Source organism: Falco cherrug, chromosome 5 (genome assembly GCF_023634085.1).
Source record: "Falco cherrug isolate bFalChe1 chromosome 5, bFalChe1.pri, whole genome shotgun sequence".
NCBI lineage: Eukaryota > Metazoa > Chordata > Aves > Falconiformes > Falconidae > Falco > Falco cherrug.
Window position 1 is genome coordinate 50,540,926 of NC_073701.1, and position 144,179 is coordinate 50,685,104.

Consider the following 144,179-nt stretch of genomic DNA (forward strand, 5'->3'; position numbering starts at 1 on the left):
AATGTTCTTTAACTACATATTGATAAAACTGAATTTTCATGGATCAGCTCATCTTAACATAGGCTGGTGACTGTTGCTTTTTGATGGACTCATAATCTCAGAGCTGCATTTGATTCTCTGGAACATCCTATGAATCAGACAGGAAAGTTCTTGTATTAGTGTGGTATTTCTTCAAGCCACTGTGACCTACATTACCTCACTGCATTGGTTAGATTTTTCACACACCCTTTTATCACATTTTACTGCCACAATTTCTGTAACTCTTTACTTGCCGCTTTATCTATTACATCCATTCAATACTTGTATAAGCACACATCTGTTAGCCAGGCACTGATGAAACATTATTTCACAAACCTTCTTCAACTTAAAAAAATACTGCTTTCTTTTTACATGCAGAATCTCCTCAGCTTATCCCTTCTAGGATACATTTTATAGACACCAGCATAGATACAAGAAACAAGGTCATCTACACTGACAGTGACTAAACCCTCCACTTTACACCTTTTTCTCTAAAGAAGGAACAGTGTAGTAATTTTTAATATTGCTGTCAACAGCTACAGAAAAAAACCTCACCTCGTTAGGATCTGTAAGATAAACAAAGCTGTTTAGTATGAACATTTTAAGGACACCTAAAAACAGTTTTGTAATCTATACTAAAAAGAAGCAATCAGCTATCCAATACCAATGTTTAAGATAACACAGCTGGAAGAGCATTACTGGAAATATTTTTATGGAAGAGCAATGGTGGAATTGTGATGGTATATGTTACCATATTGACACTCCAGATGCCAAAAAGAATAGAAAGCAGAAATGAAAAGGCCCATATACTAGTTACTTCTAAACATTCACAGTAGCACTTACTACATCCCATTATAAAATCACATTTCACATCTAGCTGTTCTAAGCAATTTAATATTTTGTGCCTCAAAAGACTACAGCCAAACCACATGCACAGCTCACCTTCCCATGCTACAATGTCACCTCTGTAGATCAAAACAGGGTTATCCCAGAGAACAGTGACCCAGAAGCCAAAGATAAAGTGTTTACAATTTGTTCCAGACATCACCTATTTAGCTACACATAGTTCTTTATATTTACAGCCCCTTCTGTTGCTCTGCTGAGAGTAGTAACCTGAATATGCCAAGAACATAGTGGGAGCCTGTGAAACGTTGACTAAAATTACTCCAGTGTCTCATAGCTGCTGTGGTTTAACAAGTGCTGCACAGGCACAGTATAAGCAATACCATTTATAATCAGTTAAGCTAATCATCCTTATCCCCCTTCCATAGCTCCTGCTTCCCCAAGGACAGATAAAAGTCATTTTGTAGTGGCTTTTGAGACACTGTTCTGTTAGCCATTTCAATAGATGAGAGGTCCTATGACCCAGAAAGCATTATTCTGACAATTTTCAAGCTGTTTTAAAAATACAAGAGACAAAATCTAGTAAGTGGATGTTTGCAGAAAGATCCAAGTTTTTGACATTATTAAAAACAAAAAAATCTGTCTGCCACTTAATGTCATTTTCTCTATAATCAGAGCCATATTATATATGCTCTATAACTAGCATTCAGCTAAGCTAGGTACCTCAAAATACAAAAAAACCCAACCAAACCCAAACTAACACAAAAACCCCCACCCACAAACCCCTGTGGTTTTTCTAGCAATAACAGGAAAGGTGTTCTACAAGGCGTTTTTTATTCTCTTCTTTTGATAACATGGCTATATAGCCTCATCTGCCTGGCCCAGAGCCATACAGCCACCAAAGCTGTTTTCTGCTTCCTGAGCTGGTGCTTTAAGATACCAAACTCTGACAAAAGCACCACTCTGTTGCTCAAGTTTTGAAAACTAATTGCACCTCATTTGCCTGATCTAAATTAGGAGCCTAGTTAATGCACCACCTAGCCTCTACTGACTGGACTCGGATGGAAACCTGAAGCCATGCTGCTTAGAGTAGGTGAAGTTGGGCCTGAACAGGAGCAAATCCCTTGGCATTTGAAGATCCAAATGGGACTTAGCTGACAAGCTGTGGCCTTCTTCCAGAATGAGGCAGCTGCATCAGGGGGTGCTGCAGACAACTATTTTGGATTTAAGCACGCAGAACAGGTATTCGTGCTATCCAACTTGATGGTTATCTAAGACAAGTGTTCTGAATTTCTCACCTAGAGATGCTTCGTTATCTTGCTAACAAAGAACAGAAAGATAAAACTATTCAAAAGACCAAAGTGCAAAACTGCTAGGCACTAGGTACTTTCTTCTTTACCCTGACTCTAAGTCAAAAACAAGAAGTGCTGCTAATCAATAGAAGTTCAAACAGAGTTAAGAATACTGTTAAAGGAGGATGATTTAAGGTAAGGAATTCTAGATGCCAATCCTGCACAGAAGCAGGCTCATTTTTATCTGTTCCCTTTCCAATGTCACCTGCCTCAAGTGACTGTATGCTTGTAACAAAAGAGCATGGAACAACACCGCTGGGTCAGTTGTAACAGTCTGGACTGAGCTATTGCTTCATGCTGACAAAAGCAAATCCTACAGGGAAAGCAGGGAGGCAAAAGCAGCAGAGTAGAAAGATAGATCAACATGCTTCAGCTACTGGAACTCTTGAAAAAGTACAGTATTAGGTCAGAACAAAGGTCGATTTTGTTTTTATTCTTTCTGACAAGACACCAGGAGCAAATATGAAACTGTAAAATGCATATGAATAAAACATTCCTAGACTGTTAATATCTCTGTATATTTTACAGTTAGAGGTAGTCAGTAACTTAAGATATTTCTGAATGGAAACTGTATTTAAACTAACATTTTAAGTATCATATTCAACATATAAGCCTAATCCTTTTGACCCTATGACCCTGAAAAAGTCTCATAGCATTGAGTTCTATTACTACATTACACAGCATAATGAAATAAAAGTTTGAAACTTGCTGCCTTATCATTTAATTGAAATCTTAATTCTTATAAGCTATCAAAGATTTCCAAATCCACATCACAGACAACATCAAACTGGTTCTCTGTCACATTTTAGTTTTCTATCTTTTTTAAAAACACCGTCGAACATGGTATTGGAGAAGACAACAAACCCTGATTTTAAGTAGTGGCATAATACTTTTGTTTCTTTTGCTTTCGATTTTTTAAATTTTATTTTATTTTTACTGCCATTGAACCCCAACCTAGCATTTGCAGAGAAGCATGCTGGCAGCAAGACTTTCTTCCTTAGCAGAGTTTAGAACTTCTCAGTCTTCATTATTCTACACATGATGAAGTGATTTGCATTTATTAACGCTAAGTTACACCTGGCACTTCAGTACTTGCTATTCAGTATCAAGAGATCTTTCCAAAATTCAGTAAAGGAAGCTTCAAACTGAATATATAGTACTTTCATTAGAAAGTAAGTCTTTGGATTACCGAGTCCAAGACCTTCCTATGTATAAAGCCCAGTATTTCTCCCCATTCTGTGGTGTGAGTAGTTCATACAGAATTATCTTTTACATTACCTTGTTCTTGCTTCTGAACTCTGGTGAGAGTAGCAACAGAAGACCCCAGAATTACCTCCTGAAAGTGACTGTTTTATATTAGCTTGGGGCTGGTGGTGTGTGCTTTGCACCCAGTTATATATCTGAAAGTTAATTGGTATTAATTATGAATATGTAATGGTGTATTTGAATTTACATTTTCCGTACTTGGAAGAAAACCAAGATCCGATGAGCAACAGGAAGAGCTGAAAACAGAAATAGAGGCCAGCCGATCTCTTCTTCCAACTGTAAAAGTGTGAATGTGATTTATATTGTGCCTCCTAAAAATGAAAAGTTTGACCACACCAGGTAGTCAATATAAAAGGATTACCACCATCACCATGTGTCTGTGGTTTTGGGAGCGATCACTGCTGCAAGGCTTTGTACAGTTTTCCTAATGTGTCTATGAGGCTTTTTAGGAGAACACGGCTAGAACACTACAGAGATTTAAGGACAGAGACACTATTTAAGAGATCTGAACAGCTTTAGGCACAAGCCAGGTGCCAACATGCTTTGCTTCGAGACTATGACAATTCAAAGTATACATGAAAACTGACTTCTAAGCACACAGGAAACTCTGTGCCTTTTGGATTTTGCCAGCAGGTTCAGATGCCTGAGAACACAGAACTGTAAGCCATGTTAGATACAAATATATTTAAAATCCTGTGCATAACTATATTTACTGTAGTCAGGAGAAACAGTGCAGTATAAGCCCTTATTACAGCAAGAGACTTACGATATCAGATCAGAGCATATTAGAACATATGCACATTCCCATTTTTAACAATACGGCCATTCTCATTTTTAATGCAAGAACAACAGAACTATCAACCTTAGTATTTTTTCAAGTACGTTTCAAGACTGAACTAATCACCACATCACTTTTAACTTGCATCTCCTATGAAGTCTATATTGTATACAAGCTATATAGTACTATGAAATGTACAGCAAGTTACTAAATGTGTGCATAAGACAGAAGATCAACATCTTAATATCCTTTTGGGAATCAGATAGATGTATTGTTAGTCTAAAATGATTTCACAGACCAAGCTGATATGACAGTAATTTATTACATTACGCATGAAGAATTAAAAGACTAGTACAATGCTTAAGGCTGAAATTCAACCCTATGCAGAAGAACTAGTACACGATTCATATACTACTGAAGTACTACTAAAGCACTGCTTCCAAACAGGCAATAAACAGAGCACTACATAAACCATCAGTGATGTTAACAGTGATCCTAAGAGGAACTCCTTTCAGGAAAAAAAAAAAATAAATGGGAAATTCTCTTACAAAAGATTTCACTCCAACGGTCTGGGTCTAGATACTAAATGCAAGAAGCATTGTCCCTGATAATTTTCTGGATGTAAGTGTAGAAACACATCTCTCAAGTTCTCTTAAGAAACTGCCTTGAAAGGTGAAGTTTTGAGAGAGAGAGATATCAGAAGATCAGAGGTTCAGAGGGCAGGGTAGAACTACAACGTGATTTTCATTAAGTGTCTTCAACACCAAGACAAAACCTGTATTACACTTTGTAAAGTGCTACAAAGTTATCTGTACACTATATATACCATATATGCATATAAAACAGTATTATTTCAATCACTAAGTTCTTCCTCATCACTGAAATAAGCACTTTTCTTAATCCGTGGACGTTTTGAATCATCTGAAATTGAAGATTCCCCTGCAGTCTGCGTCCATCTTTGCTGTTCTTCCTCAATTTTTGCTTGCTACAATGAAAGAAGGAAAAGTATTAGCTAGGATTAAGAACAATTACAAATAATAATGCTAATTATTAATGTGTATTGAATTATTTAATAAGTTAAAGAATTCAAAGGGTTTGTTTTCATTTGCAGATAAACTGTGTGATGAGAAATGTTTTTTAGTGCATTTGAAGTAGTTCTCACATGCAAACAGTAAGTTTTTGGCACCAATGCAGGCCACATGACTACCTTCTATTTTCAAAGAGGGCTTTCCCATGGCAGACTTACAGAACTATAGAGCAACTGAGATCTGAAGCAAAGAATGCATCATGTTTTAAACTGACATTCCTGAATCAGCTTTGTTCCACTAAAAAGTCTTCTACCTGTTGTCTTTTGCAGTCATTCATTCAGGGAATGAATGTCTTCAGGGATGTAAGAGTTATTCAACTAAAGGTTTAAATAGATGCTTCCTATTTCTACTGGGAAACATACTATCCCAGTTAAAAATATCGGGATGACAAGAGAAATGGAAATGTTTCCTGGCTTGTTTACTTTTATAGGTTTTACTACTGGAATTTTCTGGGGGTGGAGGAGGATAATTCTGCATATTTGCATCATTTTTTTTGACTACGTAATGTGTAAGTTTTGCACTCATCACAATCATATTTAGAAGAAAGTTATCTTAAAAACTTTTGAGCGTTTCTAGGGAAGCCAGGGCACACAAGGGACAGCTGAGGACCAGGGAGCCAAGAAACCTGAACAGCAGGTCAGGCTTGCTCTATGCAGTACAGCAAAAGCCTCTAAAGAATCATTAAAGATAGCAATACAGCTGTCAGACTATTAAAAAAAAATTGCATTAAATATATTTTGAGAGGTCTATTAGAGACTGAGATGGACTGTATTAGGCAAAGGAAATGCTCCAGAAATAAATGTTGTTTCAGGATATTCAGTGAATGACGGCAGAGGATGTACGTTGTTATTTATATATTACTTTTTCTGGCTGCTCAGTTAACAGAGTAAAGACGGATTTGTGGACCAAAAACATATTAGAGCATCACAGCAGTGATGACAGGAAACTAACTAAACAGCAAGGGAGCTTGAAGGAAAGAAAAAACTGCTATGCACAAACAATGCAATAGTGAAACGGGGCAGGGGGCAAGAGAAAAAAAAGGACCACTGAACATGCCTGCAATACGAAGGAACCGGCTATAGTCAACAACTACTGCCAGGCAAGAGCGCCCCGAGTGCAACAGAGCAGAGAGACCTACAGGTGTATCTCAGAGCTTTTGAAAAGCAGCTAAAAAGGAAGTAGAGTTGCATTTAGATAGTAATGAATAATAACTATGCAATGCTTCAATTTTGTACCTGAAAAGCTATGGCTTGGCTGAGGCTATCTAGGGCAGGGTCTTCGCCTTCCTCTTCGCTTTCTTCTTCCTCCTCACTTCATTGTGCAGAGAGAGAGAAGAATACATAGATCTTTAAGTGTTCATTATGAAAAAGCTTCCTAAAAGGGGTAGTGACATGTAAATAAATATACATACATTTCTTCTGGCTCAACTATTTTCTTTCTCTTCTTCTTTTCTTTTTTTTTTGGTGGCTCCCGCTCTCCTAGCATATTTTTAGGACAAGCATAACTTAAGTGTCCTGCTTCCTTTGAGAAAAAGAAATATTGCTTAACAGAAACCATTACAAACAACTGTATGTTAAAACCTATCATGAAGAAAGTTAATGTAAGACAGTTCACGGGGAAAAAAATGGAAGCAATTAGTAAGATAAATTAGCACACAGAAGACAAACTCTTCTCTATAAGCTTGCCATAGAAACGAAGAGATCGGTGGTGATATGCATGTTTAACTGCAAATTGAGAAAAAGCTATAAGCAAAGTAGATTTACTTTGGTTGTTGCAATAGCTGAATACACTAACTACAGTACGGTTTATGTTCAAGACGATTTAAACCTCAGCATTAACAGTTTAAGAAACAGGAAAGAATCAACATTTTTGTTCTAAAAATGTGTTATGAATATAAATCAAGTTTGTATTTGACACTGAATACTATCCAAATCTCAATCTCCTATGTTACTATGTTCAGGAAAAGTAAGGAACTGCCTAAAACTTAGAACACACTTCTGTACAAAAACAGTTGTTTCCAATATTTATTTTACTTCCAAAGATATAGAAAAAGCAGATATTTTGATGCAAAGGTTAGGACGTTTTCCTTCTCAAACAGATTTATACGGATACTCAGAACTGTCTGCTCATCAGTATGTTACATGCATTTACATGGACATATTTCCCCCCACATCTAAAATGCCAAATAAAAGACAAAAGGGGTACTACCATTCCTGAAAATGGTACAACTGCTACGCAAGTTGGTAATAGCAACAGAAAAAAATTAATTTAACAGCACAGGCAGGATTAACAATGGCCAAATGGAATATCAAGCTAAGAATCTGTGCTGGTTTTGGCTGGGGTAGAGTTAATTTTCTTCATAGTAGTATGGAGCTACTGAAAACAGTATTGAGAATTCAGGGATGTTTTAATTATTGCTGAGCAGTGCTTACACAGAGTCAAGGCGCTTTCTGCTCCTCACACTATCCTGCCAGCAATTAGACTGAGGGTACACAAGAAGCCGGGAGGAGGCACAGCTGGGACAGCTGACCCCTACTGACCAAAGGGATATCCCAGACCATATGACATCATGCTCAGCAACAAAACGGGGGAATTTGGCGGGGTGGTGGCGGTGTTATCAGTCAGTTAGTGGTGAGCGATTTTTTTCATTTGCGTCATCTGTCTTTCTTGGGTTTTATTTCCCTCTCTGTTATTTTCCTTTTCATTACTTTTCTTTAATTACAATTATTACTATTTTATTTCAATTACTAAACTCTTATTATCTCAACCCAGCAGTTTTCTCCCTTTTACCCTTCCAATTCTCTTCCCTTGCATCCCACTTCAGGGGGAGCGAGCAAGCAAGCAGCTGTGTGATCCTTAGTTTCTGGCTGGGGTTAAGCCAAAACACTCAAAAGATGTAAAATATTAGTTCAATCTTGGTTTTACTCACCCCACATTCGTAACACTTAGACTTATCAAAGTAGTTACGCCTGCGAATGAATTCTGCTGCTCTTCCATTATCAATGGCAATACTTGCTTTTATTACTCTTCCAAACAACTACAGCAAATTGGAAAAAAAAGGTAAGTATTTTGGGACTTACCCCCAACCCTCCTGCCATGACAACTTTCCAGTTTACCTGTTTGTTATTAAGTGCCCGAGAACAGTTTTGTGCAGATTCTTTATCCAAAAACAAAATAAAGGCGACTCCTTTGCTCTTCCTGGTGTCTTTGTCTTTCATAATAGTAACTCTGAAAACATATAACCACATTACTGATACACTAAAATTACTTCAGAGACATTTCTTTCTTAAAATCTCAGTGGGATCTTAGCTTTGTTATACAGCAAATGGAATAAGTATATTTAATAACAGAAAGACTCACTAAACAGAAATCCAAAGGACAGCTAACCTGGCCATGTGCTTACACATAGAGTGGAGATGATCTAAAAAAAAAAAAAAAAAAAGTATGCGGGGTCTTTCTGGGGCTAGTGTCATTCTTTATTCCCTTGAATGACCTGAAGAACAGAAAACATACTCTAGGTTTGCAGACAACTTAACTGGAGGGAACTACAAATGCTGGAGGTAAAATGAAAATTCAGGACCAATCTTACCATTATTACCATTGCTGAAAAACATAAGTGTGTTCAACTGCATCCAAACTAAGAAACTATCTTCATATAGGACTAACCACTAAACAGATTAATGATAGGAAACAGTAAGTATATGCAGTATTGTTCTACAAATATCTCCAGCTGAAATCCAAGCAGAACATGGATGCATGTGCTATTTTACATGACATAAGAAGTTAAATCTTCAATCTAATATTGGAATTAACAGCTCCAGTAACATATCAAGAAATTCAAGACAGATCTAGGCCCAGTCAAAGGAACAAAGAAAAAGAATGATAAGAGGTAAAGGTGGAGGGAGGGAGGAACCCACACTAACTCAATTCTTTTAATGTCAGTTGTATTTAGTCCTTAAAAAAACCCCACATGTCTGCATGTACATAAAAGTACATGTTAAAAAGTAGGGAATAAACTCGTCCCTGTGTCTACCATGGGCAGAACAAGGTTCAGCCATAAGGCAAGCCAAAATTGTAAGTTGGAATAGGCCAGTTAAAAAAACAAACCACAAATTCTACTTCGATGCAGAAGACCTACGAGAGAACCTGTATAAGTAACAGATGACCTACACAGCAAAAACTGTATAAAATAAAAGCTCAGCAAAGAAAGCTCAAGTTTCCCCCAAATACAGGCACAGAAAGAGAGATTAGAACAGGTTTTCCACCAAAGCCTCTTGGACAATAACGTGTCCAACTGGATGCATTGAGTTGAAGTGTCAATAAAACTGATTTTAGAATGATTGTACTAATTCTTTTACCTAGTCACTCTTCCAAAAGTTCCAATGGAATCCTAATATGACTGTCAGGCTTCTAATTGGGATACTGAATGTACCAGTTAATAACACAAGCACAGAAAGAAGTGTGACAAATTTTTTAAAAGTCAGCAACTTCTTGGAGCCCTAGAAAGTTTGATTTCTCACTGAACAAACCGAACTGACTGAACAAATGAACTATCATAATAGTCAGGATATATTGTGCTGAGAAACGCAGTGCTGAAGAAAAGTCAGCATGATTTTGCTGAGTCAAGACACACCTCAAAAAAAAAAAAAAGTTTATGAAAGCTTATTTACATTAAGTTAAACCTGACCGAGATGGCATGGCAAAACTTTCTGCAAAGTGTTTTAAAGTCCCTGGACAAAGATTACAAAAATCAAGCTAATATTTCAAAAGATTTTTCTAGGGAATTAATAACCAGCTCCAGATAGAAAAACTGATCCTTGTTAGCCTCAGTTTCACAGTGAAATGAGAATACCAGTAGAACCCCACAGTATCTGCACTGTTTATAGTCGGGTCAGCTTGTAAAGGCGTGAACAGGAAACAAGTTTTGCTAGATAGAAGAAAAAAAATCATGGTAGTATTTTACACATGGTATTCTGTGACTCTTTGCATTTGGTTTAGCTTCTGGCAGTGACTGGACAAAATGGCAGGAAAAACTATGTATCAGTAAGTGAATTTTTTGCAAAACAATATATAGATGGGGAAAACAGTAATTGCACAGACAGAATTGCAAGTTCTAAATTAGCTACTTTCACACAGAATGCAGCACAGGATTTCTTCTGCACTGGCATCTGATTTTTTCTGTTGTCTATGACTACAAAAGAAAAGCAAATAAAATGCTAGAAACTTTTACAGAGGAAAAAAAGAAGAGACAACACTGCTACGACACATTTTAAATAAACAAAGCATCATACAGCCAACACTTCATACAATTCCCATTCTCCTATCAAAGAAGTTCAAAAACCAAGACAGTAAGAGACCCCTACCCCCAAACACACAAAATATATGTATATTACCAAATGATAGCAGGGAGGTCAGAAGAGTCAAGTTTATGGAGGACAAGCCCCTTGATGTGTTAACACCAGTGTTACTACAACTTTTGCTCAGGAAATTTCTAAATCGGTAGTTCAGCAATCAACTGCTGGAAACAATAGAGACTGTAGGTGCTTAGTTGTATTGGTAACTGCATGTCTGCGCAGAACCCTACATAAAGGTTTTCCTCTCAGTCAATTTAAAAAATATTTTTTTTAAAAACTGCAGTTTGGCTTTTCCTGCTATTTGTCACCTGAAACACACTCCTGAGACTTCAAATTTAGCTCTGTATCTCAGATTATTACAGCAGCTACTAGAAGTTAAGAGTAGCTATTTGCTGGTGTAGGGTTAAAAACTGAAGCATTGAGTCTTGTTATTCTGACCAGTTAGAAAACTAAAGAAACAAAACACAACAGCAAATTCCTTACTGTGGCATTTGTTTCTATCATTTGAACAGAAGCAGGTATTCACAGGTATTGTTCATGAATATTCAAACACTAAAAGCCATTACTATGCAGCCTTACATCTCATCTTAAATGTAACACTAAGCAATCACAATAGCAAGTCCTTCTGGAACCACAAATAGAGGAATCATACATTGCAGTTGGGGGAAATGTCTGTGGGAATTGTGACACCTAGTTCATATAAGTAGAAGCTCCCACTTTTACACTTATCAACTTGTGTCCCAGGTGGTGTTCAGGAGAAGGGGAACAACACTTACCAGGAGAATATTATTTCAGCTATTTCAGAGAAAAGATGATCGGTATATAACAACATTCCACTTGCTCTTAAGAACCAGTTAATAAAACCGATACACAACACAAATATTCTTACATTACGTGTGTAACTGCAAGAACTTCCAGTTGTTAAAATCAATCTATACTTTATTAAAAACGAACAGGACCTTCAATACAGTTCTAAATTCATACTGAAATTATAAAAAGCGTAAGACTTTCAAGTGAAGCAAAGACATTAAACATTTAAAATGAAAGCTACAAAAACAGCAGGCCATATCAGGTCACTTACTTGACAACTTTCCCATACTTTGAAAATATCTGAAATATAAAATAAAATAAAAAGATTTAGCAATAAACAATTGCACTTCATTAGTAATAAATTTATCATGACAAATTTTTCTAAGTAAAAGATATAGATCAGGATTATATTTACGCTCAAAATTGTTGTCAACGAGTTTAATCTGAACAATGCAGTTCTTAAAAACTTACCCTGTACAGATCGTTGTTTGTCAAAGCAAAGGGTAAATTGGACACATACACCGTGCTTTTGCTTGGTGCCAACCCACCACTCATTTTTCTGATGAAAGAAGAGAGAAGAGTTAAACTGTAGTCAGATAAATCCATTTAAAAAGTTGCAAGATTTTTTTTAAGTTGTTTTTCAAACCTAGCCCAGACAGTCATGATAAAGTTCCAAGAAAGCACAGCTTTCATTTCCCTTTCAACATTTTACATGAAATTAGGTTTGCCTTCACGTGCTACAGAAGACATACATTCCTTCTTCCTTCCCTGGATCCAAAGCAGATTTTTGCTGTATGCAAATCAATTTCTAAGTCATGAAAAAACAGACAAGATAGTGTACTTAAAATAAACCTCTGTTGATTTGTGCAGTAAAGAAAGGCTTAGGACCAGAAAGACGCAAGTAATGTCCACTTATTAAACATTATGGCCAATATGTGAAATTATTAACCTTTGTTCAAGTACCTGCATGACCTGATTCTTTATACATATTTCAGTTCAGCTGCATCCAACACAAATTAAATCATGATTGTTTTGGGGGTAGGGGGTGGGGCTGGAGAAGCTTCCCTAACACAGAGTCCTAATTATCGGTGGGGCAGGGAGGGGAGCTACTATATTGACTTTGAAATATATCTAAGATGCTAAAGGAGCAAGCATTTCCTCTTGCATTTATTGCTCAAGCTGTCAAGCTTCTACACTGCTGTGGACCTGCAAGTGTCCAGAGCTGATCATGGACAGCACCTCCCCTAGAGACGCTCTCCCACCTCCTCCTGATTAAGAAGCTCTGTACTCACAGGAACCAGGGAAACCTCAAAGCCAGGTTCATTTCCAATCTCTTTTAAGCCCTTGGAACTAAGTATGTCTGGAAACAATGAATCAATTCAAAACCACTATTATAACTGCATACACATCATCTAATACTAGGTGAACAGTAGAGCAACTGAACTAACTTGAAAAAGAACAGTCTATGTTTTTCTTCATGTTTGGATGTTTCCCAAAATTTTAAGTGGTGCTAAAGTCTGTGCAAAACACTTCTTCCCTTTGATCCACTGTGTAGCCGTGGCTCAGTCCAAGAGCTAAGCCAGTAAAATTTAAGATCAGAATAAAGCACAGCCCTTATGAGAGGGCACACCAAACAGTAAAACAAAACTGCTCCCTACACAGTCCAATTACTACCTCCCTATCCAGTTTCCTGCAGCCTTATTCCTGCCTCTTGGCACCTCTAGCTGATTGCTAACTGCCGATCAAGCCATTTCTTCAGCAAGACCACCTCATTTAAAAAATGCAGACAAATGCTGATAAAGAGATAAAAGAAACTGCAGTATTAAAAAAACCCCAACATCTGTCATAGTACACAGTTTCTTAGGGGACTGTTCGGGTAGTGAGTCTGAACAGATTGCTTGGCCAAGTGCCAATGAAGTAACTAATATCACACTCTAATCCGGCTGTGGTTATTTTCTGGCATTTCATGATTCAGTCATCTGAAGACTTGATATTCCCAGTAGACACTGATTATCCAAGTGTTTTGCTTCTCCTTCCTGACATGCTTACTGTATCACAATTCATTTGAGTGGCAGTTTCCAAGTGATTGAATTTTGAGGTTTTCCATGTTCAGAGACTGGTTTTTGGCACAAGCAGAAATGGCAACATAAAGGTTAAGCAAATGAAAACAGAATAAATCTGCAATAAAGCCCACACATTGCATCTGGTGTTACGCAGACTGGATTAATTATCCTGAATTCCTTGCTGCTTGGCATCAGCATCCTTGACAGGGCTAACCAGACTGACTTGGCAACATGCCACGCGAATAGATGGCCCGATGTGCAGTTATCCAGATGTACAGTGGATACAAAGGACTCTGTAAGAGCTGCCTTAGCTCTGCATTATGGTGTGCTGCCAGTGCTAATATATTAGAACAGCAAAGGAGAAAACAGCACACGGCTACAGATCGCAATTTAACTCTGCCTAAAAGACAAGAGAAGCTAGAGCACCTTGTAACAAGAGGCCAAGCAGATGAACACACACCAGGGAGAACTGCATGACTGGAGAGCAGTCAGCTTGTTCCACACCACCACAGTGCAAACCTCCAGAGAGAAGGTGATGTGTCATGTGAAGATCACTAGAGGCCTAATAGCTCAGTTGATAGGAGATGATTAATGAATAAAAGCTACAGAAGTGCCATTTTCAGCTGCATGCTACTTTTTCCAGAAGCAAGCTGAAAGAGTTGCAGCCTGGAGCGCTGGCTGCCATACAGCTGAGATTGAGCTTTGTTTCTAGTTCCCTGGACAAACTTGAGCAAAACAGCTTTGCTGCTCCAACTGCCCCAAGAGTCTTAGCTATTTGTATTGTTAGGACTATTGTGCCTGGATTTCTTACTTTTAATGTCTGCCTTGCCAGACAGGCACAATTTTAATAAAAGAGGAAGTACAGTAACTGTAAGGCTGTCACTATGCTCATGTTCAAGATCACAGAGGTTCAGATTTACCACTCCAGGAAAGAATATTTCCCCATATCTGCAGGAAAACTTCCTCTTCCAAATACTAAGGGGTCATTGGGATGGTTTATAAATATCTTATTTAAGCCAGCAGATACTGACAGGTTTGCATAATGTCAGCATTTGGGTCATTCCTCTATCTACTTAAAAGTCTGGTCATCCTTACTAAGTCTTCTGCAGGACATTAAAAAACAAAGCTTGAGCAAGTTAGAAAGCAGATTTCTGGTTACCTGTTGCGAATACAGTGGTATAAATGCAATTTTAGATCCAGCTACTAGCACAATTCTTCCCACACTATAAACCTTAACAAAACATCAAATGTCAATTTTCACTTTGATATAACCAATCTGTTAGTCTTTTTCTTTTTTTCTAAACCACCACAAAGCCCCTGGGGGATTACCAATGCCAATACCATATGAACAATAGCTTTCTCCCCCCCCTGCCCCTTCATTTATGGATACCAACCTTGCCACATCAGCTTCACATTTATTGGTCTGACATTTTCTAGTTGTGCGTGTGTGTAAAAAATGACAGTTCCAGCTTTAAGCTAACTCTCCAGATGAGACATATCTCATCCAGAGGCTCATCATTACAAGGCTCAGAGTCCTTCACAGAACTGTCTGATACAAGTTTAACATTTTCATCCCGTTCTTTCCTCTTGATCACCAGTCTCTATGCTCTATAGATTTTCACTTCACAGGCTGACAAAAAAAAACCAAAACAAAAACCACCCCCCACCCCCCCCCCAAAAAAAAAACCCCAACAACAACATTTGAGCTTTCTACTTGGTGCAGGGGTCTCAACCGAGATTCACGTACAAGCTGACTTCTATACCGTGCTAGAGGTCTCCAACAAATCAAAACCATTTCTGTTTAATATTGAATACTTTTACGGGGCTTCCCTGATCTTCAAAGTATTATCGTGGTTACTTAGCTGTAAAGCATCAGCTGGAGCCTGTAAATTACCTCCGTGGGGCTGAACACAACTCCCATTAATGTAATAGCCTCTCTGTAATATTAATGCCTTCTTCATTTATCATTTTCACATATTAACTTTCAGGATGGAGTTGTCTCCCATTACGATGACTTCTTGAATTCAATCTTTTTCGTCTTTTCTAACAACTTGAACTAAAAGAAGCCATTCCTTGACAAGAGACATCTGTCAGTATTAAGTCTCCTGTAAAATATATTTGGTACACAAGTATGTTTTCCTTGAATCCAATGTGCTTAGTGTGGCATCTATCACTCATGTTGAGAAGACCGATTAATTTCAGTAACTGGCTTTTCTACAATGTTCTAGAACATATGAGGGCACCACCAAAATAGTTCAGATGCCTCTGAAGCATCAAGTGGAGTCTGAATGTACTGATACTTTCATAACTTAACATCAACATCTTAACTCAAGCACGAAGTTCTGTGTCTGTTTTTAAGTGCACAGTAGCAAGGTCAGTTTTGTGATTTAATCATTTACAGCATGTGTAAATGCCCTGTGAGTTACTCAAGACGGGCTCACTCAGGCCAACCAATTTGAGTTCTTCTATCTTGATCCTTGAAACACCCTATTTTATTTCTGACTTAACGGTATCAACAGAGTTTAGACCCAAATCAACAAACCATTAGCTGTGGTGGGAGATTGGCTCAAGCTTATAATCTGTAGTAGAGGAAACCGAACTCATGTTCTCCTTGGTCCCAGACATGGGTACTAACCACTTGCTAGCCTGCACAAGGGGCCTGTAAAAAGTTGTCAGAGCATGTTCTGTTTTATCTCTATGTAGTCAATTAAATAGTTCAAGGCAAATATTAATCAGGATCAGATATTGGTAAATAAAGTTGGCGCTATCAGCAGAAAGAGTACAAGAATCTTTCAATCCGCCAAAGCCAAAGATGTATACAAAGGACTCGGGGCTTGAATCAAACTACTCCCATATACTAATGTTACTACAAAACCTTCGGGACGGTAAGGTTGGGCTCCCAGACCACCAGCGGGGCTACGTTAACAGCTTTAACGCCAGTTTCTTTTAAAAGGGATTTCCAGCGTAGTCAAGATGTGAGAAGAGCTGCTCGGCTGCACCGCACCTGGCCTCACCTCGAGCTTCACCCAGGAGAGGCAGACCCAGGTAACTCACCTGGCGACGGCCCTTCCTCCTAACCCCCGCCGAGCCAAGCGATTCCATCTCAGAGCTCACTATGTGCAAACCGACATCGAGGCGAGAGAACTACAGGCTCCTCAGAAACCCCCGCACGTCGCACCGAAGCCGAGGGCTGTCGGTAACGTCACGCTGCGGCCCCCCCCGCAGCGCGGCCCCCGCCCGCTCCTTCCTTCGCTCTGCCCAGCTGCCGCCCGAAGCCAAACCGCGGCTTCCCCGGCACCGGAGCCCCTCCTACACACACAAAACCCAGAAGCGAGGCGAGCAGCCGCCCCAGGTGCGAACCAGCGCTCCTGCCGCCCGCGGCGCCCCCGCTCCGGCCGCCACCGAACCGTGGCGGCGGGGCGGGGCGGAGCGGACCCACCCCCACACCTGCTCCCGGGCCTACTCCCCCACCCCTGCCCCGTAGCGGCCTAGCCAGCCGCCCCGGCCTACCCGTCACGGCAGGACTCAGCCCGCGCGGGCTCCCATGGCGCGACGCGATCGCGGCATCCGCGCAGGCCCCGGCAGGACGCGACACACCGCTCCCGCGGCGCCGCCCCAGCCGCCCTCCCGGCACGGCGGCGCTCTGCTGCCGACGCGCGGCGGCCCGCACCGTTCCCGGCCAATAGGCGGTGGCAATGGTGGGAGGAGGGCGGGCGTTTCCGCTGACGTCTGCGGAGCGCCGGAAGCGGCGGGAGGAGGCTCGGCGCTGGCCCGGGGAGCTGCGTGCCGCGCCGCGCGAGCGAGAGGGGGAGGCGGGTGAGTGGTGGGGGCTGCCCTCCCCCGCGGAGTGAGCTGGCACTTCGTCCTGTCAGAGGCGATCGCGTGGCCCTCCGCTTCGGCCCGCGGGCGGCGGGTTTCCGCTCGGCTGCCTTGCGCGGCGGCTGGCGTTGCGGGGCGCCTGGGGGCCTGCCTTCCCCTCCAGCCGCGCCTCGCCCTGCTTGCGAGGGGCCGCCCTGTGCTCGGAGGGTCGCGCCAGCGTCAGTGAGGCCCGTCCTGAGAGACGGCACCCGGGGCGGGGGGGGCTTCGGAAGCGGCTTCCCAGTGCCTGCACCTGCGGGGAGCCCCTGTCGTGGGGCGGGACCCTTGGCTTACCCGGGTTTCTCAGAAGTTGGGGTGAATGGAAGTGGCGGGACAGGAGGACTGGGCAGGGTTGTCTCTGGGCAGGCGGCTGCGGCGGCAGCACCGAGGGTGGCTTCTGCAAACTTTGTCTTTTAATCCTTTTTAAAACCCATGCGCGTCAGAATATTTTGATTTTCAGTTTAATCTGTGTTTTTGTTTTGAAAGGAAGGATGCTCCTACTTGTGCATACTTCTGAGAATTATTTCAGACTTTAATAATTGGTAATGAATCTTTAAAGACTGTATAAATCCCATTGTAAAAACTTTCTGTGAGGTGTCTTGTGGGTATGATGGTGCAGCATCAGTATCCTTGTGTTTGTAGAGGGATGAGTAAGACGCGTGTAATTTAGCTGATTTCCTCCAAAGTACTAGAATTAATATTCTTGTTTAGCTTAACAATAGTGTGTCCTGGAATATACGTGAAGTTATTAGTATTCAAATGCTTTTAAGTCTGTTTTCTATGGTTCTTTGTTCTCACTCATACTCCTTAAGTATTCTGTGTACATGCATTAGTTTTCACGCATAGTTTTGTAATAATTTTTTATCTCAGGTGTCTGGGACTTAAAGGGAACAAAGACTTTGTCAGAAATACACAAAAAGATGTAGAAACCCATAGAACCTGTACAGGCAATGAATAGAGTTTGATACAGTAGCTTCCCTGGATGAAATATTCAGTTGGTTGGTACTTTAAAGTGTAAATATTGAAAGCATTGCAGTTTTGACCCATTATGACAACAGTACAGTGAGCTGATGTATTTTGTTGTCAAAATGTTTGTGCTGCAAGATGGAAAGTCACAGTGGAGGCAGTGATCCATACAGTTGTTTGCATTGACACTGCTAGTGTAGCAGCCCCATCACAGCCTGGTCTTAGAATCATGGCATTGATGCTGATGAAGGACAGGACATTGGTAACTGCAGGTGTTCAGGCAAAGATAAGTGCTAATATATCAGTCATTGTATTAATATAGCCCTCAATGTGTTGCCTCCATTCCTGTTGCTGTGATATATTAAAATGATGTGGTAAGAAAACTGAACCGGTGAGATTGTAAATCCTCATGAGAATACTGCTGTTGTGAATAACTTTATTCAGCTTATACATTTCTAGCTTTTTTCCCTTTTGAGGTGGGAGTTAATTTGACTTTTATGGTCAGATCTCTTTTAAATAATATTTTTTCCTTTTTTTTTTTTCTGATTTTAAGTCAAAATTATTGTGAACAGGTCAGGAAGGATTGGAAGAAAGCCTTTTCCTTCAGGTTATTTGGTATATGGGTTGAATATGGCTAGACTCATAGCAGTCATGCTTCTATTTCTTTTGAAAATCTTATAGTCTAATATTTGTTGTTAGGAAGAGACAGATTCTCTTTGAATCCTTGTTTTTTCTTCAATGCCTCCCTTGCAGTATTTTATGTACTGTTATGATGGATTTTTCCTTCTGCTTTTACACTTCTGTTTTTTCGTCTTACCAGTAGAGGACTATGTTTGGTGTTATCTGCCTGTTCCAAGTATGGGGGCAGGAGAAGAAAGTTACTTCTTTTTTTTTTTTTTTACCCCAAACTCAGTTTTATCTGTTTTGCCTTGTCTGGGTAAGACATACTGGGATCTCTTTGAAGCACTATGAAACAGAGCAAGGCGTTAAAAAGATTGGTCAGGATGAGTTTGGTACAATGCTCTGGGTGATGCTCTGTTTGTGTTGAGAAAGGAATGTACTCTGAATAATTAGAAAAGGTTCCACTGACAATGTTAAAGGAATATACTCTGAATAATTAGAAAAGATAAGGTGGGCATCTGAAGGAGGTAAAGGGGACCACAGTCAGGAAATCGTTGAACAAAGAAAGTTGAAAGGTTTACTCCACCTAGATCCCACCTATTATGAACAGAATGATTAGGTGTCAAAATCAAATGAATATGTATGTAAGATGTTGTAACCTCTTATGAAAACTATAAAATACCTAACTTTTCACTGAAAACTTTGGAGCTAGTTTATCCGGTGCGAACTGGCTAGCTCCCCAACGTTGCATGAAATAAATACCTTTGCTGCTTAAAGACAAAATTCGTCTCTGAGCAGTTACTCTGTGCTGTTTTGGCATCAACTATCAAATACGGATTCTAATGGTTGGAAGGAAGAGTGGTGTTTTCTGTTTGTCTTTATGTCCTCAAAGCAGAACTGTTGCAAAGTTGGCCATGATATTTCTAGTGTTACAATTCTCTAAGCATCTCTTCTAGGTCTTACTCATACAAAAGTGTCTTAAGTTTTTTGTGGGTTTTTTTGAGAGTTTTCCAAAGCAGAGGAGAGACAGAATTGGCTGACACTTGTCAATCTCTGCCATTTGTCAAAGTAACAGTGTAAAACCAGATATATCCCAGTAGCATCAGAGATACTGCAGCTGCTTGCCTCTGCATTTACAGCACTGGCTTGTTTTTGTGCTTTGTTCACGTATGGCAAGATGTAGCCGTTTAGATTAGAAAGCTGTATGTTTTTGAAACAAAAAGGTAGATTCTGCTGAAGGTTGATGGCACATGCTGGAAAATTGTGAATCCTGGAGAGGTAGATATTTCTAGCTGTGATGAAAATGTATGTCTCAAGTGTGTGCAAACAGACAAGAATGGTGTACATAATCCTGTGGAATACTGGAGTGCTTTCATATCAGGGATTATTTTTTTTTAGCATACATTATTCAGAAAGAAAAAGAATAAGAAATTAATGACTGATAAGGAGAACCCAGTTGTGCAAAAAATCTAAAGTTTAAGTGACCTAAGGGCTTGAGGATGAAGCCCTTTTTGTATTGCATCAGTTATACTAGCATAGAGCAAGGCATAGTGCTGTGATAATCGGAGCAAAGCCATTGTTGGCAGCTGGCCACAGTGGAGCAGCTTGTACTCCATTAATAGAATGGCTTTTGCATGTGCTGGAGTGTCATTATTTGACAAAATTAAGACCTTGTTTTGGGGAAAACAGTCACCTCTGATCAAAAGTAGGAAGAAGTTGTTTAATACAGCAAGTGATTACATGTTATGATATTAAAGAAATATTAACTACTTTTGCTGTATATACTAATAGAAAATAGTCAATATGAGTGACAGTGGTGGTAGGTGTGAAACAAAAACAGATTATTTTTTTAAATCTTTTTAGAATAACTGTACAGAGAGAATAGATGCATCTAAACAGAGTGTAGTAAACTTGAGGTCTGATTTCTTGAATCCTTGTTAATAGAATCTTCTCATATTGATCCAAAGAGTTTAGTTTTTTCATGGTTGTTACTAAAGCTGATAACTTTAGGTCACATCATGTAAGAAATGGGATTTGTTTTCTGTAGTAACAGATGAAATGTGCTCAAGGTGCTGCAAAATGCATTTTCCTCCCTTTAAATGTTTAGGTTGTTTGATCGTCCCCCATCCCGTCCCCTTTTTTTGGGGGGGGTGGGGTGTCTTCTGGTATTTTCAGGTGCATCCTTACTTTCTCTCCTTGGTCCCAGCTCAAATTTGCCCATTTAGTCTACTATATAAATTTGGTCTCCTCTTAACTTATTTTCCTTACCAGCATTTTAAGCAATGTACTTGATAGTTGACTCTAACTTTCTTAATTTCATTCCTCTAAATGCAAAGTATTCTAATTTCTGAGATTGTATTTTTTTGTTCAGCCTGTTGACTTTTGTGATAGTGTATCTCGGCTTATTTTCCAGCTTATGTTTTTGTTTTGTCAAAGTACTGGTGATAATCCGTACTAGTTTCAGTGAGATCCATCAACAGTGATAAAAATAGGAGTGTTTTTATCAGCCTTGCTGCCTGACAGTGTAACAGAGTGTGTGTTGGGAGAGGGGTCCGCCGGAGTCAAGAAATTACTCCATATGAGTTATGCATCTTGCTCATCTTTATTGGCTTCTAACACTTCTTATATAGCCTCAATACACAAGCATGTTCCCAAAGTAAACATATAATTGGTTATTAGCCCCTAAGTGTGCACTGCTCTCACACCACTAATTATCATGATTAGAACAAGCATTCTATCCATGCAGCTATTTGCGTTAGCTATGTTTTAGCCTTGCGGTTTGCTACTCCCTTTATTCCCATTCCGCTCCCTATCTCCCTTGGCCTTGCACCTGTCTTCCCTAACAGCTGCAGCTTGTTACAGCCATGGCCTGTTAGTACAACAAAGTTACTTAGTCTCAGGATTCAAGAATAGATCAAGGCCACTTTCTTGTTAACTTCAGCACAATTCTAATTACAGGCCTATTCTAATTCCAGGCCTGGATTGTGCAGATCTTTAGGGATTCTATGGCCACGCTTCTGCAGCCATTCTTCTACAAGTGTGTACGTGAATGTCAGTGTCTGCTGCCAGTAATGTGTGTTGGCATGTTGGAGGTGGTTTGACTGACAGCAGCATGATGTGCATGCAAGCTTGCACTTAGCTTCAGTGGCACTTACCTGAAACGTGTTGCTTTTTGAGCATTCTGTTCAGTTAACAATTTCATTAACTGCTGCAGACAGCAGGGCATGGACACTGCTGTGTCAAAATGCAAAAACACCTACTTGAGTATCTCATCTGAATCCAGCTTCTTATATTTGCTGTTGGTCTAAAAACTGAGCGAGGCTTGCCATCAGGTACCAAAGTCTGTGTGTGCGTGAGGAGTGGATGGGCAGGGATGGGAGCAGGTGCCATGGGATGCTCAGGTGCTCTCCATCTGTGGGCAGGTATGGACAGAAGGAATGGTCTGCCTTGGGGCATGAGGGTCTAGATGCAAAACTTGATAAAGAGCCCATTATGCTGTTCCAGTGTGATAATTTTGTCATGCCTCATCTAATTCTGTCCCTTCCAGTACATGTGAAACACAGGAGTATTCAGGTACTGTTCTAGGTACAAAGAAAAGGTTTGTGGGGACAGTTTGGAGCAGATAGAGCACTCTCCCAGTGAAGTGGGAAGGAGGGCACAGTGTTGGCCTAAGAACAGTTAATGCATGTGTAGCCTCCGGTGTGATTTTTTAAGGCTTTAGCAAAAGTCCCCGAAGTAAGAGAATGAAGAAAAGTTGAGGCAGTTACTGTGAAACTGCCAGGAAGGTGCTTCTGATGGATATACATGACTAACAAATATGAGCAATGGTTTCAGAATTAGCAACTGTTACATGGAATGCACTAGAGAGGGCTATAGACCCTCTAGCTCTTGTTCTTACCAAAACCAGGACCAGCCAAACTGTTGGTTTAGTCTGCTTTTGGTTTATAATCTCGAGCTAGATTGATATGGAATGTTTCTTGTTGTGGAATGTACTTACGATCTGTTATAAAATGCAACAGTGTTTTAAGAAGATGCTGTGGTTCGTTTGTACCAGTGGTAGTGTCGAAATCTCTGAACATAAAGACCTACCAAAGGAAAAGCATTTGTTAAATCAAACTTTTCATTAACTTCTCATCATATCCAACTGAGTCTTACTTTTCTCTACTTAATGAATTTGAAAGACAGTTAAATAAATCTAATTTAAGGGACTATATTAAATATTTGTCTGACTGTTTTTAAGAAAGCACTTACAGTAGTTTCCAAAAGCTTTTGCTAACACACAGAAGAAAAACTGAGACTTGAGATAGTAAGAGATGATAAAAGGGAAAGAGGGCTCTGGAATTTATTAGGAAAGTGCTGTATCTGTACTAGTTTGTCGCAGGAAGTTTTTTGATACTGTGAATTCAGCTGAGTCGTTCTTATTCTTTCTTAATTGAAGGTAGTGAGTTACTCTGTACTAATTCAGACAGATTATGGGGACAATCAGTCGAAAGACAGATTTTTAAGGGTCTGGTTTACTTGAAAGAAAAAAGGTACATATGAATATATATGCATTTTTTGCTAACTTCCATTTCTTCCCTTTTTTGTAGGTAACCGAATGGATCTTCAGAAGCAGACTTGCTAAAACTGACAGAAAAGTAAGTATGTGAGTGTTCATTATTTTTCACAGAAGTATTTATCTGACATAGTGCTGTGCTGTTTGTAGTTAGTAAACCCTTTTTTCATGTTGATTCTTTATACCGATAATATTTTTATATAGCCTCATAAGCCTATTTCCAGTTCAGTTTTTTTATTTTGTGAAAGTAGATACAATGTTATGTATTTCTTCTTCTGAATACGTCCCACTGTTTCTTTTTCTTATTATTTTTAATAGCTAGATATAGCATTGAGAAGGGAAACTTTGAAAAATATAATTCTAGCAATTTCTTATCTATTTTCAACAATGTATAATATAATAATTTGTCACCTTTACAATCATCCAAAAGGTTTCACTTCCTCAAGTTTGTGTTGACTAACATAGCATGACTAGAAGCTCTTGTGGTCATGGTTTGTTTTCACCTGTATTTTGTTACTAATTTTGACTTTGAAAGCTACCTTTCTCTGGAAAGAGAAATTTTTGTGTTCTGCTGTCTCCAATTTAAAATAGGAAAAATCTGCATATGAAGAATGCATTTTATTTATGTATTCAAAATATGTAGCTTTGTTCTAACTGCCTGCTGTGTTGTAGCCTCCTTCCAGATGGTAGAGATGATGAAATAATTGTATCTAAGTTATCATATTATATAAAAATGTGGAAATTCTTCTATTTCATGAATAGTAGTTGAACTTTTACCAGAGCAATATCAAAATTTCATAAGATGTGTGTGTATGAATTTACATGTGCAGCTGGTATTTACAATATACATATTTCAAAAGAGCTGTTTATTGTATGCATAAGTCCTGTAGTTCTACCGATTGTTGCACTCATTTGCAGTTGTTCTTGCACTTACTGTGAGTTATTTTTGCTTAAAGTTCATTGATTACTTTCTATAACTAGGTATTTTTTAACTTTATTTTGAAAGGGTTAGTTTTTTTAAAAAATAGTGTACGTATAGGGCTCTTGCACAGTTCGTTATAACAGGGGAAGTCGAGGAACCTTTATTTCTGTGCTCACTGTTCTTTCATCTATTCATGAGTTTGTGTTGCAGCACTCTCAAAACTAGCCAGCTGCAACAAGGCTTTTACCATCCCATACCAGGTTAACTTCAATAAGTAGTTCCCACACCTTGCCCCAGCACAATCACCAATCCCTCAGAAGGTTTCAAAGGTTCATCTACCGTCCATGCTGTTTCTTCATACTCTTCAGGCCAGTCCACCCCATTTCTTCCCTCTGCTGCATCCTTCTCCTTGTGTCTCCTACCTCCAGGGTACTCTCTCTCCTCCCTCTGCTTCTTCCCAGTCTCTTTTCATTGGCTTAGAGCTATTTAACTACTTAACTACTTAGCAGGAACCTGCCACAGCTGCACCTTGTCCACATCAGCCAACCCACCGCCCCTGAAGCCAGCCCACAGCTGTATATTGTTAATTAACCCAGCTTCATTCCTCTACAAGTTTGTATTTGGCTAATTGGATTTTTGTTGGCTTTAGTGGCATATCGAAGAGTTGAAATGTGGTCTGAAGGGCGATATGACTATGAGAGAGTTCCAAGGGAACGTCTCCCTCCAAGGATTCATCCTGATGTAAGTGTATAGTATGTTTCTTTAGCATTATATCGTTACACTGTACCTATATACCATGACTTGTACCCTAAGGGCTGGATTTATGTACATGTTTAAGTTCCTAGTATACCCCAAGTTCTGTTTTTTCTCAAACATTTAAGCCAACAATCCACACAGAGATAACAGTATGCCTACAAAATTAAATCTTGTATTTTTTTTCAAATCTATTGAACATGTTTTTTAAAAAATTGCATTTGATAATTACACCAAAAAACTCAATTTCTTTATGTTATTAAACAGGGGTTTTAATAACTTCTGGAAAACCAATGGCCATACTATGTTATATTTTTCCACAGACTTTTTTTTTTTTTTATGTCATTTGACGTGGTGAAACAACTGCTTGTCACCAATGCAGTTTTTTATTATGGTGCTTTAAGTCTAGAATGAAATGCGTTTTCAATATTTGTTATGAACATCCTTGCTAAAGAAGCTGTGATTTGCAGCCTTGTAAGGGAAGTGCTTATCAAAAAGTGTGTTGATGGAAGCCTACTTTGTAGGGATGGAGAATTCTACTGTATGTTATGCTTGTAAAAGCAAATGCAGAAGCTATGCTTACTCTGCTGTAGAATAGCTTGAGAATGGTTTTAGAAAATCTCTGTGCTAAAGAGTTGGGTAAAATTATTAATCTTTTTTCTCCCATGTTTGAAGTCTTTAAAGAAGAAAGAAAACAGGGTGTAGCTTTGTCTTTTGAGCTATTGCACTTAAATAGGACTTTTAAGAATACTTTTTGATATTTCTGTTTACATGCTGTGCAATGTACGTTTGTAAAAATAAAAATTCCAGGTACCTGTGCCTGTTATCTGGCTTTTCTTTTAACTCTTTTAAATGTTGGGATAGTAGCATAGCTGGCTTGGCATACTTCAAGGGTTCCCTCTACTGTATTTTCAGCTTGGTAACTAGTTACGAGTCTTCTCTATTGAGTGGTGTATTAGTGTTTGGCTACTCCGTGACATTTTTAACTTTTTACAGGCAGCAACAAAGCTGCTGCATTTCCAGGCACAGGGTAGTTAGTCAGCTGGTTCTCCACAATATTTATCAGTAATAGGACATGAAGAAAGGCAAAATCTATTTTCACAGATATTTTTTTTTAATCAATGTTTGACTTGACTAATGCAGTGCTAATTTAATTTAACCATTATAACAGTGACATTCCCAAATTCTTAGTCTTTCCGGCTGTCCACAGAAGAATGCATGCATGGCATATGCATTATGAAAATTTACTTTACAATTTAAAAGGTATGATGCATTCATTTTGATCCAAAAATTAACTAGATATAAAGCTATCCTTGAAATATTACATGTGTTTGGAGCTGGGGATGAAAAGACTAGCTGAATACACTCCTTTACCAGTCAATACTATCCATCTGCACCAAAACAACACCTGTAGTAGCTGGGCAAACCAAGACCTGTTGTCTGTCTGCCTTACTGAAAGATGTATAGGAAGCTCTTTCTCATGCAGCTCAGCTGATTCAAGGTAGTTGGCAGGCAGTTTCTGTCCTCGCAGGCCTGTGCCATTTTATCTGTCCACGTATAGAGGGCTGACTTTAATTTTGACTGGATAAGTAAAATGGAATTAATTTTATTCAGTCTGTGGATGTGTTTAGCAATGTGCTGGTAGGTTAGTGCATTGGAACTGAGGCATGTCAATGGCACAGAATGAAGTATCCCTTGTTTGAGAGAGCAAGAGACTTGTTCTGATCTGAACCGGGTACTAGTTATGTATCAAGTATAGACTGTAGTAGAAATACTTGCTTTCAGATCCTGGTAAACAACATAAAGTTGCAAGCCCTTGACCCAGTTAGCTGTAAGTGGGTACATCTCGGGCTTTCATTTAACTGTCCTTCTGTATGTCAGTATAGTTATGTGATGGGGACTTCTGGGTGAGGCTAAAGAATGGAGCAGTTTTATTTTAGCTTCAGAGCACATTTTCTTTGTAAGATGCCAAACTAAAAAAAAAAACAAAACAGCAAACAAAAACCAAACCAACATGTGGAGGATACTGAGTGAGGTAAGGGTAGATCAACCATTATGGCTGTATATGAATGTGTATGTAGTCTCTACTTTGCATCAGTCTGGCTGTAGGCTGGCTGTGGATTGCCCTCTAGTGAGTTTGTTGGGTGCTCTCTGAAATCAGAACTAACTTTTTTTGCATGACAATATTTAGGAGTTTGTGAATTTAATGTATTTTTCTACAAAAACTACTGGTACATTAGATTGTGACTTCTACCACTGTTAAAAAATCTAGTTTGATTATCTTTCCCCTCCAAATTGCACATGCTAACTCAGGTTTCTGCATTTATAGTTTGTGTTTTTAAGGCTCATGGAAAAAATATCTTGCTGAAGGAGGAAGACTTAAAATATATAATCTTGCATTCATGTTTTAACTTGCTTTTTATTTGCAGTTGATTCATATACTATAATCATATAATGGGCTCCTTGTTCTACAGATGTTACAGGTTTAACTTTCTTTATTGCATTCCTAAGTTAACGTAAAAGTCTCTGAGTATGTATATATGTGTATGTAGCTAGTGCTGAAAAAAAAAGTAGCTGATGCTTAGAAAGTAGCTAATGCTACTGCTTTAAATTTTCAAAAGAAGCTTAAAACCATGTTGAAAATTTTCCTTCTATAATTAAACTTGTAATGCCAAAGGATTGCATCTGAATGGTGTCCGAACCAACTAATTAGATTTAGTAAGTTATTGTGCCATCAGACTGTCATGACTTTTACGGTTTGTTGTTCCCTTGTGCTATTTCAGCTTTAAGGTTATTATAGTCCCGTATTATAGAAATAACTTGTTTTTACTTTTGTGTGTTCATTACAGATTTCCAGCTGTTAAAAGCAATATGATTTTTTTGTTGTTGTTGTTGTTTAGGATGATTACCATAGAGTGGTAAATGTTGTGCCCAAGAAACCACCACTTCTTGAAAGACCTGGGGATGGCAATTACAGTCGGTATGATGATTACAGTCACACTGAGTACAGAGACTATGAAGAGGGTCGCAGTTTTGCCCATGATCGAAGAAGCGGCCCTCCACACCGAGGTGTACGTAAGGTGATTCTTCTTACAAGTTTATGATGGTTTTTTTTTGCATTAGTGCTTGAATACTGAAAAATTAAAATGTTAGTTCAGACAGAGCATTGATGTTACTGCTATTCTGCTGCTATGAACCAAAATAAAATTAATAGAAAAAACATCTGGCTTTTGATACTTGGTGCTTTTTTGCAGTTACTGTGCTTCTAAGACTGTTGTGATTATATGGTAATAGCTGTTTGCTGCTGCTTAGGATTCCTAGCTGCTCTGTTGACTTAGAAAAGAGCCCTTATCCCCATCTGTGGAAAGCACAGAGTCTGAACTGGGAAAAGTGGCCAGAGGTCCTCTCTGTAGTGCAGTGCAGTTATCTGGATGAATAGAAGAATGATTGCAGAATCCTTCTATTTAACAAGTCCTTGCACGTGCAGCTTGTTGAATGATGTCTACCTAGCCTTCTAATTGGCACAGTTGTTCACTTGTTTAAATTCTGTCCTGATGCTGAATGCATATTTTTTTCTCCAGTACCTATACTTAAATACAAAATTTATGGTCCGTTTGAAAGGTCATTACTGTTGCCTTCTCCAACCCAGCTATTTGAAATTCTGTAGTTTCAAGCTATTGATGATAATTTACATTTCAATGAGGAATTTTTTTCTTTTTTTTAAGTCATGCCTATGTATATAGCTTGGATTTTTTTTTATTTTTTCTGTTTTTTACAGTATTGCAAAGTTGTTCTCTTTAGTAATGATAGAGGGGGAATATAAGAGGAATGGGGTAGAGTGAATAAACTGAGAAAAAACTTGCTGTGAATAATTGATACTTTCTTTTAGCTCATTAAATACTTTGGTTTTGCAGTAAATAAGTAGCATTTGGCAACTAACTGTACCTGACATCTGATGTTTAGATACATGTCACACAGTTGTTCTACATGTATGTTTTACAGGATGAATCGGGTTACAGATGGCCAAGGGATGATCATCCTATAAGTCGGCAGCCTGAGTACAGGTATTTTATAAGACTTTACAGTGGTGTCCTGCATGGACTGGGGCTATTTAGGCCATTTTTCTTTGTTATCAAAACAGTTTGTAGAGCAGAGCAGTGAAATAGCAGGGACGTAGGAAGGGACATTGTTAAAGTAAAAGATGATAGCGGAAAAGTGGTTTCTAGTTCTGTTGTTTGAAATGTGAATTAAATAAATGGTATGACATGAAAGTCTCTGTTTTACTATTTGTTTAGTAAGGGTAGAAGGCATAATGAGGGCATCTTTAGGCATATTAGCCTGGGACTGTAAGACATTTAGTGCATCTCCCTGGTTAGTCACATTTTTTACACGACTTCACTGAATTCTTTGGTCTAATACTTGCTTCCGTGACTGTAGTACCTTGAGGCCTCAATACAGTGGAGAGACACCTGTGCCATTTTGAAGGCTGGTGGGGTGGATGATAGGATCATGAAGTTCACCATAGCCTTGTTCTGACCTCCCTGTTTTCTCAGCTGGACTGATGAGTGGATATTTCCATTGGACATTATGTTAATTTCTGCGAACACTTCTTAGTGTATGCCTCAGGTTCCCATCCGAAATGTAAGGAATAATATTAAACAACAGGGCTGTAACATACATATGCTTGCAGCGAAGCTTGACATGGGATTATTTGATATGATAAATAAAGTGCACAGGGTAGTGTTACAGTCAATATTTATGGCCAAGGATGAAGCTCACTTTCAATATTCAGACAAGAATTACTTGTTAGTTTAACTGAAATATTAGTGGTCTAATCTAAGAATGTCATCTCATGGCTGTACTTTTATATGCCACTTCTCAAGTTGTCTGCTGTTATACCAGGCCTGTATTTCTGTATACTGCATCATAGTAGCTATCTCTATAAAACTATGGCTGTACCGTACAAAGATAAAGAAAAGAGTTAGCTACAGACACCAAACCTGAGCTGACAAGCTTGCTCAAAGCCTCGCTCTTGAGGATGTGGCAAACTCACTATGAAGCTGTTAAGTAGCAATGGCGCTACAGGGCTACACAGTTTATTTGTTTGACTGTGATGATTTAGATGTAGCATAACTATGTTATTACATAACTTCACTGTAAAAAGAAAATATCTTTCATATCCCATAAGGGTCTTTGTGCACTAGAGTTCTCTCAAGATTGAACTACTGGGGCCAGAAGCAGCAGTAAAAGGTTTTGAAAAATAGTAAGTGTTTTATAGAAACTTGTGTAAAAATTCTTCCATCTTTTTCTCCCACTGTGGAAGAATCAGGGTTGTTTAAAGCTGAAAAACAACAGCAACAAAACAGAATTGAGAAGAGTGCCAGGCAGTTTATTTTACGCAGAACAAGAGTGACACCCAGTGGTCAAAAAGATTTTCTTAAATGCATCCTGATTTCTTCTATTTAAAATGTGAGGATAAAATGTCAGCTTGTTTTGTTGAAGGCTTGAAAAATGTGTTTTGTGATAGTCCCATCTGAGTCTTTATTATACATTTCAGAATATGTAAATGTTACACAACTGCAGTAACACTATGAAAGAACTTCATGAAGGTGCTTGGTCCAGTTGAGGCTATGGGCATGTATTTGCAGTTGAATGAAGCCCTACTGATTTATTATATAAATATGGATTAGCATGTCAGAAGTCTGATTTTACTGTTACTGTGCTCTTCTGTACATAATCTCAGATATAAAATTCTGTGATCAGAATGTTAAACAGTTGTTGAATTGCATGCTTTGTAAACTTAACTATGATTTTTTGCTGTTGAGCTATGTAATGATCTCAACAGATGAAATTGAAGTACAGTATTTGGTATATGTTATCTCCTGTGGTGAAAATGCTAATTACTTTCTATTTCTAATTACTTTCTAGTTACTTTCTATTTGCACTATAAAACATGAGATTAAAAAATTATCATATGCAAAAATGCTTTGTCTTTGGATATGATGAAAGTTACTTTGGGTGAGTTTTTCTGGAGTACATATCATTTTTTTTTTTTTCCTCTGAGGTAGTAGAAGCAGATTAAGATTATTTTAACCAGAAGTACTTTTTAAAGAATTGCATGGAACATGGCCAAAACAAAGGTGTCAGTGTCTTTAGGTTCACAAATATAAGTCTTACAAAGTTAATGGGTTTTCATAGTCAGTACAGTGATTATAAATATTAAAAATAATAGTTCTTTTATTGACAAATAATCCGTTTTCTTGAGTGTTCTTAAAAACTCATTCAGCAGCTAAAAAAGTGCTGTAAGAAGTTGTTTGTCGATGTGATGTTTAGCATTTCCTCTTAAGCATTAATCATTCACATTTTCCTGGTTTGAATTTTGGCAACTTAACTGTCAAAAAGTAGTTTCTGATCTTTTATTCTTTCCATTTTTCTTTCCCCATCTTTCTTTGGAGTGCTGAAAAGCATTACTCAAAATTTTCCCAAAGTAAAAGAAGCTGCTTATCTGGAATATAAAAAAATCCTTAAATGATGCAGAATTTTGGGAGGTGAAAGTTTCCTGTGTTGAAGAAACCAGCTGTTAGATTGCTGATGTTGTTTCTTTTGTGGATTTTTTTTATTGTCTTTTAAGCTTCTTGTCTTTTCCTTAAAAATAGGAAGTGCATGCTTACTTTGCAGTTGCACAGCTGTGGCTTGAGCTGTGATGTGGCTCTGGATCAGCAGCAATTCTCCATGACTGATGAGAAGATAGTTGAGGTTCTATCACTTGGCTTAGTCATCTTTTTTCCTTGCTGCCTTTCTTCTTGCAGTGATGTGCTCTGGTTTGCAAACAGATGTCATTTGCCAATAGTCTACCATTGAGCAAAGCATTATTGTTGCTTTTGCGCTTTCTGGACTGCTGTGTTCTTGAAAGTTGTTATATGTAAAAAAAAATAATAAAGTAATTCAGAGGATGTGCTGGGCATAGATTTCAGAATAAGTTCCCATCCCTTTTTTTCTTGTTCTGACTTAAGGGATTCTTGCTGGATTTCTGAATGCCAGGAACTGATGTGACTTCTGTAACCTTACAGTCATAGCTTGGTTTGAAGTGCCTCTTGGTTCAAGCCCAGTTGTTATGTATAAAGAATTGTACATCAAAGCTGAATCTTAGTTTGGAGAACAGAGAATTTTCTGCACACATAATGACAGTTTTAATGTCTTGGTTGCTGATGCTATGAGAACTGTGAAACTTGGGAATGATGAGAGGAGTAGAGATCAAGTAACACATGACTTCTTCGTACGTTTATCTTTTACTGATGTTGATCATTTCTGGGTCTGTGTTACTACTTGTCTTTAGTGATATATCACACTCAGTTATTCAAAGCACTTGAATTCTTTTATACATGTTAGATTTTTTGAAAAGTTGAAAGGAACTGTGCTGTTGAAGAACTCCAGTTTTACAGTATGGGCCTCATAGCAATGGATTTTTCATACAAGTTCATTTTTATAAAGTCAGATGAACTTTTCAGTTTGAAATGCTTTAGAAGACTGTTAGCTGCTGTTCACTTTAGTCATACCAAATTTTAATCCTTCTGAGTGCACAAAGCATTACTTCATGCTTTTTTTTTTCAGCCAAACTGAGTTCATAAGATGTGAAATATGTGAAACTTGGCAACTTAAGATGGGTAAGACTCATCTTCAAAGAGAAGTTACAAAATGACGCACTTGTAAATCCCAGCTATACATGCATTAAATTTGATCCTTAAAATTATCCGAGGTCCAGATTTTTGTAAAATGAGGATTGCTATATTTGAGACAAAGTACTGTGCATCAGTAGTAACGTCGGTTCATATAATACACTCCTGAGAAGTGGCTCACATAGGACATTTTTAATATCTCCTCTCAAGCTGTTGATCTGAATAAGTCTTCCTTTGTTAATGAAGGAAAATTGCTGCTATTACTTGTGTGGTTTTGTTTTTTGGTTGTTGGTTGTTTGTCCGTCCCGTGCCCCCCCCCATGCCCCATGTCCTGTATTAAATTAGGAACTAGTTGTAGTACAGTCTTTAATACTAATGCATTTATATATATAAAACAGATCTGCTTGTCTGTGGAGTGCACAGGAAATACTTCGTAATAATAGAAATAATAAAATAATTTTGATGCTAGAAAGAAAACTGACAAAATATTGAAACAAATTTAAACAATGATCTGTGAACAGCTAAGATTCACCAGTCAGTTCTATATTTTGTTTTTGAAATCTTTTAAATCAATGGCATATTGCCTTTCCTTTGAAGATTTTATGTGGCTTTCTGAATGATAAACGTGCAGTTACATCTTTAGGGTGGTAAAACATAATATACCCCAGTTTTTGTAGATGCATAAACCTTCACAGTGAGATTGTGTTTACCAAAGGCCATGGAGAAAATTGGCAGGAAAGTGTGGGATAGAAGCTGGCAATCCTGGCTTTCAGATCTCTGCTTGAACTACCCTTCATTTAGTGATTAACTCTTTGCAGGTGCAGTATGTGATGACAAGATGTTCTAGAGGAGTGGTCTGAACATTGTACACTAAGAAGAAAATTGTTCTTTGGCAAGAATGGTTATTTTAAACCAAAACCGTTGATGGGCGAGTCTTCAGATAGAAGTTAAGGGTCACTGACTTGTCTCTCAATAAAGTAGGATTTAATATTCAGGGTTCAGATGTGCCATAGGCCAAGGCAGTTATCTTTACATTATCACTGTGCAATCACCTTTGAATTACAAGGGGTAACTTATATGTTGTGTTTTTCCCCTCCCTGTATGTGTTCTTTAATGAGTGAAAAACTGAACCTGGTTAAATATTTTATACTAATTTAAAACAGTGTATTATATTGAGGGAGGTCTTTAGGCCTTGGATTTAAACTTTTTTGTAATGTAAACCGATCTTTGTCTTGCTTATAGAATAGAAACAACCAAAGGGATTTATGAGATGGTGCTAAAAATGTACATAAGTGTGCTGTTCTGTTGCAATATTTGACAGGTCTTAAGGGACACCATACAAGAACCTCATTCTTCATTTAAAAACCTATGTGGAGGGAAATAAATATGGCAGTTACCCAAAGAAAATGTTCTTGCTTTTGACAGAGATTGATAAGCAGATTTCTAATCATATTCATTAACACATGCCTTTTTCTTTTAATAAATAAAATCTCTGCCAGAATATTGAACCTCTCAGGTATTCACACAAACTACTAGAGTAACTTGTTTATTCATATACGAAATTACAGTTTCCTTATAGTAGGTCGTTGTGGTAGATTCGTTATACCTGTCTACAAATCCAGGCAAGGACTTGTCTGTTGAAATCTTTAGTTCAGAAGACCCATTGTATTAGGCTGCTAGCTAAATTAGTTTACCTTGGCTTATGATATTTTTGGGGGGTGGAGAGGGGCGTTAGAACTTTCTGGAACAACAGAATAGATAACAGGTAAGAGTAGATTTTTTTTTTACATTAAATATTTAGTGACTTCCTGTTATACTTCATGTCTCATGCTGCAGTCTTACCGATTCAGTAGTTGCTATATTTTCTTTGATGGCTATTTTTGATCCACCACCTCTTTAGCTCTTTTGTGCTTGGGACAACTGGTTTGTTTGCAGTCAGATTTCTGTTTTATAATTTGATTTTTTTGTTACTTGGCTGACATTATATATGTCTAATTCTGTTACTAATGCTTTGGGTTCCTTTGGACCATGGTTTTTTATTTTGAATGGGTTTTAAGAATGCAAATTTTCTCATGCAGCTACCACTTAGCATTTTAAGACTGCCCTGTACTGAAGGTGGTGTATAATTAAGAATATAGCCATCCACTATTGCAGGTCATTGCAATTGAAAGTAAAAAAGTTTCAATTCAGACAAATCTGGTTTTGTTGCTGTGATGGTTCTCTTTCCTTTATTTAACTTACAACCCAGAGACTTAAAACTACATTATGTGGGCACTGGCTGTTTTCCTGCTAAGAATACTGTGTTAAAGTAAGTTTCTGCTGTTATTTATGCTGGTGGGACTTGGTTTGTATCTAGAAATATACTAGGAACTTCTTCAAAGCTAGACTGCTGTCACTCCACTTCTGAAATGTTTGTCATTTGAGAGAATGGGGAGAAAAGGAGAGACTGGTGGATAGGGTTTCAACTGTAGAATATTTTTGCCTCGCTCTATAATGTAAGAATAGGAAGAGGAAGTAAAAATTCATCTTATTTTCAACTGGATTCTTTGCACATTTCAGCTAATTATGGGGTTATTCTGTAAGGTGACTGTTGCTTTCACTGGCAGCTAGTTGTAGTTGTTCAGTGATTGCTGTTTTAAATAATTTGCCTAATGATTGACTGTGATCTTTATTGAAGGCCTGTTTTCTTATATTTCTTTGTGGAATTTCTCATTCCAATTCTAAAAAAAAGGTTTTCTCTAGAAAATTGCTTACTAATAATTTTGTTCCTTTTAGAGGGTCTTGCAAAACTCTGGTTTAATTGTTTATGCAGTTTCCATCTCAAGTTGAGGAGAAGGAGTTTAAAGTAATTATATATGCTGTATTGATAACGTAAATTCTTTTTCTTTTGATCATTTCTCCTGAAGAGCTTCTGAGTTCAGTGCCAGTATTCCTGCCATTCAACTGAGACCCTGGAACCTCCTGCATGAGTCTGTGCTGTGATTTATTATTTTTTTTCTTTTGTCCTTCTAGCTGGTGGGAGACTCCTTTGTTGCTGGTTACAGAGGGTTCTGGCTGTTCTGTTTCATTTCAAAATAATGTCATGGAAGCTTTGTTTTTCTAGTCAAAACATTTCAAAGTTTTTCATATGGGAATTGTCACATTAGTAGAACTACCCACTACCTGATTTTTTTTCTTTTTCCTGCTAAGCTTGTAAATATACAGCATCATGCAGTAGAGCTTACCCTTTATATGAAAAGTAGAATGGTTCTAAATCTTGGGTTTAACTCCTGCTGAAAGCCATAAGAGAAAACTGGATAAGCTTGTTTTTGAAAAGCATAATTAGAAATAGGTAATTTCAGTCTGATTATGTGTGTATGGTATTTATTATTCTTTGGTCCTTTGAAATGTTTCAGTTACATTTAAATATGGTCTGTATGTTGTGACTAAAGGATTGGCAAAATATTGTTTGGACTAAAGACAGGTAGTATCTTCTCAAAGAACACTTTGCTATTCTTAAAAACCTAGTCTCAATTGTTGTTGAATAAGGAACAGCTAGGTAGTAAATTGAGTTGTAAACATTTATTTGATAAAAATTACAGTAAACACATTGAATTTGGTAACAAAAAGCCTAGAATTTCTCATCATGGCAATTCTCAACTGCTGTCATGCATTTATTCAGCTTGCTTTTGATCCAGAGCTATGTTATGTTTTAAAGATCTATGACTTTTTGTGAGTACAACTGTTTCCTGCTGCAGTTTTTCTAAGAATGTAAATTGTCATATGAAATTGATGTCATCATTATATTTTTTAACAGTGATTATTGCATGAGAACTGTTTACTACAGCTGTTAGTATGTTATGATAAACGTGTAAGGGAAAATTTGATAATGTGTGCAAACTCAGTTAAATTTTGTCATAACAGATTTGTTGCTTAAAACTAAGTCACATTTTGGGAAAATGATTACTTTCTTATCAATGATCTTTACATAATGCTAATAAACTGTAAGGAGATCCTCTGTTTCCAATGTATGATAGGGCAACATGCCTAAAGATTATATACCTTTACACTGTAAGATCTTGGCTAACACTTTGCTTGAAAGAAGACTTGAAAAAGCAAGCTCATCTGATCCAGTTTTATAGTTAGCATTATAATCAGGTGGTAGATGGTATCAAACTAGCAAGTTAATGCTGTATTGGGAAATAATGAGGCAAACTCCCATGGGTAGCATATGATTATTCTGGAAAGGTTTCCTAACAAATATGTTGAAAAACAGCTTGGTACTGAGAGACAGTGGGGAGAGAAAAAGAAGGGAGTCTCCCTTCAAGTCCAGACAGCTACTGTTAAGATGGCATCTAAGTCAGTCATGTCAATGGCCAGCCAATGAATTGGCTTAATGAATGTAGTCATGGCTTTCTCAGGATGGGGAGTATTGTCAGAGGACTTGTACGTAATTTCCCTTAGGAAGATAGATTTTTCATCTGTTTGGTTCCAGGCACTTGTTATGTTTTGAATATACTAAACATTACAGGGAATTTAGTTCCCATTGAGAGAGGGTGGGAATACTAGGATACAGTAAAGGAGAGGAAAAAGTTTGGTGTTACAGATAGCATAGACATCCTTTTGTTAAGCATTTTACTGCAAAGAGAAGGTTTTTGATATGCAATTTCCACCTACTGCTGCATTTGAGTGTATTATGATCAACACCTGAGGAAAAGTTCATCAATAAAGCAATTACATAATCTCATGCCATTGGTATTATTTTTAAAAAGTGATGCTGTTTTTGCATGGTAACAAATTATTCTCAATGCTAGGCTTGACATTTATTCAGGATATATGCATGTATAACCATACAAGGTTCTTTCCCTTGTATATGAAGCTTTGTAGTATTAGTTTGTGAGTTGATAAGAAATGTTTTTGTCAAAGTGGAACTCAGTGTTGACACCATGACATACACTTGTGTCAGCCAGCTGTGGGAATGTCCTTCTCTTCTGAAATCTGACTTTGAACAGTTGCACGTTAAATGAAGTCCTACCTTACCTAGTCTACTATGCCTAATTATTTTTGGAAGTTATTTTTGAGAATGTGTTTATACAATTTGGAAGTAGAATGGGAAAGTTATTTTAATGAGTTACAGAATGGTTTTGGTTGGAAGGGGCCTTTAAAGGTCATCTAGTCTAACCCCCCTGCAATGAGCAAGGGCACCTTCAACTAGATCAGGTTGCTCAGAGCTCCATCCAACTTGACCTTGAATGCTTACAGGGATGGAGCATCTACAGCCTCCCTGGGCAACCTGTTCCAGTGTTTCACCACACTCATAGTAAAAAAAAAAAAAAAAAAAAAAAAAAATCTTCCTTATATCTAGTCTGAATCTACCCTCTTTTAGTTTAAAACCATTACCCCTTGTCCTATCACTACATGCCCTACTAAAAAGTCTGTTACCAGCTTATTTATAAGCGCCTTTTAAGTACTGAAAGGGTTGCAATAAGGTCTCCCTGGAGCCTTCTCCAGGCTGAACAACTCCAGCTCACCCAGTGTTTCCTCATGGGAGAGGTGTTCCATCCCTGTGATTGTTTTTGTGGCTCTCCTCTGTACCTGCTCCAACAGGTCTGTGTCTTTGTTGCGCTGAGGGCTTCAGGGCTAATGCAGTACTCCAGCTGGGGTCTCACTAGAGTAGAGCAGCAAACCAATTTGGTTTGATGAAGTAGTAAACAATGTACATGTTCTACAATTTTTATCTTACTAGATGCATTTTTTGGAAGAATTGTGTACAAGGATTATTTAATGTAAAGGATTACGTTAACAGGAGATTGAAGTGACAAGCAATGAATTGTCTTCAAAAACTCACTTCAGCTACTGTTAATTTTATCCGTTACTAATACTCCTTTCTATTTAACAGTATGCTGTTTTAAAAAATTATCTTTGCATCTACATTTATCTATCATTACAGCCAGAATATTGTTTTCAGTGTTACTTAGATATGTATGTGTTGTTATTTTTGAGTCTTACTGATGCTAACTTTTAAGTACTATAAAATTCTGCCAAGGGACCTATTTTATTTATCATAAATAAATAACAGTAATGAATGCAGTAAGGAGACTGATCTTCCAACAGTAAAAATCTATTTCCACAGCAGTTTAAACCTATCTAAGCTGGTGCTGTGCCAGTCGTTCCCTCTCCCTGGTACTGTTTCAGGTGGTTGTACTCTTCAGTGAGCTGGTCCTGCGTGCTAACTCACCACAGTCAATTAAATAATTATCTACCAGTTTGGTTGCCTGCGAGAAAGCATCAATGCCAGCTTAGGCATGGAGTAGTAAAATGGATTCAAGGAAGGCCGGGAAGATTGCGCTTGTAGCAACATCAGTTTGAATCAGTATGACTTGTGGAGCTATGTTCTGAAGTTAACTGTTGTTAAATCACTGAAATAACTGAAGACATACAGTAGTTACTGAAGGATTTTTAATAATGAATTTACCCAAGTAGCATGGCTTGTTTTTGTGTTAAATAAGTTCATATTTGTAACAGATAGGAAACGACCTAAAAAAAAAAAAAAAGGCAAGAGATACTGGTGTACATTATAGTGATTGTAAACTGTAATCAAAGTGAAAGAAAAAAGCAAAGTGGGAACAAAAAGGTAAAGCTATGTAGCTGAATAATGTATAAGAGAAAATGTCTGTCTTAACTTGGGGCTTTGTGATTCTGAACAAACTACATACATGACAGGAACAAATGAGAGCAAACAAAGAAAAAAACTGGTTGTGGTACAATAAATTTTTTCTTCATATACATATAATGTCTTTTATCTTGAGAAATCCAAAAGCAGAGGTGGTTTGCTAACTTTTATTTAAATTTGTTATGCAAAAGTCTGTACCACTATTACAAAACTGGTGCATAAATGAATGAAACTTATTTGACCTAATTGTTTCAGATCTCACTTTAAGAATAAAAGCATAGCAATTTGTGGAGCATTTTTCTGATACAGAGAAAAAAGGAGTGTTTTTCTGATTTATAGATCTCATTAAGGGATTTGGAAAGGGGGAGAAAACTAAATATAATATGGGTATTGTGTGACAGTATTACTGACATAAGGTATTACTGCTTATAAACTTCTTCCACAACTTGCTCTTTCCTTTTGCAGCTTTTTATTGATAGGGTTAGAAAGTCAATCACAAGGGCTGATCAAATCAGTATGTATTACTGCAGTACGCTACTTGTTGCTTTCTCTGACGAAAAGCCTTAAGAGCTTCTTTAGCAGATATTTCATGGTTCCTGAGTTCTGTTTAAAAACTTTAAACGTATTCTTTGCGAAAAAGATTAGTAGTTTGCTGACATAAAATTCATTATGCCCGGAAAAATGTAGTGCAAAAATATATCCTTCTTCCTTTCAGGTCCTTAGTGTGTGTAATAGACAACTGCTTGCCTGCATTGAATTGCTCGACAAGCACTGAGTGTGAAGTAAAAAACAAAACAAACCCAAAGGAAACCCCCAAACAGCCCCCCACAAAAACCACCAAAACAACACCCCCACAAAACCAACAAAACAAAGAACCCCACTAGACATACACACACCCACACCCCCCTTTCATTCAGAAACAAAAACATTCTTTTGTTTTGAATTTTGGCAGAATAAAGTTGTGTGACTCTAAACAGCATGTGTTTTCCTCTGCAGTCTCATGCCTTTTTCCATACTGATTAAGATCTTTAAAAATTGAAATTTATTTTAAATATTTCATAGAACTGTTTACTTGTGTTTCATAGTATGTTATTGACCACACGTGCTTGTTCTCAATACCTTTATGCTTGCTTTGGGGTAGTACTTGGGAATGTTTTCCATGTCCTATACCATCAATCCCGTGTCCTTTGGTAGCACAGGGAAACTTTCTGAAGTAATTTTCTCATGTGCTGGTCTCGGTGCCTGAGGCAGGATGACAGCAAATGTGCAACCACCTACTTAGGAAGGTCTGTCCCATTAGAACTTTCTCTAGAAGCAGTAATGATGACCAGTTTCACTGATCTGTTATGGTATCAGGAGAAAAAAAAGAAAGAAATATGTGAAGATACTGTATCATGCTTCCTGTCTTCCTTCCAATTTTAAGCTTGTCTGTTGAGATACAAGATTTGAATGGTTTCCATTTTGAATTAAGTCTATTTAGGATTTGATTCAGTTGGTACTATACTGAGAAATTTTTTCGTTGAACTAGTTACCTGAACTGCTTGACTGTTCTGGGGTGACTGCGCAAGAAGTTGAGAGTATGAGATCCAGCCCAACGATAGTGTCTGTCAGTAAATATTTGATCGGTGAAATTCTGTGTTGTTGTAATTGTTGTAGCTGTTAAAAGAAATTGTAACTTGGTCATCACTTCATGCCAATACACACTTTGGAACTTCAGTCCTATGATTTATTTTCTATTGCAGAGAAATTGCAGAGACTTACTTGGCCCTTGTTTTCAAAAAGAAAAGAGGCCAAGATCACATGCATTTGAATGCAATTATTTTGTCTAATTTGCTCATGGTTTGTCTAATAAACATATTTTGTCTTTATTCTGCATACAGTTGTATAAAGCTGTTTGCTCTTAATTCTTTGGAACTTAAATCTGTGTTTTTCTGGACTCGTAACTCTTTCTTTTTCCTCTGTCCTTATCTGTATGCTTGACCATACAGAAAGAGAGTTTGTGTTTAAATATACTTTTATTGTGTATGCTTATCTTCCAGCAAGTTTAGTGAAGTACATTATTGATGACAGTAGAAAAGAGCGTACTTTTTACTAAGGATAGAGAGGAGTATGATCTGATCTCCAGTTTTAGCTGGGTACATCGTTTTACTATTCAATTATAGGACACAGAGGCATTTCTCTCTAATGTTGCTGTAATACTCAAGTTGTCTAAGTTTTATTCCCTGATCTGTTAAGATGTCCCCAAGGTTGGGGGTAGATGAGTTTAGTAGCTTTTATATTGAATGAGGTGGGCAAGTGGCATCAGTGTGGGGGTTTGGTGTTTACGTATGGTAACTTCAATAGTACCACATGCAGCACAAAATTTGTGAAGCATTTATAAATTTTTAAATTTTTTGTACATCTAGTTATCCTCCTGTACATGAGATTGCCACTGTTTTGCAATGCCCTTGCCTTTTTAGCCTTCCTGCAAAAAGTCATTAATAGGATTACATTGACTAGTCCTAATTACGTTAATTTCATTTAAAGCAAATGCAATTATCACTTGCAAGTACTGCAATTACTTGCTTAGCCATAAAACATTGAAAACAAGTTGTCATAAGAAATCTGTTGTCATTTCAAATGTTCAGATGAAAGCCGATGGAACCAGATGCAATTACTTCTGTCTACTATGCTATAATTCACTGCATTGTTTTAGCTTATGGTAAATGAGCATAAAGATCTTTGGACAATAATAAGATTAACTCCACTTTAGAGACTTATTTTAAAGTAAACGGTTTGTTGCACAAACGTATACTGCATGCTTTGGAAAGAGAGGGAATGAGTTTGGGGAGAGTGGATGGTGGCTGGAATCTTCCACAAGTTTGAAGATGTTAAGAGTAGAGGTGTTCTTGACTCTTCGTGTTTGCTTTTGGAATGTTTAAGACAGCAAATCTTTTGAGAAACTTAGAGGTCAGGGGTGTAGTATATTTTATTAAATGTTTTCTACATCATCTCAGTCACGTTGTTAGTGACACAGTTAGTTAGCTCTGTTAGTCTCTGCACTGTCCTGACAACACAAAAGGATTTTTTTTGTTTCACTTTTCCTCCCCCTTCACTTTGCCTATGTATTATGAGACAGTGTATTGAGTTAAGAAGCGTAGTTCAAATCTTGTTTATTTCTTTACACTGAAGTCTGGAGTCTTAGGAGATATGTATAATTTCCTGAATTTATTTATAAAATGGTGTGAGTTACTTTTAGGCAAGGTTAGTAATAAGCCCAGGCCAATAAATTGAATGTCTACCCCCTTTGACAAGAGCAATAATCTTTCTCAGATGGAAGGGGTCACATAAACTTCTCTGTTGACTTTTTATCTAGGTGATAGGCTGTGCTTACCTGTGAGTTACTGAAAGGACCTACAGTTTTGCCTCCACAGCAATATGCTGTTGGTTGCCAGTCTCTTTGGTGCAGCATCAAAAGCGTGAGTTACGTCCTCTATGGCTGGACCACTTCGTAGATTAATGTTTTAGTTGAAAAGATGGATGTCTTGGCATGTAGAAGTCAAGAGAGAACTGTAGGAATGAAATACTGCACACAGTTGCCCAGTAGCTTGAATACAATGAGAGCAAAGTAAGATTCCACTTGCAGTATGGGCAAAAGTTTTGTTTGTATATGATGCGCTTTCATGTACCCAAGTACACCTCCATTCTCAGGCATTTCACATCTAGCAAGTGATTGAATTTTGCCTTTATGTACTCTTAAAGTACAAAACTGACACACCAGTTTGTGTTAGTCTTTGTTTCACATAGCTTAAGTTGTACCTCTCCCTTTTGTAAATTAGAAGGCTTCCTGTAGCCCTCATTTTCCCTCAACATTGCTGCTGAATGGTTTTCAGGGCATAAAAGGGCAGGGAGGGACGAGACCAGAAGTACTCTGTGTGGTAGTGGTAATTTAGGAAAGGTAGTGTCTCTGATCCTTTGATAACTGAAAATCTCCCATGTTGTATTCCCTTGGTCTTCTGCTATTCAGAAAGCCCTACCTTTGCCTATTCTGTATTTGTGCTTTTTCCCCTGGGAATCTGGAACTGATGTTTAACTGAAATAATTCTCAGGCTTGTGCTCTTCTCTCAGCTGCCCTTGGTGGATGGTATATCAGGGTATGGCTGTTTACTTATAAAATTGCAGGAGCTCATCCAAGATTATCCCCTTTGGTCAAGTTTCATGGAGGTTAAAAATGCTAATGCTTCCTGTTGTAATACTGCTGAAAACTAAATTGTGCTTTCAGGACTAAGTGTGAGATATGAATACAAAGTATAAAGATAAGAGGAATTGTATATAAAAGGGATTAATCCTATATTTGTTGTTAAGGGCACTAGTTCTATTTTAAAGTTATGGCCAAGCACAAAATTTTGCATCTCTATTAAATATTGTCCCTGCTCAATAAACCTTTTGAGTATGTGTTGGAATCTGAAGCATGTGCTTAACTGCTTTGCTGAATTGAGGCCTTCATTACCAAATTGCAGGTGTATGTTAGCTTAAGTATTGAAGGAAAGAAGAAAAAAAAAAAAAGTAAAACAATCCTTATTTTGTTCTGTTTGCTATATTAATGCAAAACGTCAGAAATGCTGTACTGTTGTTGTCTGAAACAGAATTAATACTGTTAATGGCTTGAGTTTTCAGCATAAGATCCAGTTAAGAATTACATGGAATGATGAAATGACAATATAAGAAATGAAAGAGTTTCTACTTTTTTATGCATAATGTTATTGTAGAATGAGGCTTTAAAATGTTTTCCTGTTTAAAAGTGTGTTTCAATGATATTTTGTAAATTTACAAAATTCTTATGTGGATACTAGAGCATTTATTATATGTGTGCAATAGCTGGGGCTTTGTAAAGGTTTCCATAATAAACTTCTCTGTATACTAGTGCTTAATAACTTGGTCATAAAAACGTGTTTTGGGCATAAAAGTGATGTACTGGTCTGCTAGAACACTTGTGCTTCTGGTCTGCTAGAAAACTTGTGCTTTAAAAATAAATGACATTATTTAAAGAGAGAGATTTAGAAGGAAACTGAAGAAATAATGTGTTGTACCTAAATCATTCTTGATAAATATTTGATCTGTATGTTCTTTAATGAATAAAACCCAATTAATTAGACAAAATACTTCAGTGCTGAGCTAATCTTTCTAGTATTCTTAGAAAAGTTTGAACTTTTGCTTTAAGTCTGTTGCTACATAAAATGTTCATACATGTAATGTAGCTGAAAAATAGAGAACTAACGCTTTATCTACATCTTGTATGTTTGAGAACTCGACTGGCACCTTTTAGATACTTTTTTATTCCTAAATTTAAGTGGAAAAAGGGGTTTGAGTGTTTCTTCATTAAACATGTTTTCTCAGTCTCTGATAATTTCAGTTATTTCCTTCTGAAAAATCTCCCATTAATCTATACATATCCTAAAGAGTAGTGGCCGAAGGTGGGTACGTTGTTGTTAGGCCCTTTAAGAAAGTAGGATTATCCTTCAGTGTATTCTAGGGTGATTCATTCTTTGATGCAAGTATCTATACAATGGCTACTGTATAGAGGCTATTTAATAGAGTAATGTTTAGCAATTCCTTAATTGCTTCTTTTGCTGGCTCACTTGGGAAGAAGAAAGCGTAGCAACAAATAGAAGAAGAAAAGATGTTTAGAAAGGAAATTAATACTGGGTTTTAGCACACCTGTTAAGATACAAATCCATGTAACATTGTCTTGTATCAGTTTTGGTGTGCAGACCTGTAAAATATCTTTTTCTGTAAGATAACTATAAAAGGCCTGTGGTCTGTTAACGGTGAAATAATTTTTTAATTGTAAAACCTGGCTTTGCTTCACTGGCATTTTACTGAAAACCAGGGTTACTGAGAGCTATTGATTCATACTTTAGTTCCGTATGAAAATTTTCAAAAGAAAGATTTTTCTTTTTGTTACTATTTTCCTGATACTATATTCCATCTGGAATGGGAGAAATAAGCTGAAGGATTGTCTATATTTTTACTGGATATCCTCCCACCTCAGTGATTTTTCTGTTGCAGAATAACCCGAATGTTGCTTGTGGGATGTTTGTGCTCTGAAGCAAACCACTCATGCCAATGTGCTTTCCATGCAAAAAGTAACTCAGTGCTGTATAAAACACATTGATGTAATAGCATTTGTATTACTGTGGTGGTACCTGTGTAGTTGCAGTAGTCCAAAACACCTTTGGCACACTGAAGTCCTTTGTTAGCTGTCACAAATGTGGGCCTGTAACATGCTATAGGAATTGTACACTAGAGGGCTTTTTTTTTCTTCATCAACATAAAATTAGCTATAGCTACACTGTGCAAAATAAGACCACCAGATCTTTGCTTGTCACTGTGAGACCTTCCCTTATTTAAAATATTGGACTATGATGAGAAATAGAGAAAAACAATGAAATAAGGTGCATCCTGGCTTACTGTAAATGCTACAAATCTTTATTTTTGCTTAGCAGTACTATGGAGGAGCTGAGAAGTACTTGCTTCTCTTAGCAATGTGTCTTCTGACCCAGGCAAGTGTCACAAGTCTAGATTCAGTAGGTGCTTGTGTGTTTGCTAGCTTTGAAATTCTTCAGGAAAAGTTCAATTTGATACTGTGTTTGTGACCTTTACGTATATATGTATATTAATATAATTTGCAGGTAACCGGGATGTTTGGGATATGGTCTGGAGTAACAATATATAAATTTAGTAGAAAGTTTTGATGTTTACTAGGTTACGGTTTCAAATCAGTTTGGTTTCATAGAATAGGGAGTGTGTGGCATTTTACAGTAAAAGTTCAAAATGAGTATTATGTATTGTGAAAGACAGACTTTTTAGTATGTATAAATATTCATATTTTCATTCAAGGTTTGACCTTGGGTGGATACATAGGCATGAGGATAGATATTCTGCAGTTTTCTTTTTGTCCTTGCTGTTTATAAACTGAAATCCCTCAGTGATATTTCCCACAGCAAGCTGTGTGAAATCAAACGAGGGACATGGTCCCTTGAAAATAAGGGTAAGAGAAAAATAGAGTTGACAAACGGTGAAATACTGTGAGCAATATTTGCATATGCATTTTCAGCTCTTGTGAATTAAGGCTTAATTTCCGTGTGGAGTGAATCTGAAGAAATAAAATATAGGAGTCCCAATTTCTTGAATGTCTCTTTCTCTTACGTAAATTATAGCTGTATATCAAGAAATAGAAAGGAATTAGCTTTTAGTGATGAAGTAGTTGAATGAAATCTGAAAAAAATTACATGCATATACATGTTTTTCTACTTTCCTACTTGTTTTTTGTTCATTGCCTAGTACTCAGTGCTGAAGATTGCAGCTGTGTCCAGCAGATAGATGACAGCTAACCTATTTGTGTGTACCAGACATAAAATGTTGCCGTTGTATTATCTATTGCTGTTCTATGAGCATTGGAAGAGCTAAACAAGTAACTTTTATTTTTCGGTTTTCTTCAAAGGGACATCAGAGATGGTTTCAGAAGAAAAAGCTTCTATCCTTCTCATTACGTGAGAGAGCGATCCCCTCATAAGAGGGACTCTCCTTTCTTCAGGGAATCACCAGGGAGCCGAAGGGATTCTCCACACAGCAGATCTGGCTCTAGTGTCAGTAGCAGGAGCTACTCTCCTGATAGAAGCAAAACCTATCCTTTCCACCAGTCCCAGCATAGCAGAAGTATGTCATCTTTACATAAAAGAAATATTTCTTCTCAGCAAGGTAATGCTGGATTAATGATGAGAACTGGTTAGTGAGGTGAAACTCACTGTATAAGCCCTTTTTCTTTACATGCTGTCTTTTACAATGAGAAGACTAGACAATTTGTACTAATTATGTGTTGCCTGCTCCTTGGTTTTTTCATTGTGTACTCTGTTCCCTTACCTATTTCATGTGGGAGATTGTAGGTGTTATTTCAGTAGCAGCTCTAGACTGACTGTAGGAGTTTCAGCTGCACGGTTTTATCTAGTAGCATATGTTATTTTCCTTTTAGCATCAACTGCTTCTCTTATTTCTTTATGTGCTTTATTGAATTCCCTTACAGGAAACTTTGCAGTCATCTATAGCAGATAAAGACTTTTATTCCTGCAACCAGGGCAAAAGAGGGATTAAAGAAAGTTGGAGAAATTAAAGTGCATACTGCTACTTGTTACATTTTCTGTAAATGTTCTTAGAACTATATTATTAGAGTTTTGAAGCTGGTGATTTTTTTGCAATTTCATCTCATTGTCAGATTCCCTCTAATCGTGCTTTCCTCAGTGAAACGTGAAACCAATCTCATTTGAGTCTATACTGTGTATGTTCTGACCTTTAAAAGCTTGGCTGTTAATCTTAACCAGAAATTTAATGAATCATCCGTTTTGAAAATATTTAAGGTTTTCCTATTTGAATAATTTGAAACAAACAAAAAAAAGAGGCAAAATTGCTTTTTTTAGTAGACTATAATCTTAGCCACTGCTATTTGTACAGCCTATGTAAATTAATCCAATTTGATTGCCCTTTCTGCAAACACTTTCTAGTAAACTATATAAACCTACTGTTCATTTTGGCAGCTTTTTAAAAATAAATTAGATTATTTTTTTTAATTCACTGATAAGCATATTGTCTGTTTCTAGAGTGGCACACTGGACCGTTATGTAGCACTTCTTGCCAAAAAAAGGTCTTGTGGATATTTTTTTAGTTAACACTGTTTAAATACTGAGAAATCATTTCACTCCTTATAGAGTACAAATTGTCTTTCTAGCTCATCATTGCAATTCTTTTAACATTTTGAAACAATACTCAGTGAACATGAATTCCTCTAAGTGTAGGAAAGGAAGAGAAAAATATGATGTTCAGTTATATTTGTAGAAGTGTTGTAGGTGTGCAGATCGCAATTACCAGGAACCGGAAAAATTGTAAGAAACCATATAAAATTTTGGAATGTTTCAGGTTTTTCCTAAAACTTTGCGCCGACTTCAGTCACATTTGTAGTATGTTGGCAGAATTACTCAAACAGTAGCAGAGGTAGCAAAGTAGAAGCAGACATCTTCACAAACCAGAAAGGATGCTGGTTACGTTTAGGCCTGTGGTTTTTGTGATTCCTTTCCAATTGCGTGGAAAACACCTCTTCCCATCATCTTTAAATCAGTTCTAAGAGACCACATGGCTGGACTATTTCTTTATAACTGCCTGTTCACTGGAAAAGAGTACTAGTGAACTGTTCCTCTAGGTGACTGAATTAAAATGGCCTATTCAGAATGTATAAATGGCTTAAATAATACTTTTAGAATTATGTTTGATTTGTCTTAGGAAAGCTTATATGTTACATATTTAAAAGAAACATAAAGTGGGACATACGTATGTCAGCAGCACATTTTAGTCTGTACTTAAATGGGTTTACAATATGTGAAGTACATACTGTTTCATGCAGAACTTACAATACTGCATCTTTTTAAATATCATAGTGCTGTTTAATATCATGCTGCTGTCTGAATCAGTTTGGCCTCATGACTTCCACTGAAGGAGGAATATCCCATGCTTTCCAGCCCTTTATAAATTAGAATAAATACAGTATTTGAACAAAGACAGCTTGGGAGGTGACACATAAAGCAGCTTGGTAAAGCGAGGGGAAGGGCTGATGGGAAAGGACAGGCATTCAGCTGTGGTGGCAGACCATGGAGAGAAGCAGGGTGGTACTCCACCTGCGGAGTGCTGCGCTGAGGAGGTGAAAGAAGGCAAGTAGTGGAGCTTGGAAAGCATCGTGTTCAATTTTATAGGTAGGGCTTGCTGATTCAAAATAGCCACACACGTTCAGAAAAAAATGCCCTAATGTCTCCAGGTTAAATGGTGGATTTTCTCTCTGGTTAATTTTGAGTAATCAACTGCCACTTGTATCAGCTGTTTCGTCTGTTCAAGCGCAAAAATATAATCCACTCATCTGAGACAATCTTTAAAGAACCCAGTGTGTTGTAGGAGGCAAAGTTAGAGGAGTATGTAAATTTAAAAGGAGGTGGCTTATCCATGAGGCTGAAAAGCAGGTATCACAGGAGCAACACTCTGGTGTTCCTTGGTAGTGTCAAGGGAGGCGTTCTGTCTCCCATGCTTTGGGGAGTGTGACAGATTAAGGCACGATTACTTCTATCCTCACGTTTTTGGTTTTGTCATATACTTTATATTTATGGGAACTTTTAATTTTTAAATTGGAATACTTGCTTTTGCCAGAGTAACTTCCCCAGCTATTTTCAGTAGCGTTTTCGAAAGACGGATCGGTAGCTGGGAGGATTTTGGTGTGGATTAGTAGACTTTCAACATCGTAGCAGTAACTCGCTTGCCTCTAACGAGTGTAGAGGTGAGCAGCTGTTTGATCTTTGCTTTGTATTAAGTCTATGCTATACATATGGTATGAAAATGTGGGCAAAGAGTAGAAGACCAACCTTTCAAATACCTCTTAAACATTTCATATTGTTAAAAGTATGCATTTTGCATAGACTTTTCCTTACATTTTTTGTGTAGATAGTGGTATTTTAAAATACACAACACGATGCAGTCTTATGGCATCAAGTGAAAAAAAGAAAATAGCTCAGCTCTAAAGAGTGAGATGCTGTGTTTGCTCTTTATTGTTTTGATCATTAAAGCCGTATTTGTTCAGTTACACTAAAATAATTTATATCCTAATTTTCATAAGTATTTGACAGACTTTTAAATTCATCCCTTTCTTAACTCTTGTATTAATACAAATTTAATGGAAGCCAAGGTAAGTCTATATTATTTTCCATTTGTGAAGAGTCAACCATGTCCCAGTGAATGTGAATAGTTAATTTAGGCCTACTGACAACACGTTTGCTTTTCATACTTACCTTTTGCAGATCACTTACATGTAATCCATGCACCACAGGTTGAAAACTAGTAGTTTACACTGCAGTGAGTTCTGCTGCTGCAGGCTGCCTGTAACCTATCTGTGGTAAGGCTGTGCACAGGCTGTGATTAGCACTGTGAATTTGAATTGTCATTATACCAATTCTAGCTCTTACAAGACAAACACTGATAATACAAAGAGCATCTAGCCTGTGGTTGCTACAATATAGGACTGTTTCCCATGGCAGAGCTTTTCAACATACTGTGGCCTGCTAAACCAGTTCCTACACTGCCTGGTTTCCTCGAGTGATTGACTGGTGTCTAATATTCCACCTGTTTATATTATTACAGGAATATTAAAGAGTAGAACCACATTGTCTTGCCAAATCATATTGATATGCCCTTTCAGTTAATGTTGAAAAATGAAAAATGGCTTCTCTCTTTGTAAAGAGGAGAAAGTGTTATCAGTGTTTATTAGATGGTGGAGCCTATAGATTTCATGTCTCACTTAAGCGACTTTCACTGCAGTTTTTCTAGACAATAAGTATATTTTCAACATGTATCTGTAATACAACTTTACAGTCATTATTTTTTTCTTAATTGTAGGTAAAGAGAGGACATCAGTTCAATCACTGAAAACATCAAGAGATGCATCACCTTCAGCCTCCCTAGCAGTACCCTCATCAAAGGTGAATTTTTTTTTCTAGTAGTTCTCACCCTGGTTTCAGATTGCTCATTGTTATTGGATGTTTTCCGCAGTTTGAAGGAGTTAATATATGCAGCTGTTAAGGAAAGGGCATCCTGAATTGCTCTGCAATCCAGCAGAGAGGATAAGTTTCCCTTATCTGGCAGGAAGGTGCTGATAATGCTGTGTATGTAACGATGACACTGACAAACCGTTTTGTTCTGTCTCATTTTAGGAGAAAGGGAGTTCTGTATGTATTTAAAATTGTGATTTTTCCAAAGTCTAGAGTGTGCTAGAAAAGGAATGACAAGGAGAAAACACTGCGGAAGCAGTTTTGAGGAGCAACAGATCTATTGAACAGGCCTGTAGTTGCACTGAACAACATCCTTCAGTGATTCCTAAGCTGGACTGGATTTGGAAGCTGGTGAAGTGTCTGACTGACTAGGAAGATAATGTGAATAGCAGAGTTGACTCCGAAGCAGGGCTGCTCAAGGATGTGTCAAGAATGATAGCATTTGCTTGGGAAGGGAGTCACTTTGCAAGATAGTTTGGTAATGTTGTTTTATATTCTAAATGATGCTTTTTTAATTTCCCATCAAATCTTGTGGGCTGAGCATCAACTACATAATATTGCTAATTAGTTAAAATGGACAGGCTAATAAACACTAATGAACAATCAGCGTTCAATATTGTTCTGGCTGTCCTGTGGCAGCAAAAACATTTTCACATCAGACTGCTTGCCTGTAAATTATATTTGAGGTTAAAATTAACACAGGACTATTTTCTCTAAATTGTTGAGAAATACTTTAATGAAAAATAAAGAAACAATACATTATATTGTTCTAAGTGAATAAGGGCCTATTAAAAAGTAGCATTTACCCTAAATAGCATGGTGTACTAGCCTGGTTCTTGAGGTCTTTTTAATAAAAGCAGTGGAATGCTTAAACAAAAAACAAAGGGGAAGAAAGAAAGGTACTTTTTGTTGCGAGGTGAGACTGAAGGAAACAATTAGGTGGGGAAAAAAAATCAGGCTTTGGTTGTGTTATGTCATTCAAAGTACTTATCCTGTATGCAGCTCTTTTAGAACTGCTGTGCTAGGCATTTACTAATTGCCTGTGTCCTTAAGGAGGGAGGCAAGTGATACATTTTCAGTATATGTAAATAAGGAAAGTAAGATAAAAGCTGTTATTTACAAGTTACACTTATTTGGATTATAAAATAAACTTTAAGATTAGTTCGCCTACTTTGCTTACAGACTCAGAGCATTACAGCTTGATACCAAATCCTTGCTTAACACAAACCTTTGAAAACACAGAGACGTTGCAAAATCTCTTGCTTTTGTATTAATACATAGTGTGAGCTTGCATATAAATTATTCTTTAAATGTTTTGCTTTCTTTTTCAGTCAGGTCTGATCTATGCTGTATTGGTTTTTTGCCAGCAGTTCACATATATCTGCTGGCAGTAGGTATCTACTTGATCCAAGCTAGCAAAATGAAATTCTGTTTGATGGAAACTGTTTCCCCAGACAACACAAATACTTATTGGGTATGCATCAGCTGCAGAAATGGAAGTAGTTCAGTGACCTTTTATTGCTTTTATCTTGAAGTCCCAATATCTGCTTGTAACATACTGTCTTGTCAGGGGAGCTTCTTGGGGCGATGGCTGGATTACACTGACCAGTTAAGTTCTACAAGTGCTTCACCGATACAGAAATATTGACAGAAAAAGTCATAGCAAAACATTAACATCTCTAGGGCCAAGGTCTTACAATCTACTGAGACTTGAGACATGAGTTATCTATTTTATAGATTAAAGGAGATAATTTTCAATGCTCTAAATTATGATTTAGCTTTGAAATACTTACAAAGTTATATGCTTCCACAGCAGTATCTCTTTTCACTGTACTAACTATATGCAAATCTGAAAAGGTATTCTTATCTGTCTTGTAATTAATTTTTTACATATTCATGCATGTGAATTAATACATGTTGGTGTTATCTGATCATACCCACCTGTTTAATTGACTATGGCACAAAATCTTTTGTATTTTTCTTTAATAGCTGTCTGAACTGCAGGCCTTGGAGGCTGTATCCAACGTAATTAGAGCAAAAGGCAGATGTGTGAGACAGGAAAGCTTTCCAACAAAGATAGCAGAAAACTGACATGTTTTTGCTGTTCTCCTGTTATGCATAAGCTAAAAAAAAAGACAAAAAAAAAAAAAAGACACCTCCGTTTTGAGGCAGGTAGGGAAGTTCAGTTGTGTTTTACAAGATATACTAGGTTGCTCATTTCTTGCAAGTTTGCAGCCTAAAATTTAGTGACATGGAATTAAAACAGAATTTTTGCTGTGTTCCAGTAGTTATACTAGAGTGCTTAGTTTCTGTTTAAGGCTCGTTGGAAATACCGTAGGTCATGTGAGATTTTCTTTATTTCATTTCATGCAAAGCTGACTGTTGGTGACAAAGATACTGGTCTTTTTCTTAGTATTGGCCAGAGCTACAATGGAGGAAAGGGAAAGATTCGTAGTAGAACCACAGTGCAAGATTTTTTGGCAGCTAGGGAAAAGTCAGGTTAAAGGTAAAAATCAGGCATGCTGTGGGGAATAAACATTGGGGGAAAAAAAACTGGCAGCAGGTAGTTTGTAATGAGATTAGTGTAAGAATAATTGTGTAGTTTGGAAAGGTAGAGATGGGCTAATTGTTCTATGAATTATATTACCCCTTTCTTTTAAGGACCCTCTTCACACCCCTGCATATTGAACTTTGTCACCTCCTGACTGCTGTTTATAATTCTTTAATTTGCAATTATAGAAAAGAGGGATTCCTATTTAAACATTGTGTTGTACTTCTCTTCTGGATTCAGATAAAGGTGGTGTCTTTGACACAGAATCCTGGAAGGGTTCGGTCAATTTTATAATTGTGCCATCCTACAGCACAAAGAGATATTTGGATATTATTTTATTTCAGGTAAGCACAAAAGGTCTGAAAATGAAGCAGTGTTTTTACAAGTCACAGTTACTTGCTTCTGCTGGTCATTTCTGTAATTTAAAAAAAACTAATGGTAAGAGAAGGGAGTGTTGCCTTTTTTTTTTTTTTTTTTTTTTTTTTTTTTCCCACCTGTTTGCTAAGATGGAACAGGCATTGGTAGAAATTATGAAAACCTTTTTCAGGCAGTAGGATTTTTGTATCTTTTTCGTATATCTGTCTTAGTGTTGTAGTTTTTAATACTAGAATTGTACAGATTCTTAAGTGGATTCTTCTATATGTGTAGTTGATTCAAATGAAATGCCCACATAGTGGTAACAGGATTTATAAAGCTAGCTATTCTTAAACTGGTTTTGTTATGTGGGTATTTGTCATTGTTTGTTTGTTGCTCTGTTAATAGAAGCTAAATTGTGTTCTTAGAGAGAAATCAATTTTAAAGTATTTGAGTGTTTCATCTGGAAAGGTAGGTTAAAAGGCCATAAAGCCATGACTGACTCTATTATAAATGATCAACGTTCCCCCAAATAAAAAATAATGAAATTTAATACAAGCAGCTCTGATCATTTTAAAGTATGTATAAAATAGATTTTGTCCCTAATTAGCTTAGGTTTTATAATCTACACAATATTTAATAGTTTAGATTAGTTACAATCTAATAATTCTCTCTGAATCTCACTGATCTCACTGAATTATTAGATCACTCCATGCATGTATCCAACTTCTTAGCGCCCATTTGATCCAAGTCTCTTTAAACTCAAGCGATCTCAATTTTTCCGTTATCTCTCTCCTGTGAACTTTATTAAGTTGGTTCTGAAAGTATAGTGCTTTTTTTAACATTTTACTGAACTTTATTGATTTATCTTTCTTTCTCCCCTCTTTTTTTTTTTTTTCTTCCTTTTTTTCTGTTCTCTCCCCACCTGCTTTTCTTTTTAAAGAAATCAGTCAGGTAATGAAATAGCTTCAGCTTCTGTATTTCCTATTTTAAAATGGTTTTGGGATCTGATTAACTATTTTAGTTTTGAAGATGTTTTGCCATGTGTAAACCTATTTTGTGTTAAACTTTGACTATAATGTTTTTGTACAGGCCTTGGATAAGAGCAACAGACTATCGGAAAAGGAACTCGCAGAAGCTGCAAGCAAGTGGGCTGCTGAGAAGTCAGAGAAGGCCGATGAAAGCAATTTACCTGAAATAACAGAGTATGATGTAAGACGGGATTATTTATTGTTTTATTTTAAAGTGTTACAACAATAGACTCTTGTTTTTCTGTACTCTCCTGAAAGGCACATTTTGTAAGTCACCCCTGAATTTGTCTGCCTCTGCTATTAAATGCTTGTTGAAAGGGATGGAGTGGGAGACTAAAGACTTTGTTATTTTTTTATTTATTTATTGGGGGTGGGGAGTGGGGTGGTGGAGAAACAACCCCAAAACACAACAAACCCAAACCGCAAAAACAGAGTAGGTTTTGTTAGTATAATTTGAATTCATGTGACAACTGACAAAGTAAGACTGCAGCTTTCCCAGTGATTCTCCAAGGAACTCTTGCACTGGTGTACGTCTGTATGCCTACTGAGCTCCTAAAAATTAGCAAGGGACTTCTAAGTCAAAATATGCGTGTACAAGTAAAACGTAAGACTAGAAAACAATCTTTGATTTATTGAATTCAGTTCTGTGCCATGTCAACCTGCCATGTTCTGTATTCTTTTTTTCAGAAAGCACTCCTCTTCTATGTTAAAAATTAAGCTTTTGCCTCAGTACTGCAGTGGGTAGTTTTTGGGGTGGTTTTTTTTCCGCAGAACCTTTACTTCATTAATACTTAGCTTTTTCCAGTTCATCTTCCACAGTGCTTAATGGTTGAACTTTGTGTTGCACTGAATTTTTTAGCAGCCTTTACTCATTCTCGGGCATTTAATGATTTACTGCAGTGACAAGATGTGGGATGCAATCTAAAATGGCTTATATTGCTAAGTTGTGAGCACATACTTGTAGGACCACTTAAGTTTTTGGGGGTTTTTTTGGTGTCTAACGGTCTTCTCTTTCACATTAGTTAAATCTTAAGATTCTCTACCTCTTTATTTTTGAATAGTAGAAAATATTTTTATGCATCTTCTTCAATTCTCAAATCTTATTTAAAAACAATATTTTATTACTCTACAAATCTGTTCCATGATATTGGATTTAAATATGCTGTAGTAATTTCTTCCCTTTTTATATCTTCTATATAGCCTCCTTGAAGGGGGAGTCTTGTTTTCTTTGGGGTAGGGATACTGTCCTAACCTCTGTTTTAGAGGGAAGCTTATACAATTTTGGTACTTCAGTAAGATGTCTTATATTATCAGGAATCCGCTAAGATACCTATACAATAGGTATCTCTGTTCCTTTAATACTAAACCTGTGGTCCTGAATACTGCAAGAATTCATTCTGACAGCATTTAGATTTTGTCGATGCCTATTTAACTTTGATTTTGTTACTTTTATCCTTTCCCAGAGAACTAATCCCGCTTTCATTGTGGATTTTTCTTGCTAGCTGGTGTTATAAATACTACAAATCAAAGTTCCTTCTCAGCAGAAGGGCAGGTAAAGGTTATCTGACATCATTATCTTTATGCAGTTAAGACTGAGTCACAGGTGGTTTATTTATGATGTCATGTTTTTAGATATTTAAAATCCATACTTCTGTATTTTTTAATGGTAGCAATAATGCGTCACTAATAGTCTTGATAAGAAAACTCCTCTCTAACTGAATGACTGTATTTGAGTTTTTATTTTTGCTCTTACATTTTGAGGTTTTCTTGTAGTTTAACCCCAGGTGGTAACTAAGTACCATGCAGCTGCTCTCTCACTTGCTTTTAGAACTGAATATTATTATTTTTTTAAGGCTGGATCTTCAGCTCCGTTATACATCGAACAAACAGAGGAATCAGAAATAAATATAACGGATAGTACAGAATTATATGAGGATGGACAGCTTCTTGGTCGTTCAAAAGCAATTGCAACTAAGACAAAGGAGATTGAACAGGTGAGTCATCTTGGCATTTTGTCACTGATATAGTACCTGTGTGATGGTTTGATCTGCTGGAAATATATTGATTTTTTTATTTTTTATTTTTTCTTCCTTTGTGAAGCATAATATGAATGTAATCTGATTTCTTGGATAGTGTGATTATAACATCATCTGTTTAATCATGAAGAAGCACGGCATTTATCTTCACATGGGAATTTGTGGTAGTTTTCTGTAACTCACATGCAACAACTGCCATTTTGTAAGCCAAGAAAATGACTGCTTCTTTGAATAATTGTTTTAAAATCAAATATAATATAAATAATCTCATTATGTTAGATCAAATTATCAGAAATTACTTTTAGATTGTAATTTGCTTAACTTAAATATATACAGTTTGGAATTGAACGCTATAAGCTTCCTGATGGTTGTGGTGGGGGTGTTTTGTTGTTGTTGGTTTGATGATTTTGGTGGGTTTTATTTTTTGGGTGGGGTGGGTTGTGTTGTTTTGGAGTTTTGTGATTTTTTTTTTATTTTTTTTTTTTTTCAAATCAGCTTTGAATCTCAGTGCCTTTGGCATTCTCTGAAGATTAAGAACCTTTAAGTTTTGCTTTGACTACAGTGGGGTTTTTTTCTGTATATATATGTATAAGACACTACAGTGTTTTATATCCTAGATGAGGGAGGGATATTGTGTTCAAAGTCTGTATTCTTGTCTTCTGTGTTGAGTACTTGGGGACTGATTTAATATGAAACGAGATTTCTATTACTCTTGCAACACTGAGTTTTTGAGGAGGTTCACTGGAAGTTTATTCATGTATTAGTCTTTAATGTCACCTCATAGTGAGGAAATTATCAAAAATCACCTTCAATTTCATTTGTCATAAGCAATCAGAGTGTTTCGTTTCCATAGTTTTGTCACTTTAAATGGAGAGTTTGGAGATCCTTCTGACTTGATCTTTCTGATGTAAATGCAGCTATGCCCAACTCTGGAAATTGCAATCGAAGTTCATAATTTGAGTAGGAGAAAGATTACTTTCTTCAAACTTGATGGGATTTACAATGTTTTCAGTGTATGCCTGGGATGGATGGAAGGGAAATACAGAACACTTTTGCCCCTCATGATTATCTCATAATAACATCTTCAAAAAAACAGGTTTCTTGTCTTGTTCAAAATAAGCTTATTCTAGGTCTTCATTTTCTATCTTAATTCTAGTGGCCTTTGTTCTGTTGCCTGCGAGCCCATTTCCTGTACTATAACACTGTTGTTCCTTTTTTCTTGACATTTGAAAAACAGCTTTCTACTCAATTTTTTTTTTCTTTCTTTTTTTTTTAATACTGACTTTGCATAGTAAATGTTCCTGGTGAGCATGGCTTTGCATGTGTGCTAGGTCTGGCTGGGATGGAGTTAACGAGAGCATGCTGTAACTATGAGGGTAATGATGCAGTTTGTTTATCCCTGGGTGTCTGGTTATTGAGTGGTACATGGCCTACATCAGCTACTACCAAATGTATAAACTTACCACTATTTAAAAATGACAAACTGAAAAAACCAGAGACTGGGAGCAGATTTTTAAAAAATAGCAATTGTGATTATTTAGCCTGATCATAGAATGGCCATGGGCAGGGACACCTTCCACTAGACCAGGCTGCTCAAAGCTCCATCCAGCCTGGCCCTGAACACTTCCAGGGATGGGGCATCCACAGCTTCTCTGGGAAACCTGTTCCAGTGCCTCACCACCCTCACAGTGAAGAATTTCTTCCTAATCTCTAGTCTAAATCTACCCTCTTTCAGTTTAAAGCCATTCCCCCTTGTCCTATCACTACATGCCTTTGTCAAAAGTCCCTCTCTAGCTTTCCTATAGGCCCCCTTTAGGTACTGGCAGGCTGCTGTAAGGTTTCTCTGGAGCCTTCTCCAGGCCGAACAACCTCAACTCTCAGCTTCAGAGAAGTGCTCCGGCCCTCTGATTATCCTTGTGGCCCTCCTCTGGACTCCAGAGGACATCCAGCAGGGCCATGTCCTTCTTACGTTGGTTGCCCCAGAGCTGGATGCACTGCTCCAGGTGGGGTCTCACGAGAGCAGAGTAGATGGGGACAATCACCTCCCTTGACAGGTCGTGCTCCTTGTGATGCCGCCCAGGATCCGCTTGGCTTTCTGGGCTGTGAGCGCACATTACCAGGTCATGTTGAGCTTCTGGTCAACCATGATGCTGATGAATCTGTGACTGGTTTATTTCCCCTGGGTCCTAAGGACAGGTTTATAGTGAAAACAGATGAAAATTTGGGCATAAAAACTAAATGTTGTTTTCAATATGATGTAATGTTACTATGTTTGGTAGAATTCGCACTTACCTGTAACGAAATCAAGATTATGTTCTGTAAAACAGAACGGTTTTAGTAACTTAGCTCAGAAAGGCCTGAGGAATAACTTAAAAAGATTTGGATTGCATAGAACTAATTTCTCCTGTTGTTGATTTAAATATTGAAGCTGTCAGCTTCTGTAGGTTCAAAATAAGATTTTAGAATGATACTGGAAGCATCTTGAATACATTTTATTAAACTGAACAATCTTGATTTTTTTAATATATATATTCAGTTACTGTGAATTTGTTGAGAGCTAACAAGTCGTGTATTTAATCATTTAAACTTAAGACTGTAAAATGACATACATGTTTTTCAGATAAATGTTTACAAGTAACTTCTGCTTCAGCAATTAAAAAATATGCAGGAAATTTATTATTATATTCCTGATGATTTTCATAATTGTGAAATACTGTGAATCTTCCTGCTGTGTATGGAAGAAATCTCACTGTAGAAATTTATACACTGTTGACTTTGAGTTGTCAGCATCTAAAAGTAAATTTGGTTTAAGTCTGTGTGGCTTGACTTCTCTGCCTTTGACAAGGAATGAGAGAAGGAGCAAAGAGGGGACTAGAAACTAAATTTGCAGTCCTGTGGTGAACTGTTTACTAAAAGTTCTTTGGATGAACTTATCAGTATAATTTATACAGATTTTACTACTGGTTAACTGAAAAAAATGGGTTTTGCACAGTAAAATTAGTCCTTAACATGCAAATTTAATACTGTCACTCATCATGCTGTATTGGTTTATACAGGTATAACATTTAAATCTTAAAAGTGAACTGTAGGCTATAATACACTTTAGGAATAGGAAGACTGACTTGATAATTAAATATAGAGTACATTTATAGATATATATAAATTAAGTATTTTGTAGATATAAAATATATAAAGCTTTTTAATAACTTGTTTCTGGTTATTTGTCTTGAAGACTCAACTGTGGACAATATTTTTGTTCCATGGACTTATTTCCATTTGAATTTCATTCCGGTATTTAAAATAGCTTCTGAATACCTAGTTTTAATGTATTATTTCTGGAATGTAATTTTGTGGAAGGATTGCTGAACTAAAATACTTATTGCAAAGAGCTATGCTGCAAAGATGGTGAAGCTGTAATCCTGCGAAGCAAGAGTCACAAAAGTCTTCACTGGACAGCTATTGAAGTATTTAAAATAAGCAAATAAGTACATCAGGGTAGAAATTACTTCTTCTACCACTGAGTATGTGTCTAAGAATTGGTGAGGGTCCAGCTAGTGCTTGAGAAACAGGCTTGACCCGTCAGACCTCTACTGCTTCCATCTCCCAGTTTTTTCTGCTTTCTCTGGGAGCACCAGATCTAGGGATGTTTGCTTTTCAGTTCATATTTATTATCCTGGTTCCCAGGTATTCTTGCTGTTCCGAAATCCAGACAAAGGCCTCTTTGCATTTTCTTCTGCACATCCGTCTGTCTCCAAAGCTCCAACCAGGAAACAGCAAAATTTTCCAAACGTGTTTTTTCACTTCATAGTATGGTACTGTTTCAGGTAAACCCAGAGAAAAAAAAACGTGCTGACAGAACACATATAGTGTCGCAATGAGCAAACTCATTGCTGTGCATCAGAGAAACGGGCAGCCTGATGCTCTGGGCAGGAATGAGGGTGGCAGCTTGCTTTTATAGTCTATTTCTCTTAAGAAAAACCAACAAAATAATCCCTCAAGCAATTGAATGAAATATTCATACAGGTTTTCTGTTTATGTAAGTCCATCTCCGTATCTTGCATATTGCTCATACCACTGTTTTGTAAAGTTCCCTCTATCTTTCCTCTAAATTACAATAACACAATCGGGAAATTCAGAATTTAAATGGAGTGTGATTGTAAACGGTCACTCTGGCTTATCAACAAAGTATTGCTATATTATTTGTTTGGTGGGGGGCTTACTGCAAGCATTCATGTAGAATCATATAATTTGAAGAAAAATAAAGTTCTTTATGTGTTGACTATGACAGGACAAAAATTGTCAAACAAATGCTAGTTGCTGTTTGCTATCTAGTGACTATCTTTTAAGAATCTGCAGTAGCTTTGTAAGTATTAAGTGAAGCTGACATAGAGGAGAATAGCAGTTATGCTTGTAGATGAAGGCTCGGAAAGATCCAGATATTGTTTGAACAGAGCTAAGAATTATGTGTGACTCCCAAACTAGAAAAACTCCAAAGCATATGTTTAATGTTTAAGCCAGCCAGTATTACTTGGGAGGAAGAACATGGATGAAGATGCACAAGTGCTTGAGAACACTGCTGAACTGGGACTGTAGATCCTAGAAATCTCTGGTCTCATCTTTTAAATGGTAGGCATTGTGCCAGTATCATGGAAACGTCCAGGTTGGATGAAACCTCACCTGGGCCAATCTTTTGAAACAGGACCTTAAATCAGGTCATTCAGGGCTCTGTCAAGCTGAGTCCTGAATATTTGCGGTGAGGGAGACCCCACTGTTTCACTGGACAGCCTATTTCAGTGTTTCACTGCTCTGTCTCTGAGCTCAGTTGCCATCAGTCTTGGGTGCTGCTGTCCAGAACATGCTTTTCTTTCCACCAAGAACATGGTTTCTGTTCCCTGCTTCTCTTGGCGGTTTGCTGTCCCCATTCTTGAACTGTGGAGTCCCAGCTCCTTGCTGTGGTCCCTGCTTTTGGCTGGCCTCACCTGCCTATTGGGACCTGTTCCACCTGGAGTGGGCTTAGCTGCTGTCAGGGAAGGGTTGAGTTCCTGGGACTCTCTGGCTCTGCCACTTTGTGGTTGCTGGAACAGGATCTTCCCTGGCACTTTCATGTAGCAAAGTAGTGGGAAAACTGATCCTTTCATCCTGGTGCGTCTTCTTTTCCATCTTTGTGTCTCTTTGCACTGAAGAAAAATTCAGCATCGTTAACGTGTATCTCATGTTTTAATATATCCTGTGGAGTAGGGTCTAGGTCCCTGATGTGGCTTTTCATGTTCTATTTGTAAGCAATCAGAAACATCTGAGAGAGTTTAGTAACAAAAATAGTGAGATAAGTAGCGTGTTGGGTTGGGGTTTTTTTTTGGTGTTTGTTGTTTTGTTTTTTTTAAACTAGGTGTTTCCTTATGCCTTTGAAAATGCCTTTCCCTCTTTCCTCCACAATTATAATTTTGAAATTTGCTTTTCTGTGTTGTTTGAGCATGGTGAAGTAGAAGCCCATTACATGGATGTTTAAAAGATTGGTCTGGGTACTTGAAAGCAGGGTATCAGACTTTTGCATTGGCATGTCAAGGTCAGTGAATGTCCACAGGTTGCTGATGTAACAGTTTCATGCACTTTCTTATATTTTTGCATATAATAGCATGCAATATACGTTAAAGTATTGTTTTGGAGTTATTCAGTTTCTGTTTTTATATAGTTAAGGATCATCTTATGCTTTTAGCATGTAATGTGCTGAAGTGTGGGTTTTTTTGGAAGTGATGACAAATATGTCCCTGGTGTTAAATTCACAATTGGAACGATTGAGCGTCAGTGTTACACAAAAGGCTATCTCTTTGTTGTTCCTTTATGAGCATGAGTAGCAGGGATTCTTGAAATGTCTTATCTTGTCTAGACATCAAGTCTGCAACACTCTTAATTAGTCCGTTATTATGTGTCCAGTTTCTTAAATGTTGCATATGCAAGTTGAAGTGACATGGGGTTACCTCTGAAAATCTGTTATTTTCTGAAGATAAATTTTACCAAATGAGCCAAATACTTTCCTTGATTTTGGCAAAAAGTCAAACCTCTTAAGTTTCTGAATGAGATTTGACAGTCAGACCTCCGTTTGTCTATTACCACAGAGCTCTGGCATCTAAGAAGGAAGCATAGGAATTAATATTCAAGACTTCTTTTTTTTTCTTAATGGAGTTACAGTCTGAATGGATGCCTTCAGTTCAACAATATTTTTAATGTTCAGCAGAATAACTTTTTTTAATGTTCAAGCATTTGGATTAATCACTTGTTTACTTGACTTTCTAAGTTAATATTACTTGTTAACAGCCCTCAGTAGTATTAAGAGCTCTTATCCTAATTGGACAGCCTTCTTTCTGGAAGATGCTGAAAATCACAGCTTTTTCTAAAGCTTGCATTTGAAGCTTCATAGATATGGTGTGTAGAAAGAAGGAAAAATGAGCGTGTGGCTGGGTCAACAGGCTGTCCAGATTCTGTTTTCAGACCTGCTGTCTAGCTCCTTTTCTGTTTTAGGTAAATCCCTGGCCTAGAAGTTGCCCTTAAGTAAGAAAAGCAGTTAGGTTTTAGCAGTTGTGCTGTGTGTAGTTTCAGAAGAACTGTCTCTATTCTGGGTTGTCAGATCTCTTGGTCTCGCAAGATCTATATAGCAGTAACTGAATTGTCTTTGTGTTTATTTAACGCTTTTTAATGGGACTCTGTTCTCGGGAGGTGCTGCTCTGAGAGAAGACTTGACAGCTCACAAAGTGAAACTTTACATCGCAAGGACTTAGTTAAGACAGTTTTAGTTTTAATATCAGGCCATTAAAAAAAATACAGACATTTCTTTCGTGATAAGATGGTTACAATTTCTGTAAAGTATGGAAGTACTTTACATGTCTTCTTCCCCACCCCCAGTCCCTCCTGTATTCATTGCTAGTTTTGTTTTGCTTCAAACAAAACTGTTTTACAGTGCTTCAACAGTGTAAAGGTGGAAGAAGATGTAAATACGAGGTAGCTTCCGTATCTTGCCTAAGAACAAGCTAATGAGAAACAATGGTATGTATATAGGAAAAGTTTTTTAAGTTCTGGATATGTTAGATTTAAACATTTAAGTTTTAGCTGTTGTAATAAAGTAAGTTAATGAATTGGACCAATGGGAATTCAGGAAGGAATGAAGGAGGCTATCAGAGCTGGCCTTGGATGTACTCCTTTTGACTTCAGATGAGCCAGAGAAACCTTTTCCTTAGATGAGCTTGTTGGTCTGCTTATGCTGTTGCTTCTTTCAGGCAAAATTATCTAGGTTAGAAAAAATCCCCTAATTAAAATATGAGTTAAGAGGTAGGTAAGTTATGTGAAGCTAAAGGAACTGGAACAGTAGCTAGAAAACACATTAAAGGATTATTTCTGATTATGGATGAGGTCAGAGATGCTTTGTTTCCGACAGGAGTAGACCAGACAAGAGTAACAGGCCAGATGAGAGTAAAAGATGTGGAAGCTGTAGATTTTGGTTCCCTCCTAGATTTTCTGTTGTACTTCAAACCTTGTGTACTTAATACACAGTAGCAAGGCCTTAATGATGGACTCATCATCAGTCTAATTTGGTGATAGCGTAGTAGGTATCATGCCTCCTCTGAGCTTATGTTTATGTTATTTAAATGTAAGATGTAATTAAGTGTGTTAATTTATTTTTTTCTCATCAGGAAAACATTTGTCTCAGCTTTTGCCTTAAGCTTCTCAGAAAAATTGATGACTATTCCTTTGCTTAATTATATCATCTGCCTATGATCTTGTTCCATCCTTTTGTGGTTTATTAGTTTTCTTGTACCAGTACCGCTCTCCTTATATATGTCAAATAATTTATTGCTTTTTACATATTCTTAGGCACTTTTTCTTCCATATTAATTCTGACTTGCTGGTTTTTCTGCTCTCTTTCGATATTTATTCTAGACCCCCTTAATTTTTACCATTGCAAAATCAGGTCAATTAATTTGTTAGGGTTATTTGCATCTTTATAGTTCACGCTTGCCTTTTTTGTGCTGGGTTCTTTCTGTTTTCTAAATCTGAGCTGCTTGTTAGAAATCTGTTTTTTCATGTTTATGAAACTATGGGATGAAGAACAGAAAAGCTTTTGTTCAGTATCTTCATAGTATCATTGATTCCCCTTATAAATATATTGATTTAGAGCAAGATAGTTATAAAAAGATGTGAAAACTTCAGCTACTTTCCTTTTCTTGTTCTTGGGTCACCATGTTTTGGAAGTTGCAGTCCTTCACTTTCCATTTGCTTAGCTATGTTCTCTTTCCTTTCCATGGACGTTAATGAATTATTTGGTATGCACCGCAGTGTTTGTAATTACAAACTGCTGCATGTGCAAAATCAGTGCAACTCACTCATTTTACTTCAGCACCTGAAGGTATGGTTTAATAAGGAAATGTATCGCCACATTTCAGCTTTTTGCCAGCAGCTTTTTTCATTGGAAAGCTGATAAAAAGTGTTATTTAATATGCAACACTCATAGGGCAATAATTTTAAGAGAACTTAACACCAGGAATGTATGCATGTATCCAGTAACAGTAGAGTGTTTCTTACAGAGACTTAAATGAATTAGATAGAATCACCTTTAGCTTTCTATCACTACCTATCTATGGAAGATTTTTGTCCTTGACAGTTTATTTTGCCTTGCGTTTTTTTGATGTAAACAGTTTTTGGCCGGTGCCGAGTACCTTATTTTGAAGCTGGTGAACGCTGGGGACTCAACCCATTGACAAATACAGTTATTGATACAGTTTTTGATGTAGTGATGCTTCATTTATGTGATCAAGCAGTACTGCAGATTGCCAGATCTCAAAGAGGACTGACTGTTAGCTTCCAGTCTTAAAGGAGATTGTTTACAGGTACTATAATTTGATGGCAGATCTCTGGAAGACTTAAATGAGAAAGGGCTGGTAGTTAGGTACTTGATAAAATTACTGGATTTGGTTGAAACCAAAGAAAATGTGAAAGAAGGTTGTACCTGTTTCACTCAGTGCCCAGCTGTTCAAATCTAAAGATCTACCTCTTGGTCAGAGAAAGTGAAAATCTAAGGAGTTGTCCATTAAACAGTGTTTTTTCAATCAACAATTAGCAGTGATTGTTTCGATTTACAATCTCTTGTTCTGTCATGAGAAACCAAAAGAACTAACAAAATATGAAGGTGACTTGAAAACTATAGTACTGACTAAACTAGGAGGAAGAAAGATTAGTTTCAAGAGATGATGAGTGTAAACAAGATTGGAAAATGTGTTAGGAAGAGAAGAAACTCTAAAAATTGTTGGGCCTTGATATATAGTTAGGAACTAATTATGAGAAATTGCCTGCTGAAAAAAACTGTCAGAAGTTGAGGTGCTTGGAAGGATAAGCAGGACTGACACTGGTGAACCTCCTGAGAAAGCTGAAGGACCAAACAGAAATGATGACTAGACTGAGCCTGGATAAAGGTGGTTGTTTCTGTGGGACTGAGGGTTATTGCTTGTCTGTGTGTTTTGGTGGTGGTGGTATTTTGTTGTTGGTGGTTTTAATAACTTGGGTTTCATTTAGAGGATAGAGAGAGCCTCTCCTCCAATTTTGTCTCCAGCTTTTTCTTGCTTTAACAAAAGGGCATTGGTGGACCTGAGAGGTGGTTGTAGCAGTGTTGTTTGGTTTTATTTTTGAAATGTTTTAAGGGTGGAAGATAAAATTCTTAGTTTGCTCAATGCACTGAGGTGTAAAGTTTTAAGTTTTTAGTATTTTTTCTTTCTTATAACATACTGTCTCTTGACCAAGGCATCTGTAGAATTTTGGATGAATATTTCAGCATTACTGCTGCGTCCTAGATTAAAACAGAATGAGAATAGGATCAGTCCCATATACCTAATAATTAGATCCAGAAATTTAAATTGTCTCAGAAGTAGCTTTAGCTCAAAGAGCTACTGTCTAGCGTCTGTTCCCTGCCCAACACTGATTTCACTTCAGCTTTATCAATATTCCTGATACAGTCTGAGCATTGATCTTCTGAAAGACTTTGAGATGAAACAGGAATTCCAGTGGTGCTTACAACAAGGATGTATGTAGGACAAATAGAGGACAATGTCACAAAGGAAAGGTTTCATAAAACTGTATGTGATGATGGGAAGGTGTAGCTGAGTGAACATGCAAAAGCCTCTGGTAAGTGACAAACGAAATGTAGTGGCAGGAAGGTAGGCGACAGGAAGGACTTGATGTTTGGCATGGAAGCTGGTTACCGTTTCTCCTGCACTGACAAGAGCTTTCAGGCCTCAGGAGGTCGGAGTAGACAGCAACAGAAGAGTATCACACAGACGCCTGCAGGTAGGGAAAATCTGCTGAAGTTTGCATCTACAGGTTTATGGGGTTTTGTGTGTCTTTGTTGCAGACTGTAGGGCTGATCTTAATATAACAAAAACTTGTGGGTGATAGTTTTGCTGGTGCATGCAGTTTAATCCTCTAATCCATTTGTAATCCGTTTCTAATCTGTCATTTTACACATGAATCGGTGTTGTATGTGTATACAATTATACAAGTATAGGATCGTCTGTGACCAAGGCCACTTTGGTGACAGGTTTTATTTGTCTCCTGGTTCTTAAGTCTGTATCCCAGTGCCTAGCTTGATGTCTTCTTTCTTCTAGCAGTTATTTTACTGAGCAGGATAAACTCAATATATTTTAAAGATGGGTAGGCTACACTTTTTTTAATAGTTTGTTCTTTTCTGTGAACATTAGTGATTTGACAGCATTAATTGGGTGACATTTGAAAAGGAAGCAAATTAAGATGAAAAAGTGGCAATTTACAGAGAACTGTTACATGGTTTTTGTTCAAATTATTTTGGGTGTGTGTAGTATTTATATAGGTTTGTATCTTAAAATCTTGGCATAGAAAGTATTCATTTGCTCTGACCTTTAAAATATAATGTTCTTATAGTTCCAAAAGTCATCCAAATTGGGAACTTACTTCCCTAAATGATATAGGAAAAAAACTTCTGTTGGATGTTGCTTATGCATATGCTTCTTCTGTAAGTTAAGATTATAAAAACAGTAGATTTTTATCTTGGGGTGCAAATGACTAACATTATCATTTAGCACTGACCCACAAGGATCACTTTCCTCGGTTTTTTTAACTCTTATTTGCACTCATGTTGTAAGTTTCAGTCCTCAGTGATTGTCTGGACATATACTGGTATGGATATCACAATGGCCCACTTCACAACATACAGCAGAAAAGCAAGGGGCAAGATTCCCCGCGGAATGACGATTATGGTGTGCCTGTTTTATCTCAATACTCTGACTTTAAAAGGCTAATAATAGAGTCAACCTTACTTATAAAATCAGAGAAGTTGAATACTGACAAAATCAAGTGGGTCATGTTATTCATGGTTCTTGAACTTCTCATGCTTCTTGAGAAGGTCTGTTTATACATTAATTTTCTGAACTATTGAACTTCAAGTACTGCTCTGAATGACAGTAATAACCTTTAATAGTTGGGTTTGATGCTGTTTCTCTATGGTTTAATAGGCTTGCTAGCAATCTTTCCCCTTCTCCTGCCCCCTAGATAGCTGAAATACTTGGTTTTATTACAACATGAAATGTTGTACTTACGTCGGTACTGTGTGTACTTATTTGACCATAATTACACCCCACAAGCACTTAGTACAGTAGATAATTTCTGTATTAACTTCTTCAGTCTTGTGCTACCTAAATAAAAAAATATCTGTATAAGCATTTTTAAACACAAAATCAGAAATAGATTCAGGTATGCTGACAGAAGCTTTTCAGTGATCATCTTCAACTGGAAATGTGCCCATTTTATTACTTTTTTTTTTTTCTTTAACTTGGCTTCCTGAAGAAACTAGCTTATGCAATCGCAGAGTATCTGTGCTGTGTATCTTTTGATTGCATTGTCAGGTTTCAACTAAATTCAATTTAGGCATAAGGTAAGATGGTTAGTTGTTACAAGCTTTATGAAAACAGACAGTAGCAGAAACTGTATGAGTTCCAGTGGAGAAAGACTATAATATAATATGATTGCATCTCATTAGACATCAGAAAGTTCCCTTAAGCAAGGCTGCAGTTGTTTTAAAAAAAACAAACCGAACCAACTTGTACTATTGCAGACCTCAGCTGCACATTACAAAGTGTTTGGTGGCAACTGTAGTTTAAAAAATTATGTACCTGTGCTGTACTGTCTCCTCTGCTGGCACAGCAGTCTTTGTGGGATCTGGCTATCAGTCGGATCAGAAAAAAGAAAGAAAATTTTTTAGGTATTTGTTTAACGAGTTCTGTTATTCACAGTGTGGTTCCTTAAATGTACCTGTTGCCACGAGTGAATATTGATGCTTTGCTGTGTGTCAAGCCACTACTGTCTCTGAACATTCAGTATCATGAAAACATTGCATTAGACATTCCAAGTTATTTAAATCATCAGGCAGAAATCTATAGAAAACTATAGTCTATAGCGGCATTTGCATAGTAACTTTATTTTTTGTCATAGGGAAGATAAAACTTGCAAAAATATTTCTGTTCGGTTTCTATCTAAAGCTGCCATGACCAGAACTCTCTTCTTCCTTTAGGACACTCACCATCTTCTAACTTCAATAGCCTTGGTTCTACGTATTTTAGAGATTTTACTCATTTGGGAGAACTAGTGCATCACTAAATACCCTCATAACAGCTTCTTCCAGCTGTCATGTTGGAGCTGAACTTTGATCTAGTTGTGAATCAAGGTGGTACCCAGCTGCTCCAGCCCCTGAAGTTATTGAGTAGATCTTGAAAGGAAAGAGCAGTCCCAATAGCCAGTATTTTTGGTAGTAAGATAGCTTGGTTATGTAAACTAAATGGTGCCTTTTAGTTCAAACTCTAGCCTCTACAGCTCATTAAATAATTTGCACTTTAGGAAAAGAAAGATCAAAAGATTTCTGAATGTTTTAGGTATTTATTGCCTGTCAGCAAATATGATGAAGAACTGGAAGTGTGCAATTACAGAGAAATGTTCCCACACCAAGGCACAGCTCGCTGTGAAGTAAAGCTGAATGCCCTTTTGAATGTGTCTGTTACCTGCCACTGAACAGGAAAGTTACAACAAAGCCTTACGGTTTAAGATCTAAATGTCTCTGTTCATTTGGGGAGATGTGTGAGCTGGATGCAGCCTCCTTGAAACCTGTAATTAGATGACTCGCCCGTAGCTCTCCCAGCAAGGGGATGGAGCCTGTACCTTCACCAGCTCTTGGCAGTGACTGGTGCACCCCTCCACCCCCAACAAAAGTTGAAGTTCTTTCACACAGTTGAAAGGAGAGAAACCAGTGTAGGAAGGCATATGAATGCCAAGTTAGGAATCTTCCTGTCAAAGTTCCTGCTCTATGTAGAGAGGTGGACCATGCCAAAGGGAGGATAGGAGGAGGACTGGATGCAGGAAAGCATCCAGAAGGCAAGGTCAAGAGGATACAGGAGTTTCTGAGGAAGAGGTGGAGTGGAACTGTATCTAGCTGAGGGATGAGGTGACCTCAGATTTGGAGGGTGGAGGAAATCTGGAAGAGATTAAAGGATTTGTGGTGACAGGAGAGTTAGGGTTGGTAATTGGGAGTATGGGAAGGAATGAATGAGGGTGGGACTGGACTTGCAGTTGGGGAGTTAAAAAAAAAAAAAAACAAAGAAAAAAAGAAAAAAATATTTGTGCCAAGATCAGAAACTGCAGCCAAGAGGGTGGGGAAAAGAATGAGATGGGGAACAAGAGGAACATGGGTGGAGATGGGAAATTAATTCCACAGAAGCTCTAAAGCCCATGGGCAAATGCAGTGGAGTTTCTCCCTGGCTGGAGGGTGGAGACGCTACATCATGCAAGAAAACTCATTGCTATTTCTGGTGCCAGAAACAAGTGGGGAGCAGTCAGGTGCTTCCAGCTTGGTGTCTTCCCCTCTGGATGCCCTTAGGGCATCTGCAGGAAGCTACAATCGTAAGGCAGGAAATGCAGCGTTCCTTCGTCCAGTACCTGAAGTTGCTTACTGAAGAATTTGATAAACGTGTCAGTTACTGCTGATTGTTCTGTTGTCCTTTTGGTTCAGTTTACTGTATTTCTCAACTACAAATAAAAGCAATGTGAATAATTTACTAATATAAAGGTGACTTTTACATGAAATTATTAATCTGATTACCCAAATGTAAGTGTAGCCATAACTCAAAATTACCCTCATTAATTTTTAAATATTTCTCATAGTTTTTCTCAGATTTACTCAGGCATAACTACAGCTCACTGTACAATTTTCCTTTTTCTTACATTGGTATTTAAGGATGTTCTCTTGCAACTATGTTTTTGCTAAAATCAGAAACAAAGATAAACTCTTAAGATTCTGTTTCCTGTTTTGTTGAGGTTAGTTAGTGCTTTTTTTTTTCCTTTGATTTTCTAGCGACAGGATACTTAAATGTTTAACTGAGCTCTGGAAAGCTCTCTGACTCACGTTTGGTTTGGTTTAGGCTATTGGTTTCTTAAGCCTATGTATAAGTGGTTGGTGCTTTTAATAACAGAGTGAAGTGTTTCATATTACATACAACAAAATTACTGGTCTTGTTATTTTTGCAATCTCCTTTTGGATCAGGAATTACATCTGCATTCCAAAATGTGACAATTATCATATGTACACAAGTAAATATACAGTAAAATGGTTGTAGTATTGAGTCATTAACATACCTAATCCAGATGTGAGTAATCTAAGATTGTGAATTTATATGTGATCTGGTAAGACACACTTTTAAAAAATTAATTAAAATACAGTATGCATTCTTGGTGTGTGAATTTTCTACATCATTTGTCAGCCAGTATTTGGGGAGTGGGGGTGGTCAAAAAAAAATCTTGAGTTTAAAGTATTTATATGGTCTCTCATGACCCAGATAATTACAAAAACTCTGTTTTAGGAGTGTTCTTTTCTATTTTAAGCAGGATGGGCTTTTTGCTACCAAGAAGAGCATGTATCATTATAATGAGTTGGCTCTGGAGCCTTTTAATTTGTGTAGGTGTTATGTCGCGGTAAGCAGTCAGAGCTGCGATTCCAAAGAGAAGTATCTCGTCTACTGTAAAGATTACTCCCTCCTTGTTCATTTATATTGATCCAAATACATTTGTTATTGATGGGGGAAACATAATTTTTACATGTATGTATTTCTGACAGTGCAGTGGCAATGTAAGGTAACTCCTTGCTGGTCTTAGACCTGTGCTATACATTCGGGTCTTTGAAGAATGTAACCTGTGCTTTGCAGCGCAGTCCTCTTTATTTACTCTGCATATAGACCAGTTTGTTCACTTCTTTGAATTATTACCTTTATTGTAAAAATGTTCCTTTTCTACTTTAGGAAAAGCAGGATTCTATCACTTATGACCCTTTTGTTAAAAATTCTACTGGGTATTTATGAAAGTCTAGTGCCTTTGTGGTAATATGGCTTGTGTCTTATTTCTTTAAGTTTCTCTTCAGTCGGTTGCTGTTTGTCTAAGTGTTTCTGAACAGTAAGACTAAATATTCTTGAAAAATATGCGTTCATATTGCTGAAGAGTTAAGATATGCGGAGGTCTATTAGGGATAAAGTGCTGAGCTTGGTTTTGTCCATTGTGGATCAACTAAGATTTTAGGAGAGGCAAGGTCATTTAACATATTAACTGAGTATGAATACTCTGTGTCTAGTGTCAGGTGAGGCTTTATGCACATAGGGATACAAGCTTTCATTGGTACGCTTGCAATTCATTTCAATATGAATTGCTCAGCATGTGTGTGTAACAAGTAGCTTTTTACTGTATTCCCTAAAGCTGCTGTATTATAAATTATATTAAAGCTCTGAAATAACATGTGTGCATGTGTATACGGTGGGCAGTATTTGTTTCTGTTCTTTAAACAATGTTTCCATTTAGTTGTGAAACATACCTTTTGTTTATGTTTTCATATCTGATAGAAATGCATGAAGTGTAAGTGCATTTCTGTCACAAGGTAATACAGAGGTGCTCAGATAATTCAATTGATGTGAAATAGTTAATATTTTTTATTTAATTTGGCTTGCTGTATTCTAAATAATTAAATCTTTTTTCCTCATTTAATTCTGTTTCCAGACAGTGTAGTTCAGCCAGATCTTTATTACCATGAGCTGTTTTGTTAAAAAAAAGTTCTGGAAGGCTGCATGAAGGGAGGAATGCCTTATTTTTTCAGGATATGTTTGTACGAGTAACCCCTGTCTATTCTGTATCTTTGAGTGCACATGGTAATCTTGTATGAAGTAAGGTTAAAAGGTAAACGGCATGGTACTGTTTCTTTTGGCTATTGCATTAAAGTGTTTGACCTTTAGCAACCTATTTTTATCTTGGGCAGTAAACTGTTTAGTTCTGCTTATCAAAAGAGACTTCACTGCTCTCTTTTCATGCTGTTCTTATCCAAAACACACTGTATCAATCCAACATCAGTAGACTTTATCAGCAACAGCTATTATTCTGCTGAGAGATACAGCATAAAAACGTTTGTTTATATTGTAACAGTACATTTTATTCAATAAATACTTTCATATATAGTTCTGTGGTTTCCAGTTTCGTTATCTGGTTTAGATCTTCTTTTGTATTACCTTCTTATTAGCTTACTCTTTTGGGTGTTTTTAGCTGTTTGACTTAAAATTACTTGTTTTGGTTTCTGCCCGAAAGTGAATTATTTTAGACTATTCAAACAATAACCTATTTATCTCTATAGATAAGGTTAATATGGCAATGTGACTGTGTTTGCAGATATTAATGGATTTCCTAATTATTTGAGGATATCTTCAAATCATCAAGGTGTTGGTGGTAATTTGAAATCTATGAAGTGTTTATTTGAAGGGTCAGCTCCCCCATCCCTTTAGTTGTCTGTGTGATTTGGCAGAGTGAAGTTCTATGCATTGAACTGTTGGCCAGAGGCAGAACACAGCAACGTCTCTGAAGTGACCACAATTCATAATGCTGCTGGTGATACTCAACAAATCTTTAACCTGCGGGAAACTTGAGTTGCTGGGCAGCCGCTAATTTGTTCTAGCTAGGTTTTTTTTTCATTGGCTTGTTCATTTAAATGATGCCTTACTGTTGTTACTTGCAAAGAGATAGTGGTATAATCAGCCTTCCTGTCTTACAGTTAGAGTCAATAATATATTTCATGAAGTAAATCCAAGAGGACTGAGTCTAGACCTCTAGTGTCCTTCTATGAGAAACAGTGTGGCCAGCAGGACAGGAGAAGTGATGGTCCCCCTGTACTCAGCACTGGTGAGGCCGCACCTCCAATACTGGTTTCAGTTTTGGGCCCCTCACTACAAGAAAGACACTGAGGTGCTGGAGCATGTCCAGAGACGGGCAGCGAAGCTGGTGAAGGGTCTGGAGCACAAGTCTCATGAGGAGCAGCTGAGGGAACTGGGGTTGTTTAGGCTGGAGAAAAGGAGGCTCAGGGGAGGCCTTATCGCTCTCTACAACTGCCTGACAGGAGGCTGCAGTGAGGTGGGGGTCGGTCTCTTCTCCCAAGGAACAGGTGATAGGACAAGAGGAAATGGTTTTGAGTTGTGCCATTGGGAAGGGTTTAGGTTGGATATTAGGAAAAATGTCTTCACCTAAAGGGTTGTCAAGCATTGGCACAGGCTGCCAGGGAAGTGATTTGAGTCACCGTCCCTGGAGATATTTCAAAGCTGTGTAGATGTGGTGTTAGGGACATGGTTTAGTGGTGAACTTGGCAGTATGAAGTTGGACCCAGTGCTCTTAAAGGTCTTTTCCAACCTGAATGATTCTATGATTCTAAGTCTTGTCTCTTGAGTACTAGAAATAGCTCTCATTTTTTGGACTTAAAGGAATTTGTTGCATCATGCTGTTGTCACAATTTATAGATGTCAGGAATCACAGAAAGCTGCTTTTAAGCTATCTGAAGAATACAGAGCTAAAGCACTCAAAAAACCCCAACACAGAACTGTATTTGATGATCCCAGTTTTCTTCTATTGGTCATAATACTTTTTATAAGGACTGACTGAAGCCAGACTTGAATCAAAGCCTTTCAGCAGATGCCAGAATCTGAAGACAGACGAACACTTCAAAAAGTCACGAGTGTGTTCAGATATCTTGCCAAGTTCATTCCAAATCTGTCCTCTGTCAGTTCACCCCATCAGACAACTTCTGGAAAATGTTCAGTGACACTGGATTGAACAGGGCAGGCATTCCTTTAATGGGTTTGATAGGTAACGGTTCTTGTGCTGAAATGCTGCAGCATTGCTTAACTGTCTCATTAATAAAGGCTTGTAATGAGGAATCAGAAGGCCAATGTTTTAGTCTCAGAAATCTTTCAAAATACAAAACAGGCTTGTTTTTCACATGGAAAAATAGTTCACAAGGGAAAAAAGCAGTGATTCCCAAGCTTTTTTGAACAACCTAATCACTGTTATTCTTTGATATTACTTACGAGCTGTAACCCAAACTTATCAAACAATTACTTCCAAGTAAGTACTGTGGGATTCAGTCTCAGTGTATCCACTGAGTACATGCAGAACTCCTACTGCATTCCCTTGGAACCACAATTGGTAAATCACTGCCCTAAGACATATGATTTACTAACTATAAAAGACAATCTCTACTCCTTGTGGCTTTCTTTTTGGGGGGAGATATGCTTTCTATTTTTCCAATTTTTGGATCAGATTTCTGCTTCCAAATTGAGGTGGAAATATCTGGAATTGTGGGAACAGATTCAGAAGGATAGATTGTTTGGGTGTTGAATGCTAAAAATACAAAAGGAATAAGTATATTTGCAATAAAAATTGAGGCTTCATCATGCAGCTCTTCTGACCTGTCCACCCCAGCCATTGTGCTAGCTTTATGTTCTATTTCTTTATATTTTGTATTTGCCTGAAGATAAATGATAAGGTATGCAAATGTTTAAACACAGAATCCTGTGTGCTTTGTCTGCCTGGGTTAGGAGGGGTTCTCTTGGTCCCAGATGAGTTCAAAGAGACTGGACACACTAATAAGGCTACAGATAAATGTCCTCTGTAGATGTCATCCACAGCTGCTTGTCAGCTTCTCACTCAGAATAGGTGATTCCTCCCCGCAGCCCAACTGGTGTGTTAGCATGTGACCTAATCAGGCTGATTTTGCCTAAAAATTAATTTTAGTAGTCCTGCGTATTCCTGGCTCACACATCCAAGTGGGGTGATGGTTTCTGGCATGGGGATGGTGACAGCTGGGAAGGAGAAATCCTCTTTTGAGCAGTCACAGCTGCATATTGAAAAAGATACCCATCTGCAAGCTAAGGAAAGCTTACAGAAGTCTTCAAAAACATGGCCTTAATTTACATTTTCCTTTATTCGATTTTCTGTTTGAAATGAGCTCTTAAAGTGAATGATGAGAGCGACTATGTAGAGGGTAAAGACGAGACCATGACTTGGACATGAAAAAAAATTTGACCCATTATTGAGGCACTAATAAAACTGATTTGTGAGGCTAATATGATGTGTGAAGTAATTCTAAACTTTCAGAAACCTTAAGGTTTAACATAAACGAAGTAATAAAATGTTGGTAATTGAAGTAATTGTTTTTCTTCTTGCAGCTGTTGCTTTTCCTTTCTGAAAAGTTGTCCATTACATGCTACACAAAATAAGTAAACTACTGTATTTTCTTTATGTTTCACATGTGATTAAAAAACCTAGCCTTTGGCATGCATATCCTAAGCATTAAAGAATTTAAAAATAATGAAGTTGCTCTTTAGACAGAGATGATGAGAAAGTCTTCTCATTTAAGGGCTGGTTCTTAAATTAATTGATCCACTGGCTTTGAGTTTATAACAACAACGCTGCTGCCAGTTAATTGTGCAGCTGATCTACTGGGAGTTGCTCTTAATTGGAAAAGGCAAGATTTATTTTTTTTGTTTTCTTGTCTTGCTGTTTGTTTACATTGTGCCGTTGATGAAAATACAGGTGATCCATACCTCAGGATAAAATTCTGTCTTGCCCATTAACAAAAGTGAGCCCTCTTAATGCAGAACGTTGAATCTGAGAATATCTGTAGAAGAGAATATTTTTTGAAATGGAATGTGTGAAGACTTTTCTTGAGGGAAAACTAAACTGCCGCAAGTCGCTTTTTGGTAAGAACAAATGCGTCATGGCTGATCTTGACTGCAACACAGTCCGCATGTGTTGATTTTTAACTACTGTACTTCCCATACAAAAATGTGACAAGGAAGATTTGGTTTGTCGTGCAATTGTTGCCATTAATATACAGCCCATTCTGATGAAGCTTAAATGAATATCACTTTCCTTTATGGTCAGTGGACATAACCGAAAGCTATTAAAGCATTTTTAACAAGAGAATTAACATAGACAGCGTCTTTTGTAGATAAACTTCACCCTTCCTGTTTTGGATGGAGCAATAAGTTTACCATAGAGCAGATTGTAGGAAATAGCTTTCCATCAATTCAGTATTTCATAAATAAAAAGTTGCAGGGCGAGGTCCTTCCTTTGGCATAAAGCTGATTATTTCCTGTTTAATCTGAAACTGGTGCATTTCAAGTAATGGGATATTTTTAACATTCGTCAGAGAGGAGAGTTTTTAGGACTTTTTTTTTTTTTTTTTTTATTTATGGTCCTGTGAAAATGCAACTTCTAGACTTGAAGATCACTATAGAACAAAGAGAAATTAATAGATATATAAATTGTTGATCTTTCAGACAATTTTTGGACTTAGCTGCACAGTTGTTTGTAGTTGGGCATACTTAAACATACAGCAGGGTATTCGTATACATGAGCTGAAAAGATGTCATTGATGTATCTGTAAAAGATTATCAGTACTTCTAGTGAGGTTTAGAAACCGATACATTGGAATTGCTATGCATTATTTGAATTCAGATTTATCATCTGCTTGCAGAAGGCACATGCTTTCTATAAGAATAATATGCAAGAGGTAAACTTAAACTAATACTGCTGTTTTACCTAAGGAACCCACAAGTTAATATATGAAGTAACACTACCCTCATCCAACACATCTGTTGTAAAGAAACCTATGAAATTTAGGCCACACACAAACTGGTCTCCAAGGGCCTGTAGTTGGTGTTAGAATGCTGTTATTATGTGGTCTGATTGCTTTACTAAAGAATTATCTCCAGTAAAACCATGTAACATAATAGTTCTTGCTCTCCCACATGGGAGCTACTTCTGCCTGACTGAGCAAGACATTTCTTGAAGAAGTGGTAATGCACTTGCTCTTGCCAAAATGTAATATTAAATGAAGTGTATCGTCATGTATGTTTTTGCTGCGTATCAATTCCTGTTCATTTAAACATTCGCTTAAAGTCCTCTACTGTAGTATTAAAAAATATTAAATATATGGATTTTCTAGCAATATATTTAAAGTGAATTTCTCCCTTCTTACTGAAAACTTGGTTTTAGTAATTTTAAAGCAATGGGGAACTACTTGGAAAATGTAAGTTTCCATAAATGAAAACTCTGTTGCTGAACTTTACAGGTATTAATTTGTCAGGCAGTACAAGTCATAGCAGTTCAAGGTTTATCTTGCACTGTGCTGAATACTTTGTATGTGATGCTTTCCCTGTTCACTTTGACTGAAAAGAGAACTGAGACAGTTCAGTAGTTCATACAAATGGTTTTCTAAATAGTGCTGACTTGGTTGGCTTTTGCTATGTTCAGAACTATGTAGCCTTGCTCTACAGATTTGTCCTTGCTGTGTAAGTGGAGCTGTAAACACTACAGTTGTTGAGGAGTTGTCTTTTTAATTGCTTTCTATTATTTTTTAGCTCTGCTCAGCTGTGTCATACAAAAGCTGCATGTTGCATCTTTGGATTGCTTTATAAGCAGTGAGTGAATGCACAATAACATGTAATTGTTTTGTTTGGACGGTGAAGGGAAGAAGAAAAGAGTTGAGGATGGATGATTGCTTCTCTACAGAGATGATGCTTTGAGGTATTATTGCTGAGGGGCAGAGCCCTGTACAACAGAAGTCATAGTGAGAATAGGCTGACATGCCAAAGACAAGGCAGCGTGGCTTTGTTCAGGCACTCCTGCAGTCACTGCACACCTGAGCCAGGCACAGGCTTCTCCTGAGCTGCAGTGGGCTCCACCCTGTGCAAACCCCATGACTTCACTGTAATTGCAGAGGTGTCATCAGAGGTATGGTATGAAGCAAAGGGGTATCTGGATGATGTCTTGAGCTTAAACGGGAGATAATAGTTTAATGCAAGTAAAGAATTTGGCCAGCCTGTTTTCTTCTCAGTGTATTACACAGCATGGAAAAGAGCAAAGTTGTGTCTCAGGACCCAAGCCAACTCTTCAGGGTTTTCAGTTAAAGTGTATGTGTAAACTCAGCAGAGAGTTTGTTACTTTAGACATAGACACCTGTGCCGCCCCCCCAGTTTTACAGAGCATTTTTCATCTCTTTCCATACCAATATTCTACTTTAAAATGAAGTGGGAAGCCTTGCAGTGGCATTGTTTTAGAATGCATCTTCCTCTTGCAAATTAGTTTAATCAGAGGAATAAATGGAGATGCAGGCAGGAGATGCTGTGTCCTAGAAGCAAGATGCTGTAGACCAGCTGAACAGAAACACTGCGGTCCCATGTAGGGAGCAGCAACTGGCTCCCTGGGGAGTTGAGAGCGGGGTGGCTTCAGTTGCCTCTCCCAGGGGCCTCCCCCAACTGCTGTGGCACCCGGCGCCTGTCCCTGCTATGCTGTGCTGGTGCGCTGCCCCCCACATTGCTGGTCCTGGTCCTTGAGGGCAAAGCAGAGTTCAAATCTGAATTCAGGCTTCTTTTAAAATGATGGCTATATCAGCATCAGTTTCACATAAGAGACTTTCAGCAGACCTTTCAGTCAGGTGTTCAGATGCCAAAAATAGTGGGCTTACATTCTGAAAGCCAATTAAATCTGTTAAACCAGGCACTTGAAACTTTCCATGGAAAGGGAGGCAGAATTGCATTTAAGTGCAATTAACTTTTAACATTTTGCATATCTTCAGTAAGAAGCAAATTAACATGGAATTGTTCATTACTACATAGTAGATTAAATAACTTGTTTCCCCAAATTTGCATTTAAATAGATATCTAATTGGTCCATAAACACATTGATCAATGGGTGCAGAATACATGGTTTCAAGGCAAATTTGTTAGTAGTTTTTAAGAAAGAAATAGAGTAGACTTGTTGATATTTTACAATTAAAAATTGTATACCAGTATTGTAACCAAGTATTAACTTTGTTGTACATTAATTAGGCTTTTTGTAACCATGAGAAGTAGTTAATCTTTGTTGAAAACCAATTATAAATGGCTTGATCATGAGAATTGTCTGCAAGTGGTTTAATGACAGTTCTGAGCATTCTTTGCACTGTGGAGCTATAAATTTATATATTGTACTCATAAGCATATCAGTACGATTACATTGCCACTGCAGTAATGAAATTTTCTTTGTACTCTTTCAGTAGAAGATTAGCTTATTGTACTTGAGGAGAGTAAATTTTGGGTAAGTTCATAAAGTCTAATTTGCACGGTTGAGAAAAGCCAAGATAGTACGTAAATAAATTAAAAAGAAGTGATTTGGGGGGAGGTAATAATTCCTTTAAAGAGTTGTCTTTGGCAAAGAAAATACTGTGACACCAGCAATACTGAAGTCTTTCAACGTGACTTCAGCTTACATGCACAATTATAATGCAGCATCTCACTGCATATGCAGTCAGCTTAGAGCTACATCTACATTACAGAATCTTTTAGTATTGCTCTTAGTTAGGAGTACAAGAAAAATTATACCACATAGTCTGTCTACCCAGGCTGGGAAAACCTGGCATCGATGTGGCTGTGTTAAGAGTGCTTTGTCAGACTCATTTTAGGTCTGCTGAGGAGGGGAAATACGAAGCTGGCTTATACCACGAGAGGGCTATGCTGGCCTATAGCTGTCCTGGTTTAGCTAGAGGAACAAAAGCTCTTACCTCTGTCAGGTGTAGAGGAGCCCTGGGGCATCACTGAAGCAAGAGAGATTTCAGGCAGTTTGCTCTTGCATCAGTGCGGTGTCTGGAGGGGATGTGGTACCGCTTTCAAACTTGTGCTGTACTTGTGCTGTGCAAGTTCAAGCTCTGCTTTTGTCAGAAGTCAAACTACCAGTGAGCATGTTGTTTCTTTTCTCCTTGCGTGGGGTATTTGATACTTGTGGGAAACGTGACCTTAATAGCTGAAAAGTTTTTGTCTTCTGAAGGATATTAAATGAATACTTGCATGAATCACAGATACAAGATTGTGATTGCTGGGCATGTTGGGTCTTCTCAAGGGTGAGTTAGTATCTAAGGGTTGCAGGCTGTTGAACGTGGTTTCTGAGCCACAACCCTAACTCCTCCCCCCATGTGAACTGAGCCTTGAGGGTCTTTGGCCTTCTGGATGAGGAGCTGAGAACAGGCATCTCTTGAAGATGATCACTGACTCATAAGCACTGATGGTGGGCTGTATACATATGGTGCAGAGCTGCTCAGAGAGCCTAGAGTTGCATCCTGTTGCTATGGAGGAGGAGTCCTGGTGGAGGTGAGAGAGCATTAGGTGAATCTCTCAATGTATGGAATGATAATACTCAAAAATGCAGGAAAGGTGGTGATAAAAAAGACCAAGGAAGGGATTGGAAACTACAGATTAAATCATGGGCATCGCTTTCCGTTGCTAAATAGTCACATCCACTTAAATGGACGTGGTCCTCCTCATGCCTGGTGGTCCTGCTTGTGTTTGTGAGCAGAAGTACCACCTTCTGCACTGAAGTGAATTTGCCCATCTCTCGCATAAAGCTGCACAGGCTTGCATGTGCAGGTCTCTGGATGATTCCTATCCAAGAGGCTTTTACATGTGCATAAAGCCAAGAGCATTCAGGAGAAGTGCCACAGTCATATCCATTCAAAACCATAGCTGGAGAAGACAGTTAATGTTGTCTACCTTTATATAGAATAAAGCCCATTCATTAGAACAATTCCTCCAGAAATGAAAACTGAAGATTCAGTTGAGTCTTCTGGGGTGGACAGGAGAAATTTGCATCTCCCGTTTGCTACGCAGTTGTACTTTCTACCAGCTGTGGGCACGGGAGGTACAGAAGCTAACTTGTAGCCTGGTGGGACCAGTCTTCCTGAGGGTCGCTCCAGTTATGTGGGAACTTCTGTCTTGTTTTCCTCTTCTTCAGAGGCTGCTTAGAGCAGGAATTAGTTTTAGCTCTTCTAAATCACCTCGAGAATTTAAAAAGCCTTTCTTTGCACAGACCATAGAGCTAAGGTGGGGAAATGGTACACGGACTGAAATAAGGGTGGCGAATATCCCCATTTTAACTTCTCTATTTTTCCTGGCCTCATCTTTTTTGAATATTACGGGGGTTTTTTGCTGTTGAAATGAAGCTGCTTTTTGGCCAGGTATGCAAGACTCTGAGACCAAGATGACAAAAGTTTCTGACTCTTCTTCAGACTGTAGTCACTCACAGGGGAGGACATCTTAAGTTCTAGTTTTTCTCATTACAGTTTTTATTGTCCAAGAGCTCTGTTGTGCAAAATACATGGGCAGCTCCGCAACAGGTTTTGAGAAGAACATGGGGCTGTGCTAGGCAGAGAAAGGAAATGATGCAGAATTTGTCAGTGAGGAGTAGACATGTCATCAAGATATTCCCTAGCTAGCTATAATTTCATCCATGCCCATAGTTCAGGTTTCACACAGAGTTTTGGTGATGGTGTTTTGCACCCATCAGTTTATCCATTCAATATGCTTTCTTTGGTTTAAACAGAGACAAGTTTTAGGTTACTGTTGCAGGAGGGATATAGCAGTCTAAGGCATGAGCAGTCCCCACATGCTTGCTTCAGCCCCTCTTTCTTCTCCATCAGATGTTAAATGTCCCAGAGCTGAGCTGGAAGAAGAGATGTGTGGTATCCTTCACCTGTTTCACATCAGTGTCATACATCGTAATTTAAGTCACTGTTGATGGTGCCTTAGGGTTAACTGAAAACTACGCAGACTGTAGATGAGGGAGTTCTCGGAAGTTTTATTCTGCCTGGTGAGTTCAAGGGCTTGATCACCTCTGACCTGGGGGACTAACATCACCATTGCTTTAGCTAGATCTGGAAGTAAGTGTCTTTTAGCTATATTTAAACAGTTCTTAGTGCAAATTTTGGTTTCGTTTTATCAAATACACGAGGAGTGTTCACTAACATGTTGTAGGTGCGTCACACCTTCAGATTTGCATCCAGATAAAGCCTAAGTGCTCATACAGAGACTAGCACAGTGAAGGGTTGATCTCAGCCAGAACTTCTACGCTATTATCATGTAAGAATAAAAAGAGTTAAAATGCCATGAGAATAATATGGAAGTGGGCATATTTATGATCCTTTGACCCCACAGGTGGCAGATGTGCTGATTTTGGAAAACTCTTCAAAGAGAACTTGAATTCAGCTTATATACTTCTCATTCACAGGAAAATAAAGACTCTGTGCGTGTACGTGTGTATATATATATATATACACACACACCTACCTTGTGTGTGTGTGTATAAAATATATATTTGGGAATAGAACAGCTGTTTCTGCTTCTCCTTCATCTGCTTACTGGAGTGTTACATGTTCTTTCTGTTACGCTGGTGCTGTAGCTTAGGTCAGAGAGTAAAGTATGCTAGGGCCTTGGTAAATGATCACCCTATGGCTTTAGCTGTTTTCAGGATTACCTGACCTATATATCAGACAGAATAATCATGTCATTGGTATCATTTCCTTTCTTGTTTTTCAATATAAAAATGTTATTTCTTCTTTCCCCACATGTGGAATCATTTTCAGGTTTTAGTTCCAGATGTTTACAGATGAGCTTTCTGTGGTCTGAGCTCAAAATCAGTATCAGCTGGAATTTTAAAGACAGGATTAGTTTCAAACCTTGTTGGGTTACAAGTTCTTTCAGTATTCTTCTATAACAGAAAGCTTTTTTTTGCTTGTTTGGAGTCTTTCCTGCTGTTTTCTTTCTTCCTCAGACATCACATTCTTGGGTTATTTTCCAGAAATACCCTCCTTCTCTTCTGTAGAGAAGGTGGATTTTAATATGCCATGCCACCATCCTCTTTTTCAAGAAGTTTGAGTGCTTTCATAATTTTTTCAAATAGTTGACTTTACCATTAGGCTGTGATCAGTATCTTCAGTGAATGGTACTCTTACAACTGATAATCTTTACTCCCTTCTGCAAAGCATAGTAACCTCTCTGAGGGTTGGTAGTCGTGCACTGGCTTCAGATATAAACTGGTTTATGAGGTTACTTCCACTTCACAACTGTGGCTCACTGTTCTCTCAGTTGTGCTGATGCGTCTGGTTTTAGAATTGCATCACTGAATCACATTCATTGGAGGGGAAATAATTTTAAAAGGGATCATCTCAGTGATGCAATTTATGTCGCAGCTATACAAATAGGTTTATCAACATAATTGAGGAGGCAGATTGCACCAGGAGGATCAAATTAGCAGCTGGGGTAGAAAGCTTGTTGAGGGAAAATTACTCAATTATTGTGAGAGGACCGGAGCTGTTTCCTTTGTTTTCTGTTGTTAGAACTGCCTTCCTGCTCCACCTTCGCCCTCTTCCCCTAATGTAGGTCAATTCTATTTTTTAAAAAAGTCTTTTGTCACCAAGTATTGAAAACGTTCATCTTATGTGTGAAGGTGTTCAGTTTCCAGACTGTTGTGACACAAAGTGACTTCTGACTCCAGGCGCAGCAACAATGATGGCTTTTCTTGATTCTCCTCCAAGTCTTCTTTTGTGAAGGTTCTGAAGAAAAATGTGCTTAGAAGGAGCTAATAATTTATACGCTAAGGGTCAGAGAATTTCATCTGGATTAGTTCTTTGTGGTGTGTGAGAGAAATAGCAGATAGCACTATTTGCCGTTAATTTGAAGACCAATTAAAAGTAGAGCATTTCCTGTGGTTGTAGCGGTGGGTGCCTCCCCGCGCAGAAGCCGGGGTGCTGTGTCTGTTCTCTGTGAGCGTCAGAGTTCCACCGGTGCCGGTGGTGCGCAGCATGTGCTGAAGACTGACAGTTACCAGGTTCATTTACCTGTGGAAGATGGTTCACGCGTCCTTGGTCTGACCACTTCAAAGGTGATAAAATAAGACAAGTAGACATGGAATAAAGGGGGAGAAAAAAAGTTTTGAACTATTCTCCCCAAAACATAATGGCTCTGGGGAGAAAAAACCTTTCAGACATCGTTGTGTGAAGGTGCTAGCAAGCATGCTTGCAAGTACTTGAAAGGCACAAATTATCCAAAGTGCAATACCATCTGTCTGTCGTATGGCTAATTAGAGACAGTGATTCTTTCTGAACTTTTTCCTTGCAAAGAGAAAAAAAAGTAACTCAAATTTACTCTGTTTGAAGCTCTCTGAGTACTGTATTTTACTTGCTGTGGAACATGAACTCTGAGAGTCTGGGGTTTGTGCTGCTATTTTACTACCAAAGAGCTAAACATACAAAGCAGGAAACAAACCCCCTCCCAGAAAAAACACCATGTGCACACTGTTCCCACACTGAAGATGTTTAGCTGCAGTGTGGTTTGGGCTGCACTCTTCTCTTGGACTTTGTAATCTCAATTGAAAGTAAGTTTCTTCCAAAAGGTTTTCTTTTATTTGCCAACCAGCGTTTGAAAAGTAGGTCTCGTTTTAAACTATTTGTGTAGAATATACTATCAGGCCTTTGAGAACACCCTTTGTTAAGGGTATCATGTGAAGTCATTGTGTTTCTGGGAATAGTTCAGTTTGTGTGCAGAATGTTTGTTTTGTTTGTTTGCTTTTTTGTTTTTTTTACTGCTCCTCTGACATGAATGTGCTTGGGCTGCCCTTGGACTGGTCCTTATGAATCAAACAGTATAGTAGTGTTTGGGGGTGTGTGTGTGGTTATTTGTTTTTTTTTCTTTTTTACTAATGAGAAATTGATTATATACAGTTGTATCATGTCTGTCCACAATATAGCTAAATGTCAGAGGAAAGGGTCACACATATTTATAAAAAAACAAGTTCTAACATGGGCACGCAATACTAAAAGGTAGTCATGCTTCGAGGAATATCAACATCTTAGCTTTTTTTCCTTCTGAAAAATACAGAGATGTAGAACTTACTTATCTTCATTGAAAAAGCCAGTGTATTTTCTAAACAGAAATTGGCCAAGGAGGTGTGAAAATGAACTGCATCTGGCAGTTGGAAGACTTTGACAAGTTCCTTTTTTGGTGGATGTTTAGATTAATAACCTTAGCTGGAATCTGGGGGGAAAAAAAAAAAAAATTTTTTTTTTTTTTGAAAGGCCACTGATTGGCTTTGAAAACCACCTAAGAGCGTACGTAGTCAGATGTTTGTTTGAAAAACAGTTGCAGTGATAATGAGAAGTTACTTCTCAACTGTGGTACATAACTGACTTGCAAACTCTGCATTCCCTGCAGTACAAGATCAGACAGGTTCATGTAAAGAATTGCCAGAATTTCTCTTCTTCTTAGCGGTTGAATCACCAATGCAGTCAAATTAATTGAAGTCATATTTGTCAAGGACTTCTACAGGAAACAGATAATCCGACAAACAAACATATATACATAATTTGGTGGAATTTTTTAAATACAACTTGTATTTAAAGTATTAGGAAAGATTACAAACTAAGTTACTGGTGCTTTGTATAAAGACTGAGGTAGCTAGACATGCCACAGTTAAATTAGTTTTACATATATTTGCGATGAAAATCTGGTTAGCCTTTGCAGTTTGCCATGATTTATTAAATATTGCTGCATTAGGAACCTAATCTCTCTTTTTAAGGTATTTCTTCCAATTAGAGTTGCTTATATTAGTGCAGGTCAGAAGAGAGGAAAAAGCAAATATGTCTTACAGCTGAAACTTGCATAAAATCCAGTATTCTTTGGTTTGGATCTACAGTAGCACCTAACTCTATGTGGGCTGTTGGCATGCTAATGTAGAGTCTTGCATTTAACCATTTTCTAAAATCTGTTGTTTCTAGGTCTACAGACAAGACTGTGAAACCTTTGGCAAGGTAGTGAAGATGCTAATTGATAAAGATCCATCATTAGAGAAGTCCATTCAGTTTGCCCTGAGGCAGAATTTGCATGAAATAGGTGAGCGATGCATTGAAGAACTCAAACTTTTCATTGCTCAGTACGATGCTGCCAAACAAGATCTGTCAGAATCCTTCAAAGAGGGCTCATACTAAGGACAAAAATACGCTTTTAGATCCTCTACATTGTGTATGCCATGATACATAAGTCTGCTTTTTGCAGGGAAAGAGGAGATCTTGTTGGAGATTTAAACCCAAGGCCTGCACTACTCCGTAGTAGCTCAGGTGGCTGTGTCTTCTTGTTCACTGTGGTCTCCGCAATTGTATTCTTCCTACCTGTACTTGTTGACATATATTCCTTTGAAAGGATGTTCTTTTCAAAAATGCTGTAAAGTGACAAACTATTTTTGAAACCTTTACACAGTTACCTAGGAAAAAATGTTCAGTCCAATGTATGTACACTTCTGTTTTGATGTTTATAAGTGTAACTTCAAACACTGTATTTTTTATTAAAATAACAAGAAGCAGCTCTTCATTCCTCAACTTACGCAGAAATATGTCTTGTTTTCATATATACTGTAGGAAGGGAGGACTTGCAAAATCGGTCACAACTATGGTTTAAATTATTTATTGTAGTTTAAAGTTCAGGATCATTCTGTAAAATTACGGCAGTGGTTATCTGTAGTCTCTGACTACCAATGCAACTCTTAACTACTTGATAGAAGAAATGCTATATTTTTTTTATAGTTGCAGGTTCTGCAAATGCCTTTAAAATTTTGGTGTTTTCCATATCATGAGTCATTACTAGTAGGCAGTATTATGTAGGATGAATTCTGTGTTTTATTACTATTTGCTACTAAATGTTTCCTTTCTTGTTTTTGACTACAGCTTACAGAGTGTAACTGCAGGCAGCCACTGAGCAGGGAAAGGTCTGTTCTACTCTCTCCCTCTCTCCCCTTACGCCTTCTCACCATTTTTTATCCATTGGTTTTAACTACTAGGAGGTTGTGTGTGATCTTTACTTCCAACATCAAGAAGGAGCAGGAACTTGGGGTGGCAAGATGGGGCAAGGAAAGCGAGCAGACAGTCTCTTTGGTAACTCCAAGGTGCTTTGGATTAGGTGTAACATGAAGTTGAGCCCTAATGCCCAAAACTCATCACCATTTCAAATCTAGGTGGTTCTAAGTAATGTCTGGTGCCACTTATGACCTGATAGAGTGACTTGTAGCTGGGGAGCAGTGGTTAAGGAGAGTCAAGAGGCTGCCACTGCTACCTGATTACTTTCCAGAGATGAAAAATGTTTAGGACTCACTGGCAGTATCCTGACTGTTAGATTGTGTACAGCTTTATATTGAATAAGGTACTGGCTTTTATAAATGTTTTAGAGAAGGGCTAATTTGAGTCATAACCATGAAGAGGTAAGTATAAGCACGATTGTTTTGTATACGTTTGCATTTAGAAAGATGTGAAACTCTGTAAAAGGACTAATGACCAAAGTTCACCATTTCCAAAGCGCACGGTATTTTTAAATGAAAAAGTCATTGAATTCAGCCCACTTACCAAGATAATTTCTCAGACTTCATCAGAATGTTGTACAGAAAAGTAAATGAAAGAGCAGTGATTTTGCATGTACAAGGTACTGTATGTATCACAGCATCTTACACATGCAAATCTTGATATGGTATATTAAATAAATATCACGTCACATTCCTGAGATGCCCAATTAGTTTTAATGACAGTAGGGTGTGGTTTTGCAGTTTGCTTTTGTTGGTTTCTGAGAGTTTACATTGCTCAAAGAAGATGACCTGCAAGTTACCCTGTTGGCACCTGGGATTGTGTGGGCTGCACAGTGAGTGGGAATCAGCTCACGGATCCTACAGGATGCTAATTTGGGGAGGGAGACAGTGGAAGAGGGGCAACCTGTTGCACAGTAGCTAGACTTGACCTGCCTCTTCTGGCAACAACCTGGGTTACCAAGATAGTCATGAAAGCAGAGGCAAAGTCTTCTCCAAGGCAGAAGAGTAACTACAGTGCTTTCCTACTTGTCTACAGGACTGAGAGCCTTCAGGGTATTACACCAGAGTTTCTGCTTTGGGTTAGAAATGTTAGTGAAAAAAATACTGAAATCATATTTAATATATTTTTGATTAAAAATGTCCATTATTATTGTACAGTTTGTTAGGAGTCTCCTTGTTAGAAGCCTGATTAAATTTACTATGATAAATGTACCTGAATCTTCAGTTGTTTTTCTGTAAAGTAAGGCCTAAGCTTATAATCACAGAATCATAGAATATCTTGAATTGGAAGGGGCCCATAGGATCACTGAGTCCAGCTCCCTGCTTCTCGCAGGACTACCTAAAACTGAACCATATAACAAAGAGCATCGTCCAGATGCTCCTTGAACTCTTGACAGGTTTGGTGCCGTGACCACTTCTCTGGGTAACTTGTTCCAGTGATAGACCACCCTCTGAGTGAAGAACCTTCTCCTAACATCCAGTCTGAACTTCCCCTGATGCAGCTCTGTTCCACTGCTGTTCACCAGAGAGAGGAGATCAGCACCTCCCCCTCCACTGCCCTCCTGGAGGCAGCTGTAGATTGCGATGGGGCCAGCCCTCAGCCTTCTCTTCTCCAAGCTGAACAAGCCAGGTGACCTCAGCCACTCGTAAGTCTTGCCTTCAAGGCCTTTCACCGTCTTGGTCACCCTCCTCTGGGCGCACTCTAATAGTTTGATGTCCTTCCCATACTGAGGTTGCACAGCACTCAAGGTGGGGCCGCACCGTTGCAATGTGGAGAAGGACAGTCACCTCCTCAACCAGCCAGCTGTGCTGTGCTTGATGCACTGCAGGACACGGCCCTTCTGGCTGCCAGGGCACACTGCTGACTCTCATTCAGCTACCCCCAGATCTCTTTCCACGGGGCTGCTTTCCAGCCTCTCGTCCCCCAGTTTGTACATATAACCAGGATTACTCCACCCCGGTGGAGAATGTGGCACTTGCTGTTGTGTTTCATACGGCTGGTGATTGCCCAGCTCTCTATAGTCTATCCAGATGTCTCTGTAAGGTCTCTCTACCCTCGAGGGTGTCCACAGCTCCTCCTAGTTTAGTATCGTTGGCAAACTTACTTAATGTACTCTTACTTACTTAAAAAGACTCCTGTGTCTATAATCATTTATAAAAACATAAAGAGCACTAGCCCTAAAATTGAGCCCTAGGGAACCCCACTGGTGACTGGCCACCAGCCTGATTAACTCCATTCACTGGAACTCTTGGAGCCTGACCCGTCAGCCAGTGTTCTTGAGGTTTTTAATTAGCTAATAGGTCAGTAAGATCTTTGAAAAGTTTGTTAGGTTGTCCTTAGCTTAATCTGACTTTTTTTTTTTTTTTGTAATGGATTACATTTTACTGATGAACTAAGGAGTCTTTTTAATTTTTTATAAGCACTGTTTCATGAAAGGTTTAATTTGCATTCATGAGTGATAGGGAACCAGTTTTCCGGTTTTGTCATTAAGTTGAATGATCACATTTAACCTTTTGTGATGTAAGTTTTTTTGTTGATGTAAGTAAAATATTATGCCAGTCCTTTAACTTAAGCAAAAAGCATGGCTTTTAGTCTTGCTTCCTGCAGAAAGAAATTTATATTATGGATTTGTTTCATATCAATGTAAAAAGTTGTCCTTGATCTTGTGGACAGCCTCGATGGGCTCCTGGAAAGGGGTAGGAGGAGCACTGGTGGAAGAAACCAGATGCTGTGCTGGAGGAATTTATTTTCTTTGTCACCTTAAGAGCTCCTGGAAACAAGTTACTCCTGGCACTCGGTATTGTGCAGGTACCCTTAAAAGATTAAAAAGGGAAGAGGAAAAGGAAGGAAAGGAGCATGGAAATTCCGTGCTACCTGCTGAGGCTGGAGCGGTTCTGAGTGGATTTGTAACCTCCCTGGGTGAGTTGGTACCTTTCAGAAACAACGTAAGCAGTTATGGTGAAAATCAGCAGTAAAACTGCTACGGATAGGAAAGGAGCTAGTGCCAAGTATCAGAGAATGACTGGTCCCTTGCGACCTCGGTGTCTGTGCAAGGTTTCCTCTTTTGATGGGGGTGAGGGTTATGTATTGCCCTAATACTTCTCACCATCATGAAGGTTGTACAGGGTTTGGCTGGAACAGAGTTAATTTTCTGCATAGTAGCTGGTATGGCGGTGCCGTGCTTTGGATTTGTGATTAAAACAATGTTGACGATAATACAGGGATGTTCCTGTTACTGCTGAGCAGTGCTTGCGGAGCTCAGGGCTGCTTCTGCTCCTCACCCCACCCTGCCGGTGAGCGGGCTGGGGGTGGGCAAGCAGCTGGGAGGGGGCACAGCTGGGACAGCCGACCCCAACGGACCACAGAGATATTCCATACCATAGCACGTCATGCTCGGCAATGAAATCAGGGCCGAGGACAGGGCAGAGTTTGCCGGGGCTGATGTTATTCAGGGACTGACTGGGTATCAGTTGGCTGATTTTTTGTATCAGTTCAGGGTGGGTTGGTTGGTTGGTTGGGTTTCACCTATTGAACTGTCTATCTCGGCACACGAGTTTTTCACTTTTACCCTTCTGATTCCCTCCCCCATCCCACTGGGGGGGAGTGAGTGAGCAGCTGTGTGGGGCTTAGGTGCCTATAGGTATTACTGCCAATAGCACAAAACAGGATTTACAGCTTTAGTGACTGTATCGGTCTTGTGCTGGTAGCAGATGTTATATCCCGTACCATTCTCTTTATGTTTAAGGTGGAAGACTCAATTAGAAACATTTCTCATAATAAGCGGTCAAAAATAATGAAGTAGCAACCGTTTATGTCAGGCTGAAAAAGCTCAGCAAAGTTGTATAACCATCTTTAAACTTAGCGTATGATTTTTAAACTGCATAAAAATACAGGTTAGCCCCTCTTTCATTAAGCATTATTACGAATACCTGTTAGTCTTCTCCTGATGTGAACGTCTCAGCAGTCAGTTCCTCAGCTTTCTACGTGTCTTCTAATGCTCTTTATTACTTGTGGTCCTGCAGCCCAGCACGGGTGAGGGGAGATGTACGCACCTTAGAGCAGAGGTGTCTGCTGGCGCTGAACAAGCTGCGTGACCACTGGGAGGCAACGCTGGAGCACTGCTCCCCTGGGCATGGTGCTGTGCAGCCCTGCCTCCCTGGGGAGTCGGGTCCTGAGGGACAACAAGGGCAGAGCTCCTGCCTCGGGCAGAATTGCTGCTGCGTGGAGAGAGCACCACTACACACACAAGGTTCGTTACCCCCTTGCACAGACAAACGTGCCTCTAGATTTTTTCCAACGGAAACTGAGGACAAGGAACAGCCTCTGCCCCACTGCCAAAGCTTCCAGCTGAAAAATAATAATATAAACAGTGATGGTGAGAGGTGAGAAGTGTCATTATTTACATCACTCATTTTGAAGTAGCCAGAGCCCTTGCAGGAGCAGAGAGTTGACAGTGTCCCAGTAATGACACCTTTAGTTATCCTTGGGTTTTGGAGAAGGGCACAGGAAAGAGAGAAATCTTTCAGCTCATTTATTTTGAGGTTTAAAGGGAGGTAACATGAAAGTTAACTCTGAAGAAAGTTTGTAAATGACACACTTTAGAGATCTGTGTCAAATAGTTGGATATTATTTATTTTTTTAAGAAGGAACTAACAATCTACGGAAAACTTTTATCATCTAGTACTCCATAAGACATTGCACTTTGGGAGACCATGTATGCTGTTATCTCGGGAGACGATGTAAGATCGGAAGAACTACTCGTGGAGAGACATGTCTCCATGAGACAGTTACTTGCTCCAAAAAAGAGACAGCAGTAGCAGCACAGCATTTCATTTCTGAATCCTGGTTCCCCGTATTTGGAAACACAGGTAAGAATGGAAGGTCCCAAGCATTGTTTGAGCATCCTGGGGGAAGTATTAGAAGTCAGCATCTCTCCTCAAGTCCTGTAAACCCTGGCAGCCTGCTGGCTGTAACATACTTAAGTACAACAGGCGTTTGGCTGCGAGGAAAGCAAATGCTGCCTAAGCCACCACAGCAGCCTGCCAGCTGGAAGCATCCCAGGAGCTGCCCACTGGCCCATGCAATGTAGCATATTACTTTGATCAGCCTTCATGTACACAAGACTTGTTTGTACTAGAAAAGTGACTTACATGGTGACTACCACCTCTGGGAGAAAAGGGTCTTTTGCTTACTCTACCCTGAAAAAATACAAGCAGGTAACTGCTAGTCTGGTTTAGCCTTAGCAATAGCTTCATGTTCTTTGGTGTAAGCCAATACTCATGTGTCCGTTCCCTCCCTTACTTCTAGCTGCCTTTATTTCCAAACTGCTCTATCCTCTCAAGGGCAAGCTTAGTTCAGTTTGCCAGGCGTCTTTGGTAAGAAGCATCTATTATTTAATTAATTACCTTTCTTCAGGTGGTCAGAAAGCCAATGGCTTTAGCATTTACTGTCTTAATTGGTGGATGCCACTTAATTCAACTATTTCTGCCCTTCATTAAGAACAGTGGAAGAAGTTTACTATAACTTAAAATAGCTCCTGCTCCACATATGAATTCAAGGCTTCCTTTGAGATTACCTGCTACTTTCTAGTTTTTTGCCAGCTTGCCTTCTAGAACCACCCAGTATCTCTCTCCCTTTATGTAGGTGAACTTCAGAAATTATTTTTGGGAAAGGAGGGGAATAATAATAAATTTTTTAAAAAATAAATCCACATCCACAGGAGTTGCATATTTGTTGCACTGATATATTCTAGGCTTGTGTGGTTTTTACATTTATATAGTTGACATTTTGCTTGACCCATAAATAACACTTGCAAGATTAAGAGGGCCATAGAGAGTATTTACATAGCCCCACCATGCATACAGAGCTTTTAATACCTAGTAGACAAAATTAAGCTGTTTTGCACTAAACATTTTTCAGTATTTTTCAACTTAAAACCCCTGACTAAAATACAAGCAATGTTTCATCCATAATGCTGCTGTTAAACCCCTAACAAATCTAGTCTGATATCGTAACAAACTTCTTCAAATTCAGGGATATAAAAATATTCAGCTTTTAAAATTTAACTGTACAATATGTACATTAGTATTTGCACTGTTAAATTATGAATACATTTAAGCCTATGAAATACTAAATTATAAATATCAATGTTTTTTTTATTTAGAATTGCAGCTAATACATTTTAAAACCTGGATAATGCATTCCAAAAGACACAATTCTGGAGCCTAATCCTTTAAGCCCTTATGAAAGTATTTGTTACGCAAGTAGATTCATTGACTTAAATGGGGTTACATGCCTGAGCAAAGGACTCCAGCAGTTGTACCCCTCTCTTTCGCTGCTGGGGGTTGGGGGGCACAGCCCAAAAATATTACCACTTGCTGGCAGCGAAGTCCAGTTCCAGTAGCTGAATTAGTATCTTCCTTTAAAAAGGCATGTAAAACAAAAGAAAAAAACCAAAACCCCAAAACCTTACAGAGGGATGGAATTCTTAAAAAATTGTGGAGGAAAAACCATGAAAGTTAAAAGTATCAATGACTTACTGCTGCTTTAGGATATATCAAGGCCTCAAGCATTTCAGCTCCCACATTCTGATTTTTGTCTCCTTAATAGTGGACACTTTGGAAAAAGGAGCATTTTCCCAAATAAAAAAAAAAAAACAACCAGTTTTTGTGAGGAAACTTGAAGGAGGAAAAGTGAGCTTTATCAATGAAGAAAGGGCACAGCACAGAGCCACCTTCTTCTTGGCAGTAAGAGGGAAAAGTCAAAGATCACCCTGTGGATATAGCTACAGCACAGGACCGACAGTTTTATTTACTGATCTTTGTTCGATCCCATGTCTCAGATAACTCAACGTAGATGAATAGTGAGCATAAAATGTCTGCAAAAAGTCAGTATCAAGAACTGCAGGAAACAGTATTTTAACAGCTGAGACATAGTATGTAAACCTAGCGATATCTGAGCAGATCATCATTCGGCATGGTGACACTTCTGAATGTTACTTGTACAATGTAAACTCTGGCAGGGTTATCATTTACACTGGCAAAGCATTAAGAACCTTAGCAACTTGCCTAAGTACAGGTATTAATATAAAAAGATGTGGTTCAAACTGTAGCTACAGAGTTGACTGGTCTTCCCAACTGTTAAAACAAATTAAGAAATTATGCAATTTTTTCCTTTGTGTCCCCTCTTCTTCTTTGATTTGGTTGTCCTTTGTCCAAACTGAGAACTAGATAATGCAGTAGTTGGACCAGAAAGGTCATCTGTATAGTATGGGTATCTCAGTGATCGTGGCTGTGGAATCGGCTGTCCTAGAAAATATCCTTCCTCTTCAGAATCAGATGACGAGGATGAAGTTGAACACCAGGAGTCATCTTCCTCACCATACAATCCAAAAAATTTATCAACCACCTGATTCCGCAGTGCATAATCAGACCTAGTATGGGCATACTGTCCATACAGCTCTGCATTTTGAATATATGCCCGAATCTCCCGTGAGCTTCTATTTTGAATAAATTTTTCATGATCCTGAGGGGAGTAATAACGAAATCTCTCTCTTGGAGAGCATCTTCTTTCTGTGGCCAAGTTAAGTGCATTATCTGAACGAGACTTCCTACTTCTTCTACGATGATGAGAAGGCCGACTTCCACGCTCTTCAAAATGGTAAACACGCCTACGAGTCCTTTCACTCATTGGAGGCTGGCGTATTTCAAGATTCTCGTAACTTCCATTATCAATAACATCATCTGAAAATTTCACTTGCTGAGGCCTAGACTGGGATTTGGATCTTCTCAGTACAGGCATATGCACTGGCTTTTCCTCTGGCAAGACCTTTTCCTGACACAACTCTGAGCTCAGACTCTTCAAGGACTCCGTGCTCCGGTGGAGCATTGAAGAATTCAGAGTTCCCATGTTGCTCATCTTCTCACAGTCCTCTACCTCCAGTTCTTGGAAAGTTTGCAAAGAGTACAGAGATGGCCGTGGCTTGCCTTCTCCATCCATTGAAGCCCCTGCGGTGGGAATGGAGAAAGGAGGAAAAGGAAAATGAGAGGACTATCGGAGAGATAAGTATTGTAACAAACTATTAAACATTTCTTTTCAGTAAAGCAGTGGGTTTGGAACTACTACCAAAAGGAGTAGCTTTGTAGAAGAGGAAGCTTTGTCTTGACTTAAAACATTTAAGTATTAGCTCCGTTTACCTAAGAATTAGTTAACGTTAGGACAACAAGGGTGGAAGTTTAATGATTTTAAAATTTTTAAACAGCTCTAACATGCATACAGCTAAAGCCTCTAAGAAAAAAGAATTACTTGAAATTATTCCACAGTCCGTGCTTGGCATTTTTCAGGCTAAAATATTTCCTGTTTCTGGTATTGCTAAATTCAATATTCCAGCTGTTGCTACAGGAAAGCCAGGCTTACTGCCTTGCAAAGGAGGATCCGTACCCTCCAAAAATCATCAGCAGTAAGCTGGCCTGGTTTACTCCAGGATGGTGGCCAGTGACCCTTCATTCCCACAGCAACCGTGTCACCTGTCCGTGATGCTCCCAGGTGCAATACCTCTAGTTCCTCCTCCTCCTGTGCCCCCTGAACCAAGCTCCCGTCATCAGTTCCTTTGCTGCTGCTTGGGCAATGCCGCATGTGGGTCAGGCCTGAGCTACATGAGTAGCTACAATAATTCAGGTTATAGGAAGAGAGGAACGAAGGAGACAGGACAACTTTTTTAAATGGGTCTCTCATACCTAGCTCCCACATTTGGGTTTTCTGTAGGGAAATAGGAAAGGAAAGCTAACGCATGTGCACATGCGTGCACACACACCTACACACATGACTTATCTCTGGCTAACTTCAATCACATTTGACAAGAAGGTTCATAGAAGTGGATTATCAGTTCCTCTTTAGTCAATGGAGAAACATAATCTCATAAACCTCATTTCCTAAGGCTAAGTTGTTTACCATCCTTTCAGATTTTCTACATATTTTTACAAGCAAATCAAGGAGATTACCTAAAGTCTTTTGCAGTATTTAATATTACCCTAGTATATAATGCAACTTCTTCTATTTAAGGTATGGAGAAAAAACAAAAAAGTTTTATTTGGCTTGAAGTGGTGGTTAGTATATAACAAATGCATAGTTCAAGACCATTCTTATTCTGTTTAACATTATGGATTTTTTTGTTAAAGGAAAGAGAATTCAAAAGGAAAGAAGAATTTAAATAGAATTTAAGTAGCAGAAATGTTTCTTGTGGAAGCGTATGTGCTTGTTTAAAGCTACTGCCTATTTTACACGCATCTCTTGCTACGAAAGCTTTTTAGAGATCACAGATACGAAAAGTCTTAGTTCAGAATACTCCAACATGCACACTTTGGTTGACCTCTCCATAAAAAACATTCATTTCGCGCAGACACCCACCCTTACCTGTTATGTTAGACAAAGCCAAAGAATCCATTGAGTCTCGAACACTTTGTTCTTGCTGTTTGAGGTCAGACAGACATTCAAGTGAGCCTCCATACCACGGTGTTTGGTCGTGTTTGTATCCTGACGCCCCGTGTTCCATGTCTAACTCCTGGATTTTCCTGCTGCTGGCAGGGCCTGGGTGGCTGCCATATGCAGAGTCACCCAAACCATCTTGTGACTGGGCCCAGTACATGTCTGATTGATACTTCTTACTTGCTAGGCTTGGGTTATTTTTTTTCAAGTCCGACTTGCTTTTGACGACACTATCAGAAATCCAGTGTTCACTTGATCTAATGTCTACTTCCGCGGGCTGCTGGAAGAGGCTTTTATCACCAAACTTCAGAAGAAGTTGAGTCATGTAGTCTTCATGTTCAGCCCATTCTTCAGGGTCTTCAGGCATTTCTTGCTCTACTCTTCCTTTCCAGAAGTCTTCATTAACAAAGCTTGCCTCTTCCCTTGAAAGGCTTAAATCATCCAGCTTACGAGAAAGAGTATCATCAGCATTGCCTGAAAGGCCAGGAAATTTGTAATTGAGAGCTGGTGACAGGAGGAGTGACTGGCGGCACTGGTCGGCTGACCGGCTGCTTTTTCCCATGCGGACACTCCTCCTGGAATCTCTGGATCGAGCAGACTGAAACGCAGAATCAGAAGAGTCGGAGGCATGAACATCCTCTCCCAAGCTGCAGGTTTTTGAACAGTAAATCTGCCCTTGCTTTGGAAGGAAAGGGCAGCCAAGCAAAGAGGTCTTGCACTGAGCACAAGAAAAGCAAGTCTCTGTGGCATGCCAGTGCTGTCCATCGTAGGTCATCTGAGCATGGTCAACACCTGGAAGCAGAGCAAAAGCAATGCTTTGGGTTTCTCTAAAAAATTACTTGTGGAATGCATACTTCTGGAACGTGAAATAATTTCATAAATTTGCTTTCCCTTAATTTGTAAGTTGAGCGCTTAAAAAGGGGACATACTTACCAATGTGTTCCCCACAGGTCTCGCAGTATTCCGCATAGAGAGATTCAAAGCAGTTACAGCAGAATGGTCGCCCATCCTTCATGATGTATCTCTGTCCACCCAGGATGGTTTCACACTCGAGGCAACAGAAGTGCTTCATGTGCCAGTGGCGACCCTCAGCTTCTGTACACTCATCAGCAAAAATTATCTTTTCAGAGATAAAAAGTAAACTTTTAGTTAAGTGGCCAAAACCTCACCTGGGAAGTTAGAGCATGCAAAGTACCCCAATTGTGCAGTTCACTGAATTTATTTTTATTTAGCTGCCTTTTGAATATAAAGATAGAAAAAAAGTCTCCCACAGCAACTGCAGCATTCTGACCTTTTCTGTAACAGAAAGAAAGGAATTAAAAAAAGAAACCCTGTACTTTAAAAAAAAAAAAAGAGAGAGAGAACATAAGAACTTAACCATTAAGAAGCTGCTGTCAAGGTATTCTGGCTGTTTGTACAGATCCTTTTTCTAATTTGATCTACAAGACTCAATTCTGAATGCAAAGAGGTATGCACTTTCTGAATACCATCATATTATTTACGATACTGCCAATTTGACAAGAAATGAAACACCTCAGCCTTCAAACACATCTGTGCAGCAGAGTCCTGACTTCTTAAAACAATGCATCTGAAGTTAGTAATTGCCCAAGTGATGCAGTTTGCTAACTGAACAACAGGAATGCAGACTGGTTGTAACACGTGAATTATTCACCTCATCGCAGGCTGAACATCGAGGTTTGAGAAGTTCAGCGTGGTGTCTGCCACAATGAATTTTTCCATCTTGGTAGAAGTAGATAAGGTCAACGAGCAGCTCGTTACATGTGAAACACACAAAACATGAGGGGTGCCAGCACACACCAGGCCCAGCTCTTGAGGCAAATACTGCAACTTCACCGCCGTTTACTTTCATACCACACTAGGAACAAAACCAGAAAGTGAAAACACTTCCCATCCCAAACTACTAGCTTCTAGCATTTAAAGTTAGAACACCAAACCCAATAGAGCAGTTTTTATTCCAAAACTGCGACGAGAGGGAAAAAATTCCTCTCAATTTAGGTCTAGACAAACTCTGTGCATCAACAAACCTTTTGTGAATAGAATTTTATTTTAATCATAATAACATTTTTAAGCATATGCCTGGGTTTCATTTGTCATTAATTTAGTATGAGTCAGCAACAGGTTTTTTTGAGTAGGAAATAGATCAAAGATTCATTTCATACCCAGTATCAAAGGTTGCGTTTTGCTTAAGCACACACTACCTTCTTTCTATTTACATGCAGTTTAAAAAATCATCTTTTTTTTTAATGTTTACAGACATAGACAGCGATAAGCTTACATTTAATATTTAGATACTGTATTTTCACATTATTCAGCCCTCCAGTTGGCTTGTAGAACCAGTAGTATTACCTGCTCACAAACTGCATGCATCACTGCTCTTGAGAGTAGCTTAATAGTGCCTCGGCCGAGTGCCTCCTTTTTGCGCTGAGAACTGAACATCTGCAGCTCCTTCTTTTCTTCCTCACTTAAAGACTGGCAGTATCTCACCTTCCAGTGAAAACACAGGAGAACTTATTTTAGATACTGAGCTTTTAAAGTAACAGATTGGTGAGTAAGTGCATATATGCAAGAAATTCATCAGGCACGCCGGCAATCATCATTAAACTTTTCCAACTTGTTTGCTCTACCATCAATATTTAGCTAATATAGCATAACACAAAAGTAGTACAGAGAAAGTTTTTGCATTACAGGGAAAAAACCCACCAAACTAAGAAGTTGTCTAGGCAAGAAGTAAGATGTAAAAAAGACAAACCAAAACCTGCTGCTATTCTAAAACAGTGGAATGAACGCAGATCAGCCATAACATTGTCCTTTAGATTTATGGTTAAGTGCCCACAACTAACTATTGCAGTATACACAAGATCTTAAGTATTGACACCCCCGCCCCCTTTCCTTACAAAGAGCTTGTTTGTTATTTCCACTTCTACTCCAAATTACACTGCATATCTGAGATGCAAACCTTTTACTGTCACAAAGCATCCTTTTTGTGTGCTACAATGCAATTCCAGGAATTTGTAGGTTCCTGGTTAATTGGTGGGTGGCTGCAAACACTATAAAACCAACTTGTGTTAAGTTTATTGCAGTGACACCAGCCTCCCTTACAAGCAAAGGCAGTGTCCTTCCAGACAGCTCTTATCCGCACACAAGCCCACCGGACAGCTGAACAATGGACTCAGTGTACACACCGTGCTGCTTTATAGGTCAGATGCCACTGCAGGCCACAATTTAGGCTTTTAATATATACCCAGGTAGGTAATTCTCCACGTAAAAGCCGCCAGGGAGACCTAAGCCCTGACGGTCCATCCCAGATGCTGTATTTACCTCATTATCGTGGGGTGGCAGCTGATAGAGAAGTTGTTTAATGCGGTGCTTCTCTCCAGGGCTGTTAATGTAAGGGACCTTCTCCTCTGGCAAGCAGGCAAAATACAGCTGGACCTGAACAGGAGGAACGCAGTGTTCAGACCGAGGGACACACATCACCCAAGCACTGCAGGCGTCCTTCAGCTACTGTTTTATCTCGGGTCCCATTTACGAAGGTTACGCTACATTAGACCTGTGGCAGGGGTTGTGCTGAAAATACGAGACCCAGATGAACCAGCTCAGCAAACCTGAATTGTCTCTGATAAAACTAGCACCCAGCTGCTGAATTGCTTTTCTGGAATGCAATTTGCAGTGACAATTAGGGGGGGTATCATAAATTATGCACATGTAATGTTCTCATTATTCCCACCCCCTTCAGGGCTGGTCAACAACCTCATGGAAATTCCAAGTTTCCTTCTGCAATTTACCGCACAAGGCATGAAGCTTTCCAGAAAACAGCCACTATATAAACAAATTTAATTTGCTCTCTGCATTTTACACATTGTTGAGACAAAAGCTGTTTTGTAGTCTCCTGCTGATCAGGCTCACCCAAAGCATCAGCTTTCATTGCTTCCATGTGGGCTTTGGTAAGAAGGTGGAAACATCCTTCCCTTGGGAGGAGGCTGGATACAGCCACATTTCAATCAGATGCAAATTAACTACAAAATTTTCATGGGCTGCATGTTTTTGATAAAGGAATCAATATTACATGTACACACCTATCAATCTTCACTCTTTTTTTTTTTTTTTCAGAAGAAAATTATGACAGGAAAGCTGTAATGAACACTATGACAAAGCCCAATGGCAAAAAATATTTTTGTGGAACAGCTACAGATTTATTGTTTTTCCTACGCAGTTTCCAGCTTGTCACGAGGCCTGGGGCTGTAAATAAGAGCTGAATATTGGCAAAAATATTACTTGCCATCCAGATTTAAATAATGCTCAGGTCAACAGCTTATTACTGTGCAAGACAGATGAAAAAGAAGCAGTAATCAGTCACTTGACTCGGGAAGCAATCAACATTATATGAGACAAGTTGCACAAAACATGACTTGGTCTTCATTTAACCCAAACTGAAACATCAGAAGCCCACTTACTACTGACTGTACTTCAAGAGGCTTCAGGAAAAAATAACAACATGCATTAAGAAGTGAAGCTTTAAAGATACTTTATGCCCTTTTCTCAATTTTATTGCACCATTCTCAGCATGAGTCATTCTTCTTGGAAAAAAGATCTTCAGTGAGTTTGAGCTAGTTGGATCATGAGGGTATTTTAGGGCATTTAATTGTGCTGGCAGAATGTTAGCTTGCTGTTTGCCTTAAGGTCTGATTCATCAGGATTCTTATATATGCTTAAGTAAGTGATAAAAAGTTTCCCTAAAAATAGCCCACTATTTGCCATTCCTGCAGACTCGTTACTTTATTCATCATCAAGAAAATCTCTGCACAGCAAAACAGAGATATCTTCTGCGCCTTTACAGCTATGGAATGTATTATCTTGTCAGCTGAAGGAGAGCTGCTCTGCCTTCAGTAGCAGACACTACAAAGCCACTCTGTCCATTTAACACTGAAGTCTGAGTTCTGGACATTAGTGAGTACACAGCTTCAGCACAGTTGCAGTATCATCAAGTAAATGAATACCACGAGAGATTCATTTTCATCTCCCATGGCAACTTGCCCATCAATAATTTCATTTTTATTTCCATTACCACGGCGTTGTAAAAGATAAAGAAGAAAGGGGAGAAGGGAAGGAACAGCCCAGCCAACCCACGGGTGTCAGCTCTATAGAGACCATAGAAGAGAAATCCTGGCACGAACAAATGGCAGGCATACAACTATTTAAACAAGCGTAAAATACATTACTACTTGTCACAGTGACAGAACACTTCTGTTTATGTGCGCTGTAGTAACATACGTGTTCTGCGTGTCGAATGCCTAATTATTTAAAGAGTTGTCCAAGTGCAGTGAAGTACTGGCCAAGTAGCACACATGCCACAAAGTATGGAACAAGCTTTAATTTAAGCTAATAACTTATTTCAAAGAGAAAGCAAATTTCTATGCTGCTTTTTAGACTTGACAATACATACCTCTGTGGCACATATTTATTGAAAATTCTTGACTGGGAACTTTTTTTTTGGAACATAAAAACTCCTCAGTGTAGAGGATCTTAAGCTCCCTAAACAGAGCCTCATTGGAACAGGAAACAAAACAAGATGTGAAGAGTTCTAGATGAATTTAAGTTTTATACATTGTAAGAATTTAATCAAGACTTGCAGAGGCAGCGTATCGCTCCCTTAGACAGTCCTTACAAGGCTTATTTTAAAAATGCAGAAGCACAGTTGGTACCTGCTCCGGTCTGAGGCCAGGGGGGACCCAGGCATATTCTTCCAAGGCACACCCAGAGTCATCGTCAGATGTTGAGCTTCGCTGACACCCGAAGACGAGATTATTGGCCTTGGGGTCCATCTCCAATGGCATAAGTGTGAAGTATTAAATATTTCAGCTGCAGCTCATCAAGCGATTGATCTGGAGGAAGAAGTTAACAGAGTTTTAATAAATTTGAATGTGTAACAACTAATTATCAATGTAAATGATCTTACAACCGTTTAGTATTCCTTGTGCTGCCCAGAATGATAAATGACTGAAGCATCTAAAAGAAAAACTAGTCAAGAGAAAGAAAACTAGACACACGCTACCACGTTTGGCAACTGCAAAGAATTTCAATATTAACACTTGTCATCTTCTACACTTGTGCTCGTTTCACATCACAGGTTGTATGCAGGTGTATCTGGGAAAGACTCGCTGAGCAGCTATTAACAAAAGCAATGACATGAGCTCTTCCTGAAGTCATTACTACCACCAATCTAGTAACACAAAAGACATGACAACTGCGTGTCAAAAACTGAAGAAATTGCTAGGGAAAGACTGTTGTGCAAGTAGCATCCTGTTTTTCACAAGGTAGGCACAGAGCAGTGTCTGCTGGATTCCTCCGAGAAGTTTGTTTTAGCTGTATCAGAGCGGAAGGGCGTTGGTCCAGTTAAATATCTGAAATCCAATTATGCCAGATTAGGCTCTGTAAAATACATCATGATTGTTCTGTTAATTTAAAACCCTACAGGGAGATGCTTCTCTTGATTCATGAAGCCTGCAAAGCTTCGTATCAGTGGGATCATTTTGAGTCACAACTGGCAAAGGTGGTTCTCACCAACATCCACAGCATCCTGCAGTAAAAAGCTTATTAGGATAAATATCTTACATTAGTTCTAGGGGAAGTTCTTAGGAAATTCGGACCAGGAATTTCAGTGAAATCCACATAACCAAAAGCAGAGAGGATGCATTCTACCATGACAGAGGTTCTGACCACTGAGGATAGAAACAAACTTGCTTTTGCAGTACAACATTACACACGAGCTGTGCCTTCCCTATTTTAGGCAATTCTTTAACGTATCCTTCTAAACACAGATGCAATTTTGTCAGTACTAGATCTGAGCCATAGAAAATTTTAATCTTGACATACAGCCTTTCTGGTGGGTCTGAAGGGGGAAGCAATCTAAAAACTTCTGGTGGGTCCCACGTTACATTTCCAGTCTTAGCGCCACCATTTCAGAGAAAATAAGTTGCTGCTAGATCACAGGTGGAAGAAAGATTTAAGCCCCCTTACCCAAGTATTCAGCTCGTTACTCAACAGGAGTTTCTCATCCTCCAAGCATGAGGCACTGGTTAGTGCCAGGCTCTGTTGAATTCAGTACATAAACCCAAACCTGCTCCATAAAAAATGGCCACATGCATCCAAAGCTACAAACTCGGAGAAATTACAATATTCAGCATTACACAGTCTTACCTACCCCCATTTTCAATACATCTGTACGTAACCACACCCAGTAAAAAGCAACAAAAAATTACTTAACTCTTCCACTGGGCTAGTGCTCAAAAAAATGAAACTTGTTTGTGAACTTCATTCCAAAAACTTATGGCTGGAAAATACACTATTTCTGCTGCACTGCTAAGATGCCAACACGCTTCTATTACACTGCATAGCTGCACTGTAATAGAAGATTGATTTAATATTTGATGGGGAAAGCAAACCTGCCAACCTCCGCTTTGAGAGCAGGCTATTTCTACAAAGCTTGTGAGCTGTCAAGCAAATTTCTGAAATTTTACTCTAGCTGCACAACTTCAGAAGGTTAGCGAAAACAGTTTCTAAGCTTAACATCACCATATTATAAATCTCTGTCAAGGAAGGTGACTAAAACCAAATCCAATACTAAAACCTCAGTACTATATATTTAAAGTAGGGAGACAGGCATCCTTGTATGTACTAGACCCCTTCAATTAGTTTCCTTGAGAAACAATAAGTGATACAAAACTGTTTCCCCCCTCCAGGTACTAGTGGAAATTAAGTCAAGCATGAGGTATGCTTTGTTACTACTTGTATAAAACTAGGGTGCAAGGAGGGACAGAGGAATACCGTGACACAGTTAAGAAATCACTAGCAAAAAAAAAAAAGGCAACAGTGCTTACTGTTGCAGGTGGATGGGGATGCTCAGGTTGGCAGCTTGTGTCCCTTATTGACACCCAAATAATTCTTAAGTGTAAAAATCACTGTGAGTATCGAGAAGTCCAAGTCCTTCCAAGATGATCTTAGCAACAGATGAACTGTTTTACAGTTTCCCTTCAGGAAGGTGCAGATACCTGGTTTACAATAATGTCATGTACTCACTGACGCCTAAGCTGGTATTTCCAATTCTTACGGCATTGCAACATGAGAGCTTGCGTTGGTCAACTGTCCCTTTTCAAGAACAGGCTCCTGCCCAATGACCCAGGAATAAAAGGAGTCACTAGGTGAAACACCTTTGCCAACATTTCGCTAGGCAGCCTGACCCGAACCGCACCCCAGGCAACAGATCTTAAGTGTAATTTAGGCTGAGACAGGTTCAGCTCTGCCAGTCCCCGGGCACTTGAGCAAGGTGCACCCCTGGCTGGCTCACACCGCATCCAGCGCTCAGGAGCACAGAGATAACCGAGTAATTGCTTCATATTGATTAATCACAAACCTCTCTGTAGGATCAGAAATTAACTTCTCTGACTTTCTTCTTTTGAAAGATAAAGAAACAAAGCAAAAACTGAATGTCTGAAAACATGTTAAGTCTTCTGAGGTTTTTTTGAACACTAAGGCTACACGCTACTTCTATGTGCCAAAAAGCGGTGCTAGGTAATGTTGGGATATCAGGTACAGAAGTGCAGGAGCGCTGCCTAATTCCAAAGGAAAACAAGGCACCACACTGCTTTTCCATGGACCACTTTTGACACATCTGTTTCAGACAGGATGCACCAACAAGAGACCACCACAGGCCTATTTCCCGGTGATACAGGGCAGCTTGAAAGCATGGCTAGTAGAGAATAAAGGAAAAATACACCTTACCTCCAACTGTAAAATGCAACTTTACAGTCAGGGTGCTCCTCCCCTGATAAGGCAACTGGAAATGTATAAAGCGAGGTTCATAAATCTCGATGAACCAAGATTACTCAAAGGACAGCATTCACTTTAAAAGAAAAGCTCTATTAGCCATAGAGCTAATGTTAAGCCAGCTATAAATGACTGACAGTACACCATATATCAATACGGCCATGTCACAAATACTGTGGTGTTGCTGAGAGTGAGGCTTCTAAACCACCCCAGCTTAACAGCAGGCTATCTGCAGAACTATTTTAGCAACTGCTTGTTTAGGAGTTCTCCTTCCTTTCCTACTCCAGTGTAATTTGGTTTGCATTTTAAAACTACAGGGTTCTTCCTCCCTGCCCCCCAACCGCACTCATCCTTCAAAGTGATCCGTTTAAAATGATCACATCCTAAGGAGGATTCAAATGAATATAAACAACAGCTGAAAAAATAAATGCTTTCCGAGGGATGAGTAGAAAGGTGGTCTTTCTACTCCTGCCATGACATCTACAAAACACAGCAAGGATGTTTTGTTTTGCTTCCTTAAAGTCTGTGGAACATTTTGAGGTTTCAGCTCTGTTCAAATACTACCTCTCAAAAAAAGCTTCAGAGCCTACAAGGAGGTATTTCACTGGCAGCTTGACAACTATGAGTAACATAATTGAATTAAACAGCTACATCTGATTGTAAAAGAAAAGCAATTAATACTTTTTTTCCACAGATGTATTAAAATGACCCTATTATGACAAAGTTCTTGGAAGCAAAGATAAACTACGCTCCTAATTACAAACCTATTGGTACGCAAAATACTAGGCTAGCAAGCTTTGAGCAAAGCTATTGCTGAACCCATACGAAGGTTATCCCCATGCTAGGATTTCCAGCTCACTGATTATGTTCACCCCTGACCAGATAGAAGAGGTCACGATTTGTGAGCACAGTTAGACAAACATCTCCTTGCCCATCCCCTGCTGTTTTACTCTGTCCTGCGGGGCAAATTGTTTTAACAACTTTTTTGTTAGAAGGCTTGTTAACAAGGCTATAGGGGATACAAGATGCATATCGCATGCATCCATTCACAATGAAGGCTCAACGAGTTGAGATTAGCGTGGCCAGCCCATTCACCTGTTTATTTAATCGCCGGTCCACGATAACTACATTAGAAGAAGGGTGTAAAACAGCAGCAATACACCACCACAAAGTAACTATTAATACTTTAAAGACTATTTCCAATAGCTATTATGCAAACGTTCAAAAAGTCCCATTCCCTAGCCACAGTACAAGTAACTATTTACAGACAGCTCTGCTGCTCTGTACTCGGGAAATCTGGACCCAGAGTTGATGAGTGGCATTTTTATCAGCACTAGCACACAGCAACTTCCTCAGCTGTTGGGTCCTTTGAGTAACGACCTATCCAGAGCAGTAGGGGGTGGAACGAAGGCTGTATACTTGTTCATTCAACAAACCTTTATAGATGGGCCCCAGAAGTAAGAACTTTTTTCCCCTCTCTTTAGCCAGCACGCAAGGACCAACTGAAGACTTAAACTGCTTTCCTCCTCTAGCATCCTAGCGCAAAGATCACTTTTCCACCTGGAAGTCAGATGATCCTTCTCGGGGGTATTTTATTCTGACGAGCCATGCTGCAAAGACAGGCTACCTACGTTAACAAAAGGAGGAAGCACCGTGACAAAGCATCGCCCCACGCCAACACATCTGATTTGGATGTGTTATGCTTGGCGCTGCGCGGTGCCTGATGGAAACACAAGCGCAGGCTGCAGTTGGGCAAGAACCAAACCGCTGGCCAAGGAAGCGGTATTCTCACGGATGCTTCCCCCCTCTCTCCTTAAGAGGGTGTACAGATTCAGAAAGAAAGAAATCGTGCCTTTTACAGCCTCCCATTGATTTTTTTTTTATTCTATTTTAAACAGCAGCCCGACTTTACTCCAATGTACACATATACTCAGGTTTCACCCCGTCACCTGTTGGCTCCCGAACAACACCCTTCTTTGTTAGGGCTCACAACCCTCATTTCAGACAAGTTTCCAGAGAAAACACTTCAAGCAAGTGTTCAGTAAGTCACGAGACTACAGTTGTCAAAAAAAAAAATCCGCGCTTAGGCCGGTTTATTCTGACGGACGCGCTGCGCCGCGGCAGCTCAGGGCAGCGCGCCGGGCCGATGCCCGCCAGCAGGCAGCGCCCCGACGGGCTGGCGGGGACCCCCCGGGCCTCACAGACATGACGGCGGTCAGAGGCGCCCCCCGTCCCCGGGTCCCCCCCCTCCAGCCTCCCACCGGCGGGCGGGCCGCGGACACAAGTAACCGCGAATTACCTCTTGGCAGGACCGAAAGGGCGGCGAGGCGGCTGGGGCGCCGGGAGGCGAGGGGGGGCGACCGATGGCCGCTCGCTGCGCCCGCCGCGTGAGCCCGAGCCCCCTCCCCGCTGCCCCAGGGCTGCCAAGGCAGCGGGCACGGCGAGGCGGCCGCACTGCTCACCGCGGGCCGGAGGAGCGGCCAGCGCCAGGCGCAGCCCCGCCGAGGAAGGGGCGGGGGGCTCCGCCTGCCCGGTCCCTCCGGTCGGCGCCGCCGCTTCCCCTCCTCGTCCCGCCCGCTGGGAGCGCGGCGGCAGAGCTACCTGCGCCGCCCCCCGCCCTCCCTTCCGCCCCCCCGGGGCTGCGGGCCGGGCAGGGAGCAGCCTCCCGAGCGCTCCTCCCCAAACGCACCCCGGAGCGGCCCCGGCAGCGCCCGCCGGGGGGCTCCCCGCCATCCCCCGCCGGGGGCAGCGCCGTGCGCCCCTCACCGCTCGGAATCTCCCACCGACCTTCCCTTCGAAGCGCTGCCCACGACGGGGGAGGCGGAGGGGGGGGGGGGGGCGCTCCTGCCACCGACCCCGGGGCAGGAAGGGTCGCCGGCCCCACCGCCTGCCCACCCGGGGGACCAAGCGTTTGCAGAAGCAATAAATTTCTGCGCCGGGGACACGCGGTTTAGCGACAGCGCTTTTGTTCGCCCCGACGCCCGAAACAGATTCCCCGCCCCACCCTCCGCCGTGCTCCGGGCTGACCCGAGCACCGAGAAATTAAGGACGCGGGTAAGGACGGGAAAACACTTGGCCTATTTACATCGCTGTGTGTAAATAAAAATAACGCAACCCGGGGCTGAGGACCACGGCGAGCAGCTGCCCATCGCTGCCTCGGCCGGCACGTCTCAAGTGAGAAAGGCGCGCCCGCGCCCCGGCTTACGCACAGAACGGCAACACCCGGGCTACCGGGGCATGCTCCGAACGCCCCCGGCCGGGCACTGCCGCCTCGCTGCCACCCCCGGCCCCCGCGGCGGGGCACGGAAAGCGCCGGGAGGCGGCGGCTCGTCTTCAAAGGCTGGCGGGGCGGGCAGCCCCCGCGGCTGCAACCGTGAACGCCGCGCTCAGGTTTCCTCTTTCCCCTTCCCTCCCGCTCTTTGTCTCCCTTGGGAAGTCATTATCAAAGGGAATTTATTCGCGCTGCTCGCGGGGTCAAAGTGGCACCCCCCACCCCCCCACCCGCAGCGAGGGGCAGCGGCCACCCAGACCCCCGCCGAGGGCGGCTTATCCGCCCGGGCGCGCCGTGCGGGACGGGGCACTTGGCAGACACCTACCGCTTACCCCAGGAACCGAATCTGCATGAATTTCAATTCCCCTCTCCTCACTCTGCATGCTTTGCCCGCAGGGCGCTCGGGGGAGCCGGCCCCGACGGGTAAAGGCGCGGCGGCTGCCGCGGGCAGAAGCGGGGAGCAGCACCGCCGTGTGTGCCCCCCGTCCCCGCAGCTCGGCCGGGCACAAGCGGGTTTCCAGGGGGCCGGGAAGAGCCCCCCCACACATCCCCCCCCCTGTGCCGACGACCCACCGCCGGGCGCAGCCACACAGAATGGGAGGCTGATGGATCAAGGCCAGCACCGGGCTACCTGATCTCAAGTCGCAAAGCCTGTCCTGGGTTCACGACGTTAAAAACAGCCGACCCCAGGACAGACCCGCTGTGGCGGGGATGCACAGAGGCCTTACACCCGCACCTGTACCGCAGGAGGACGAACGAACTCCCACAGCGACCCAGGCCCACGCCATCCCAGCCGCGGTCCCACCGGGCTCCTGCAGCAGAGGAAAACCTGCTGAAACTCCAGCAAATTAACCAGCTCCAATCCTTCCACACCCCATTTCACTTCCATAAGCAGTTTTGCTGGTTGTACTACCTCCATTCTTAAGCTGTTAAATTGTTTTGAGGCCAAAGCTGGTGTATCACTTGGCTGAACCAGAGATTTTGTCAGAGCTTTTGTAAGTGCTGGCTTTACAAGACCCAGACTGTTTCTATTCCATTTATTGGACTGAGCAGACCCCATCTGGTGGCCAGCTGAACATCTGCCAACTCCATTCACCATTAATCAAACATGGAAATGTCAGGAATAATGTTTATTCTTCCCCACTACACAACTGAATTAAATACCAACAATTTACATATATTGTCTACTCCTTTTCCAGGGGTGCCTGACCTTTGCTTAGTTGTTCTGCGCAATGAGGGCTCACAGTGCCTGCACAGCACCCTGCAAAAAGGAGAATCTCATTTAGGGACTTCAGCACAACCAACTCAATGGCCATAGATCCATTTGCGAAGTCTCCTGCAGCCAAAGAAGAGATGTTCACTTTACTGGGCAGTCAAATTATCCCCGATCTTGCTAACACTTCCCTGGACGCTGAAGAGTTTGAGGGCACACAAAGATAGTTGGCTGCACCACTCTTTTTCCTGGACTTTTCTGGCTTGAGCACAGAAACTAGTATATTGTTCTGAGCAATACACTTAGAGATTATCAGGCCAAAATCAACTCTTGTGATCTTCTAGCCTGAAATCACGTGGTCGTAAGATTTTTCTAAAATCACTGTCTGCATGAACAAACCATTTGATTTTGATTTTAGAAGTACCAGCAATGAAAACCCTACTACAACTCCTGTTAAAGCCACTATAGCTCTTGTTAAATTGTTTCAAGTAGTCAATTATTTGAAAACTTTTTTCTTTTAATCACAGATTGCTGTGTTTCAGCACTCAAATGCTGGATAGTATGGTACCCTTGAATGTTAGGCTGAAGAACCAGATATCATAACTCCCCTTAGGCATTTGCAAATTGTGAAAGTCATTCCTTAACTATCTCTTTTGATGCAAGCTGCTTCCACAAGAACGAATGTGTTGCTATGATATTTTTTTTATTTTTACACAACAAATATGACAACATACTTGTTCTGTGAAGCATAAATTATGCTACAGAAGTTGCCTGAAAAAAAAAGAAAGCTAAAAAAAGACAGGCACAAACCGACTTGCCCTTTAAGGCACGTTCCACATTCTTGACTGTACTGGATAGAGCTGATTTTTCAAACAACCCGATGCTTCAAGGGACCTGTAATGGATATGGAACCTTTTGCCCTAAGGTATTAGCACAGATTTAGTCTAAGTAACAACTTACTTGTACTACTGACCAGGCCAGGGGGTGTTCTCTGGCCTGTAAGAAATTTGCTAAGGGTATCAGGGTGGTTTCCCAGTTTGCAATTATCCACATCAGGGAACACCCCCTGAGATAACACTAGTAATTGCTACTTCTGTTGGCAGTCACAGAAGAGAGACCAAGGAGCAGAAAACAAATTAACCTCTTGTGCTTCAGAGGTGCCTTCTCTGGGTAGGACAGTGGCATAACACCCACCTCTCAAGCCTGATTAGTTCTGTGGATAAACAGAAGATCGCCCTCTACATCATCACCCTTTAATGATCACCACCTCCACTCCAAGAGTTTTAATTAAGCATCATCTCACCTGTTCATTTAAAAGAAAAAGTTGCGAGTCAGCTATGAAAGGTGAAAGTATGTAGTAAGGCGAATGGAAGCTAGAACAAGAAAGAAAAAAATCTGTAATAATTCTTTCAGAGAAGTCAATGAAAAAATTCTTCAAAATAAACTGGGTTTTGTGTTTTGAAACGAGACAAACCAAGAAAGGTTTTGCATGTTTCTGACAGCACAGGAGGAGTCCACAGAGCAGGAACTGCAACTGCTCCCCTGGGGATTATACACAAACCAAAGCCAGCGCCTGACTGAATGCAGGCAGGCATGCCCTTCAGGAATTTTAGGGACAGCAACTCAGCCACGTAAGGTCCTGCCTGCAGGCTACAGCCCAGGGAGCTCTAGGGTGTGTTTCCAGCACCGAAGTCCTTTCCACCTTCAGTGGCCCCAGGTCTATGCCCCAAAGGAGCAAAGAGGCCAGAGTAAGGGAAGTGGTTCCACCACCTCTGAGCTGACCTACTGGAAAACCCAACCCAGTGACAAAATGCTGGTTCAGTTCCCTGGACCTACCAGTGTTAGCACAAGTTAAAACCAGGATGAACTGTCATGAAGCTGCAGGCTCAGCTGTCAGCCTTGCTCCCTCTCTGTTCTGGGAAAACTGGGAGTCATGGGCCTTGCCAAACACAAGTGCAAGAGGGTCTTCCTCAGCCAGTGCATGAACAGCCTGACCTCAAAGACCCTTTCATATGATGCTCAAATACAAGTGAAATTTAACTCTGTTCACCTTGGTGTGTTCAGAAACCCCTGTGGACATCCACCTGCATCTCCGGATACCTAAACATCCAGTCAAACCTGGACCTAGGTCTCCCAGCTTAAGAACATGACTGGGGAAGTATGCCATCATAGGTGTGAACAATTTACAGAATTTTGCCATCCTATATGATCACTAGGAGTCACCCGACACCTGGATGCTTTTGAAGCAAAGCTGAAGAAGCCTTGAAGGACCTTAATGGGCCACCAGTGCAAGGCCACCCCTCTTTGTGCCACTTTGCACCTACAGCCATAGGTGAAACCTCCTCGTGCCCTCCCTGTTCCACACCACTTCCTCCTGCCCACCCGAACCAGGGAGGCTGGCACCAACAGCGGATCACCACGTGCTGCTGGGAGCAGAGGCCGACCAGTGCTGTTACTGCTGACTGGTGTCTTCCTGTACTTTCTTTTTTGATGCTGCAAATAAAGGGCATGGAGGCAACACCTTGTGATTCTGATGTCTCCACAGTATGAATCTTTGCCAATTTTTAAATAACATTTAAAAATGCAGAGAAAACCAGCTCTGTAGGAGACATGCCAGTAGAAGATTATATGCAACAGAGGGGGAAAGATACAGGGATTAGAAGGAAGTGTGCATATGAAATGCAACAAGTTAAATAAGGATAAGATGACTTTGCCCAGCACAAGTTTGTGACTGAGTTACAGTGCTTGGTTTCCACTCTCCTCTTTGCTGCATTCCCTGTGATCCTAACAGTCTGCCTTCTGCATCCCCTCAGTGCCAACAGAATGGGGACAATGCCCCAAACAACTTTAGAAAATGACAACATCCAATGGAAATATTAACATTTGAGACTGTCAAGTAGCACTAGACAAATAAAAAATAATAAAAACAATAAATGCTCATTTTTTATTTTCACCCACTGAACAATGGCACAGGAAGCTGCCGAGGCATCCAACGACCAGGCATCAAGGAGGGAAACAGCACCTGAACAGCTTACTACAGAGACTTACACCAGCTACTGCTGGCCTGAGGCCTGGCCGGCGTCAGCTACGGCATGCTGGGAATGCATGCCTATGAGAGGTTTATTTTATTTCCTTTTCTTAATGCTCTCAGAGTTGAAGAAAAACAGACCTTTTAAAACCATGATCCTACTTTGCTTCAGCAGCAAAGAATTAAAGTTTCATTAAAATGCCCTTCCTTGTTAGATCGGGCTAGGACTTGCTCCTGAACCAACAGGTCTGTTACTGTATCTGGAAACTCTTAACCCCACAGGCTTTTCTGAAGACAGCGATCTTGATTTTTATCATAATTGTCTCCACGAAGCCCACAGTCACACGGGGCAGAGGTAACCGCCCGGGTGCCCACAATACTGCCACAACCACCAGCTGACGGGTGCGAGCAGGGCTTTCCTACCCACACTGACACCCTCCGTTAATTAGCACCCCGTTTCCCAGGCTGCATAAGGCACAACAAAGTGCGCTGCAACAACATGCGCCTGCAACGCTTTGCTGGCAGCAGAGGCTGACGCAGGACAGAATCGCTGCTTGGGTTTTTAATAACACCCCAGCGCAAACACCATTATGCAATGGAGAAGGTGTTGCAGAACCAGTGCTAATGCGCTGTTTGCTTATTGAGGGACTTTTCAGCCAAGTATTGTGCCAAAGCCTGCGCCGACGATGAACAATGTCACTTTTACCTGTTTCGAGCTCTGTTCTCAGGCCTTGTCTCCAAAGAACTCCTCGCAATTTATCTAAATTGCTTTGGAAATTGATTTAGATTAAAAAAGGGAACTGCAAACTGTGTGGCTCTTCTACTATGGTCAACACATATATACACACAAAGGGATACAAACCCCAGGAGCGGGACATCCATGTAAAGAAACTAATATTTAAGCTAATGCTTAAGCTAATATTTAAAAACAAATTTCAAACCCTTTGTGAGTTTTATTGCATGAGTAATGCTCCAGTTACACTAAGTCTGCCCTGCCACTGGTGATGCTTTTCAACTCAGGAAAAATCCCAGGTGACTGAGTTCAAGTGAAGGCAAAGTTTGACATAGGGGATTATTACTGCTGCTGCAGCATCATATCCAGAGGAAAAAACCTCTCCGTTTTAAGCCAAAGATGAGATTTGCAAAGGTTTGTGGTAACCTCTGGCTTAAAATCTGCACGGGGAGAGAAATGTTGCAGTCACTGAACAGGTACCCAGCATAGTGTTATGCTGCCATTTTCCAGAAGCCATATCTCAGCACACTAGAAATACAGGGGAGAGAACAATGTTTAGATTAACTATTAGTGTATTTTACCAAGTTAATCTCACAGGCCATCCTCAAGGCCACCAGTGATGCAAGGAGGATGTAAAAAATGTCAGGTGGATAATGAGATACATTACACCTTTATTAGCTTTCTTTAGTACAGCAGTTGCAAGAGAGAGGGACTACCAGATTGATGAGCTGTCAAGACTGAAGGCTATGAAACTCTACCAAAAGGCATCACCAAAAAAAGATAAGCATTTCAGTCTTTTGCATAGGAAGATCAATGGGCTAAGTGATTATCCCAGCCAGGTAAGCCTGGGAACAGTCCTCTCTCTCCTTGCTCAGCAAACAAAAAACTCTGTCTCAAAGCTGGGCAGGCTTCTACCTCAACAGAGGTTCATTGCTCTTCTATCTGGCCAGCTCATGCTCTCTGCCAATACTGTTACTGTAGATTTTTTGATTTTTACAAGGTTTGGTTTTCTTTATGCTTAAGAAGGCTTGTCATGGGCTAGGCAGCATTCAAATGACACCCTGAGTCCAAACACTCATGTGTAGTTTTACAATGAGTTTCCATGTGGCAGCCTTAAAACAGAAATTATACTCAAATCTCCTTCCCCTTCTTATTCTATCTTGTCCTGAAAAAAAAAAGAAAAAGACAGGAATAAGAGAAAAGTCCTCCACCTAACTGAAGTTCCTTCTATGACAGCCATGAAAGTTTCCGCTTCACTCACATATCTTCCTTGATTGTATTACAAATCTCCATAAATTGGCATCTTGCTAAAAAAAATTCCCAGTGTCTCATTTCTGAATGGAAGTCCTATAAAGTAACCCATTACTTTAACATGAGCATCAAACCAGCCCCCATTTACATGCCTGGGCAAATAAAAGTCAGTGTTTAAGGGGGTTCTGCCCTTAGATTAATGTTAGTAAGGTGAAGTTTGTACTAACTGTGTACGACCAACTAAGATGTGGGGTAAACACGCAAGGTTTAAGCTTGCTGTCTCTTTTCTTAGGAGGATTATGATTCAGCATGTTTTCTGGAAAACCCAAACAGGCTTTCCACTTAGTGTGAGGAATCCTGTTTGGAAGGTTACAAACTTTCTTTTGCTTCTTTCTCCACCCCCCCACACCCCACCCCCACCAAGTATGATTAGTTTTTCACTGCTGGTTTAGCTCCCAGAACTGGTTTATTGCAGGATGAGTGTAGCACAATTGTCAGTATTAGGGAGGGAATAGGAGGAAAGCCCAGAGGGATGGTCCCACTCCTGGTCAGTCAGTAGCTATTATAGCTACGCTGATACATCAAAACCACATCAAAAGGCAGCCAGGGAAGATGGCTTCACTGACACTTCTCTTGGTTGCCTGCCAAATGCCCTTGGGATTATGGACGCGGAGGTATGAACTGAGGAGAAAGATCAGGCAAGAAGTGCTAGATCAGAAAAAACCCCAGACCCAGTAGCGTCATAGTCCAAAGGCATTTGAAAGAGTCAATTTTCTCCTCCGAGTAGTCTCTTCACCACAGAGCTAGATGCTTGGGATTGGGTAGTTGGAGACACGTAAGTGCTCCTTTCCTTCTCTTCATCTCCACTGCACTTGAAATTCAAAGCCAAGTGGGCAGGCAATATCTGTTAGAGATGTGAGTTATGCCGGGTTTTCAGTAGGATAATAGTGCAGGCCTCCTTTAAACAAATATTCAAATAGAAATCCAGTTAATTGTTTCTTAGGTACCAGTCATTACCGTTTCCACATCAACTGGCAAGATATTTAATTGTAACTACAACAGGGAAAATTCAGCTTAAGTCCCTTAAATATCAAGCTCCACCTCATCACCAACATGACATTACTATAGACAAGTCTGGAGCCTCCATTACATATGTATTTCCTTAACTGTATTTACAGAAATGTTTGCAGACTCTTAAGAATATATAATCTTATTTTCAGAGTAAAAGATTATAGATTATTCATAGTAACGAAATCCCTTACCTATGAGGCACATAGCACAAATGAAGATTGTTTTAAGAACACTCAGCTGGTACCCTTGACACCAGTGACCTTTGTACAAGCATCCATTTATCTTTAACTCCTTATGGTACTGTCAGCTGCTGAAACAGCAACTGCTTGACAATACCTGACACCTGATACTCAGCTGGCAGCCTCCAAGCTTTAACCTACACCCACCTGGATTTGCCAGCATGTCCCAGGTCTTCTTACCAGCTTGCTCAGAAGGATGGATTCCTTCACATGTGTAGCCTTGAAGTAATAATGCCTAGCTTTGAAAAAGTACCAGAATTCAATGGAAGAACTGCTAATGCAATGTATAGCCATAGACAAAGCATCTTTCTAGAACAACCTCCACCCCCATTTTAAAGAACATATTTATGTTCAGCTGCTATAAAGCATTTCACCATTGCTACAAGTTCCCACATCAGAGGTTGAGGAAATATACTCAAGTGTCAAGCCACTTTCACAATGATAGTTCAAGACCAATTTCTGCAATTCTGCAGTTTCTAAGGAAAAGTTCAATCACTTTCAAGGTGAGACAGCAGAAAAACATCCCACCTTTCCACTACATAACACCTCTGATTCTTTTAAACAGGCTTTGAAAGCAAGTATTTGAGATAACATGAACTCAAGGCAAAACCCTAAACTTTGACAAATCAGGTTTTCTTAAGTAAAGCCCGGAATATCAGAGCTGCTTGATATGACTTCAGATGTGTCTGACAGGTGATTTGTCAAGACGTGGCATTTTTACAGGTCTGAGAAATGGCAATTATCACATACAGAGTCTATAAAGTCCCAAGAATATTCATATATGTTTAGTGTTAGTTTCAAGTTTTCGACAATTTAGTACCTTTAAACTTGTGTATCTTCCTGACTTGCTTTCTTGTCTGCAATAATTATTGCTGAGACAAGACTAACTCAGAAAATTAGTAAGCAGAGGAAAGATGAGAATAAATGTTTCACAACAGCCACATACACATGGCTCTCCAGTTTGATGTAATCTTGGGATTTTTGTGATACACGCACACCCCTCCCTCCTCATCATCTACTTTCTTTTCAGTGGTAGTCATTCCTAATTCTCCTTCCCTGATATGCAGAAGGAATGAGTCAGTGATAATTACATTGTTTTTGTAAATGCAATCAATTGACAGCTGGCCTGGACTTTATTTCCACATCATAACAAGAACTCTAGTCTTCTGAAGGTACTCCGAACCTTGCACCAGGCAAGTTTGACAGCAAGAAACACTTTTTCCAACAAAGAGCAGGGTGGGGTTTTGGGCAAGAATCACTTTTTAAAATTTGGATGTTTCACTTTCATCAGCGGATATCCCCCACACACCTCCAGACTGGTGTAAACTTCATTCACAGAAAGAGGACCTTAACAGATTATTAATGCGCACATTAATTAAAAAAAAGAACAAAAAAGAAAGATAAAAGGTTTAAAGAGACAATCTGGCTACATTAGGTATAGTCTCATTACAAAGACTTCAGTTACAGAATGGAGAATCCTGACCTTGTTTTGAGCACCACCACCGCCTTCTCAACCAACTTGGTGCTATTATGCAGTTGGATTAGAAAGTTCTTCCTCAACCAATTCCTGGCATGCTGATCAGATAGTATCTAAAATTTGGCAAGACTTAGTTACTATACAAAGGTCCAGAGAGGTGCCAGCTCAGTGGGAGTGAAACCAGCTCTCGCAGAATTTTATGTAGCTAGTTTGCACCACAATGAACTACAGAAAATAAGGAATGCCCATATCAATCCAGACTGGCTCTGTGATGGGACCAAAGAGCCTCAAGTGTTACTCAGCTTCCTCTTGTAAATGAGTTTAAGGCTGGATTTACTTTTTCACTATGCATCACACCGGGAAGACTGCTCCTGGAGACATCTACGTAGCCAAAACCAGCTGGTAGTATAGGGTCAGAAGCATGCACTTGTCACTGCCTAAAATACCCAAGTAGACCACGACGACTTAAAACTGCAGCTAGATCAGCTGCTTCACATCATTCAACTAAGTCACCATAACTGATTGATTCTTCAAGACATGAATGATCAAGTGGTATCACCTGTGCCACTGGGATGACACACCTGTGAGAAGAACAACAGACTTCATTAAGAAGGAAGAATGCCAGGAGGAAGAGGGTGGCTAGTACACTACAGCTTAGATGCTAAAATAAGACCTTCATACCTAATTACAAGCTTGTTACTCAGCTGCCACAACTGCAACAGGGCAGGTTGCCTCCTCTTGACTTCTGTAATCTACAGAAGACAATAGAGCTAATGTAAAAAGATCAAAAAACTAATCAACACACTGATCTTCCTAGCAGTGGATTTTTCTATAGAGGTCCATCACCACACAGTGAAAGTCAACTAAGTTAAGTAAGTTCAGGAGATGCAATTATCTGTAGCTTTTCCCCATTAAGCCTTGTAACTCTCTCAATGAGGATTTAAGAGCATACGTACTTCAACTTCTGTGTGAAGTTAATAACTTCACGAGACAAACAGTAGAACAAGCCATTCACATTTTGTACTATCAACAAACAAATGCTAGAGAGCAAGTTTTTGGATCCAGCTATTACTTCTAATTACACCTATCTCTATGAATAAATGAAAACTAGTTTGCATTTTTTCTCTGATCATTAGCCTCATTTACAGAAGTGTTATGAGACCAGTTCTTTATCCATTAGTGTGAATTAAGCGATACCCTGCTGGGTGCAGGACTGTTCAGACATGCTGACTGCAGAGCAGCTGCTCTCCTCCTTTGGTATTGACTGCTGATTAGCATCATAGCACATGACACACTGCAGGGCATATTGTGTGTCACACTACAGCATACAACATTTAATGAGAACCCAAAGCAAATCCCATCATTTAGAAAGCCAATCTCTGCTCTGAACAGCAAGGCAATAATTAAGCACATGGTCTGTCTTGGGAAAGACTGAATCCCTGAAAGAGTGGGCATTCATTTTTTTGGGACAATGCTGACGATCTGACTGAGGCAGAGCTGTACATTTTCTTGGCTACTCAGTAGCAAGTGTACCCACTGCCAAATAATCAAATCTAGTCACATTTTCCAACAAGACAATTGTATGTTACCCTTGCAATTCTGACCTATGAGACAGAACAAAGCTTCTGTATCATTAGACCTATATAGAACATTTAAAGACAGACATGGCAGCTATGAAAACAGAGCAGAAAATACCAACTCAAATCCTCAAATTGAGATCCAAGGTTTAATACCACCTTCTAGTGACTGCTAACAGATCTCCAGCAGAACTTTTACATTCTTTGTCCGCTTTCTTCATCTGAAAGATGGGTTGACACCACCTTGTCTTGCAAAGATTCATTACTTATTTGAACTCTGCTTTGACAATACTGTAAAATAGAGCATCATTCTATTATCAACATTTCACTGATTTGACACTATTACATGAAGGCAAAGAAAAACTTCTCACAGCAGTGGCGAAATTAATGTCACACCATTCAGATTTATGGAGAAATTCTACAGTTATTTTACAAGAAAACGTATCTAATAAGGGGTAACAATGCAAGAATGCTGAAAGAATTGCTGTCTCAACTCATCCACAAAGCAGCATCCACAAAATACTGACAATTAGCTTAGTTTGCTCTGAATGACTGGAACTTGATTAGTAAAGGTTTCAGCATGCACCTCTTTTCTCTAGAAGACCAATGTAGCAGCAGAATCCACTTTCCCAGCTAAATAACATGTTTTGCTCTGCACTGCACTCTCTTGCTCCTAGGCACTGGTGTAAGCAAATCAGGAGAATCCCTCTGGGGAGAACGGGCTAAGTTCAGTCGCTGAAGTAGATCTAATTACCGTCATAGTTGTACATCTGTTTCAAAAAGCAGAGCTAGAACCCTCCTATGAGAGGTGTTAGAAGAAGTTACATGTCATTAATTAGAAGAACGATGAAGAAGCATAGAACAACCCGCTGCTGCTTCTGCGCTGTTCACAATACAGAAATATACTTTGCAGGAGAACATCATAGCATCAACAAAGGGTCAAAAAATTTTACATCTATGGCTCAGTCCATGGAAACAGCTAACATCACCTCTCTAAGACAAATGAGAAAAAAAAAAATCACCAAAGGTTGCCACATTGCATGCTTTCTTCTTTTTCTCCTCCCACAATTCAAATGCACAAAGACATTTTTCAGAGTTGGTGGAGAGAAGCCACTTCAGGAGCTGGGCTTTGTATTAAAAGGGATCTTTTGAACTGAGAACAGACTTGGGTTATGCCAGAGATCTTTACAAACTAGGTTCCTGCTTTTGATGGCTTCACCCTCCCTCCTCATGACCTCAGTGAGACTCTCTGCTAGAATGTTTCATGAAAAAGTTAAGAGACAATGCTACCTCTGCAACAGTATTGTAAGGCAGTGGTGCCCAACCATTTTTTCTGGACAGATGACTGATCTCAGCTCAGCCTCAGAAAGGGTTACCCATCATAGCACCTCCCTCATCTTGGTACTTCTTTTTACTCCCTAGATTAACTTCTCACATACTGTCTATACATAATAATCTAAATGCGTATCTATTTTGCAAGAGCAGAATGGTGTTCTGGGGACTCCTGGCCCGCTGTCCCCTTGGAGATGGGCAGGCATCAGAAAGGAACCCTCCAAAAGCAGGCTGGGTATACAGCTGTAGCGTGCGAGTCACACTGAGCACTTTTGCTAGAGAACAGTGCTGAGAGCCTTCAGCCCCCAGCCCAGGGGCCACTGGAAAGCACCCACGTTGGAGCACAGGTTGGGAGGACCAGCGAACCATGAGCCGCAGCCTGCCAGCCACTACAGCCAGGAGCCTCTTAAGAGTATCACAACCCTCCTTCAATGGGAAGGACACTCCAGCCATCCCTGTGTTAGTAAACTAAACAGGGCCAGGGCATAAGCTTAAGCACTACCCTGTAGTCACCTACACCATTTCACTGGTGGTATGCTCGCTCCATGGCATGTTTTTGAGTAACTAGCACTGCTGGACACAGTGCATAGGATGTAGGAAAGTCCACAGACTGTTCCTTCCGGGTGGGCCAGAAAAGTTGGGGGGTTTGGGTTTCTCCACCCTCCCTCCACAGTCCTCCAGCGCTAGCTCAAAGAGGCTTTGCACCACTCAGCCCACACTTTCACGCGGTACTCCAGTGCCTGCAACGCACACCCTCAGCTCAATCCACCAAAGAGCAATGTCTCTGCAAAGGGCATGCGTGTGGTGGGGCGCAGGACGCACGGCGACTGCAGGCAAGGGGCTATGCAACATGGAGTTGGGCAGTCTGGCACCTGGTCTCAGAGGCAGGGGACCAGTTGCCACAAAATGAAACACTGCCCAGACAGACGTAGTCTTGGGCTGCTGAGAAGTCTTCTACTGACTTTAATAAACACATTTAAAATGTGGAATAGCAGAGTAACTGCTGCCTTCTCTCAATTTTTAGGCTTCTATAGGTTTCATTATAAAACAAAACTCTGGAACTATGGTTTGCTCCAACGAGTGCTGGAAGTTGTTACAAATGTCAGTGCAAAACATTTATGTTACGAAAAACTTCTAGGAACTCCTCCATCATTTGGAAACTTGATAGAATCCAATTTTAATACAAAGAGCTTTTAGCTATACACATCTAAGAAGCAAATACAGAAAGACCAGTGTTACAAGACTGAAAAGAATACAAAATTAGAGAGATTTGGAACTCCCTTCTGGAGTTACAATGATTTTTTTAATGCATCTTGCACTTAGAAATGAACTCTAGTTTAGAGTAAAAGCAAAGAAGCAAAAAGACTTTCAATGTAATTCACACAGACATTAATTTCAGAGGATACTGCTGTTTTCAATCATGTTTAACAGTGTTAATTTTTTCTCATTATCAGCAAAACAAAATAAGTACATGCTGAGGATAAGGGAACAGCTTTGTTTATCTTCAAAATCATGTGCTTACCAAAACTAAAGCATGTATTTGCCATATGTCAGCCCCTGCACCTCTTCTTTAAATTACGAATTCATTAGCATAGCACAGCAGTGCTATATTGTTTGCAAGGAATAAAGCATATTTTAAAGACCAATTAGGTGGGACAAAAGTACTCTGAGAGAAAGGTTTTCCACTGCAGCAGTATCTTAGGGAGACCAAAAGGGAAACCTGACACGAAGGAATGTCAGCCTGAACTTGATTAATTTGTACTCAGAGCAATGTGCCCCGTCCCCCACTGCAATGGCAGCAGCTTCCCACACTGCTTTGCAATACCCTTCATTACAGTCTGCTTTTGTTCCATAAGTTGTCCACAAGACAGATCTGTTTGGATGGATATATTTAATAGAGCCATATCTTCTACTGTTATTGTCTCAAACTTCACAACTCAAACCATCTGTATAGGATGTGTAGCCTGCCAGAGATGGCTGCTTCGCCACACAGACTGCATGGGCTGAATAGGCAACGTCCTGGCCCAGAACATGGGAAGCAGACTCAAACACTCCCACAGCCAACAGCAGCCTTTCCACAGGACCCACACCGGTTTCCTAGAGATGGTCACGCTGGAAATATCAATAGGCCAAGACAGGGACACAACGAGGCTCAAAAGCAGGTCAAATCTAAATTTTAGTTTCCTTTTCTTTGCTTTTTTGGTACTGAGATTTGAGAAGTCTAATGGTTCAGTTTCATGGCTTAGAAAGAAAAGCCTCAAAAAGCTTGATCCCTGCTTTAAATGAAAGCAGATTCTCACCTGCACAGAAGCCTTGTGCTTGTAAAATGTTGTTGAAATCAATGTTATATTTTTAAAGACAAATGTATTTATGAGGTTTAATGTATAAGAGCATTTGTTTCTATAGTGACATGAAAACAAAAGTCTGTTAAATGTATTTCCCGACAACTTTTTTTAAAAAAAGGTAACAGTGAAAAAAACTTTAGCATCTTCATAGGACATATATAAGAATATCCTCAGAACACCTCTCCTTTCCCTTGGGAGTTAGGATGCTCAGCAAGTTTGGCTCTTAACATACATTTGTTATTTAAGTTATATTGCCATCACTTCCTTTCTGTTCTGTGAGAGTACAGCACTGCTATTCTTTCCAGGCCTGGAAGCAGCATCTTTAAAGTGTGAATATTACATTACCCACACACCTACTAGACCAGAGAAAAAAAAAAACCACTTTTGCTGCATAGAAAGACCTACAACTCTAAGCATGCTACAATAAAGAGCAAGACCTGATAAAAATTCCATTACTTGCTTATCTGGAGGGATTCTTCACAGTTCAAAGGGTCAATTTCCCAGCAGGGTACCCGTGCTTATCAGCTAGCTCTGCTGAGCCTTTCAATTGCAAAGAGAAGTGTTGCCTCCAACTGGCATGACAATGGCACTATTAAACAGGCACTTCAAAGATAAAGATGTTGTAAATGCTTTGATTTTGCCAAGTTCTCTATGCCATCACTATCCAACAGACTTTTTCATGCAGAGGTCAGTCTCTTCACTAGGCAAAGCAGGTAGTAAAATAAGCTGTGTGAAATGCAGCAAATCCATCACATGCCTCTACTCCCAAAGCAGGTCCCCACGTTTTCCTAGATAGAGAAGCCCGTACCTGACCAAGAGAGAAACGAGTCTTCTACAGTAAAGTTCAATTGACCTGCTGTAGCAGGGAGCCACAGCCAGTAGGACTTGCTTATATCCCACAGATCTGCAACTCTCCTTCCCGCAGGAGAAAACACACAGACTCAGTATTACTGAGGAGAACTTGCAGGAGTAGACATTTGGAAAAGCAGATCTATTGATTAGCTGCTTGTCTGACACACCAGCCTGGATTCATTTTAAGCTGGCTGCGTAGGCAGGAGAGCCAATACTCCCTCAGATGATTAAAGGGACACAGGGTTTGTTCGTTATCTGGCTATATGCAATGAAGGTGAAGAGCCTGGGCACAGTCAGCAAGGACTGACTGGTCATTCTCCAGTTATCCCAGGATCAAATGATATAGATCACACATGTTAAGGTGCATACATGGTCTAACATCTGCCAGTTTGCATCAGCGCTGGATGTATATACCACTTAGATGACCAGCCTCAATCTTTCCTAGTATTTGATCTGTGGTCTTTCCTCACACATAAACCATATGTTTTACTTAAACTCTCCTGCCCTGAGAACAAGTAGTTTGCATGTCATTCATCTTTTAAAATTCCTGTTCACTTAGTGCTCTCCCCACTTTCTTTGGAGCCACGTGCCACAGTCCCAGCTTTTTTTTTTTTTTCAGGCCAACCATCTGCATGGATGAAGCAGCATCCTTTGGAAAGTGCTCTGCAATCTCTTTCTCTGCAGTGCAGTTCCCTCGACCGGTTAGCTTGTAACCCTTGGGACGCCGGTAACAAGATGTGCGAGAAAATACTGCAACAGCAAGAAGCTTCATTTTCACATGAATAAGGACATGACAGGAAGCTTTTCAATCCAAAACACTTCCTGTCTGATCAACAGGCCACAGTTTACACATAGGAGTAAACATGTGAATCGCAAACCAAGGCCAGCTTCTAAAACATGTCTGTTGAAAGTACAAACAGACTATGATTAAATTAAATTTTAATTCTAGAAAGCAGCTGAAACTCAGTTAGGGATTAGATTCAATCTTCACTGAAGGAATTACCCTTTTTCTACATACTCTAGATCCCTCCAGAATGGAAAAGGGACCTCCCATGCTCGGTTTAGGCAAGCATAGTTAAGAAAGGCATGGGATGCAAAGAAAAGCTACTGCAAGCAAGCAGCAGCAAGTTATGCCAGACCAGCAGAGCCCCACATATTGTCCACCTGTCCCAGCAGCAAAGCTGTAACAGCAGTTTATGCCAACGCATGACACCTTGCAGAGGCTGCAGTTTCCTCACTTTGGCCAACAACAAGTTGGCAGCAGCGTAAGTATTCTCCAGTGTGCACCTGTAACACAAGGCACGCTAATTTCCATAAAAATGACCAGGGCAAAGTAAAAACCCTAATCTCCGCTGCTGACAGGCTGATGTGGATATAACATGCAAGTTATAAACAAGTTTTGTCTTAGGGCCTTGTTCCATCTAATGTACATTTATATACCCTCTCCTTCCATGCCCCTGGCAGCCAAGTAGTGAAGCTTGTGGTTGTGACTTGCACACACGTAGTTTCTCTTCCTCTTTTGTCCTCTCCCTCCCACCTCCCCTCTACTGTATTATCTTTCAATTAGCCACAGAAGTACGGCAAAACACAGTTCTCTGATCTCTTAGATGATCTTTTATCTATAAGGATTAGTACCTGCCTTCTCTCCAAGAGAAGGAATCTTTCCAGAAAAAACCTGCTTTTCAGAAAAGACGAATAAATAAGACAATATTGGAGGAATTGGGTAGATGTTTTAAATATTTATGCTAGCAACCTGTAATAAAAATACTGGTCTTGTTTCCTTCAAATATATACAGAAAGGGCTCTCTCAAAGCTTGAAGGCAAGCAGTTGTGTTTAAGTCAACCAGGTGAGTACTGGTATACTTACACAACCAGCACATACACCAGCAGTCCCTCCTCTAGAGCTGCCCAGGTTCTTTAGCCCTCAACACTTGAGTGTCAGAGGCAACCTGTACAGGTAAGTCTTTGTGCCTCTGTAAACACGTTGGTTTTGGTGCACACACTTTGAAATAGAAAGCATTTCAATACCAAGCCACATACCCTGGCCCGCACCAGCTGTACTTCCCCAGACACTCACTACAGCACTCTGCCAGAGGATGCTCTAAACCTGTGCTCAAGGAAGGGTTTATTACTCCAGCAGTTGCCAGGGTCCATCCAGCCATTTCATTCTATTAGCAATTACATGCAAAATACTAATTTCTCCCTTTAGAAGACATTCTAGACCAAAATTACTGAAAAATGATCCATGATCCTCAGGAATCTAACCAGGCTTTACAGGAAGAAAAAAGCTTGTGTTAAGGCTTCTAGTTTAGTAAGTACTACCTGCTTAGAGCCATGAGCTTCCACCTACATCGCACACATCTGTTTAAAACAAGCCACTTACAGGGAATTTAATCATCATGCCATTGTGCACTGATTTTGGCAAGTTTTATAGCAGAAAACTATGGGACAGCATGTGTAATTCTAACTCAAGAACAATATAATACCACTCTTCCAGCGCATACATAAGCAGGGACCTGACCAACAAAAAAGCTCTATCATGAAAAGCTTCATTAAGATCTCATCAGTTAATATCTAGATGGCTCTCCTTGACAACACTGCTTTAACTGCAGTGCAGCATGTCATTTTGTAATTTTACTTGAGGAAAAAGTAAGAAAACACTGAAATAAGATTTTGCAATGTTCAACTTATCCTGAAACATCTCTTCATTGGACAGTGATAGCGAAATAAGTATGTATAAAAATACCACATGCCTATCTTCATAGTGTAATGTATGTAGTGTAAGTGCAAGCCAGGATATCCCTGGGAACCAAACAAAGCAAGATTCACTATGTAAAGGTTTATCAGAAACTGATGGATTAGGTTTTCTAAGATAGTTACCAATGATCTAGAAGAGCTGATCTCTTCATTAATGTCATTATCTTAAGTTACTCCATCACCACCCATTTGAGTTTTCTCATGTTGCTCATCACCTTCTAAGCACATCTGCCTAAGAAAAGTCTTGCTGGAGTGTTCCTTTCATGGCAGTAGTAGAGAAGAAAGTTTTACATCCTCCTTTGCAATCTGTGGTTCACAGTTGCCCACTTGTTTCCTGGGAGGGTGCTTCAATGTGGAAGACCAGGCTAGTCCATCCAAAAGTTTGGAGGGGTCCAAACTTGGATGCGATTCCAAATTGAGCCACTGAAGAGAAAGGCATGAGGCAACATGCCCTTTGCCATATGGCTGCTGGGCTCCTTGCCAGTCATAGCTCCAGAGCCAGTACTTGAAATGGTAAAATACAAAGAGTTACAACTGTCTCGGACCGGACCCCTGAGCACATGCATCTGCAAAGAAGTGCGTGCCTACACCAAGCGACAGATCAGAAGCAGAGATTCATGAGCTAGTGGAGACCGAGGCTCATAAACCCACATGATGCAGTGCAGCTGGATATTCAGCTTGGGCCAGCAACTGTATAGCTACATTTACATAGCTCTTGTGCCACTAAACTTGGATGTCTCTATTGCATTCCCCCACAGCTTCTGCTTCCAAGGAAATGCAGCCAATCTGGGAACACTGGTAATACACATCTGGGGTCTAGAAAGCTCCAAGTCAAAGCTGACAGGATGAATCACCGTCTTCCTGCCAGCTAAACGATGGAAGAGATTTAACAACCAACCTCCTTCCCCATCCCCCATCCTAACAAGCAGCTGTGATACACAGGAGCAGAGCAGGGATTCAGGTGAACAGGAAAGCTAATGCAGACAGTCTGCATCTGGAAACAGATGCTCACCAAAGGAAAAAAAGATACCAAAGGAGAAAGAAAAATGTCAAAAGTGCAAACCTGTTTAAGGGTAAATTTCAAATAGAACTTCAGTTCTTGACAAAACTCAGAAAGGACTGCTGCTTTCAGTTAAGCCTTTAAATATCAGTGGGACTATGACAGCTTTAGATGCAAATAGCAGTGATCTACCAAATAGCCTAGAAAATTGTACTGAGGCTTTATTTTAACAATGTCCAATGGGATAAGCAAGCAGCACAGTCAGTACTGGCAGTGTTGGGAAAAAGCCAACACCAATGCAGCAGACTGAGCCAGGACTCAGAAGTTGGGAAGAAAGCTTCTCAGGGAGGCCTGTAGCCTTAGGCCAAAACACAAGGCACTGATGTGCGGAGCAGGGAAGGTAAGGGAAAGGCAACAGAAGACAACTTCCATTAAGCCATGTAAATCACTGGAACTACTTAAAGGCAGTGAAAAGTACTGGGAAGAAAAGTTTGACAACACACTGGAGGCTGTCTGAGACTGCTTTCCCTTCCTTTCCCTCTTCTTTCATATTAAAGAGTTAATATTGAAGCAATACAACCACATTTTCTTTTTTTTTGCCCACTTGAAGTGCTTTCCTTTTGAGCACAGAGAAAACACCATCACGCTGTCCTCCCACTTCTGCTCCCCATACTCCACTGTGCTGGTCTAGAGGACCCTGGTTCCCCAGGCTCCAGCAGTGCCAGGAGATCCCAGGGCAGGGGAGAGGGACAGCAGCAGTGCGCTCAGTAACAGCATCTGCACTTTCAGACGCTGCCCTTGCAGTGGAGACACCACAGGGGCAGACACCTTCCCCCAAAAGGCAGAGCTTTCAGAAAGGCAAGCCAGAAAGCCATGGTACACTGTGGTTAGAGAGGACAGACTGCTCAATGGAGAACATACTCTGCTTCACATACAGCCTAGCACCTCCTGCTCACTCCTCTGCCCAGCAGTTAGGGATGCCCAGCACCACCACCGGGTTTTGCATTAGATTTCTTTCTGCTTAAGACCTAATGGGGCTTCAGCTCTCTACTACTTCTGACAGCAGCAACGTCCCTGGCAGTCTGCATGGCAAAAGGAGGACCTGCTCCATCATCAGTCCCACTATTTGAAGTGACACATATAGGGCTTAGGATTTCTCTCCCTGAGGCCATCTTGGTTTTTACAATTTCACTGCAACACTGATCCAGACACACTCCCTATTTCATTTGAAAAGATGTGATCTGAAGTCATCTCAACACTTTGGTTACTCTTCTCAGGACAGGACTCAGAAGTGCAGAGGGGGAAAGATCTTGAGCCAGAACAACATGGAAGCAGAGCACACAGACTGTGAGCTACAGCAAAAGACATGCTCGGTTGCATGTCTTGCTATATATGCACACACGAGATACATACACACACAAGTAGTGTCTATGTATGTATGCACACACACATAGGCAAGACTATTCCAGAGCACTTAAGGATACAATGGTAGACAGGCTGAGACAAGTAAGTAACAACACAATTTAGAAGAGCAAGCTGACAGCTAAAAGATGCAAAGTAGTTTGTTCTAAGAAGTACCTCCATTATTTTATGGTGGAATAATTAATTTTTTATTCAGTAAAATTTGTTTCCAGAGTAATTAATGCAAACAGGTTTCAGATAACTTTCCTAATTATTTGTGTGGGTACAAGATGAGTTTGACCTGAAGTAAGTCAACTTGAAATCCCCACCAAGCTTAACAAGCCTTAAATTGCTGGGATTTTTATTTTATTCTTTGCTAGAGCCTAAACAGCTATAGCTACAGTTTGTGTAAAGCCATGGCTGCTTTTCTTAAAGTGCTAACCTAGTAGCCAGGTGACACAGGTGTTCCAGCCACCTAATCTGCCGTACTCCAGGGCCCTGAGCCAGACATGGACTGTGGAAGGAGAAACAAATCCTCCTGCACTTGGACCAAGAAACATCCAAAGAACTTAATTTTCATAAAGCTTTACCACTGCCAGGCCCAAAACAGGCTCACAGAGTGTGAGGACTCACACTCATTCTGGCAAGTGGCACCATCTGTTTTGTTTCCACCACAACTCTTCCAGTCACTAGAAAGCCTGAATGCAAGTATATATCTGTGACCACATTTCTCTTCACCAAGGCAAACAAATTTCCAGTGCACAGCATTAAGCACATGTGAGTTAAATTGTCAAGCAAGACTACCTCCCCCACCTCTCCAAAAACACCCTCAAGAAATCCTGCATCTCAAACCACATCCTTATTAAAAAGGATTAATAAGTAAATAGTCAGAAGGGTGTGTGCAAGCCACTAAACTGAAATTCCTAAACTCTAATCCTTTCCAACAATAAAACTTTCTGCTTCTGCCAAACCACTTGGTCCATCTGTTTCACTTTCTTTACTGTAAAAAGCAAAACATGGCTTCCTCCACAAAAGCAGTCTGTGGACTCAGTGTTCATAGTGCCCTCTTCCGAGAAAGCTTTTCCTTATTTTCAAATAATTTTCACACTAAAGCTTCAGGTCTTATCTAACAGAAATCTCAGGTGACTGTACAAGCATTAGTTCTTGTGCCATTGTCATAAACAAAGGATTATCCGCTTTTTGCTGTTGGCAAAACAACTGGAAAAAAATTAGGTTTTGACTTGGGCTTTCTTGAGAGTTGAGGGATGGAGAAGAGTGCATTGTCCCACATAAAATGCCACTGCTCTCTTGAAAAGTCTAAATTCTGAAGAACCAGAAAAGCAGTTCAGCCAAACTGCTTCCTTGTTTCAGCATTTCATTTGAAAGATCAACCTCCTTCCTGAGAACCCAAAGCTTGGAGGAAGTACAAGTATGCATTTATGCTAGCCTCATCTGACCATGAAGAAAAATCTAATGTATTACAAGGAGAATTTCTTTTTAGTTAAGTCATTAAAGAACTAATTAATGCCTTTTAATACTTCAGTGATGTAAAATTTGAACAAAATCCATTTCTTGTCCTGTACCTTGGTAAACCTTCAAAAGCACATGCTTTTGTGCTTTTGACCACCACCAGTCCATCAAGATTCTAGGTAACTAATCCAATGCCCTCTGTACCTAAGGCAAGAAACAATTATTTAAAGAATATATACCACTTAACTGCAACCATTTTTAGGCCTCCTACTTGGAGGTATGAAGCAAAGGTGGCTTGAGAGCAACTTCAAAAATGTCTTCTGCAGGCTACCTTTAGAGGAATTGTTCCTGTGGGTGGATATATGTAAATACGAGTTCCTGCTCCTCGGGGTTTCATATGGAAACATTTACTAAGTTACACCAGCATAAATGGCAGTAAAATCTCAGAACAAACCTTCTCCTTCAACATTAGACACTTCACCTCAGATTTTATTTGTAATTAAAATGTTCCACAGGAAATAATAACCATAGCCTTAATTAGGTAATTAAACCTGTTCTTGAAGACTTATGTAATGCAAAAGAACAATCATGTAGATGGAAAATTTAAACCTACTAATTACATGCATGCACAAGTTACAAGAAAAAGCTTCTTTCTTAAATCTCATACTTTAACTTTGGCAAAACTACATGTTCAACTACCTGCTGTTGTGCATCTCAAGTGAAGAGCTTACTAACACAAACCTAAATCACAGTGCTGCACTAAAAGCCACACTTACTAATTCTCATAGAAGACTGAGAAGTAAAGTTCACAAAACGCTTGTGTGCTTTTAGATCTCTTTCTGCTTAGATGTGCCAGGAGTTCAGAGTAACTTATCTTTACATGACTGTAATGTTCCTTCCCCACCTGCCTGTCCCACCCTTCTCTAAGATGAGTGCTAATAAGGATGTCTCAGCTGCTCATGAGGCAGCTGTTAAACTGTCCTATTTCAGAGCTATAAAAAGTACAAGGATTAAGGAGGGTGGGGAAAAAATTAAGTACTATTACTTTTCTTAGTGGGTAAGTGTACAGTTGTAAATGAGCTCTGAAAATTTAAGACAAGGATTTGTCCTATACTAAGGAGCCTTACAGATATTACAGGGATTTTTAAATAGGTGCTTTTCATTCTCTTTTGCAACTTGTTGCTCAAAATACGTACAGCCCAAGATGGGATCTGCAGCTCCAAATTAACTTTCTTTCCTATGATCAGCCTATGGTTTCATGAACATGTAAAAAAAGGATAACTGCAGTTATACCTACTTGTATAGAAATGCACTTCCCTAAAACATTTAGATCAGTTTACACCAGTGCCTCAAATAAACTGCCAGCGGTATTTTACAGCAAGTCAGCCAATTTGCAAAAGCTATTTAAGTAGTTTTGTCTTGCCTCACAGAACTTGGACCACAGAAAGGAAGAAAACATTGGTCTTCCACACAGCGTGCTCTACTTACCAGATCCTTCATACTTTGTCACATTGCAAAACATTTATAGACCATTCAGCCATACAAATTTTATAAACAGTCAGAAATACTTGACTGTTATTATATAAATATTTAAGTATCAAGTCTCATGGGGAAAAAAAAAGCCATCCAAACAAATCAGCCTTGTGTGTTGAATCAGTTCCATGAAACCCCTGGGGAGCAAAGAACAACTAAATTCACATGTCTCCCGACTGAAACAAAAACTAGCCATATTGAAACCTCACACACACAGAAGTCCAACTTTTCAGAAGCTGGGACAATAACAATGCCAAATTTACTCATCTTTACTAGCTAGGGTTTCCCAGAAGTGTTGAATAATTTGAGATTCTTATCCCAAGATCACAAAGGCATTTTAGTCTCAAGAAAAATGCAAATCACCTTGTCTATAATGGAAGCAGCAAATAAAAACAGAAAACCAAGCAACTCCCAGAAGTCCTAAATTGAGTCCTGTCCCTGCAGAACAGATGCTACCCACCACATTGCCATATTTCTTATAACTTTAAAATGCTTCTATTTTGCTTTTCTCTTTTCAGTAGAAAATTACCTGAGTTTAAATGTATAGGTTTTCATTTACGAAATTAGAGCCGATCTTTCAGCATTAAACACTGATGAAAATTTCACCAAATATGAACACCAAAAAAAATTATCAGCCATTTTAAGACAACTTTACAACAATACTTTCAAATACATCATGTAGCATTTTTGTGCCTGGAACTTAAGAATCCTAATGAAGACTTCCCTTGAAGCCTTGGGGGCTGGAAACTGCAGTTTCCTTCTGTTTCAGTAATGTTTATGTGAAGTCTTGGCAACATTTGGAACCAGTAAAGAGTACAACTGGATAGAAATCTTCTACTGGAAGAGACCCATATTTGGTCAATACTCTACAGATCTATCAGTGTGGGTCTAAATTAAGTAATCTGCAGTGCAACACAGAAAACAACTCAAGAACAGTATGGAGTTTTATACTAACCAATTACCTGGTTTGAATTAGATTTTTGAAAAAAGTAAAGTTAATAACTTACTGCCCATCAGAACACCACTACAGTTTTCTTTGACCTAGGAAGCTACAACTGTAGACAAGATACACAGTAATTACTTCACCTGACCTAACCAGCAAGGATTCGCTTGTGCACATTTAGCTGATGCAAGAGTAAGGTTGTGTAAAAATTGTGATCACCAGCATCTGTATTATTATTTCAAATAAAATTAATGGTCAGGTTGTATCTGTTCTTTCAGGTGAGTCCTTTAACTGTAAAATCTATGTACACCTAACACTTCCTTCATGTCAGTTTACTCTGTGCAGCACACAAGACACTCAACATGCTCTCCTCACTTTTTGCAGCATAACAAACAGAGTGACCAACCACTTCTTTGAAGATGGGTCTTCCCAAGTACCCATCTTGCTGCTTCAATTTAATGAAACTGTCTGTTTATCCCTGCCTCTTGGGTCTCCTTGTCTTGCACTGGACCACTAAATACCAAACAGTGGATCAGTAGCTCTCGTTTCTCTCTTTTTCAGTGTGACATGGACTGAAATATCGTGGCTTAATGGCTTGAGGCCACTCAGCATGTACCATTATATTTTATTTTAAGATCAGTAGAAGTAACTACTAGGTGTAACAAAACTTGTAGAAAAATATGAAAACCATGCTTCGCAGCTGCTTATGCTTCAGCCCAAAGACTGTATTTCCAGCAGCAAGACCCAACCCGCCAATGCCTACCTGGCTTTTATAGCCAGGTTCTGATTACTGTAAGACCTTTATCTTGTCCCTCCACAAACAGCTCTCCAGTTACAGGCATGTCTGTAATGCATCCATTTTTCCTTCTGTAATTCTGAACAGCATTCCTTTCCCTGTTCAAGCATTTTCCTACACGTATCCTGAAATTCATAAAACATGCATAAAAATACCAGTGTTAAACATACTCCTCCCAAGGAACACCGATTATCTCTAGCTTCAGAAATGTTAATGTCCTTTGGGAATGGGCAGACAGAGCCATCTCCTGGCTACAGAGTAAACAGAACTTCTGTAAATACACACCTGAGTGCTTGTGAACAAGCTATTCATCCACCACAAGAGAAATCCTTTGTGCAGATTCAAGGGTTAGTTTCAAAGGATAGTCTTCGTATCTGCATGATACAGTTCCTCAAAACAGTCAATTAGTAACTACATGGATGATGGAGAACAATCCACGATATTTGCTACTAAGTTTTTGGAGACTATAGACATGAAGTTACCAGCAACTATGGAGTAAAACCCCCAAGCCTTAACCCTCTCCTGCTGGACTGAGAAACGCCGACACAGCAGTAAAGCTTTACCCATTTTTCCTTAACAGAAGTCTCAGAAGAACATCCAGGGTCCAGGAGACAAACTGCACACAAATCTGGTCAGCATTACAAGGCATCCCACCCCAAAGACTGTCTGATTTTCTTCGGTATAACACAGTGATAATTAAGTTCAGCTACCTTGAGTTTTCACAGTCAATTGGTAAAACCAAATAATAGCTATGTTTTGGGGATCTTGTTCAGGCTATATGATCAAGTTAGCATCATGAGTTTAATCAGATTTAAATTTTTAAATATCTCATGTGGTGGATTTGCTTTTTTAAAAAAATCATAAAAATAATAGTATCTTTAGACAGCATTGCCTTTTGCTTCAGTAGGTTTCAAAGCTGTAATTATTGCATCTTAGAAGTCACCATTAGAACTCTTTCTAAAACCACTTCTCTGCACAATTTTATCTACAACCCATATGCGGGAAGCACTGTCCTTTCTCTACCAACCCAGAAGAAAGATGCGAGTGTGGCAAACAAGCCTTCTTCAGTACCTGAGCATATCTCTAGATTCCTTGTTAAACCAACACTCAGGACAGTTAACAGATGTGAGAGGTTACAGATAAATAAGTGGATTTTGTTCAATTAATGGTCTTTGTTAGTTTTCCTCCCTCCTAAAAAAGGTATTCCCATCTCTTCCGGATGGTTACAAACACTGACCCTCCTGTAAACATAAACAGTACAAACACTGCACACACATTAGGGCAGGCAGGGAAAGATACCACAATCACTAGGCTGAAGCCTAGCAGCATCATGAAATACAGTGGAATAAGGAACTTGCCATGGCAGTGAGAGCAACCTGTCATCAGTATCTTCTCCAGATTGTGAGTGCAAGCAGTAAGCAACTGCAGCTCTTGGCATCACACTTCATTTTATATTGCATTATGCCAGTCCTCACCTCAGAGGGACTAGAGGCTTTTAGATCCTAATTACAGCTGAGCAACTATGCTTCTGTTCCCTTCTTAGAGACGAGGCTCAGAAGTCTCTTAAAATACACTCTTCAGCTCCACCGGCTTGATCTACTGTCCGTATTATCACTTTTGACAGATTTGGGGGTTTGACCCTTGCAGGCAAATTCAACTTTCCCTGTGAAATCCTCATGAGCTGACATTGACACATAAGCACTTTCAGCAAAGGAAACGTTCTTAAGAAGTGTCAAAACACAGGGTTTCCAAAGTCTTGGTTTTCCCGCATATCACCATTTATACAATGGCAGGAGCAGGCACAGCCATTAGCAACAGGAGAGTGGCTTGTGGTCCTGTGCCAGCCTGGGCACAGTGTCAAAGTGGAACACATACCAGGATTTGGGCGTCTCAGGCTAGAGCAGTGCGTGACCGAGGTCAACAGCGTGAAGCAGAGCACTCTGATCCTGCACTAAGGCTGCCACCCCCTCCTACATGGGTGCATGAGCAACAGCTAGATCATTGGAAGCATTTCACGTAGGCAGTCTGGCAAGTCACAGATGTCACTTTTAAGTAACACAGACAGTATTCATAGCCAGTCACCGCTTGCTATCTACAGATAACTGATTGCATTCAGACCAGATTGGAAACAAGGTTGGCTAAAAAAAAAAAAAATTAAAAGGAAAGAAAAGAGCTGTACAATCTGCTCGCTCAGAGCTCCAGCCATTCCTGCACACAGAAAAGTGGGAAAGACTTTGACAGCCGGGACCCACACTGTAGCACAATAGCTACTCAAAGTCAAGAATACTGCAAGGTAATGCATTACTAGCCAAGCACTGTAGAAACCTCAGCAACTAGCATTTGAGTTCTGCTTTGTACTGCAGCTGGAGAATCTGATGACTTTGTTTTCCAGTCCTTCTCTGTTCTGTATTTGTGTAATAATTTCTTTTTTTAAACACCCAGACTTTCTGCACACAGTATATAACTAGACAGATCATGTAACAGTTCAACTGACCCTGTGAAAATGCATGGCCCATTCTGCACTTTTTAACTGCATGAGTAAGTCTGGTGCTTTTTTTCTTTTCTTCTTAAAATACAAGTATTTCCAAGAATACACAGGAAAATTTAAACACAGTAAGAACAGCACAGATCGCTAGCAATATAGAGTTTCTACATCAGCTTATCATCACTTAATGAATTTGAGGTATCGCCTCAAATGAACTGACTTCTACACCTACTATAGTCTTGGCTTCTTTGCTAAAGCATGGCGAGGCATATTTATTACACTGCTGCAATCAGAATCTCCCTTCCCTAGGAGCAGGATATAATGAAATAATTTTTGGCAAGTACTTCACAGCCACCACTTGCTTAGATGGAGTTTAGTCTCTGTTTAGTTCAAAAGTTTACAAAGTCTGTTATCACCAGTTTTTGGGACCCACAATAACGTACTGTCATCAAGAAGTTCGCTCTCTGAAACAACATGCTAATATTTAAAAAATGTACTTGTGCTCACAGTATTTAAAAAAAAAACACATTGAACTTACTGTGTGATTTTTTTTGATGAGCATTAGACCACAAAGCTTAACTAACAAAATGTTTTATGCAGATATCTGAATAAGCTGAATAAGGAAGCAACACACAATTTGGCACTGCACTTCCCTTGCAAACCCTCAGATATGAGGCTTCTGAAATCCTCATTAAGAGCACAGTAGTAGACACACAGTAGAAATGCATTAAATTTTTTTTTTAAGCTTTCCTGGTTTTCTGCTTTTGTACACCTGATGAATACAAGAAGTTGTTTATAAAAAACAGACCTGAGTTTGCATTTGTGGGCACAATACAGATCAAGCGATTAAACTAAAGACAGAACACACAGGAGACGTTTACAAAATCATACAGCACAATCACACTGATGAGACACTAATTTCAGCATTTAAGATGTAGTAAGTTCCAGCAATTCTTAGAGTTTGATGATTATTGTAAAGCATTCCTAAATCTCTTGCCACTGTCCTTATGTGCATCAAGATCAATATGACACAATGAGACACAAAACCAAACTCTCTTCCTTTGGAAAACGTAAACTCAAGTGCTGGAGTCTTTTCACAGCATTTCAAAATAAAAAACAAAACCAACACACCCAAAACAAACCAAAAAAACCCAAAAAATCAATACCCCACAAACCAAAATAAGTTATAGCATCCTAGGAAAAGTCTCAGAAGACTGGATGGTAAATTAAGAAAAACACACCACTGACTACATAAAAAATACTTCGTTGATTTTTTTAATGGGAAATAATTACAACCTCACATTAAAGAAAGGCACTAGAGACAGAAGTTCTCAGATTTTATCTACAGGAAAAACATTAAAAAAACACCTGTCCTGTAGGAAACTTCAGCTTTAGTAATTACTTTCCTCAATCTAGACCTAAAAGATCTGAGGATACACCTCTTTTTTTCCCCAGGGCATGTACTCTTTACCTACCACTTGGGTTTAGACCCATCCTTGTATATGGTTTAGAGAGAAACCTCCCCTGAAGTGGCCGAGATCTACCCAACCCACCCTAGACTGCACCCCCTCCATCGGGCAGGGACAGTGCGTTTTGGCAAAGAGGCCAGGGGTGACAGCTGTGCTGATGCAGACAAGGCAGGCAAAGGGTTCCAACCCCTAATAATCTTTGCATCACCAGGAGCAGTAACCATGGGTAGTAGCATCCCCAATTATTTTAGCACATGCCAACATCTGTGAGGATCATTTCACCATTAGGAAAGTCATGGAAGTGAGCACAATAAGAAGAGCAGAAAGAGAGAAGCAGGGTGCCTTTGCAGAGCAAGACCAAGCAAGACACATTAAAACTAGGTAACTGGGGACTTTTAAGACAGGACTTAAACCCATTCATGTTTGGGATGCTGCTGGGACTCTGCCTTCTTCCTCCATGCTGGCCACACATAGCCTCCTTGGGCCAGCACTGGCACTCAGCTGATCGCACAGTGGAACTGTAAAGGAATTTAAACAAGCATAAAGCTAACTCTGCCAAAAGAGAAAAAAAGTGAAGTTTCCTGTTGATTTGATTCCTTAAACCAGTTCACCATAAGGCTAGACAAGCAAATAATACCACTGCAAGGGGAAAGACAGACCACAGCAGCACATATCTAAATAGTGCTCTAAGCCAGTGGAACCAGGCCCTCTGTGAGGACTTTTCCCTTTGCTGTTCTCAAACCATTATCATCATATCTATGCCTAATGATTCCACTTTCACATTCAGAGCGACACCCTAAACCTTTCTCCTTCTTTTGCATTTGCACATCAGGGTAGAGGAGGAGTAAGACAAGATAAATTTACTGTAGGTAGGAAATCTGATATCAGTAAAGAATATTGGAATTTTAAAGTATAATATATTAACTTCTGTGACCAAAGTGTCTGAATACTTGCTCTATAGAAACAGAATTAAGCAGTGATTAACAACTTAGGATAAAAAGATTGTACTTACTTATCCAAAACAATGTAAACTGGCTTAATGATAATAGACTGTAATGCTAGACAGTAAAAGAAAAACCAACAAAAAACAAAACCCAAAACAAACAAAACAACCAAAAAACCATTTCCTTTGGAGCTTGCATTTGAGCATCAGCGCACAACAGTGGAATTCTTCAGAAGGACACATTTTCCCTGCATGGTCAACTTACATAACCTGTGCCACCAGCGCTCACTGGCAATAGGCCTGTTATACTTGGACACCTTGAACAGTTCTCTAATCATCCTCAGATACCCAGAAGAGCCATAGGAATCAAAGGACAGCCTCCAAGACAATACCCACTCAAATCTGATTTCCACTAAATTGCTGTAGATATCTTTGGGCATCTGAAATTTCAGAGTTACTGTTCTTTAAAGTGTAGCTATGACTTACCAAACTCCCCCTTTACTGCCAAATTACCTGGAAGGAATCCACTCAAAAATTTTGCCTGAAAGGGCATAAACATGCAACTTCAGCTACTTGCAAGGGAGCATGATGCAGACACGCTGCATATAGAACCAAAACAACCTGAAAGGCTCAAGCTGAGCTGCCAGATTTCTACTCATTCAGAATGACCAGTTTCTCAACCTTATTCCACACAACACATGTTTAGGAGATTATATAAATATAAGGCAATAAAGATTATTTTCCTCTGGAAGTACTCTAGACTGGCACTTACAAGTAGTTGTTTCTGAAGACTTTCCTGATCTTGTAAATATTTTGAGAACAAATCCCTGACCATTCACAGGCCATGTAAACAAGTAGGGTCTGCTGTTCCACATAATAGCCAAGTTGCCTTTAGCATGTGTCCTGGTTTCAGCTAAGATAGAGTTAATTTTCTTCTTAGTAGCTAGTACAGTGCAGTATTTTGGCCATGATGTGAGAACAATGTTGATAATGGGCTGAGGTTTCTAGTATAAACATCACTCAGCAACAACTAAGTCAAGGACTTCTCAGCATGGGAGAGGTCAATTGTCTGTCACCTATGGCATGTCTCTGAACAGCAACATGAAGCCCATATTTCATGAATACAGCTTCTAAATAAGTATTTCAGAAGTCATTTTCAAAAGAAAACTAACTTAGAGCCTGGTTGAATCTTAATCACCTCCTAACAGCACTAGAAGACAGTGCTACACAACTGCCACTTAGTCAACCATGGAGCCAGCTACTTCAGCAACCAGGGATCCAACAATGAAGGAAGCCATTCAAACAGATCAACATACTCTTTGTAACTGATCCTGATGCAGTACTGCACCCTCAAAGAAAAACTTCTGTACACACAAAGGAAGGAAAATTAGATTTTTCTATTATCCCCATTCTTCCAGTGGGAACAAATGATTTACTGAAGACATTCTAATTTATGAAGATATGATTCATAGAAACACTAGTTTATTTACTAAGAGACCTGCTTCATGCTGCAGAAATCCAAATGCTGCATTGATGCAGGGTGGTCTGAGTTCAGTCGACCCTGCTTTGAGAGAAGGTTAGATCAAATGACCTCCTGAGATTGTTTCCAAGCAGAATGATTCTACAAAAGCACTTGTATTTTCTCCTGTGGGGAACACAGTGAGTAACTATGCCAGCTCTCAGAATTTGTATCGGGTTTGACCTGACACAAGTAAGTGTGAATGATAACATCTAAGGGTCAAAACCTCAGTTTTCCCAACAATCCGTGGGTGTGAAGGCTTAAGTTTTACTGTTGTGATCAAACTCCTTGATTCAGCATGTTTACATGCTTGAAGCACTACAAAACTGTTGTCATCCTTTAAAATGAATTCGTAACATTCTGAGCATGACATCCATTGTATTTGCTTTTTTTTTAAGCAAACTACAGGTGGTACAGGTGTACAAGCACTGCTCATATAACAACTATTTCCTGATGTGTAGAACACCCCAGTTACATCATTTGAAGTGTAACAACTCCCACTCAGGTCAGAGCTATACTGCTACTTCATTACCAGCTGTGTTGGGTCACTATAAGCTTGCTTCTATTCAAATTAAAGGAGGAACTATCTTCTGTCTCTCCAGATTCTCAATTAGTTGATTTTTACACCTTGCATCTTTACTCTGTTCCCACAAGTACCATTTTCCTTCTGTAATCACCACGGGCTTAAGTTCTTGAGTGGGAGAAGAGTAGACCCAAATCTGAACCAAGTAGCAGGAAAGAATACACACCATATTCTAGATGGAAATGAGACTAGTTATGTATTACATTAATATTTGTAACGTCCTCCTGACAGACTACTGATAAGAAGAAAGGATGGGGGGGGAGGGGAGGAGGCAGGAAAGCAGCACATTCACACTTGGAATTCTTCAATTCTGTAACAGATTTTTTTAAAGTACAGCTAGAAAAATGTGCTTTTGGTGGAATAAACAGTCTTCTGTAAATCTGCCAAAGTAATCAATAATTGCCAAGTGTCACTCAGTGTTAATAATTTAAGGTATTCCATAACAATAGTGCAGTAACATTTTATGGTACAAGCCAAAAGCAAGTCAGATGAACAGATACAGCTTAAGCATAATCTATAAATTGAGTATGAACACTAAAGAGAAACAATAGATTTTTTTAAAGTAACAGGTTTTGTCTTTGTTAGGGTACAGATGCTTGATTAAACATGGATTTGGTCTTAAGGGAGAAGCTTCCAAAGACAATGCCAGTAGTAGTCCAAAGGTGTTAAGTCTAATTATTTTTATATAAGATGAATTTGCTCAAGAGTTGCCTTTATGAAATATCAGCTTAGAAGAGTTAAGAACTTCAGAGCTGGACATGCTACAGAAGACTGCCTTTTTCAGCATTTTAGATCTTCCTTTTGTTTTATGAGCTAGGTTCCTCAGCAGTACTACATATTTCTGTGAAGCACTTTGTCTAGATGCTGCCCTGATGCACTATATGGTGGCTTCACAGAAGCAGCTCACAAACCAGGTCCATCAAATTAATTCAGTCCTATTAAAAAAAAAAAGACTGCCAGGGGCACCAGAGCTATACATTCTACAGAAAGGGACAAGGGATATTCTAGGTTTTCATTAAAAAATAATTTTAGAAAAAGAGGTGCTGTGTGGAAAAAGTAATCAGCAGTAGTCACTCACACAATATCAGCCCTCCAGTTAACTTACCTGAGCTTCCAAAAGAAACAAGACCACCGTTGTTCTTCAAGTTATTTTGTCTTATTTCAAGAAACAGCTTTGACATTTAGTACAGGCTTCAGTGAAGGGGAAGACCAGTTTACCTTTTAAAGATTGAAGCAACACTGAGATAAGAATAATTTATATCACTAGGCTTTCCTTGAGCTAACAATCCTGACAAATCTTAGCTTGCTCTGGTCACAACACAAACACTGGAATATCAACTGCAGGTTGTTGTCTGTATTGTCAATTTTTTGTATTCCTGTACTACTCTTTAGACATCAGAGTACAGACAGCACACATCCTCCACTTGGAGGCGAAAGAAGTATTACCCAATCAATATTAAGTTTCCTAAAGTTTACGCTAGAAGACTTAAAACCCCAAATCCCACATGATCACAGTCTGTTGTCCCCTGAAGGCATACATCATACTACCAGACATGATTAGAATGTGATAAGAAAAGAATTTTAGGAACACTAAGGATCACGTACAGGAAGCAGCTTCAGGGTTATGCCTTATCAATCCAATCTACTTCTAACTTTGTAATTAGTAAGAAATGGTCAGTCAGACAAAACATTCAGTTAGTACTTGCAGTAAGACTTATGTATTCTAAGTTCCAAATAAAAGCATCTGTACTTCTAAATGCAAAGCATATTTGTTAAGAAATCTTAGCCATTATAAGAAAAAACCCAAACGTTTAAAGAGTAAGGACCAGTTTCATTCCTCGCTTATTCTGGAGGCCTCTACTTGTCAGTCATACTCATTATTGGGCAAAATTATTTCTACTGTTTGCTATTCATATTCTTTTGCTGTAAAACATGGGCAACTTTGATCCTTGAAGTCAGTTTCTCAAGCAGGTTGCTCAAGACCAAGATGATCACAGGCATTACACACTTTATCATGACATACTGAATGCTAAGTGCTCCGACTGCTGCAAAGCACTGGCTTTCAAAGGACTGGTGTCTCAGAGGCAACTATGTTTTTAGTACTTCACCACATTTTAAAAAAACAGCTTTTTTAAAACTTATCATTCAGGCATATTTGAAGCTGTGCATTGTCTGATGAAAACTGAATGCTAAGGTAATACTATTCAAAAATGTGGGGCGTGGTTTCCTTTTTAAAAGGAGTACTGCAGCACTGAACACTTCTCTATGGCAATTTTGATGCTTCATGACTGCACAATAGAACTACTCAAAGGAAGCCATCACTTAAGAGACCTCCCATT

The 144,179-nt window shown here is 39.6% G+C and overlaps 3 protein-coding genes across 9 annotated transcripts in view; 1 reads left to right on the top strand and 2 right to left on the bottom strand.

Annotated features, from left to right (window-relative positions):
• Positions 1 to 4,560: 4,560 nt before the first annotated feature.
• ZCRB1 (zinc finger CCHC-type and RNA binding motif containing 1) lies at positions 4,561 to 17,228 on the bottom strand. Of its 4 annotated transcripts, XM_055710525.1 has the most exons (9): positions 17,083 to 17,223; positions 11,981 to 12,068; positions 11,781 to 11,809; positions 8,733 to 8,766; positions 8,462 to 8,573; positions 8,275 to 8,382; positions 6,757 to 6,866; positions 6,581 to 6,656; positions 4,561 to 5,242 (listed from the first exon to the last, which is right to left on the bottom strand). In XM_055710525.1, exons 3-9 carry the CDS (start codon positions 11,794 to 11,796, stop codon positions 5,111 to 5,113), a joined length of 588 nt encoding a protein of 195 aa, XP_055566500.1. In that variant the 5' UTR covers positions 11,797 to 11,809; positions 11,981 to 12,068; positions 17,083 to 17,223; the 3' UTR covers positions 4,561 to 5,110. The 4 variants fall into 4 exon arrangements, with proteins under 4 accessions (XP_055566500.1, XP_055566499.1, XP_055566501.1 ...); XM_055710524.1 differs by lacking the exon at positions 8,733 to 8,766 and having other exon boundaries at positions 17,083 to 17,226; XM_055710526.1 differs by lacking the exons at positions 8,275 to 8,382; positions 8,733 to 8,766 and having other exon boundaries at positions 17,083 to 17,228.
• Positions 17,229 to 17,272: 44 nt separating this feature from the next.
• On the top strand, positions 17,273 to 87,751 carry PPHLN1 (periphilin 1). 3 transcript variants are annotated; one of them, XM_055710520.1, is made up of 10 exons: positions 17,273 to 17,388; positions 23,607 to 23,654; positions 25,144 to 25,235; positions 28,148 to 28,327; positions 29,250 to 29,311; positions 47,059 to 47,315; positions 51,036 to 51,118; positions 55,185 to 55,304; positions 56,977 to 57,117; positions 87,155 to 87,751. In XM_055710520.1, coding segments are annotated over exons 2-10 (1,146 nt in total). In that variant the 5' UTR covers positions 17,273 to 17,388; positions 23,607 to 23,653; the 3' UTR covers positions 87,365 to 87,751. The 3 variants fall into 3 exon arrangements, with proteins under 3 accessions (XP_055566495.1, XP_055566496.1, XP_055566497.1); XM_055710521.1 differs by having other exon boundaries at positions 47,059 to 47,273; XM_055710522.1 differs by having other exon boundaries at positions 28,148 to 28,318; positions 47,059 to 47,273.
• A 5,085-nt stretch (positions 87,752 to 92,836) lies between these two features.
• Positions 92,837 to 144,179, bottom strand: part of PRICKLE1 (prickle planar cell polarity protein 1) — a 66,543-nt gene continuing 15,200 nt past the window's right edge. The window contains exons 1-8 of one of the 2 annotated variants that reach the window (XM_055710519.1): positions 108,852 to 109,019; positions 103,432 to 103,611; positions 101,048 to 101,161; positions 100,076 to 100,213; positions 99,381 to 99,584; positions 98,642 to 98,828; positions 97,637 to 98,500; positions 92,837 to 96,231 (exon numbers count right to left, since the gene is read on the bottom strand). In XM_055710519.1, the coding sequence (XP_055566494.1) occupies positions 95,375 to 96,231; positions 97,637 to 98,500; positions 98,642 to 98,828; positions 99,381 to 99,584; positions 100,076 to 100,213; positions 101,048 to 101,161; positions 103,432 to 103,563 (2,496 nt within the window). In that variant the 5' untranslated portion in view covers positions 103,564 to 103,611; positions 108,852 to 109,019 and the 3' untranslated portion in view covers positions 92,837 to 95,374. Of the gene's footprint in view, positions 96,232 to 97,636; positions 98,501 to 98,641; positions 98,829 to 99,380; positions 99,585 to 100,075; positions 100,214 to 101,047; positions 101,162 to 103,431; positions 103,612 to 108,851; positions 109,020 to 144,179 lie in introns of those variants that run through there. The other variant, XM_055710517.1, reaches the window with a different exon arrangement.

Coding starts and splice junctions, on each gene's coding strand:
- ZCRB1 (XM_055710524.1), bottom strand. CDS start 12,064: ATGAGTGGTGGGTTGGCACCAAGCAAAAGCACGGTGTATGTGTCCAAT. Junction 8,574..11,780: donor AAGTATGGGAAAGTTGTCAA/GTAAGTGACCTG, acceptor ATATGTTTTCAG/AGTTACTATTATGAAAGACA. Junction 5,243..6,580: donor GCCAAGCCATAGCTTTTCAG/GTACAAAATTGA, acceptor CTTTCATTGTAG/CAAGCAAAAATTGAGGAAGA.
- PPHLN1 (XM_055710520.1), top strand. Junction 29,312..47,058: donor AGTCGGCAGCCTGAGTACAG/GTATTTTATAAG, acceptor TTTTCTTCAAAG/GGACATCAGAGATGGTTTCA. Junction 47,316..51,035: donor AAATATTTCTTCTCAGCAAG/GTAATGCTGGAT, acceptor TCTTAATTGTAG/GTAAAGAGAGGACATCAGTT.